At 52.0% G+C, this 122,371-nt stretch overlaps 2 protein-coding genes, 2 long non-coding RNA genes, 1 other non-coding gene and 1 pseudogene across 6 annotated transcripts; 4 read left to right on the top strand and 2 right to left on the bottom strand.

The window, feature by feature from the left end:
- Positions 1 to 9,185: 9,185 nt before the first annotated feature.
- Positions 9,186 to 12,463, bottom strand: LOC122476608. Its single transcript, XR_006295537.1, has 2 exons — positions 11,791 to 12,463; positions 9,186 to 11,303 (listed from the first exon to the last, which is right to left on the bottom strand). It is a non-coding gene; the product is annotated as an uncharacterized LOC122476608 (long non-coding RNA).
- Positions 12,464 to 37,635: 25,172 nt separating this feature from the next.
- On the top strand, positions 37,636 to 38,389 carry LOC122476189 (annotated as a pseudogene).
- Positions 38,390 to 63,692: 25,303 nt separating this feature from the next.
- TRNAR-UCU lies at positions 63,693 to 63,766 on the bottom strand. Its single transcript has one exon. It is a non-coding gene; the product is annotated as a tRNA-Arg (tRNA).
- Positions 63,767 to 63,830: 64 nt separating this feature from the next.
- On the top strand, positions 63,831 to 69,938 carry LOC122475821. Its single transcript, XR_006295313.1, has 3 exons — positions 63,831 to 64,439; positions 65,057 to 67,585; positions 68,167 to 69,938. It is a non-coding gene; the product is annotated as an uncharacterized LOC122475821 (long non-coding RNA).
- Positions 69,939 to 87,870: 17,932 nt separating this feature from the next.
- On the top strand, positions 87,871 to 117,021 carry CADM3 (cell adhesion molecule 3). Of its 2 annotated transcripts, XM_043569061.1 has the most exons (10): positions 87,871 to 88,051; positions 105,567 to 105,668; positions 107,709 to 107,849; positions 108,328 to 108,480; positions 109,144 to 109,281; positions 109,599 to 109,769; positions 111,897 to 111,987; positions 112,384 to 112,553; positions 114,959 to 115,084; positions 116,758 to 117,021. In XM_043569061.1, exons 1-10 carry the CDS (start codon positions 87,970 to 87,972, stop codon positions 116,874 to 116,876), a joined length of 1,293 nt encoding a protein of 430 aa, XP_043424996.1. In that variant the 5' UTR covers positions 87,871 to 87,969; the 3' UTR covers positions 116,877 to 117,021. The 2 variants fall into 2 exon arrangements, with proteins under 2 accessions (XP_043424996.1, XP_043424997.1); XM_043569062.1 differs by lacking the exon at positions 105,567 to 105,668 and having other exon boundaries at positions 87,876 to 88,051; positions 116,758 to 117,020.
- A 294-nt stretch (positions 117,022 to 117,315) lies between these two features.
- ACKR1 (atypical chemokine receptor 1 (Duffy blood group)) lies at positions 117,316 to 122,140 on the top strand. The gene is made up of 2 exons (XM_043569064.1): positions 117,316 to 120,708; positions 121,119 to 122,140. The coding sequence occupies exons 1-2, from the start codon at positions 120,685 to 120,687 to the stop codon at positions 122,112 to 122,114; spliced, it is 1,020 nt and encodes a 339-aa protein (XP_043424999.1). The 5' UTR covers positions 117,316 to 120,684; the 3' UTR covers positions 122,115 to 122,140.
- Positions 122,141 to 122,371: the final 231 nt, after the last annotated feature.

Raw genomic sequence — 122,371 nt, 5'->3', positions numbered from 1 at the left:
TTAATTATTAGAGCTGTTTCAGAGTGGAGCGAACTGTCTTCTGAGGTGGTGGGTTCCCTGTCACTACCTTTCAAAGAGTACACAGTGGTCAGGGCTCTGTCACAGGCCATCCAGAGAGGTCTCTGCTCTAGGAAGAAGGGAAACTAACCCTCCAAAGGTAAGTCAGTTCCACGAAACAGGTGTCTCAGAAAGGAATGCAGATCAAGTCTCCCTTCCACGGGGATAGTGTGGGAGAGACAACAGACTCAAGAGAGACCGAGAGAATCCTCCTCCTGGTCTCCCTCAGCACGGCAACCCTTTTCCTCTCACACATGTGGTACCAAGGAAGGATTTGGGGTCCCAAGGATTTCATTTTCCTTAACGTTCAGGTGTGTGTTTGTATTCGCCACTTCATCTATCATTTTCAACCTTCTCCTTTCGTCTTCCACGGCTTTCACAGACACTGATGGTATCTCCTCTGAACTTCCAGGCTTCAGTGACCTTCATCTCTCTTTCTGTACAAGCCTGTTCCATCTGCTGATTATTGACTCTCCCTCCATGCAAGGTCCGTCCAGCTCTCCTCCACCTTCCACGAGGTGAGGGCGTGAGTAGGACAGCACTCAGCAGTCCGAGTGCAGACGGGCAGTGGCTACGCAGAGAGAACGTTCCACAAAGGTTGAAAGGTGAGACCCACAGGAAACGCAACAATCACTGGTTTTCTACCAGAATAGTTCAGAACAGCATGGAGCACAGATAAGTGTTCGCACCCAAAGGAGGCCTAAGAATGACCCGGGAAGGAATTTTAGATTTATAAAACGGGAACTTAGCCGACTTCTTCTATGGCTACAGAGCTCCAGACATCCCTGTCTCCCACCCAGTCCCAGATTGGGTCGCTTTTACCGAGTTGGGATAATAAGATCCTAGGATCACTGTTACACACAGCAAAATGGAGAAAGTCTCCAACAGAGGAAATTGCGTGTTACCCCAAGCAGGGAAAATGAATTCTTGAGATAAAAACCGAAAGACGTTCCTAAATGTGGTCAGCCTGTGGTCCGCCCACACTTTTAGATTCCTCGGCTCAGAATCAGAAAAGCCAGTGGGGTCGGTTCTTACGTGTCGTTACCGCCCCCTCGAGGCCAAGTCCAAGAGCTACACCTTCTGACTTCAGACAGCCGAGGCAACTAAACTCCCGGACACGGCCGCTTTGATCAAGTGTCTGTGGTTCTGCGTGGCCCCTGTGCTCACGTCATTGCTTACATTTGCCACTCGTCCATTATAGGCTCGTGTGTGAGAAGCCATGCTGTTCACGTGGTATGCACGCAAATATTATGTATAAGGTGTTGTGACTTTTGCTACCAAAGTCGGGTGTAGAACCCTGGAATTGCTGCATTTGGAGACTCTCCTTGGGGGGGTCCTTGGGGGAGATGCTCCCTGGCTGGCTCTGTTTTTCATCCGGATATAAAGCCAGATGTAGCCATCGCGCTCAGGGAACAAGAGATCTTCAACCCACGGGGAAGAATGCACCCACACCTGCCCGGCTGCCCAGGAGTGAGGTGCCCAGGCCAGGAAGTAACACAGTTCCTCACTGTTACTCCCGGTCCCCACTGTGGGACCCACACGGAGGGACACCACCCAAGAGAATTCTCCTTTCAAAGTAAAGCACGGTAAGTGGTTAGTATCTTTTTAAAGAGAAGATGAAGCAGAATGTTTATGGTACAGCAGAGGAGATCCTGTTGAAATGTAAGCAACAGCTTCTTGAGAAAGAGGGTCGGGACTGCCATGAAAGGGACTCCCCGGAGGTTATGCAAGGCCTCTGGAGTTCTTAGACAATAGCACATCATCTACGGGTACTTTAAAAACAGATTCCCCTCAACTGAAAATCAGTTGTCCATATATGAGTGGGTCCACTTCCGGACTCCTTATGTTGTGCCATTGACTTTTCTGTCCTGGGGCCCAGACCACCTTACAGTAATTTTATTATCTGTGTGTAATATCCAAAATAATACCCAAAATATTAAAAATAACAACTCAGCCATGTTTCTAGATATTAAGACAAATATTCAAAAATGGCGTTCTTTTTATTTCAGGAAGACGCCAATAGAAAAAGATCTGGAGGGGCACCTGGGTGGCTCTGTCGGCTATGTGTCTGACTCTTGCTTTTGGCTCAGGTCATGATCTCACGGTTCGTGGGTTCAGGCCCCCCATCACGTCGGGCTCTGCCCTGAAGCCTGCTTGGGATCCTCGCACTCCCTGTCTCTCTGCCCCTCTCCCATTTGTGCTTTCTCTCTCTCTCTCTGTCTCTCTCTCTCTCTCTCTCAAAATAAATAAATAAACTCAAGAAATAAGAAAATAAAAAAATCTGGAATAGAAAAGTACAATTTCCAGTAACAACTAAACTACAGCATACTTAAGGACATCTAACAAAAGATTTGTAAAGTCCTTAAAGAGAAAAAATTTAAAATGTCATTGAAAGATTTATATGAAGATCTAAGTAAAGAAGGATATGTATGATCTTTTTAACCAATGAAGATTCAGGAAAACGAAAATGGCAGCTTGTCAAAGTAACCCGTAAACTCCATGGAGAATTTCAAAGGGCTTCCCCTTGCGCTCATCAGGGTGAGCCCAAGACCTACCTACAGGAGTAAGGACAAAACTACCCCAAAACAAGTTTAAGATATTCATTGGGAAGTACTGTCCCTACTAGATATCAACACTTACTATGAATACGTGACAGTTAAAGCAATATGATGGCGGTTTACATATCATATCTCTCATACACAGAGAAAACTCAACTAATTAGTACAGAATGGGGTAACAGAATCACAAATGCGTGAAAATGGTATATAATTCAGTGACATTACAAATCACAAGGAAAGAGTGGGAAACTATAAGAATGGGACAAGTGGCAATCTATATGGGGACAGATAATACCGACGCCTTCTCTCACATCGTACAAAAATATGTGTATCTAGGTGGATCAAATCCCTAGATCAGAACAGCACCGCTCCTGAGGGATTCACAGGAGACTCTCACACCCCGAGGTGGGGGAGGATTCTTACTCCAGGTACGAAAAGAGAAGCAGAGAGAAACACTTGATCGGATTTCCCTGCGTGCAACATGGAAATCTTTGAGGGAGGAAACAGAAACACACATAGAGATGCGCTAAACAGAGTGAACATACAAGCCCCAAACTGGGAAAATATCTGCAGTGTATAAACCTAATAGATGTTTTGAATTCAGAATGCATGGAGAACCACCTGTCAATAAGGAAAGATAGTCCGTCTGTCTGAAAAGTGGGCAAAAGGTATGAATGAGCAATTTAGTCAAAGGTCTGATGAACATTAGAAAAAAGATGCTTGGCATCACCAGTAATTAGTGACTTCCAGAACAACACCGTATGGGGCATAAGCCACAGAACATAGGCCACAGGACATAAGCCACGGAACAAGAAAGGATGGTCATGAATCGGCAATAACAGGTGGGGCCTCAAGGGAGCCTGAGTGACCCATCAGTGAGGCATCCAAATGATCCCCGTCACTGTGTCCTCGCGACGCAGCTGACGACAGGAAAACTCCCTCCACGCGTCCAGATCCTAAGTGGGAACTCAAATTCTTCTCAGAACTATTTTCAAATTAACACATCCATTTGAAATCCTTGGAGTGATAAAGCCATTGAAGCTCCCCAGTCCTGGGGACGAAAGAGGAAGAGGAGCTCACATCTGTGGAGGATCTACAATATGTAGACATCCAGTTCCTTATTTTTTTTTTAATTTTTTTTAACGTTTTATTTATTTTTTTGAGACAGAGAGAGACAGAGCATGAACGGGGGAGGGGCAGAGAGAGAGGGAGACACAGAATCGGAAGCAGGCTCCAGGCTCCGAGCCGTCAGCCCAGAGCCCGACACGGGGCTCGAACTCACGGACCGCGAGATCGTGACCTGAGCCGAAGTCGGACGCCCAACCGACTGAGCCACCCAGGCGCCCCTCCAGTTCCTTGTTTTTTGTTTGTTTCCCCCTTCTCCTTACGAATTTCATCTTCACAGAAGCCTCTTACATAATAGCAATCGCATTCTGATACATTTTATATACCGTATAAGGAGACAAAGGCCCCGCTGTCTCTCCAAAGTTTTGTTTTTATCTTGTACACAGACAATTTGCATTGTACTCCGGAAGGTCTGTTTCCTTAAAAACTGTTTTTTAAATATTTGTCAAACCGTAGCATTCACGCCCAACGAAAGCGCATTCGGATCTCTCTGGCAGCGTCGTGATTTCGGGAGCGCAGGCGCTGGTCTGGGAAGCAGGGCACCAACCTGGCCTCGCGTGCGACTGACCACTGGCAGGTGGCTCACCATTCACAAAGCACTTTCACTGGGCCTGGCCGACGCAGAGGAAAACGACCCGTCCACCGCTGACATGGGGATAGTAGTTCCATCTTTCGGGGTTGCTTGGAAAACGGGGGGTGTACGCATTCGGCGGGGTGTGCCTGACACACAGCGGTTTCACTTGTTATCATCTCCCCGTTGCTACGGGTTGAATTCGGTGTCTCAAGTGCAGTGACATACCCGAGGCCGCACAGACAGTGAGGGGAGGTAGGAAGGTATAACGTCCAAGGCTTCGAATGCAGGCCTTGTGCCCTTTCTGTTGATATCTACCTTTTTTGGGTGTGCAAAAAGTGTAAAATGATTCCCTGTATTAAAAAAGCAAAACCAGGGGCGCCCGGGTGGCGTAGTCGGTTGAGCGTCCGACTTCAGCCAGGTCACGATCTCGCGGTCTGTGAGTTCGAGCCCCGCGTCGGGCTCTGGGCCGATGGCTCGGAGCCTGGAGCCTGTTTCCGATTCTGTGTCTCCCTCTCTCTCTGCCCCTCCCCCGTTCATGCCCTGTCTCTCTCTGTCCCAAAAATAAATAAACGTTGAAAAAAAAGTTTTTTAAAATTAATAAATAAAAAATAAAAACAAAATTCTTTTTTAATGTTTATTTTTTGAGAGAGAGCAAGCAGAGAAGGGAGACAGAGAGACAGACAGACAGACAGACAGAATCGGAAGCAGGCTCCAGGCTCTGAGCCGGCAGCACAGAGCCCCCCACGTGGGGCTCGAACCCACGAACCGTGAGATCATGACCTGAGCTGAAGTCAGACGCTCAACCGACTGAGCGATCCAGTGCCCCTCTACCTGTACCTTAAATGCTGGAATTCTCCCCAAAGCGCTCTCCTTAGCCCTCTGCTGTTCGCTGGAGTTTACCCAAACCTATAGCTTCAACTGCCACTGAAATGTTCGTAATTCCGAATTTCTGACCTATATATCACTAAAGCTTAAAAAAAAAAAAGTAGTTTTCTGTAAAGACCACATATGTACATAGGAAAACAAATTCAAGGGGCGCCTGGGTGGCGCAGTCGGTTAAGCGTCCGACTTCAGCCAGGTCACGATCTCGCGGTCCGTGAGTTCGAGCCCCGCGTCAGGCTCTGGGCTGATGGCTCGGAGCCTGGAGCCTGTTTCCGATTCTGTGTCTCCCTCTCTCTCTGCCCCTCCCCCGTTCATGCTCTGTCTCTCTCTGTCCCAAAAATAAATAAACGTTGAAAAAAAAAAAATTAAAAAAAAAAAAAAAAAAAGCAAAACCAAAGCACCAAACAAAACAAACAAAAACGTTGGTGCTGCTGACTATAATGTGAAAGGATCCCGTCCGCCCCCGTATCCACCCCTCTTCAGATTCTAACATTAGCCATTCTTTTCTTTGCCTAAACCACTTACCTCTCTTTGCCTGGAACGTCTGCACAGCTTGCTCCCTCGCTCTAGTTCGATTTCTGTGCAATTGCCCCCCTGAGCAAAAGAGAGTTTGGCTTACGATGTATCAGTGACAGGGACGATCCGATGCGGCAGGAAGTAAGGCTGATTTAAACCAAGAGTGTAGGCAGGATGTAGAACTCAGAGTCAGGAGGAAATCGGGGCCAGACTTCAAGCCATCTGACCTCTCACAGAAGCATCTTACTTAGCAGCAGGTGCACAAGAAATCGGGCTGCGGGTGAGGGGGTGGGAGTCGAGGACTTGCCAGGCAAGTTAAGCTTTGGAGAATCTCACGCTCAGGAGGACTGAATGTCCAGCAGGGAAGCAGAGGCAGGCAGCCCATGGTACAAACCCAGGGAATTTATCAGGAGGAGGGATAGGAGGGGCCAGAAAACATCAGCAGTTACATGTGCATAACTGGATCCGTGGCAGTGAGACAAATTCTAGACTCCTCTGGGAGCTGGGTCCTTCATGCCACGGCCACCAAGGGCTCAGGACTTCCGTGGGCTTCAGCCCCTGAAGGAAACGACAATAGAAAGGAGTTGGAACTTGCGAGTTAACAGAGGTCTGTGGTTTAGGTGATGCAGCTGAATAATATCGTCTGCAACCCTTAAGTTTGGCTTTTGTCGCTCAGACGCACACCCGCTCACAGACAGGCAGACACCTGCGTGTTTTCGCAAGCCTGGATGAGAGGTTTGTTGCCCCATTTCATTAAATGCAACAAATATTTAACAAATGCCAGAGATATGATATGATTCTTGGCACCGTGAAGAAGTAAGCTCACACAGAGCGTCTTTGCCGGGAGGAGAAGCCGACGAGAAACACACAGACAAGTATTAAAAAACAGCTTGGATGGTACTGAGCCCACGCGGGAGGCGTAGCGGGGATGGGCAGCCGGCACAGCAACGGGTGCGGTTGGTACCGTAGAGAGATGGAGACGGGAGAGAGGAAGAGCCAAATGTACGCAGAGGACTGGGGAGAAGAAGGCAAGCCCACGGCTTCACAGGGAACGCGGCTCCAGAAGAGAGGACGGGACGTGCAGGCACCTGGTCAAGAGTGTTTCCAGAACATTCCGGGGGGTTAAAATCGGCGTGGACGGGGGGGGACAAGGGGAAGAAAGAATGGAGAGGAAGCCAGAGAGGAAGTTAGACCAGCTCCCGAAGGCCCCGTCAGCAACTTGCTCTCTGGAATTAGACGGCTCCACGCGGTGGACGTGGCCCACGTCTTCAAGCACATCTCTCCGGCTGCCTGAGAATATGCCGAGGTGCGGTCAGGACGGAAGCCACACGGCCGGTTCACGGGCTGCTGTGACGCAGGTGACAGGTGCAGGTGCCCGGGTCTGTGCCGTACTCTGTACTTGTCACGTGCCGGTGACGAGTCTAAGGAGCGATGGGGCGTCAGACAGGTTTGATTTGTACCAGATGGGACTTATGGAGAGGGTGGATGTGGAGGGTCCAAGAGGAGTTAAGGGAAGCAGCTGGGTGTTTGGACTGAGCACCGAGAAGGATGTCAGAGGAGCAGGTGTGGCGTGTGTCGGGGGTCCGGGAATTTGCATTTTGAAGTGTGAACTTGAGACGTCTGTGGGAGCTTCAAGGGCGTCCTTTCAGGGGCGCAGGCAGAGTCCCAGGAGAATGCTAGTCTGGAGCGACCAGTTTGGGAGTCATTAGCATACGAGTAGCAGGAGTTAGAGCCAAGTCTGGGGGGTGGGGGGGCACTCCCTCTGGAAGGGTTTGAAAACCAGGACGAGGTCTTTTTTTTTTAATATGAAATTTATTGCCGACTTGGTTTCCATACAACACCCAATGCTCATCCCAGCAGGTGCCCTCCTCAACGCCCACCCCCCACCCTCCTCTCCCTCCCACCCCCCATCAACCCTCAGTTTGTTATCAGTTTTTAAGAGTCTCTTAGGACGAGGTCTTAAGAGGGGACAGTTCTTGAGATAAAGGGACCAAGCCACTCACGTTTCTGAATATGCCAGGCAAGACGAGGCCTACAGAAATGCCAGACTGGCAGTGTGGCCTCCCTGGGTGCCGTTAACGAGGGCGAACTTGAGGGAGAGGCAGAGAGATGAGGGAGGAGATTAGCAAACCCAGTGCTTGGACTGCAAAGGGGCCAGCAAATGTTCTGGAAGCAGGAGGGAGATGTGGGGTTGAGAGGCTCCTTTCTGGGTCTGCTTGCTTTCCCAGCCAGGGAGACATGGCAGATGTTTTCACGCCACTGAGAAGGATCTGGCAGGGGTAGAAAATCAGAGGTGCAGAAGACCGGAGTGAAAACTGCTTCAGGAAGCGATACCTCAGAAGGGTTCCTGTTTGACACACACCCTGTGTAAAGGAGGCCCGCCCCCTGTTTTCCCTGTGTGGCACCTGCCGGGCGAGAGCAGTGGTCTCCATCCTCACTCCAGGATTTCCGAATGCCCCAAGGATTTCAGGCCATGCCAACCTGCCTCCTAAGGCCGACAGCAATATAGTCAGACAGACGTAGAGGCAATTTACATATACGCGTTTCACCCGGGAAATCATAGCCTCCCTAAAGTGTCTACATCCTCGACCGTAAAGCGGGGAAAATGCTATCAACCTGCACGGAAGGATACCTTTGGAATCGGATGATTCCGTGCAGGTCCAGACCGTGTAGTAGAGTCTGGGGGGGAGCAGCCGTTCAATCAAAGTGAGCCATCAGTACCAACGCGACGGAAGTAGGTATATAGTAGCGATATTCCTGTGACAAATAACAGTTTTACCTGGGGGGGGGGGGGTGATAACCTGGATTCCAGACTTCAAAGAGACTGTGGGTGGATATCCTTTGAAAATGCTTTCCCCTGGGCCCCTGGGTGGCTCAGTCGGTTAAGCGTCCGACTCTTGATCCAGTTCCAGGTCACGATCTCACAGTTCATGGGATCGAGCCCCGAGTCAGACTCTGCACTGACTTGGAGCCAGCTTGAGATTCTCTCTCTCCCCCTCTCTCTGCTCCTCCTCTGTTGCTGGTGTGTGTGTGTGTGTGTGCGCGCACGTGCCTGCATGTGTGCCTGCATGTGCTGTCTCCCAAAATAAATAAACTTTACAAAAAATGTTGGGGTGCTTGGGTGGCTCCGTGGGTTATGTGTCTGACTTGATTCTGGCTCAGGTCATGATCTCATGGTTCGTGGGATCAGCCCTGCGTTGGGCTCTGTGCTGACAGCGTGGAGACTGCTCGCGATTCTCTCTCTCTCTTTCAAAATAAATAAACAAACATGAACAAGATGCTTCCCTGAAGGACAGAGACAAGAGGACTTCGGGGAGGTGGGTGCACAGGCGGGGGGGACAGAGAGGCTGTGCTGGCTGCAAGGGCGTGGTGGTGGTGAGAGTGACAAAGAAACGGCCTTGAAGTCGCTCCAGTCGCCCAGTGGGCAAGACCGGAGCTTCACGCTCTGGTCAGGAAGATGGGGCGCCTCGAGCTGCGTGCGGACAGACGTTCTTTATTGAAAGACTTCCAGGCGCTATGCAGGACTTGAGTCACGTCAGCTGGATCACTGGGTCACAGCCTGGGGACCCCGCCAGGGGCACCGTGGCATAAAGGGCACTGTCACTAATCGACTGGTAGGGAAACCGCTGGGGAGGCTGAGGCTTAAAAGGGACAACACAGGCTCAGGGACACCAGGTGACACAGCCTCGAGGGACGGTAAAACAAAAGTAAACCCGCCCTTTGAAGCCGATGCCCACCACACCCCTCACCGCTAGGCAGCCTGGCACTCAGCTCGACTCTCCACCAGCGGGGAAGGAGGCAAAAGTCTCCAACCATTGGAGATTCCGCTGCGAACAAGGGTCTGCTCAGCAATGTTTTGTTTTATCTAAAACAAAAAAAATTTTTTTGGTACCATGTGATGTTTTTAAAGGTGTGCAACGGGATGATTTAGTGCATGTATACAAAGCAGCTTTAGTAGGGACTATGAACCTCTCTGATCGCTGGGAAGGCTGAAGGGCAGTCAAGTCAAAGGCAGAGGAAACCCACCCCTGTGCCTCCATCACCTCCCCTCCCCCACGCCTTCAAGGATGCGCCACACCAGGCAGCAAAGCTCCATGCGGGCTCAGCACTTCTGCAGCCACACCCAGGATGTGGAGACCTGCCTGCCGTGAGACCTGTGAGTCCTGACGTCACCTCCGGGACAGGGATCCCATCTTGTCATTGCTGCTGTCCCCCAAACCCAGACATGTCTGAAACCAGCTGCATCAGCCTGCCCAAAGCCCCGCGTGGAGCCTGACTCGCCTGGCGACCTCCAAACCAGGCCTCCCTCAGAAGGAAGGGACTGGCAAGCCTTCGCCCCCCGGGGGTGTGCTTCCCGCGTGGGACAGGGCTGGAGAGCTTGGCTTCTGAATGCGGAGGTGAACTTCCTACATGCAAAGTATGTAAAAGACGTTGGCCATGGCCACCCACAAGCACGGCAGGTGTCTGCTATAAAGCCATAATAAGGGGGGTCATTACAGAGAAGGGGGGTGCGAGAGTCCTTGGGGGTGGGCCCCTATGAGGTATGCAGAGGCAGGTGTTTAATGGAGCCCATGACCCGGACTCCTGATGATGACTCCAGCGGCAGGTGATGGTGGAGAACAGGGCGAGAGCCAGGACGGGGCCAGCGAGTGAGGAGACGGTGGGCCTACAGGCCCCCGTGGCTGGGACAGTAAGCCATCGGGACCAAGAGGAAGCGTAGGCCAGGGGGCTTCCGGAGGCCCTGAAGGCCCGAGTTTCAAGAAGGACGAGGTTGAGACCTAGCAAACCCTTCCAGGGAAGAGTCGCTCCATAATTGTCCTGTTCCTCCGCATCTCCCCGCTCCTTCCGTGATTCCGTCTGGTTTGCCCTGCTCATGCCGGCTCACCTCGCACTGACCCCGAGCAGGGAAAGGTCAGCACGGGCCACGCAAAGGTCAGCCTGAGAGGAGACCCTGACGCTTTCCCAGCCTTTGCATCCCACACGTTTGCCCGAGTTCTCAGGGCGTGTTCTTCGCGAGCTCGGGACCGTGTGTTGCGGCGTGTGGTCGCCATTCTGTTCCCCCCGGCCACCTCCTCCCAGGCCTTTCCCCGCATCCCCGGACCCCAGCGCACTAAGCTCCAGGCCGCCCTGAGCCCGCGTGGCCCCCTCCATCCATCTCACCGTCCTGCATCCCACTAGTTCCCACTCCCCTCCTTGAGTTTCGCTCAAATCCTGCCAGCCTCACTCTGGCTTGACTGTGCCTCCCGTTCATCCTCACGCACCCGGGACGTCTCCAATGGCAAGCACCCGGGCGCTGGCCGCACGCCGCACGCGTGAAACGTCCTGCCGCACCCCCGACCGTGCGACCTGGGGCCAGTCTCTTAACCTAGAGCACCGAATCCACGCAGGTGCTCTCGACCGTACAGAGTCGATGCTCTTAAAGCACTGAGCCCAGTGACTGAGGGCCCACGGCTCTCGGCAGACGCAGTCCGTTACCAATAATCAGCATCATCACGCCATCATATTGATGCACCGATTTATGCGGCCTGATGTCTTGTCCGCCTTATTCACCGAAATGTAAACCCTGGGGGGGGGCAGAAACTGAATCCATTCTGTTGAAAAACAAAAGTAAAAAAAGAAAATCGGCACAGGGGCTAGACTATCTTAAGACTTCAATGCAAATTTGTGAAATATGTGATTCCCGTGTACTCCGTGTAAAAAGTAACCCCGTTTGCAGAGGACCAAGCGTCCCCGCCACCAGAAAACACAAGGCGTGCGGTCACAAGGTCACACTGGCCTTTTCCACCCAGGGGCAGGATGATGAATCCAACCTCAGCAAATCCGGGATCAGCGACGATCTGGGCCTCTCTTACCTTCGCCTCCTGACCCCTCCTGTGTGTGAAGTCTCCACCGCCCACCCCACCCCCCCAGCAGGGGAGACGCCAGCCCCACGGTCTTGTGCAGCTCTGCCCTCCTCCTTGGGCCCCCACATCTGGCCAATACCATTCACACGAACAGCTATCAACGTGGCCGGTGAGGGTGGGGGTGACGGCAGCCGGAAATATATTAATTTTTCATAAATAAAAACCATCATCCTACCTGACGCTAGGTTCTCCTTTAAACACCCCCGGGGAAGCCCGTCTGAAGGAACCATCCCATGCTGAGACAAGAACAGAGGGAGCAGCATGGTGGTTCGGGTATTTAAATCCCAACATTCATATTAATCATGCATTAATGGATTTTTAATGGTGATAATCTGTCACGCCATTTGTGTGTTATGAAAGGCAACCCCAGGCTTCTCCGTCCTTCTGGAGACTCGAGTTTTGAACTTGACAAGGGACAAGTCGCACAGACAGACGTCTGCAGGGCCAAAAGGTCCTTGATTCCTAAGGTTTTCTGCATCATCAGAAACTTCCCAGCTTACTCTGGCTCCTCTATTTCTGTTACCGCTGAGGGAAAACAGAAACGATGTACTGAGTGAATCCCGCCTGCGGTAAGAGGGGAGAGCGGCCCTCACCAGGACATCAGGAGGGCGGGAAGAGGGGACGGGACAGAAAAAAGCATCGGGTCATTGTGAGACGACCAGCCTTCGCTGACCGTCGAGGGGGACAGAAGTGGCTCCGGCAGATGGAGTCACGTCTGTGTAGGTGCAGCACGCAAGTTGTGTCTCTGACGCCTGGACCCTCCATACCCTGGCCCTGAGGCCAGGATGTTTTTTCATGTGTGGAGGTGTGCAGGCGCTGGGAGCCTGGTGTCCGATGGGTCATGACATCAAGGGCACGACCTACACCTTCAGCCTGGTTTATCCCAATTCAGCCCCAAAGCATACACAATGCTGTTTCTCTGCCCAGCCCCCAGGTCAATGACACTGTGCTGTTCAAATACCCCCAGGTCAATGACGCTGTGCAGCTTGTTTCCTACGTATTGTTGGCTAAAAGTAGCTTTTCTAAGTCGCCTGGGTGGCTCGGTCGGTTGAGCGTCCGGCTTCAGTTCAGGCCATGATCTCCCAGTTCGTGGGTTCGAGCCCCGGGTCGGGCTCTGTGCTGACAGCTTGGAACCTGGAGCCTGCTTTGATTCTGTGTTTCCCTGTCTCTCTCAGCCCCTCCCCTGCTCTCTCTCTCTCTCTGTCAAATAAATAGACATTAAACATTTTTTAATAAAAGTAAATAAAAAAAATAAAAGTAGCCGTTCTTCAGTTTATCTCCATTCTCAAGCTGGATCTTCGTCCATCATCCAACCCACTCCGTCTCTCTTCCCACCTCTGTCTTTCAGTCACAGAAAAGACAGCATCCTTCTTAAGAAAACCTGCTAAGGATTGTCACTCACATTCAAGATGGACCCGCTTTCCATAGCACCCTCTGGCCTAAGTGACCAGCTATTGCCGAGCCATTCATCTAGGTGCTTACAAGTATATTTCAATCAATATTCCTAACGGCCATGCAAAGTAAGCGATATTACTATCCCCGCTTTCTAGATGAGGTGATCGCGGTTTAGGTGACGTGAACAGGGTGGAAAAGGGGTCTGATCTCCGGAGCACCTGCTGCTAAAGGTTACACAACACTGCCGCCCGGTGGCAGCGTGCAGAAGTACAACTCGACCCACCAGGAACCAACCTCCAGGAGGAGGTGGGAGACCCAGAGGTGGGTCTTGCTTAAAGAGGCCCCTCTTGGGGGTCGTGAGTCCAGCCCCGCTATGTGCAGGTTTCCCTGCTCAGTCTCACTATCTGGCTCTCCCTTAAGAAGACACTTCCTGATTTCATCCCTTCGCACTCAGGACAGCTAATGCAACCCAAAACACAGGGCTGCTCAGCTTGGTTATTCAAATCCTGCAGCAGCCTGGACAAAGGCATTTCCCTGAGCCTCTGAATCACCAGATCATGACGGGGACTGGCCAGAGGCTGCAGCCAGCCAGCTGCCGGAGCCCACGACCACAGCACTGGTTCTGGCTGCCCGCGGGGGGAGCCAGAGGAAGCTGCCCTGTCCCCACCCTGGAAGCAGCTGGCAGCCAGGGGTCTAGTGGAAACTCAAAGCCCCAGCCTCCCCGACTCCAGGGAACCCAGGGAGCTTGGCCGAGGCCCCTGTCCCAGCTGCACCGCCGTCCACCTTCGCCCTCCGCCCGGTCTGCCCCCCGTGCCTCCTTCCAGGGGTCGCGAGCACACCTGCTGGAGATTTCCTCCAGCAAATCTTGTCTGCTTCTTGGGGAACCAGCCTGAGACAATATTCAGCTCTGGTTCCGCGGCGTTTACAGAAACCGCCTCCTAAAATAAAGCCAGGACCGCAGCAGGAAGGCGCTTACCACAAGGGCACGCGCCAGAAGGTGGAAATAACACGAGTCGCGGACGGCGGGGCTGGGCCCTTGTCCTGCAGCGCTACAAGCGGGCGGTGGTTTCACATTCGATGACGTCGTAATGGCCTTCGTGCCACCTGACTTGGCTGACCTCCAGTTTTTTAATCTCTCAGTGAAAGGGTCTCGTTACATGTTTTCTGTGACCACCCCAGGCCGAGTCCAAAACTGTACTTAAATCTGCACAGGGAAAACTCTCACTGTCTTTCCTAGAAGGTTGTGTGAAGGTTGTGTGTTCGTTTTGTTTTGGCCTTGAGCTGCGGATCTGGCGTCCCCTGCTGTGATTAGGGACTCGGGGCTTTCTGCCAGTGCCAGCATGGGACACGGGTAAGGCAAGGCTCAACTCTAGGAAACCCCTGGGGCAGTGACTTTTGATCCTCCTTTGGGGGGAAGCTCTCTTTTCAATGGATACTAAACACGTTCGCCAGGAAACAGTCTATTCAACCACATAGGCATGAAGGGTCTCGGCCTCAAAGCCACCAGCTCTTCTGGAATAGTTTCCCACTAACCTTCCTTCCTTCTAGTTTCTTCTTCAATTCGAAACGCAGGCTGTGAAAGCAGCAAAGACGAATTGGTTAAGTGAGACATCTCGTTCTGAATCTTAAGGTTTGTAGAACTCGGCTTGCGACGTCCTGAGCAAAGGGTGAATTTAGGAGGGAAGTGTGGGGGGTGGGAAGTAAAAGATAAAGTGATGTAAGAAATACAGTAGAAAGAAATTATGAGATAAAAGTTAAATTTGCTACATTCGGCCAGTCTTGGCCTCACAGGCGCGAAGGACAGAAAAGCTGTTCTCCAAAGGGATTATTTCCGTGTGTGGCTGCGGGACCCCTGAAAAAAGCAGGGCAGAGTCAGTTCACGGTAATACCGTGTTTCCATTTTCATGTGATAGGCTGGGTTCCTTCCCACTGCGCCCTCTGGGGAAGCGGAGGAGGAGGTCTCGTGATCCCTGAAGATTCCCAAGTTACAAGAGCGCCCTGTATGCTTGAGGGCAGATGGCAGGTCACCGAGGACAATGAATAAAACTATACACTTATAAGATACAATCATTGCATGTAACCGCATTATCTCTGTACGGGGAGCAATCTGTAGGAGGGTGTGAATCAAGGCAAACGGCCCAAGGTTTCCTCTCTTGCCTTTTATTTGGAAAGCACCTTAGGAGGCCAAAATGTAAAGGAAGCGTTAACCAGTGGGGTGTGTGTGTGTGTGTGTGTGTGTGCTGTTCATCGAAATGCCTATAATTTCCAAACCAAAAGAAGTGGCTTTGTCCCTCGCCATTGAAAAGTTCGTCTTAAAGAGGTGGACCTTTAAACCCATCTCACCTGTAAAAATGTTCTGTCACAAAGGGGACTTCTATGGGACACATAGAACAGAAAGTGAACGGTGTCCCTGGAGTTTTGCGATATGACAGAGGCAGCGGGAGCAAAGAGGGTGCTTTGTCCAAAGACACACACGTCCTAAAGACACCCTTGCTTCTAACTCACAAACTAAGGAAGGAAACGACTGATGTGAAACCCCCAGATTGGTCTGGGTCTGACAATGCATTAAAATAAAGATTCTCGAAAAGGGAGAGCAAATGATTATAGTCTGGCAATCCACTTGTCAGTATTTAACTTAGGAAACCCACATGTGAGCTCATACTTGAATAAATGGCTCTTCATCCTAACGTAATTTTTTAATGTTTATTTATTTTTTGAGAAGAGAGAAATAGAGCGTGAGCAGGGGAGAAGCAGACAGAGAGGGAGACACAGAATCCGAAGCAGGCTCCAGGCTCCCAGCTGTCAGCACAGAGCCCGACGCGGGGCTCGAACCCACGAACCGTGAGATCATGACCTGAGCCAAAGTCAGATGCTTAACCGACTGAGCCACCCAGGGGCCCCCTAACACAATTCTAACAGTAAAATATGAAAACATGCCTGAACCCACAGAACTAAGAGACTAGCCACCAAAGTGGCCGTGGAAGAATGTGACACATGAGCTGATTTACCGTGTTGCGTTATCACAAGGTGACCTAAGTGCCATGAATATATGGGCAGCAAAGCCTTGTTGCAGCTCATAGCAGTTTCAGCCCTAACAAAACACTCCCCACATGACATACTTTAGAGACTGGATCCCATTCTCTGCAGCCCGTTACCATCAGACAGGAGCAGGCAGGGGTTCTCTTCCGGAGGAGCAGAAGACGTGGGGGCTGGGGACACAGCCCATGTGGGGGATCTGAGAGGGAGGGGGTGCACCCTTATGCCATTTCGGGGATTCTCCAGGCCCAACCACATCCCCCCACGGAGGGCAACAATTCTGGTGTCCATGTCTAGCTGGAGAAACTAAGATGTGAAGAGATGACGTTCCCTGCCCAAGGTCACAAAGGTCTAGTAGAGGAATAAGAACTTGATCCCAAGTAGTCCTTCTCCGGGACCTGAAATCTTAACCAAATACCAGTCTGCTTCTGCACAAATAAAATACTAGGAAGATGCTCAGACACACGCACCCACACACGCCCCCCCCCATGTCATTCACAAATGGAAAAAATATTCGTGGAAGCATGTCTGATTCCACAGAGCAAAGCAGGTGATTTCAGCTCTCCTCCTGGCTAGAGAACCGTCAAAGGCCCCTGAATTTCCTGAGGGTCAGTGGAGTGACGGAGCCAGGCACGTCAGATTCTGGGGGGAGAACTAGACTTCATCTTTGCAACAGATGACCTAGAAGAAAGTCAGTTCGTAATACTGATTAGTGAACTTGCAGGTGCTTGAAAAGGTGCACCTCTAGAGTTTTGATTAGTGGAGAGAAATCCATTTGGAAGAACAATTTGCAGAGGCTTGACACCGGATTCTGTTCCGATCAAGCTGTTTCCCTTGGAGCCGCAGAAAATACTCAACACACATGTTTGAAAACACAAAGAAGGAAGGGAAGCTTGCCTGTGTTGGTTAGCACAGTAGAAGTCTCAAATAACCTAAAAGGACTAGAAAAAAAACCAGGTACCAGAAGTTGGCAAAATTCATTTTCATCAAGTGAAGTTATGGAACCTGATCTGTGTAAGTGCTTGTCTGACCGGACGAACTGCGTTAACAGTTCGGTGCCTATTTCCATATGAAATAGACAGGAAGCGACACGCATAAATCCGTTTCAAGTGGATTGAAAACTTAAGAAAGACAGAGCCATAACACTTTTAGGAGAAGACATAAACCGGTAGCTTCATGGCAGTTGGGCAGTGACAGATCCAGAATGAAAACCACGGAAAAAGAAGTTGATAAATTATATGGCATTAAAATTGGCACCGTCTGTTAATTAAAACATGTCAGAGAAAGTGGGAAGACCCAGCCAGAAACTGGAAGAAGGCGTGTGCAGGCCCGTAACGTACACAGAGGTCCCATAAATCTCGAAGAAGGCGGCCCCGCAGCTCAACAGACAAATGAGCCAGGGGTGTGGGCGGCACAGGAGAAAACACAGCTGTGAGACTCACACATGAGCAGCCGTTCGACCTCAGTACAGGTCATCAAGGACATGAACGCGTAAACCACGGTGGGGCCGTATTTCCCCATCGGCAGAGACGCGAATACAGGTCTGACAAATCCAAATATGCTGAGGATGTGGCCACACGGAAAAGCTTATAACTGCAGGCTGTAACACGTCCACACAGCGTGTTTGGAGCATATTGTGGTGTTATCTGTGAATTTGGTTTTTTTCCCCCCAGTTTTATTAAGATATAGCTGACGGGGCGCCTGGGTGGCTCAGTTGGTGAAGCGTCCAACTCTTGATTTCAGCTCAGGTCATGATCTCACAGTTCGTGAGTTCGAGTCCCACATCGGCCTCTGCACTGACAGCAGCATGGAGCCTGCCTGGGATTCTCTCTCGTCCTGTTTCTCTGTCCCTCCCCTGCTTTCTCTCTCTCTGTCTCTGTCTCTCTCTCTCTCTCCCTCAAAAAAATACACTTAAAAAGATAAAACTGACATAGTATTTATAAGTTTAATGCATATGGCATGATGATTTGATAGTTGGATGTTTTGTGAAACGATCACCTCAATAGGTCTATAACGTCCATCACCTCACATGGTTACGATTTTTTTTCCTTGTGATGAGAACTCCTAAGCTCTCTCTTAGCAACTTTCAGATGTACAATAGAGGATTGCGACCCATTGTCACCACGCTGGACGCTACATGCTCAGGAGGTTTTTATCTTGTCACGGCAAGTTTGACCACCTCCACCCAGTCCCCCCACCCCTGACTCCCCGCCTCTGGCAACCACACATCTGACCTCTATTACTAGGAGTTTGGCTTTTTTCAGATTCCACATGTAAGTGGGGTCAGATAATATTTCTTTCTCCGACTTATTGCAGTTAGCATAACGCCCTCCGGGTCTATCCTCAAATGGTAGGATGTCCTTCCACCGTGCATCTACACCGCATGTTTACGCATTCATCTACTGACAGACACTTGGGTTGTTTTCACGTCTTTGCTTTTGTGAAGAATGCAGCAACGAACGCGGTGGGTGCACGTACCTCTTCGGGACAGTGATTTCCTCTCCTTTGGATTTATAGCCAGAAGTAGAATCACTGGCTCACGTGGTAGTTCTATTTTTAGTTTTTTGAGGAGCCTCCGTACTGTTTTCCTCAGTGGCTGCACCGACTTACAAACCCACCAACAGTGCGTGAGGGTTCTCTTTTCTCCACATCCTCGCCAACACTTGTAACCTCTTGTCTTTTTGACAAGGCTAAGTACCTGTTCAGGTTCTTTGCCCATTTTGAAATTGGAGTATGTGTTCTTTTGCTATTGAGTTGTATGAGCTCCTTATTTATTTTGGATATTAACCCTTATCAGATGTGTGGTTTACAAATATTCATTACGTATTAATTTTAAAGATACACCTATCCTCTGACACTGCACTCCAAGTCCTAGGGAAGCTTTTTAGCAGCACTGTTTGTTAAAGAAAAAAAAGTAACCAATGGTGGAATGGAGAAATAAACTGTGGTATATCCTTACATTCACGTAGTGGAATATTATACAACTGTGAAAAGATCTGCAGTCACAATGATAACATGAATGAATCTTAGTGAGTTGTTGAAGAATATATGTAATATTATTCCATTTATTTAAAGTCTAAAAATGTACAAATTCAATAATATTTATTGCTACAAAACTTCAAAGAAAAGCAGAGGGATAAAAACACAGAAAATTCAGGATAGTAGTTATTTCAGGGGAGCAGGAGGTAGGTGGGACTGGAGGGGCAACCGGGGAGCTTCAGAAATCAAGGTAATACTGTATTTTATAAATCGGGTGACAGGCACATAGATATTTATTGTGCCGATATACCTTTTGCATCTTAAGCAAGTGCTGTGTGTATCTATGCAGTATTTAACAATTCTGAAAAATCAAAGGTTTCGATACTTTTTTTTAGCATTGGTGGTATGGCACACCATAACACTCTCCTGCAGCTATTTAGAAAGGTTTTTGTTTTTGTTTTTGTTTTTTTTAACGTTTTTTATTTATTTTTGAGAGACAGAGCATGAATGGGGGAGGTGCAGAGAGAGAGGGAGACACAGAATCCAAAACAGGTTCCAGGCTCCAAGCTGTCAGCACAGAGCCGGACGTGGGACTTGAACCCATGAACCCTGAGATCATGACCTGAGCCAAAGGCGGATGCTTAACCGACTGAGCCACCCAGGCACCCCAAGGTTTCCGTTTTTAAAATTTTTCCAAAATTAAAGATTTTGCTCTGCCTTTTTGTTTTGTAAGTCCAATTTATTTTCAGCCAGTTTATTCTTATTCTAGACTCTTCATGCTAGAAAACAAAAGTAAAACCACCTGAATATCAAAAAGTTATTTTATTATTTCTTTCATTAAGTGCACGCCATTTTCTTTCTGTTGTTATTACAAAAGCAATTTGAGTCTTGACTGAAAATCAAAAAATGCAGCCCAACAAAAGTAGCAAAAAACCAACACTCATGACCCACCGTCCAGAGAGAGACAAGCCCGTAACCCTTCTGTGGCAAGCCTTTCAGACCGTTTTCCTCACTGGCTACGAGTTCCTGTAGTCGTGGGAAGAGTGGTGTTTTGTCGCACATGTTTTCTAATCTAATGTAATGTATTTAGTCAATCTAATTCAAAGTGCAGACAATTCTGGGCTGCCCTCTGTCTTTTGCCTCCGCGACCTGAGGGATCTGTAAAATAGTCCTGTTGTTCCACCAAACTAGGGCTGAGATGGAGAAGAGTTGCCCCTGTGAGGGTCCATGCCAATCGGATGGTGGTGGTTGCCTCACTCGGTGGGGACAGAGCTGAGCCACAAGCTCTGTCTGTGCCCAGGGCTCTGGAAGTGAGAGGACAGGACAAGAGGGCTCATGCCCAGTGGTGCCGTCCCAGCCTGCAGGCCTCTGTCCACGCGACAGCTCCCTCTGCTCCCTCTATTTTCCCAGGCTCCACTCACGATAGCCTCACCCCGTTTGTCCTCCTCCTTTACAGCCCCTGTTGAACCTGGTTCCTCTGATACCCAAAGTGTCTGTAACTCGAGCTCTCTAAGTACCACACTTGCGTTGAAGTAGACAGACCTACTCTTAAAATGTCATAATGGGTGCCTGGAAATCTGTAATGGCTAGAAGCATTTAAAATTTTAATAACTTAATTGGCAACGTTGTACATTGCATACTATCAAGAACTCCCTAAGAAGGAGGTAAGAACATCGAAAAGGAAAACATCACAGCCTGGATTTGTCCTTCATATTGATGACTATAGACGTTCCTGTTCAAGCCAGGGCTATTATGGTGATCGGAAGGGCCAACCTGAGAAGAAACTGCAGAGAATATAGAATTTGGACCAGGGTTTCACATATTAAATCTCAACAAAATCTGAGCCATCACATCGCACCCATGCATTTTTAGAAACTCTCCCTCCGTTAGCATACACAAGACTGGAACTCCTCTTGGTGGAGTAGGCCTTGGCACTAAGTCTCTACTACTGAAAGAGGGGGCATCGCTTCTCGGCCATTTGGCTAAGATCAAGTGAAAGAGGGGGCTGGTCCCTGATATACCCTAAGCTGTCCTGTGAACCTGGTGAGTCATCTGCTGCTGTCCACCCACAGTGTTACTGCGTGCTAGAGATATCCCCCAGAATTGATTACCCAAGGCTTCTCACCTGAGACTCAAGGCGGACAAGCAGGTGTAGAGCAAAGAGCAGGGACTCTACAACTTTTACATATCTTCGCATCCTTCCAGGGGACGCCTGGGTGGCTCAGTCGGTTAAGCATCCCACTCTTGATCTCAGCTCAGGTCTTGATCTCAGGGCGGTGAGTTCAAGCCCCACGTTGGGCTCCGCGCTAAGCGTGAAACCTGCTTCAAACAAACAAACAAACAAACAAACAAAAACACATCCTTCCAGTCACCAGCTCTGGGCTTTGGGGATATCTCTTAGCCTGAGTCTTCTCCGTCAAGGAAGATATAACGCCCACTTTGCAGCAATGTGGGGAAGAGGAGGAAGGTAACGTGCCAACATTCCGCAGCCCAAAGGCTAGCCCACCGTTTGAGCTTAACCATTGCCCGTTGTGTCACGTATAACCAGGGAATGATCCTCCAGGATCTGATAAATTGCCCTTTATTTCTCACTGCAAACACTTTTTTATGGGTTTTGATGCAGCTTATCCATAGTGTCCTTTTCCAGCTTTAAGGGACACTTTAAACTCATTGCTGGTAAGGCAGCCTCCCCACCCTCTGCGTATGTCCATGGCCTTCCAGCTCTTCCACGAGGTGTGACCACAACCACAACAGCATGGCGGCACGCTCGGGGGACACACGCAGGGCCCCTCACTCGGGTCGCAGCTGGAGCCAGGCGCGACGAAGGCGTGGCGCCTCGGAGGTGTGGCAGCCACGCACACACGCGACACCCACCCGGGACCCAGGTGCCTTCGGTCTCCGGGACGGGCTCTGAGCGGCTGTGCCGGCCTGTGGTGACATAAACAAAGGGATCCCTTTCTTCTCGAATCGCTTTGCTGCTTGCGATCGGGGTCACAAACCAGACGTTTGGTTGCCCTGATATGAAGGCAACTCGAAGACACAGGAAATCTGAAATTACAAGAAAGCCCTCAGGCCTCTCTTTCACGCTTGAGGGGGAGGAATCCTTGAGCTGCAGGATGTAAAAAATTCAGAACTGCGCCCAAATCTTAGGTAAACCACTAAGTCCTGTAACCGTGTCATCTCCGAGACGTCTGTGGCATCCCTTAATGGCCAGTGGACCAGTGTTCCGGATTCTTCAGTATCCATCCTACCGTATGCTTTGCAAAGCCCTTCTGCATGCATGTTTTATGCAATCTCAGTAGCCAAATGAAATAAGTAATATTTCCCAGCACCTCAGTAGTACGAAACCAGAGGCTCCAATTCCAAGGCCAATTCTCTCCCACTCGACGGCAGCACCGATGGCCCGTGCCTGGTTCTTCCAGCTCCTCGCCTGCCAGGCTGTGCACAAATGCACCGTCTTTGGGAGGCTCGCCCGCATGCACACACACAGTGTCACAGCCACACACAGTGTCACAGCCACACACAGTGTCACAGCCACAGCAAACCCCCGAGAGGCGGACTCAGTAGAGCGAGAGGGAACCAGTGATCGTCCAGGCGACCGCGATGCCTGGGTTCAAGCCCCATTCCTGGGCTTGGCTGCGTCAGCTGCGACCTTGAGCAAGTCACTTAACCTATGTTTGAATTGCCTTACCTGGAAAATGGAATAATAGCGGAACTTGAGGGTCGCACAGATGAAGGCATATAAATCACTCAGATCAGTGCCTGTTGTGTGGCTCAAACCCCACTGGTTCACATCGCTACCCTGGCAAATCCGTTTTCTGTCTCAGGAACCGTAGGCACAACAGCCACCCATTCATGAAAGGCCATCAGAAGACATGCCTGCTCCCTCTGAGGTAGCGTTCCACTCCGGGGAGGGACAGCCTTCGTTGTTTGTTTGTTTGTTTTTTATTTCACAGACCATCAGACGATTCATGAAAGTCCATTTTAAAGAATGTCTCCTGGGGCGTCTGGGCGGCTCCGTCGGTTGAGCGTCCGACTTCCGCTCAGGTCACGATCTCGCGGTCTGTGAGTTCGAGCCCCGCACGGGGCTCTGTGCTGCCAGCTCGGAGCCTGGAGCCTGCTTGGGATTCTGTGTCTCCCTCTCTCTCTGCCCCTCCCCCATTCGCTCGCGCGCTCTCTCTCTCTCTCAAAAAATAAACATTAAAAACATTTTAATTAAAAAAAATAAAGAACGTCTCCTAATGTTCAGAGCAGAAGCAGAATGAGCGTCTTCTGTCAGGAACTCACCTACCTGGGGCCCTTGCAACTTTGCCCTCCCACGTCTGAGGCTCTTCACACACGGTAGTGACTGCATTCTCTTGAGCTCCGGGCACAGATGCCCAAGTCCCAGGAAACAGAAGTTTCTCATATTCGGCCCCCATCTCACCACAGTAGGGCTCAACCACGTCCAGTTCGCTCGGGGTCTACAGCGGAAGAGGGGCCGCTGTCCCTCGTCTGTCTGTCCCTACAGACCTCTGTGTGCTCCCCAGCGTGGCGGCCCCGACCACATGTGGCTGTTGGAACTTACAACCGAGTGAGATCAAATCAGAGTAAAAGTACTTTCCCCAGTTGCATGAGCCACCCTCCCAGTGCCGGACAGATGTCCCTTCTCTTCTTGTTCTCTGCCCTCTCGGCTGCAGAAAGGCAAGGACTTCCTCCCTGAACACCAGATCGGAAAGGTGCCGCTTCCTCTTTTCCATTTCTTGCCAGTCGTCTCCCTCTCCGCAGAGAGGCTGTGCAGGAGTTTTGGTCATCATCAAAGGAGCTATTTTGGACCCTCGTTAAGCCGAGGCTCTGACATGCAAACTAATCTAGCTATTATTTCCACCCCGGGGGGCGGGGGCGGGTGAGAGATAGTCCTACCTCGTCCTGAATTCTCGCATATGTTAAGCAGAGCTAACAGGGAAAACCGACACAGTCATTTGTTTCTTAGTTTTATGATGTTGTTCGGCCTTCTCCACCCATGATGTGGGCATCTGTGTAATTCAAGGCGTTTGATGTTAATGCTAAAAATAAAGATGGGGATTATGGGCCGAATGACGGAAGATCTGAAAAGCTCAGGAGGAGATCCTAGGAGCTGCTGAGGGGTGGGGAAGTCGGGGCTGAGCCACAGTGGCGGGGGGCAGGGGCTCTCCCAGAAATCAGAGCAGTCTGGCGTCAGGGGTGCGGGCCTGGGAGCTGGTGGTCCCTGCACAGCAGCCACCAACCACAGGGGCAATGGGACCCTCCACGTGTGCAGTAGATGAACTGAACTTTACACTGTATTTAATTTTAATTTAAAAACTCGTACTTGACCCGGTTACTGGAATACCTGGGGTACGATTGAAGTAACTTGAATATGTAAATCTACTTTTTCAACCAGACATTTCATGGAATCTAAATACAGATTACGGATTTCTGATCAAAATTTAGAATCCAGGCTGAGACGTGCTCTAGGAGTAAAATGCACACAATACTTCGAAGACTTAGGACCAAAATGTGAATGATCATGTGAATAATCTTTATGACTGTGCGTTGAAGTATTAATTTTTTGATATATTGGGTTAAATCGCACACTTTATTAAAATTGACTTCATCTGTTTCTTTGTACATTTGTTTATTTGTTAGTGCAGTATGATTGACACACAATGTCACATTAGTCTCAGGGGTACAACACACTGAATGCACATCTCTATCCATTATGTCACGTTCCCCACGAGCATAGTTGCCATCTGTCACCCTACAGGCTATTACGGCACCATTGACTGTGTTCCCTCTGCTGTGCCTTTCATCCCCGTGACTTACTCCTTCCAGAGCTGGAAGCTGTACCTCCCGTTCCCCTCCCCCATTTTGCCCATCTCTTCCCATCCCCCCTCCTCTGGCCACCACCGGTTTGCCCTCTGTATCGATGGGCCTGCTTCTGCTTTTGTTTGCTTGCTTTTTAGATTCCGCCTAGGAGTGAAATCACACGGTATTTGTCTTTCTCTGACTTATTTCACTCAGCATAAGACTCCCTAGGTACCTACATGGATGTTTCTTTTCCCTTTTTAATGTAACTACTAGAAAATTGAAAAACACACATGCAGTGGGCTGCCTGGGTGGCTCAGTCAGTGAAGCGTCCGACTTCGCTCAGGTCATGATCTCACGGTTCATGAGTTCGAGCCCTGCGTCGGGCTCTGTGCTGCCAGCTCGGAGCCTGGAGCCTGCCTCGGATTCAGTGTCTCCCTCTCTCTCTCTCTGCCCCTCCCCTGCTTGCGCTCTGTCTCTTTGTCTCTCTCAAAAATAAACATTAAAAGGGGCGCCTGGGTGGCGCAGTCAGTTAAGCGTCTGACTTCAGCCAGGTCACGATCTCACGGTCCGTGAGTTCGAGCCCCGCATCGGGCTCTGGGCTGATGGCTCGGAGCCTGGAGCCTGTTTCCGATTCTGTGTCTCCCTCTCTCTCTGCCCCTCCCCCGTTCATGCTCTGTCTCTCTCTGTCCCAAAAATAAATAAACGTTGAAAAAAATAAATAAATAAATAAACATTAAAAAAAAATTTTTTTAAAAGCCAAACATGCAGCTTGCATTATATTTCAATTGGACAGCAGGCGCTTTTCTGGAGCATGGGCCACGTGGGTTGAAATCCCCTGTCCACAAATTTCTAGCTGTGGCATGGGCTCAAATGTGCTTTTGGGACCTTTCGTGGGAAATGCACTAATAATCATGCTACACAGAGTTGACGTAAGATGTAGGCGAATTAACAGGTGCAGTGCACTCAGAATAGTCCACAACACATAGTGCTTCTTACCTGGTAAGTCTTGTTATTATTGTGTGTGCGGTTGTCATGGTCCTGAGGGTAGAAAGACACTAGGAGGGGACTGCAAAATGTCCCAAGAGTCTTTCTCTGTCTCTCATGAAAATCTTGCATAAAATGTCCATTTGCATCTGGATAGGAAATGCCCATGGCCTTGCTCCCTTGGTGTCCATCCCGGAACTGGACGACATCCTCTCACACACTGTGGGTCGCGACATGCTCTGCGTCTTGTACACTTTCCCGAAGACCCCAAAAGGCACACGTAATGCAGAGGTGGCCTGACAGAAGTTACGAAGGGACCTCAGACAGTGTGGTACTAAACCAGGGGTGTAAAGTCCCCTTGCCACTTCACCACTCTGCCATTGAACCAGCCATATATCATACAGGAAGTCATCGTTTTCTCTGACTCTGTTTCCGCCTGAACTAAAGAGGGATAGCAGGAAGTGCTGTGATCAGGGTTCCATTGGATAGTGGGATTGAGAGAGCTCCATAAACCGCATGGCATTATACCAACGTTGATACTTTCTTTACTTCCAGAACCATTTCTGCTGGTTCAGCCTGTCTTTTAGGTAAAATAGAGTTGCTTCTGTGGGATCGTTTCTAGGGCTCTGAAAGATCTGCCTCTCTTCCGAATTTCCCCTAAATTGGTCTGTGAGAAAACGGCCAAGCCCTACGCCATGAAAAGGTGCAGCTCCCCTGGGAAATAAAAATGAAAAAGCTATATGCAGTTTAGGGAAACTAGTAAGTCGTCACCAGCTAGTAACGCCTTGGATCTTCACAGATAGACAGTCACCTGCCATGTCTTTGAGGAAACAGAACACAGACAACATAAGTTTTCGTTCCTTCCTTCACTCATTCATTCACCAAATGTGTATTGATGCTCGCTCTGTGTGAGGCATTCTGGGATCTTCTGCTATACTGGGGAACAGAACAACACGAGGTCCCTACCCTCACAGAGCCCATTTCCTAGCGGGAAGAGGAACAATAAACATGAGGTACACGTAAAGCTATAGAAACTTACTGAGGTAAGAAACACCAGAGTGGAATGAGGGGGTCAGTGATGTAGGAAGGGAGGGCTGCGATTTTACATCGGGTGGTCAGACTACGTCTCGAGGAGAAGGTAAAATTTAAGACTTGAACGAATTGATTATGCAGATATCCATGGAAGAGGGTTCACAGGAATAGAAACAGGTCCTGTGAAGGGGTGGGGGGGAAACGCATCCAGAAGCTCAAGGAACAGTAGGGAGCTGAGTGTGGCCACAGCAGAGGAGGAAGGGGGGTGATATTAGGAGATACGGACAAAGAAGTACGTCAGGAGGGGTGGGCGGATCACGCAGAGCCTGAGAGGAGGAGGAGGCATAACTTCTTGTCCAAACTGGATCCACTCAAGAGTAAAAGAGGGACTTTAATAATTGCACTGGGACATGGGGAGCCTGGGGGACTCAGTCGGTTAAGCCTCCGACTTTGGCTCAGGTCATGACCTCAAGGTTCATTTGTTCGAGCCTTGCATAGGGCTGTGTACTGATAGCTCAGAGCCTGGACCCTGCTTCAGATTCCGTCTCTCTCTCTCTCTCTCTCTCTGTCTGCCCCTCCCCTGCTCATGCTTTCTCTCTTCCTCTCTGTCTCTCTCTCTCTCCCTTTCTCTCTCAAAAATAAACATTAAAAAATTAAAAAAAAAATAATTACACTGGGACAATAGTCACAAACCAGGCAAACCAGGATGACTGAGTGGCCCTACTAATAAACCAGTCTGGCCTCTGGCTTTTCATTTAAGGCAACTGGGAAGTCACATGTAGATGAACTTCTCCCTGGGCTCAGAAACCATACCGAATGGTCAGAAAAGTCCTCAGGAAAGGGTATGTGCACAAAAGCAGTGTGCCCTCAGGCTGAGACTGGGTAGACTTTAAAAAGCCTTTAAAAATGTGGCCTATTGGGGCACCTGGGTGGCTCAGTCGGTTAAGCGTCCGACTTCGGCTCAGGTCACGATCTCACGGTTTGTGGGTTCGAGCCCCATGGCGGGCTCTGTGCTGACAGCTCAGAGCCTGGAGCCTGCTTCCGATTCTGTGTTCCCCCCCCTGCCCCTCCCCTGCTCACACTCTGTCTCTTTCTCTCTCTCTCAAAAATAAACATTAACCAAAAAAAGCTGCTAAAAATGTAATGCTCCAGCCAATGCCAACTCCAAAGCCAGAAGCCGTTCCTCTGATATTGTGAGCCAGGAGCCTTGAGGTGTGGGCCGGGCTGACTCTGCCTGACACGCTCAGCAAGATGGCTCCTCATAGCAGGAGAATGAGCCCAAGGCCAGCCAACATAGAAGAGAGCACTCTTCCATTCTTCGGGAGAGGAGCAAGGGGGCCGGCTGTGGATGGGCGTCGGGCGTCCTGACAACCAGCTCTACGCCACTGCCACTTGAGCCACCCAAAGACCTGCCTTAATGCCACGGATATTGATTTTTGTCATCATTAACTTATTTTGCCGTGTTCTCAGCAATCGTGATACAGTTCAGAAAAAAGCAAACTTCTATCTCAGTGGGAGAAACAGATAGAAAAAAATATGTGTGAGGTGGTGATCAGATCCATGAAAAAAAACTCAATGAAGCGAAGTAAAATGACTGAGCTTATAAATGAAACTCAGGTCATCGGAGCTGCCTCTCTTGTTCGGTCGCTTTGTCCCCTTATCTCAGATGGACCTGCCAATACACAGCGGGCTGTGGGTGATCCCCCCTGGAGAAGGAAGGGAACAGTATTGCAGAAGCTGCAAAGAAGTGAGAATTTCCAGAACCCACGGTGTGTGTGTCCTCCCAAGGCGGCGGTGACCTTGCCAAGTCGTGGGACATGGCTGTGCAGTGACCCGCCCACAGGACAGAGGACACGGCGGTGACTGGGGCTTCTCCCTTCAGTCTCTTCCTGATGTCCGACCAGGTGGCTGAGACTAAGACCATGACCCTTCCTCCGCATGAAACGTGTCTTCAGAGTCATCCTAGGACCCCTTATCCAATGGAGGCTTCGGGAACAAGAACCTGAGTGCCATCAAACGTTCAGGCACCATTTATTCATGAAAGGCCCCAATTCGACGATCTTCCAGACAGCCCCCCACCAACCACCATGCTGTGCCCTTGGTACCTGGGTGTATGGGCCTCAGAGTGTCATTTAACAACAACAACAACAGCAACAACAACTCTGCAGATTTCCTGATGCAGCCCTCCCAACTTTCCAGTGGATTAAAGAATTTATGACGAGAAAGCCAAATGCAAAAATTTGGGAAAATAAACAACCACAATCACAAGGCTCTCATGCCGGCAGTCAACCTGTTGCCAGAGTGGGAGCACCTGACCGGAACACCTCGGCAAGAGCAGTCAGAAGCCCTGGTGTATCCCACCCAAACCTGTCACCTACAATCAGAACGTTTGGAAGACGTTTTGTCCCTCCCCGATTCCTGCCGCTCCAGATTACAGAAGTGGGGTCTGCACCAAACAGAAAGAGGAAATCAGACCCTTCCCCACCTGTGTGTCTGTATTTTAGTGGCCAAAGTGCCATCTGTTCACATGCCCCTCCTTTCTGCCTATGGGGATGTCTGGAGGGCAATGGGGACAAAGTGGGGGGAAGGGGGGGAGGGTGCTGGATCCCCGCAGTGTCCCATCCCATGCGTGGGAATTACATACCCTCACTCTAAAGCACGCAGCTGGGGAGAGTCAGTGCTCTAGCAACAACCCTTAGTGGGCATTGTGGTTTTCTTAGAATCCAGCACTCAGCATCTATAACAAGCAAGCAGTATTATTTATTTATTTGGGGAGAGAGAGCACAAGCAGGGGAGGGGCAGAGAGCAAGGGAGAGAGAGAATCCCAAGCAGGCTCTGCACCATCAGCACAGAGCCCCAGACGGGGCTCGACCTCACGAACCGTGAGATCATGACCTGGGCCGAAATCCAAGGCAGATGCTCAACCAACTGAGTCACCCAGGCCCCCTAATCGTATGTCAATTTTGAAAAGTGAAAACAAATTAAAAAATAAAGTCAGTAGGACAGGACTCCTCTGAGTTAGAAGAAGCCACCCTAGTTAACCCTAGCTCAGGACAACGACCACAGCCAGATGAGGTAGGATTGGAGACATTCATCTGCGTTTTGATCTCAGCTGAGATGTATGGTTATTCTAACAGCAGAGTGGACAGGGACTGAGGGCAAGGGCAGCCACCCCTCCTCCAGAAGATACGGGGTGTGCATGGATCTCTTCTTTTTGAACAAAAATAGAACTCAGAATGAGGCCTAATAAAATACAGATCTTCCTCGACTTACAGTGGGGTTACATCCTGGTACACCTGTTGTAAATGGAAAACATCATAAGCTGAAAATGCATTTATAACACATCACCTACCGAGCATCACCGCTTAGCCTCACCAACCTTACGAGCACTCGAACACTTACGTGAGCCGACAGCTGGGAAACACCATCCACCACGAAGCCTAGTTTGTAATAAAGTGTTGAATATCTCATGTGACCTCATTGAATCCTGTACTGAAAAAAACACAAGGGTTGTATGGAGACAGAATGGTTGACACTGTGTTGATTGTCGACCCAGGATATCACGTGGCTACCTGTGAGCCACGGTGCCGCCCAGCATCACAAGGGAGTGTCTCCAGCCTGGGAAACAATCCAAATTCAAAACTCGAGGTGCAGTTTCTATTCAATGTATAGTGCTTTTGCACCATCATAAAGTCAAAGAAATTGCAAGTCAAACCACAGTAAGTTGGGGACCATCTGTACATCATAGAACAGAACAAGGGGAGAGCTTGTTATAACTTGGAATGAGACAGAGGTGGCTGCGACACCTGTGATTGTACGACACGCTGTAGAATTACTCCCTTCAAAATGGTTAATTTTATGGTGTGAATTTCACCTCGATCTACAAAAGAGAAAAAAAAACTTGTTGATAAACATGTAGACAGAAAGGCTGCATCTGGAAACAACTCGGTTGGACTTTAAGAAAATGGCACATCCCCACAGAATCTGTGACGTGAGATTTAGGAAGCGGGGATCAATGGAAATATATGAATATTGATCCTAGGAGAGGATTTTTTTTTTAATTTTTTTTCAACGTTTATTTATTTTTGGGACAGAGAGAGACAGAGCATGAACGGGGGAGGGGCAGAGAGAGGGAGACACAGAATCAGAAACAGGCTCCAGGCTCTGAGCCATCAGCCCAGAGCCCGACGCGGGGCTTGAACTCACAGACCGCGAGATCGTGACCTGGCTGAAGTCGGACGCTTAACCAACTGCGCCACCCAGGCGCCCCTAGGAGAGGATTTTTTAAATGAAGAGAGCAAAGGGGCACCTGCGTGGCTCAGTCGGTTATGCCTCCAGCTTTGGCTCAGGTCATGATCTCGAGGTTCGTGGGTTCGAGCCCCGCGTCGGGCTCTGTGCTGACAGCTCGGAGCCTGAAGCCTGCTTCGGATTCTGTGTTTCCCTCTCTCTCTGCCCCTCCCCCACTCGTGCTCAGTCTCTCTCTCTCTCTCTCTCTCTGTCTCTCTAAAAAATGATCATTAAAAAAAAAAAGGTTAAAGTTACCCAAGCAATGTAACAATTCTAAACACGGATGCGCGTTATTAAATAGACTCAGTAGAGATACACGCAAAAAGTGATGGTCCCTGCAGGAATAAACTGACGAATCACTGTGATAGTAGATGACAGCACAACGCTCTCGATAAATTACGCGTCAAGCAGCCAAAAGCATTCGGCAAAGACACAGAAGAGTCGAACAACGCAATTAACAACTTTCATCTGACGGCACATTTAGAAATATTTATTATATTTTCAATAGGGCTCTAAAAGATGTCTCAGCAAATTTCAGAGGGTGGTTATCACATGAATCGAATTCGTTTCCCAAACGCTGGGAACACAGGCGTGGGAAAAATGGGGTCCGGTCTTACATGGGCTGCAATAAAATGCCATCGATAGACCACAGAAAATGGAAATTAAAACGTGTAACAGAAACCATTTAAAAAGCCACACCCCTTGCCTGAGTTTGTGGCGTGAAAGTTCATCTACTCCATTTATTGCAGGAATAACGCATAGTTCAGCTTTGCACTCTGACGTTAACCTAGTAATAATTTTCTCACGCTGTTGTTCTCATCTTTTTTCCTGGGAACTACTCCCCAGCCCTTAAGCTTCTCTCTCCTTCAGCCAGAAATCAAAAGGCTCCAAATATAAACTCATGTCATTAAGACACCTGCAGACCAGCACACCCAGAAAACTCAGGATTCCTTTCAGACTCAGTCTGGGTCACCCCCTCCGCCGCCCCACAACATATTCTAATTCCCGCCTCAGCCAAATGCGTTTCCTTTGTTAAGGTCTCCATTGTGGGAACATAAAAGGTGACATCTATTCTCCCAGTCAGCTGAAGGTTTCAAAGTCAGACTACTCACGGCTTTTCCTTTTCTGGAACATAATTAATACCAGTTCTTCCTCCCACCACAGAGACCCGTAACTCATTTTCTGATTAGCAACTGCGTCCCCAGAGCTTTTTCCAGAAAGTCGCACCCAGGCGCCTTACTCAACTTGGATCTTGTTCTACAGCAGACTGGTCCTGGGGCCAAAGCTTGAGGGGTGATTATTTGTCTTGTGAGGGTGGAACGGCAGACTCAGTAAAGCTTTGCATTATTAACAACGGGACACGAGGAAAACCGTTCTGAAGGACGACAAGGCCAAGGCCCCACCTGCTCGCTTCACTCGGAAACTTGATCGGTGCCTGCAGGGCAACCAGGTGCTAAGCCCCAGAAGAAAGGGCCCCTCCCATCAGGTTCTTCTGTTTCCTGTTTCGGTCAAGCCTGAACTGCTTTTCTCCCATTAACTTGAGACCCCAGCCAAAGACATTTTAGGGGCAGGGGAACAAAAGCAGAGGGCTCTTGGTTCGTTTCCCCAGTGTCAAGGGAGTTCACCCTTTGGTGGTTCTCAAAGTGTGGTCCCTGGGCCAGCGGTGTCAGCCTCGCCTGGAACCGTATTAGAAATGCAACGCCCCAGACCTAATAAATCCCAGACTCTTGGCCCCCAGCAAGCTGAGGCCATGTGTGATGTTTGAAACCCACTGCTCAGAACATTCCAGTCTGCCACATGGGCCAATAAATTCCAATAGCTTTGAATGAGGTCCAGGTTGCAATTACGGTTACCCGCACAGCCAGGCCGAGCAGAAAGCTAACTGTCCCGCCAGAAAAACGGGGCAGTGAGGTGGCAGGAAGAGACAGTGACATGGCCAGGTCTATTGGGAAATCGAGATAATCTCCCAGGCCCAGGGCCTGTGGCACATAAAGTAATGCCTTGGCTCTTCTGGAACCGTCCCCTGTACCAAATGTGGGGCCTGCATGTGGTACCATCCAGCATCGTATCGGCTCAGATATAAGGTACAGGATGATCTGACAGACCGTGTGAGGAGATAATGTCAGTAGCTTCCCAGGCTGATATATGGCAGAAATAGCAGGCCTACAAATTGGCTCCTTTCATTCATTGGTTCATTCACTCACTCATTCATCTATGTATTTACTCAACAGGTTTTTGTTGAGCATCTATGTGCTCAGTCTCAGTTTTAGAAGGCTATAGAAAGCCTTCTGAGCTCTGCACTTCTCCGGGAATGTCTTGGAAGGACTCACGGTTCCTTTCGATAGTGCTGAGCTAGCCAGTTCTTGGCATTGCCTCTGACTGAGTTCTATCAACACCAATGAACACAATAGGGTAGAAAGCTTGCTTACACCCCGGACACGGAGGACTAGAATTTGGATTGTCATACCACCACAGATTTAGACCTTTGGGCCACCCATTATGCATACGGTCTGGAATTCAAATCCCTACGAGAAAAGAGCTCATCACATCTATCAGGAACGGAGTTGTTCTTGGCCACTACAGTGATCATACCTCGGGATTTGTCGTGCAAACCCCGTCAAGGTGGAGTCTCCATGCAAATGTAAAACTAAGCAGTTATTTCCTCCATTCTGGGCAAATGACCCCAGCAAAACCAAATGAGCAAGGAAGTTGGAGGTCAGAGGTTTCCCAGACACATTTTCTTGAGACAGGATGGTCCCCTCTATAGGGTGTGATCTCTATCTCCAGGCATTAGTGAGGGCACGCTGTGCTAGGATAGGCTAAGATGTGGGCAAGAGAAGGTTTCTTGGAAGAGAGCTGGGACTGTAGCCAAGTTTCAGGTAAAGTTGATCTTCCTTAAGGAAATTTGACAACAGGCAATGAGGCGGTTAGTTGGGGTATGATCTTCCAAGAGTGCCCTCAAACCCCCAAATGGGTTACATTCCTTTTAGCCTCAGAGGCTAAAACACAGCATCCCAAGCAGCCTCCAGGCTCTGAGCTGTCAGCACAGAGCCCGACGCGGGGCTCGAACTCACGAACCGTGAGGTCATGACCTGAGCCAAGGTCGGACGCTAAACCGACTGAGCCACCCAGGTGCCCCCAAATAAATTATTTTTAAAATGGAGGCGACAGATGTGCGTGAGAGTCTGTGTATGTGCAAGTGTGCATGCGTGAATGTGTGTGTATGTGTGTGAGTGCATGTGTGAGCATGTGTGTGAGTGTATCTGTGTGTGCACATGTGTGTCTGAGTGTGTGAGCATGTGTGTGTGTGTATCTGCGTGAGTATGTGAGCACTGTGTGTGTGTCTACGGGAGTGTGTGAGCATGTGTGCATGAGTGTGTCTGTGTATGTGTGCATGTGTGTGTCTGTGTGAGCATATGAACATGTGTGTGAGTGTATCTGCATGACTGTGTGAGCATGTGTGTGTGTGTGCATGTATGTGTGAGTGTATCTGCATGAGTTTGTGAACGTTGTGTGTGGTGAGCATATGTGTATCTGCATGAGTGTGTGAGCATGTGTGCGTGAGTGTATCTGCGGGAGTATGTGTGCATGTGTAAGTGTATCTGCATGTGTGCATGTGTGTGGGTGTGTGTGAGAGCATGTGTGTAAGTGTATCTGCATGAGTGTGTGAGCATGTGTAACTGCGTGTGTGAGCATGTGTGTGTAACTTTGTGTGTGCATGTATGTGGCTGTGTGCGTGTGTGTGAGCATGTGTGTGTGTGAGCATGTGTGTGTAACTGTGTGTGCGTGTCTGTGGGTGTGTGCACATATGTGTGTGTTGTGCTGAAGGCCGAGAGTCAAAAGAGACTACGTGAAGTCTGAGGGTAGCACAGGAGCGGATCAGAGCCGGAGGCATCAGGAAAGGATGTGGTCTGGAGCAGAGGTGAAATTAACCTTCAAGAAGCAAGAAATGCTCAGTCCCATGAGGCACAATAGGTGGGAATACAGGAAAAAGAACAACACATCAAGTTCAAGGACATGCATCATATGTATATAAATATCATGCTGCTCTTTCTAAAACTAAGAAGCAGCAGACAATCCAGTAAGATACGGTTCCTCCAGACGGGCTGTATGTCAAGTGAAGTGCGATTATTGATCTCTCTCCCTAATCGAGGGATGGCTCTTTGTAAAGAGAAAAAGATGGAGAATGAACAAGGTCAAGGGCAACCCTTCAGTCTCAGAATCCCTGAAATAAAATGGCCCAGAAGCAGGGAAGACAAAACAAGTCATGATTGTGTTTACTTTGTGGGCTTTTGGACCAGGGCAACATTCTGAGCACAGATTTGGATTTCACTGCCCTCTTCCCATCTTGCTTTGTTTTGTTTCCAGCTTTCGTATTATGGAAACTTTCAAATATAAATTTGGCAGAAGAAGATAATGAACACTTGTATACCCATCACTTAGATTCAAGAAATGTTAACATTTCCCCTCAACTGCAAATATTATATACGGGTCTGTGTTTACCTGTGTGAATTTACTGCTGAACCATTTGAAACTGAATTAGATATCATATTTAGCCACTAAATCCTTCAGCCTGCACCTCCTAGAATAGGGGGAAAAAATCTCCAAATGGCCTTGATACTTTTTTCACACCTAGGAATATTATCAAAAATACCTGTTACCTCCCAACATCCAAGCTACAGTCAGATTTCCCAAACCAAGTAACAGATGCTTTTGTAGTTTCTTCAAACTAGAACCCAACCAAGGCGTAAGCATGACATTTACTGGTACCTTTTGTAACTTACGAAATTTTTGTAAAGTTTATTTATTTATTTTTGTGAGAGAGAGAGGGACCGGGGGAGGAGCAGAGAGAGAGTCACATCCAGGCTCCGCACGGTCAGGGTGAAGCCTGATGCGGGGCTCGAACTCATGAACTGCGAGATCATGAGCCAAACTGAAACCAGGAGTCGGACTCTTAACTGACTGAGCCACCCAGGCGCCCCTATTTATACCTTGTGTCACTTTTAAAACAGAATAGCGCCCCTCCCATAAAGTGGCCACATTCCCGAGGTGCTGTTTCTCGTACCGGGGTTTACCACGCTGTGACCCCTGTACTCCCCACTTACTGGCACTGTGGACCGAAGTCCTAATGAAACACGCGTGAAACATTTCGCAAGGGTGCACTCAGCAGGGGCACACGGCTGCCAGCCGTCCACTGTCAGCGGGGCTGACTTTGATGAGATCGGCTCTCTCTGCTTCAAAGCTACTCTTAACCCTTTGCAAAGAGCAAGGAGTCCGCCGTGCGTAGCCTCACCCGAATACCTGCTTCCTATAGCCTTCCACCTACGTGTGGGCTAGCGGCAGGTGCCACGGTGTTCACGACGCCTCCTTCGTTAAGAGGCCGGCAGCACACAGGGCAATTGGGTGGCCTCTGACTCTTGGTTTCGGCTCAGGTCATGATCCCGTGGTTCATGAGTAGAAGCCCCAAGTTGGGCTCTGCACTGATGATGTGAAGCCTGCTTGGACTCCTCTCTCACTCCCTCTCTCTCCGTCCCTGTCTCTCTCTCTCTCTCTCTCTCTCTCTCTCTCTCTCTCTCTCAAATAAATAAGTAAGCTTATTTTTTACAAACAGGCGGTCAATGTGGAAGTCATTTGGGCTCTTCACCAACATTCTGTTTTCTTCTTCTTTCCGAGTCCTTGACAGGTGTATTAGTCAGTTTGGGCTTCAGTAACAAACAATCCAAGATCATGGGGGCTTATCACAACAAATTCAGTCAGCTCCCAGGACCGAGATTCAGCCACTGCTCTGCTGGGCTTGGCTCCGGGTTCTGGATCAGTGACCCATGGCGCCCAAACCAGGTGTCCAAAGGAAGGAGCCGTGGCTCCTGAGGGCCCACTCTTCTTTTGCTGGAGGGCAGGAGTGTAAAGGAGGAAGTGAAAGCCCGACACGCCTCTTCGAGCCTCTGCTTTGGGCCAGCGTGCTGTCACAGCCACCACAGTCCTCAGCCACAACAAGTCGTACAATCAGCTACTCGGTCCCTGGCGGAGAGGAGAAAAGTACTTCCTACAAAAATTACAGGATCTGCCACAATGGGACAGAACTTTTCCACCCTCCTAAATTTGGACATGGCCGCATAACTCACGTGGACCGATGAAACATGAGCAGACGTGTGGGTGTACTTTCCAGCACCTTCCTTCCCACCGCCTCAGAGACCAGCGGTGTTCTAAATGACGGAGTCTCGGCCACTGGATCCCTGTGGATCAGAACACCTGCTAACCCAGAAGCAACACACAGTGAAGATGAAAAATACTCTCTAGTTTTTTTGTTGGTTGGTTTGGTTTTAATTTTTAATGTTTATTTATTTTTGAGAGAGAGAAAGAGGGCGTGAGTGGGGCAGGGGCGGGGAGAGAGAGAGAGAGAGAGATGGAATCTGAAGCAGGCTCTAGGCTCTGAGCCATCAGCACAGAGCCCAATGCCGGGCTCGAACTTACGAGCCGTGAGATCATGACCGGAGCCGAAGTCGGATGCGTAACCGACTGAGCCACCCAGGCGCCCCTAACCAACACCCTATTTTGAGCTGAGCTCTTTATTACGGATCAACCATGAGCTCCCCGATTTGTCAGAATTACTCTACCAAGGTAGAGGCCGCCGTCCACACCTGGTCAACCTGCACCTGTGGGCCTCCTACACGTAGCTCTCTCTGGCCTTCCATTTCCACGTGATGATGTGGCTCTGGAAGGCGTGGGCCACTTCTGCAAGCTGGTGGGAAGAAGCACGTGGGCACTAAGCGTCTCTTGAAGATGCAAAACCAGTGCGGCAGCTGCACCCGCTTCCAGGACGTGCAGGAGCCGTCGGAAGAGGAGTGAGGCCATGGAAGCCGCCCTGCTTCTGGAGAACGGCCTGAACCAGGCCCTTTTGCACCTACAGACCCTGGGTTCTGCAGGCACCCCCGGCTCTGTGACTTCCCGGAGAGCCACTTCTTGGATGAGGAGGCACGAGTCATCAAGAAGACGGGCGACGCCCTGACTCACCTCTGCAGGCTGCCTGGACCCCAGGCTGGGCTGGGCGAGTATCTCTTCAAAAGGCTCCCTCTCAGGCATGACCGGCAGCCTCTGAAGCCCCCCTGACAGCCCCCTGATGCCAGGGCTGGTGCCTGGACCTCTCTCTGCAGACAATAGGCAGCTTTATAAGCATCCTGGAGCCCTCTCCCGAGCCACAGACCAAATGGAAAAAATAAAGATTTTGAAGAAAAACATATATACATATATGTATATCCAAGGTTTTATACGTGTGTGTATATATATAAATTTTATAAAATATATATATACATATACATATATATAATCTTGGATTCTAACACCACCAACAGCTTTGTGTATTTGCTTTATTCTGCAATGTACATACAATAAGCTCAAAATTACAACATCTACAATAAAATGACTGAATGATTTCCTGGAGCTCCCTTTACCCTCGGAAAACATGCCACCACAATATGTTCAAGAGTCCTGTGTGCAAAAGACACCTGAAATCATTCCTTTTGCTGGGTAGTTCCTTCTTCTCTATCACACACGCAATCCGTCTGCACTGGGAGCCGCCGGCCGCCTGCTCAGCCAGCTGGCCTCCAGCGTCATCACAGCCATTGTTCTGTCATTTGCTCCCAGACCAAACTGTCTGCTGCCACAGAGCTGGCTATGAAAAATGCTAGGTATTTAACATCCCCGCATCAATTTTAAATTAAAAATCTTTTAGTTCATTTCTTTTGAGAGAGAAAGAGAGCGTGAGAAGCAGAGGGACAGAGCGAGAACCCCAAGCAGGCTCCGCGTTGCCAGTGTAGAGCCCAACCTGGGGCTCGATCTCACGAACCGCGAGATCGTGACCTGAACGGAAATCGACATTCGGACCCTTAACCGACTGAGCCACCCCCCCAACACCACTTGTAACGAACTCCTTCATCATTATAACTCTTTTTTCGATGACTCAGTAGTCGTATATATTGTGAAATGATCATAAGAAGTCTAGTCACACAGTTACAGACTTGTCTCTTGTGATGAAAACTTTTACGGTTTACTTCCTTTTACGCTTTCAAATATATAATACCACCTTATTAACGATAGTCCGTACATGCTATCCATGGTTATAAGTCCTGAACCAGATCTCCACGACTGGACTGGCGAATGCAAAACTTCCAGGGGGGTGAGGACGTGACTCCAGGGAAGACGGAAAGAGCTTCAGGAGAAAAGTCTGGAAGCTGGCTGTGACTGCTGGAAGGGGAAAGGCTAGTAATGGACATCCAGTGCTGGGGATATGTTCTGGGTCAGAACCTTCAAATGTCTGAGGGTGTGACATTCGCAACAACACAGATGGACCCGGGGCATTATGCTAAGTGCAATGTGTCAGACAGAGAAAGACAAATACGGTTTGATTTCATTTATATGCGGGATCTCAAAAACAAATGAATAAACAGACAAAAAGCAGAATCAGATTTATAAATACTGGGGGCAAACTGGTGGTGGCCAGAGGAGGGGTGGGGAGTGGGGAGATAGCAAATTGGGTGGAGGGGAAGGGAGGCTCCAGGCTTCTAGGTAGGGAAGGAGTAAGTTAAGGGGATGAAAGGCACAGCAGAGGGAACACAGTCAATGGTGCCATAATAGCCTGTAGGGTGACAGATGGCAGCTACACTCGTGGGGAGTGTGGCATAATGGACAGACTTGTAGAATCACTATGTTGTACGCCTGAAACCAGCCTAACATTGTACGTCAGCTATACTCAACTAAAAATGTCTGAGGGCACGATCAACTGTGTTCCAGCCCAACAAAAACTCAAAAAAGGAGGAAATGCGTTTAACCTACAACAGAAAAACAAGACAGCAATGCCAGTTGTAATTTAGCAGTTATCGATCTGACGATTTACCCCTGTTAGCTCATTTAATCCCTCCAACGACTCTATGTGGTAGGTCACAGGACGACCCGTTGCTGATGGGGAAACTGAGGTAACTTGCCCAAAGTCATTGAGAGAGTAAATGGCAGAGTCAGGCCAACCACGTCTTGTCAGAATCCAGTGCATCGAGTAAGAGGCTCGTCCCCCAAGAGCCAGGCGTTTGGCAGTGGGAAAGTGAAAGGATTATTCGAGACAGGCAGGACTCTTTATTTCCTGTACAAACTAGTGATAGGGGCTGTTGGGGGAGCCCTCACACCACATTTTCAATTCCAGTGAAGCCACATAATCACTTATGTGACTGTGGAGTGATTTTCTTGCTCAGAAACCGGGCTTACCAAATTCTACTACTCAAGTTACAACCGTTCTAAGTACAAACCACTTGATATTCTGAGTGCACCTGTGAGCACATCCACTCGGGGGGGAAATGATGAGGTCTCAGGGACAAGGTTGGTGTGCTCTCGTAAGCGCCTGTTTTTGTTTGGTTTTGTTTTTTAGATTTTTATTTATTTGCCGTGTATGGGTGACTTGAGACTCTTCCACACTTGGGCTCTCAGTTTCTCTTCTATCCAAGTATTTAAACCTGGGCTCCGGGCACACAGCACGGGTTTAGGTGGGAACAACCCTCTGATCATCCGGGGCCAATTTTATAAACCAGGTAACGACCACAGGGTGTTCCACCCACAGATCCTACGTGTCCAGGGCAGTCTGCCAAATGGAACGTAAGAAATTAAAAAGAAGCAAATTCCGTGGGTATAAAGTGGTGACAAATACTCTGCTTCTTGGCTGTCAGTATCGAGTCCTACCACTGAAATTCATGGCCTTTCCTGCCATCCCAGCACAAGACATTAAACCAGGTGCCTATAAACACCTGTCCCAGGCTCCCATCTAACTCCTGGGCTACAACCATGCAGTCAGGCCATGCAGAGAAAAAAAAAAGTAAATGGATGAATAAATGAATGCATGAATGAAACAACCATTATTCTTCTGTTCTGTTTGCTCTTGGTGGCTGTCGTTATTCAACCGAGGACAGGACTGCCAAGGAGGGTGGAAAAAATCTGGGGAGAGAAGGGAAAGGCCAAGTTCAATAGACAAGTCCAGCCGATCCCACTCACAGAGAACAGAATAGTCTGAGAAGGTTTGCTAAGAGCAGCGGCCATATTAATCCAAGTGATAATAGTTGCTATCCCAGAAAGCCCCAAATCCCAGCAGAGCTTCTGCTCACATTCCTGTCCCATGTAAGTGTCCTGACCAGGCAGGTCTCCTCCAGGGACTCACATGCCCCATTTCCTTCCATTTCTGTGGCCATTTCACCTTCAAGATTTGGTTTCCAGCATCGCTGTTGACATCCATGTCTAGTAAGCAGCAGACAAGAGAAAAGAAAGTGGGCAAAATGTATTTGCTTTTTAACCGCCTTGGCCCCTAGAAGACACACGTCAATCCACTCATGTGCCATTAGCACCCAGCCCCAACCAGATACAAGGCCGTCTGGAAAGGTGGCCCTTGGATGGGGAGCATGAATTTTTGGTGGAAACTTATCTATGTCATAGTAGCTTCAAGAGGATTTGTCAGGATCCTGTCCTAAGAATATGTGTTTGGGGAAACATTGCACGAGGAAGGAATCCAAAAGAAGAAAGGTCACAGACTGCCGTGTCTCAAAAACCCTACATCTGGGCAGAACAAATCAACCTCTGTCACAACTGCGAAGTCAGGAGCAGAAGACCTTCCTTGTCTCCCTGAATGCCTTGCTCTGCTCTGGCATTCTCTTGACAGGCATTTGCTGCTTCCACAGTGACCCCAAGCTCTCCGGACGCCTCTAGTGACAACTCTGCTTCATTCCCTGAAGACATGGCTGGGTGACCAGCTAATCAGGAGTGAGGATGCCCACAGGTGAGTTGGGTCCTGTCCTTGATACATTGGGTTTTAATGTTTCTTATCTTCACAACCTGAGGACTGTAGAGACTTTGGATCCCACAAGATGATTTAATCATGCTGTCACAGTCCAAATCGGCAGCAATTTGACAAGCAGTCTTTGGGAAACCCTTCAATCACAATACACAGCCTGCGATGTATGAGCAAAGTCAACCCCAATACTGAAGCACTAGTAAATAATAATAAAACACTGAAACTAATAATATCCCTGTCACAAGCATAGTTTTTAATACTTTACAAGGCCCTTTCATACCCACGTACAAATGCAAACAATGGCATGAAATAGGAAAAAACATATTATTTCTATTTTAATGATGAGGACACAGACTCAGATAAGCTAAATGGCTAGAAGTCACATCTGGTAAGGAGTCAGCAAAAGACAAAAGCCAAGGTAATTTAACTCCTGGTTCAGTGCTCTTCCAGAATTCTGGAGAAATGAGCCTTTCTTGTGAAATCCGATTATTTCCAGGGTATGTAGAAATCTGTCTTTCAAGTTACCTTCTAGCAAAAAGTAGCCTGTTGACCTGTTTTTCCAACCTGGTCTTGCATTAGAGGTGCCCTCCCTTGTTTTCTCTTGGACACATATTACCTCTAGTTTATGTTCTGATTTTTCTCTTTCTCCACCTTGAATATTGCTGATGATCTGGGGGGAGAAAATGGTTTTCATTTTGATTAAAGTTACCTGGTCGGTATTCCTGCCTTTACTTCTCAATCCACAGACAGCTTCCCACAGTTGCTGCTGTCCTGCCCAGCCATCCCTGCCAACCTGCACCCCATGGCAATGATTCTCTCCTTCCCTTTCTCTCTCTCTCTCTCGCTCTCTCTCTCTCTCTCTCTCTCTCTCTTTTATCCTGAAAGCTGTGGGAGGCGCACTAAGCCAATGGTGTTGAACAGGGCAGGAAGGTGGAGTGAGGGCCCGTGACCTGATGTGGTTGAAAGGGGACTGTACCTACACCCACAAGAAGGGAGCAAATCCTTTGTCACCTTCCCATGCAAACCCAGTGAGCCACACAGCAGGGCCCAAATGGATTTGCTCCGGAGACACTCTGCCTCACCCGCTCTCCTTCCCCAGATTCTCAAATGTGTTCCAGAGACTCTGTTCAACCCCATCCCGTGTCCTTCCTCTTTTCCACATCCTTAATTCTTTAAACAACTTTCCATCGATCTCTGTTCTTCCTTTCCTTTCCTTTCCTCATTCTGTTTTTCCAGAAGTTATTTCCTAACTGGTCATGCTTGATCCTGAGATTTATTTCTGTTCATTGCTTCCTCCGAAACCTAGCACATTACAATTCTAGAAATTTGTCCTATGATATTTTGTGGCTCCAAAACTGAAGGTGTCCCTGTAGCACTGGGCTTGGCAAACTTCGGGCTGAATCCAGCCTGTGGTCCAACTCTGTGAGGATCCCAAGCTAAGGACAGTTTTCATATTTCTTTAAAGGATGACAAATCCACATAATGATGTACGTCCCACAGAGACAGAAGAGCCCACAAAACCTAAAACATTTATCACCTGACCCTGTGCTGGAAACGTTTGCCAGCCCTTGTTCTAGACTCTGGAAAACTTCTCGTCTATTGCCATCCTCGGGTAACTTGATTATTTTCTGAGGTCCTCTCGCCAGTTTGAAAGCAGAGGATACAGGGCAACCAATGTGCACCGGAGCTGGAGCCAGAGGCCCCTACTATTTTCCTCCATGCGGCACGACCATTATGAGAAGAGTTTAGGATTTCTTTTCATTTCAACTTACTGTCTGGGGGGTTGGTCATAGAGAACAACGCCTCAGATCACGGCCTTTCCATTGCCAGTGTATCTGGGGTCCACTGGACAACCAGCAGAGGAAGAGAGAAAGAGTTGATATGGTTGTGCGGGAGAAAGGTCCGAGTAACTTCCTCCTGGCACATCCCAGGTGGTGGGATCCCCGGAGCCTCACCAGGAGACACATCGATGTTCCTATTTTGCCATTCCAGTGATGCGTCCTCGCTCTGCCCAACCCTCTGTTAGCAGGCCGAGGTGTCCCTGGAGAAGTACAGAGCCTGGGAGTTGTGATGGCAGCGTCTCCAGGGATGGGGATGTTGGTTATGCCAGGGGGCGTGCGAATTTGTAACAGCATATCCCGGGAAAGCCTCCACTAAGAACCCTGAGCCTTAGGAGGGGAACGTGCTCTCTGCCAAATAGGATGCGAGCAAAATGGCAGAGAACCAACAATACACGGAAGCAGGTTCTATAGCCAAGACCCACCTAACTGCAGGCACGTGCTAGCTGTAGAACAGGTAAGCCCACAGATGGCGAGACGGGATTCGAGAGAGAAACATAAAAACAATGACAACAGGGGCGCCTGGGTGGCTCAGTCGGTGGAGGGTCCGACTCTTGATTTTGGCTCAGGTCATGATCTCACGGTTCGTGGGTTCAGCCCCCAGTACGTGCTCTGCATTGGCAGCATGGAGCCTGCTTGGGATTCTCCCGTTCTCCCTCTCTCTCTGCCTCTCCCCCATGTTCTCTCTCTTAAAATAAATAAACTTAAAAAAAAAAGAGAGAGAGACCATAATAATGTCAAGGGAGAATGACCCTATGTGGTCCAAATGTCACTCTTACTAGAATGTAAGAGACTCCTACAGTAATTTTCACCATTACATGAATGGTTAGGTTATTAAGTCTATGTGAACTGAAAATCTTAAGCAAGTTCCATGCTCAGCGCGGAGCCCGACATGGGGCTCGATCCCACGACCCTGGGATCATGACCTGAGCTGAAATCAAGAGTCAGACACTCAACCAACTGAGCCACCCAGACGTCCCTGTTCCTCTTTTGTCTAGAGCCCTTGTTGAGGGCCACATGGTGATAGAGGACCAGACGACAGAAGGACAGGGGCAAATACTGGGAGGAAGAGCACGGATGAAACACAGCGACCAGAACTCTGATTCCGGGCAAGTTACCCACCTCTCTGTGCCTCACGTTTGTCATCACCAAAGTCAGAGCAACCTCCATTTTCAGGGATCTTGTGAGGACTGGAGACTCTTTCTCTGTTTCTTTTTTTTTTTCTATTCATTTATTTTTGGGAGAGTGCAAGCGGGAAAGGGGCAGAGAGAGGGGGAGACACAGAATCCGAAGCAGGCTCCAGGCTCCGAGCCGTCAGCACAGAGCCCGACGCGGGGCCCAAACCCACAGACCGCGAGATCATGACCTGAGCCGAAGTCCGACGCTCAACCAACTGAGCCACCGAGCCTCAGTCTTTCCCTAACGTCCCTGGCTGGCAGCGGATGGTCTGGAGAAAAGGGGGAGGGTGTGCAGGTGCCAGGGGCTCGCGCCCCAGGAAGCACGGTGGCCTGGGCCTCGGCAGTGCAAACTTCCGTGTCCCTCGGGGATGAGAGATTCCCAAACCGGCACTTCTCGCATCAGTCCCACGGTGACTATGGCAGCTCCCGGCTGCAAAACCCTCCCAGTCTGGGCCAGGAAGCACCAGCACAACACGTGCCAGTCAAACTCCCCCGTGCACTGCTTGCCAGGGACCCCTCGGCGCCCCCTGCCTCTCCTGCCCCTCGCTTCAGACCTCCTGCTTGCGACAGTCTCAGCCTCCGCAGAGCCTCCAAACTCCTCCACCCACGTGGCGGGAGACACTCGGGTCTGAGAACGGGAGTCGGTGGAGGAAGAAACAGAACGTCGGGGAAAACGTGCGGCCCAAACCGCGCTGGCCTGAGAGTGTCCCCCGTTTCCCGCCCCGTGGCTGGCTCTGTGTGGGGTGACCACGCGGTAGGTCTGTCCCCACCTCTGCAAGGTCTCTGACCCCAAAATTGGTAGAATCACTGTGAAAGCGGTGCCACACACCTGGGTGATAGGAGCCCCCCCCAGGACGGAGCCATCTCGTTCCCAAGCACACAGTCTGAAGACCCTTGCACGAGGAGATACGAGAACCTTCCAGCAGCGCGGTTCATAATAGAGAAAGCCTGGGAACGAAGCATGTGCCCCGCGGAGGCCGGATATATTAATAAATTGTGGTGTCTTCATATCATACATCGATGAGCGTAAACAAACTGTTGTGCCTCGAAGAACGTGGGTAAATCTCAGAAAACACAGTCATGAGGGAACAAAAAGAGTCATAAGGGAACTGTGTATATTCAGTTTAAAAATAAGCAAAACTAGGTAACTGATTATTTCGGGCTAACTGCGTTTGAGATAAAACATACAGAAAGCTAAGGGGCTCGAGGGTCACCCGTGGGGGCTGGGGGCGAAAACCCCAGTTGTCAAAACAACTGCTTGGGACTTGAGTGTTTAGTTTATGATTGTAGGTACACGTTTTAAACTGTTTCTATATTCTATATACATTTGGGGGTGTGAATGGTTTATTTCACGGTAAAGAATTAATGTCACCCAGGGGGCGCCTCGGTGACTCGGTCTGTTAAGCGCCCGGCTTCGGCTCAGGTCATGATCTCGAGGTCTGTGGGTCCAAGCCCCGTGTCGGGCTCTGTGCTGATGGCTCGGAGCCCGGAGCCTGCTTCCAATTCTGTGTCTCCCTCTCTCTCTGCCCCACCCTCGCTCACTCTCTCTGTCTCTCAAAATAAAGAAGTAAACATTCATTTAGCTTTTTCTTTTAATATTTTTTTAAATTCAAATCCCAGTCAATAGGGATGCCTGGGTGGCTCAGTCGGTTAAGCCCCTGACTTCGGCTCAGGTCATGATCTCGCGGTCCGTGGGTTCCAGCCCTGCGTCAGGCTCTGTGCTGACAGCTCGGGGCCCGGAGCCTGCTTCGGATTCTGTGCCTCCCTCTCTCTCTGCCCCTCCCCACTCTGTCTCTCTCTCTCTCTCTCTCTCAAAAATAAACAAACATTAAAAAACAAAAAATAATAAAAAAAGAGCTAATGTCACCCAAATGAGCACGGGCCACTTGGGCAGCCCCCACTCTCCTCCACACTGCCCTGAGCACAGCAGGGGCACCAGGGCGGCCTCTACAGAAGAGCCAATTCGACCAAAAGTCTGCGGCAGGTGGAAACGATGTGCAAGATGCACTTTTTGTGCAACACACAGCAGAACTTGACCTCGGCCTGTACTCACTCCTCGGGCCTCCTTTTCTCTGCATGGCGCCTACATACGCTCTCTTTCGCCCATCTCCAGCTCCTCCGGAGCCTTCAGGAAGCCCCTCCGTCAACCCTGAGGATCCGCTCTCCCACCTCGGGTGGCCCACCGACCTGCCCGCTCTCGCCCCCACACAGGACAGGCCGACACAGGCAGTGACACAGAATTTTATGTCTCATCCCCAAAACAAATAAATAAAAAACCCCAAACCGGTAAAGGTCACGACTAACACCTTCCAGAAAACAAAAGCACAGATGCGTAGGAACCCACTGGGGTCAAAAAGAAGCAGAAACCCAAGAAGCACTGACACATGAAGCCGCTGAGGATCTCACTGGAGAACAGAAGCCACCGCATCCTTCCCTGGTTAATGGTCTCACCTCGTTGTTCAGGAAGAAACCAGAACGGCTGGGTGTGCAGCCCTGTGTCTTCCTTGTAAACCCACCTGTTAAGCCTGTCTTTCTCCAAATCTCCCCAAATCAGTGCACGGCCATCCGACGACTCCAGTCGGAGACGTGCCCGGTTCCCATTTTATCACCGTTCACACCCGCACACCGGATCACATCCGCCGGTCTGGTCAATCTGTATCTTTAGAACATCTCCAACCCACATCCCATTATCCCCAGACAGCAGCGTCCCCCTCCCAGCCATGATGCCTCTGGGCCAGCCCACGTCTCTCTGCACAACCTCACTGGCCTCTCCAGCCTCCCCAGCCATGGTCCTTCATGTGGCCCTTTTACCCCACCCCATGGCTGGGGGGCCCTGGTGCTCCTGCTGGAGAATTCCCAGTCCCCTCCCGCCTCACCAACTGGCAAAGACTTCCTGTTCATCCCAAACAAAGTGGGGACAGCTGTCAGTCTCTTCTTTATTCCCTTCATAACACACTAATCACCAAGGCAGCCGCCCCATTTCCTGTTTCTGCCACCTTCCCGTCTGTCCTGTCAGTCTCTGCTACCTGCACACACGCCTCACGAGGGTCAGGACCTCGTGGGTCGTGGGGATCATTATTCTCCCAGTTGCTAGCACCGTGACTGGCATAAAAGAGCTGCTAGAGGTGGTGACAAGCGAGAAAGTGACAAACCCATCATAAGCCACAATACAATCACTTCAGCCTCAATTAATCCTTCGCATCTTCTGTGTCAGTCGTTGTGTGGGGGACGGAGAGATAAGGGACACGCGATACCGCACAGGGAACACCATGTCAGGATCGCACAGGATGTGACGGAGGGAGGGCATCGGGTCCCCACGGGCCGGGTGGGGAGGGAAGGTGGGAAAGGTGACACAGAGGAGTCTGGAGCTCGGAGGATGTTTTAAGTCACCAGGTGCGGAAATGGAGGACATTCCAAGGGCCGAGAAGATAAAGTGTCCCGACCTGAGGAGACGTTGCCCCTCATGGCTCTTCTCATGGAACCCCACCCCAGCTGGACCTGCGTGCGCCACGGACAGGGATGCTGCCCTGGGGACGCTCTCCTGTCCTTAAGCCCAAAGCAGACACAGGTGCCACATCTCAGCCCTTTGCCTCCAGGGGGTCCCATCTTTATCTCAGACAAACCCGAATGTAAGACACAGGCCACCCCCTATAAGACACAGGCCACCGCCTCACCCTATAGGACACAGGCCACCCCCTATAAGACACAGGTCACCCCCTGTAAGACACGGGTCACCCCCTGTAAGACACAGGTCACCCACCTGTAAGACACAGGCCACCCCCTGTAAGACACAGGCCACTCCCTGTAAGACACAGGCCTCCCCCTCCCCTATAAGACACAGACCACCCCCTGTAAGACACAGGTCACCCCCTGTAAGACACAGGCCACTCCCTGTAAGACACAGGCCACCCCTGTAACACACAGGCCACCCCTGTAACACACAGGCCACTCCCTGTAAGACACAGACCACCCCCTGTAAGACACAGGTCACCCACCTGTAAGACACAGGCCAAACCCTGTAAGACACAGGCCACCCCTGTAACACACAGGCCACCCCCTGTAAGACACAGGTCACCCACCTGTAAGACACAGGCCACCCCTGTAACACACAGGCCACCCCCTGTAAGACACAGGTCACCCACCTGTAAGACACAGGCCACCCACCTGTAAGACACAGGCCACCCCTGTAACACACAGGCCACCCCCTGTAAGACATAGGTCACCCACATGTAAGACACAGGCCACCCCCTGTAAGACACAGGCCACCCCTATAACACACAGGCCACCCCCTGTAAGACACAGGCCACCCCCTGTAAGACACAGGCCACCCACCTGTAAGACACAGGCCCCCCCTGTAAGACACAGTACACCCTCTCCCCTATAAGACACAGACCACCCCCTGTAAGACACAGGTCACCCCCGTAAGACACAGGCCATCCCCTGTAAGACACAGGCCACCCACCTGTAAGACACAGGCCACCCCTGTAAGACACAGGCCTCCCCCTCCCCTATAAGACACAGACCACCCCCTGTAAGACACAGGTCACCCCCTGTAAGACACAGGCCACTCCCTATAAGACACAGGCCACCCCTGTAAGACACAGGTCACCCCCTGTAAGACACAGGCCACTCCCTGTAAGACACAGGCCACCCCTTATAAGACACAGGCCCCCCCTGTAAGACACAGGCCACCCCCTCCCCTATGAGACACAGACCACCCCCTGTAAGACACAGGCCACCCCTGTAAGACACAGGTCACCCCCTGTAAGACAAAGGCCACCCCCTGTAAGACACAGGCCACCCCTGTAAGACACAGGCCACCCCCTATAAGACACAGCCACCCGCCTGTATAAGGGAAAGACTTCAAGCATCAGGAGTGACCTGGAATGCATTCCCTGAGTGCAAGTTTTCTACGTGAACCTGAATGAGAAACTCACCTCAGAGTTGACCTCTCCAGCGTCCCGGCTTCACCAGCGTTCAGTGAAGCAGAGCTGTCCAGGAACCTTCTGGAACTGTGTGTCAATGAGAGGCCCCTGTGGCTGTCCTTTTAACGTTATTCTATTTAATCCTTTATGATTAGGTGGCAGGGCAGGGGGAGGCACAGAAGTAGAGAGTAATAGCCAGACCCTGAATATAACCATCAGTTTCTAAGATCTGTGGATTCACAGGTACCATTTCTGAATTATACTCAGCTAAGATGTTTTCCACACCAAGGGCTTGGAATTCAGCTTTGAAAACAAGCAAAAACAAATTATAATTAGAAGGACCTTTAGAAATATTACTGTTCACCCTTCATTGAGACTCAGACCCATATATTAAGACTAAACACGTAATCAAGACGCTTGTGATGGTTAATTTTACGGGTCAACTTGACCGAGTCGTCAGTGCCCAGATATTTAGTCAAACATTATTCTGCTGTGTCTGGATGAGATTAACGTTTGAAAGGATGAGTTCAGGACAGCGCAACACCCTCCCCAAGGTGCCCTCCCCAAGGTGGGCGGGCCTCACCGAATCCGTCAAAGACCTAAGCAGGACAAAAGGCAGATAAGGCAGAATTATTCTTCTCTGCCTGACAGTCTTGGGGTCGGGACATCAGTCCCCTGCCTTTTGAATTTCTACTTGGGCTGGAACTTCCATCACTGACTCTTGATTCTCACACTTTCGGACTCAGACTAGCATCATACTCTCGGCTCTCCTTGGTCTGAACTCGGTCTCTATCACGGTGTGAGCCAATTCCTTCTAGTAAATCTCTTCTCCTCCCCTCCCCTCCCTCCCTTCTCTCTCTCTTTCCCTCCCTCTCCCTCTCCCTTCCCTTCTCTCTCTCCCCCTCCTCCCTCCCCTCCTGTCCTCTCTCCCTCTCTTCCTCTCTCCCTCTCTCAGGCACACACACACAACACACACACCCCACTGGTTCTGTCTCCCTCGAGAGCCTACCCTGTTGAACGGCCTCCCAAGGGAACCACCACACCAGCCTCCACAGCCTGCACCATCAAGTCTAGGGCTGGTCGGACAGCACGCCCTTGGCCGCCTTCTCCAGCCGGCCCTGCCATTGTCCCGTGGGGCTCTGGGTCCACCCGGGAGGCCTGTCCAGACTCCTGCCTTCTCCCTTCTTCGCCTTTGCCATCTCTCTCAACCTTCTCTTTCCTTCGGCTGCAGCCAGCGTCTTTCTTCATGTGAAACGACGCAGCCCAATACCGTGCTCGGGGAATAACCGCCTATTATTACAGCCAGTTCTCTGACTTAGCCCAGGGTTTTGTCGACTTCTGACCCAACCGTTCGCCCCTTCTGACCTCACTTCCACGCACATCTGGCTTCACATCTACGGCCATCTATAGAAAACCACCACTCGCCAATATCCTAACCCCCCCGAGCCTCTGCCCTTCCTTTGCATTCACGCCCCTCTCCCCAGATTGTAACTCAGACATGTCAACAGTCAGCGCTCCCCACTCTTGCCCAGGCTGCTGGAGAAGATCACACAACTATCAGCTAGTGACAGCAGACTCGCTCTGCACAAACACGCGTTTCCTCCTCGGCTGACTCCAGGTGTCAATAATAATTACGTCAAGATTTCTCCACTCTCCTCAGATATTTGATCCCTCTACATCTAAGTTCGGTCTCAGAAAATTATTTATATTCCTACTTCACGGAAGATACAGAATCTAATTTTCTAACTGCAGTGGGTCAAATAGTGGCCCCAGAGTAGACACCCAGATCTTCAAACATGGGAACCGTGACTTTTATTTGGAAAAAAAAAAAATCATCTTTGCAGGTGCAATTAAGATAAGGATCTCAAGGTGAGATCATTCTGGATTTAGGGTGAGCCTTAAACCCAGTGGCGGGTGTCTCTGTAAGAGAAAGGCAGAGAGAGGTCTGGGACCCGGAGAAACCAGCCATGTGGAGACAGAGGCAGGGATTGGGGGTGTGCAGTCCCAAGCCAGGGAACCCCTTCGGGGAAAGTGACACCTTGATGATACGTTATCGAGACTTCCAGCCTCCAAAACTGTGGGAGAATAAATCTCTGCAGTTCGTAAGCTATCCCATTTGGGGTAATTTGTTACGGCATTTCTAGGAAACTAGCAACACTGACCGACTTAACACCTGCCTCCAGGCCACCCTGTCTTCTCTCTCTTCAGTTACAAGGACAGAGGTGGCAACGTCCTGTTTAAGTCTCCAGCTGGGCTGCGGATCCCACAGCAAGACCTTGGGGTTAATGGCACAAGTCTCAAGACAGATGCCAGGCCCTGACTCCCAGCCCGCCACTTACCGCAGGACCTTGGTTCCTCCCACAGCCCACCCGTGCCTCAGTTTCCTCATCTCAGAAAATGGGACGCTAGCAGCAGTCCCTCCCAGCGAGGCTTTGTAAACGAGACGATGCTCTTAGAATGGTTCCTAAATACGGAAGGGCACCATAACTTTCCTATTAATTCTGGCTGCCTCCTTAGGGACTCAACCACCTACTAACTACTCCCTCTTGATCCTTTGCGCGAGAACTTCCACGAGCAGCGAAACATTCTCAACCAACCCCTTTCCAAAACTGACACCTCACTCCCTCATCACACCCGCACCTTCAGCTCCCACCGCTCACACCCCCAGACTCCAATTCGCGAGGGAGAGCTTGGCTTTATAAACTCCCTGCGTCCACGTCCTCACCTTTCCCCACTGTGAACTCCCAGAACCCCTCTGCCTCGCCACCGGGACCGCACCTGACGAGGCCGCCTATCACTAAATCCCACAGAAAACACCAGTCCTTTTTTGAGCAACATTTGCACGGTGCCACAGGCACCCTTTCTAGAAGCTTCTCTCACCCGGCTCCACAGCAGCCCTCCTGGTTTTCTTCCTCTCTGATGGGCCTCATTTGCTGGCTTCTGCCTCCGGTAACGATTCCTTAAGTGATGGGGTCTTCGGGGCTCCTTCTTGGCCGTTCTTCCTTGTTCGCTCTACATTCCGAAAGCCCTTGACCACACGCTGCACATCCATTTACTCTCGACAGGTGGGTGACTCCTAACTTGTGCCTCTGGCCCGATTTCTCTGCAGAGTGCCAGGTCCTCGCTGGCATACCTGCCCCCCCCACGTGACAGGTCTCAAATTCAGCACATCCAAAGGGGGAACACTCGTCCCCCAGGCCCTTCTGAGAATCTGCGTCTCGTCCTGTACTCCCTGTTTCACGAAGTGAAGCGTCCGTTCCGTCCTCTGCCCAACACAGAAAGCTGGGTGCCATCCTGGGCCGTTCTCCTTCCCATCCCCCTCTCACAACCAATTTCCAGCAAGCTTTCTCCACCCACGCAACCTCTCTCAGATCCATCAATTTCTCTCCGGCTCCACTGCCCTAATATAAGCCCGGCCCACATCACACATACTTTCGAACTCATGCCTGATCAGGCCTCCCCTCCATCCTGCTCCAAATATCAGCTAGAATAACCTTCCCAAAATAGAAATCTGAGTGTGGTCACCATCCCCTTACACATACACACTTAAAATCTTTCATTGGTTGGTATTTGCTCCATTTTTAAAAAAATTTTTTTAACATTTATTTGTTTTTTGAGAGACAGGAGAGACAGAGCATGGGCAGGGGAGGGGCAGAGAGAGAGAGGGAGACACAGAATCCGAAGCAGGCTCCAGGCTCTGAGCGGTCAGCACAGAGCCCGACACGGGGCTGGAACCCGGGAACCACAAGATCATGATCTGAGCCGAAGTTGGACACCTGACAGAGGGAGCCACCCAGGCACTCCTGGTATTTGCTCTTAATATATAATCTTGGGGGGCGCCTGGGTGGCTCAGTTGGTTAAGCGGCCGACTTCGGCTCAGGTCATGATCTCGCGGTCCGTGAGTTCGAGCCCCACGTCGGGCTCTGTGCTGGCAGCTCAGAGCCTGGAGCCTGTTTCCGATTCTGTGTCTCCCTCTCTCTATGACCCTCCCCCGTTCATGCTCTGTCTCTCTCTGTCTCAAAAATAAATAAACGTTAAAAAAAATTAAAAAAAAATATATATATATATAAAATCTTGGAATAAAATCCAGAGGTGGGGGCCAGGGTGAGTGAAATGGGTGAAGGCAGTGCTGAGCATGTAATGTACAGCATGGTGAGTATAGTTAATAATTATTATATTGTATATTTGAAAGTTGCTACAAGAGTAGTAGCTCTTAAAAGTTCTCATCACAAGAAAATAAAAATCCTAAGTGTGTGTGGAAATGGAGGTCAACTAGACTCATTGTTAAGGGAAAAAAAAACCCAAACACTTTAAAAAGGTTTATCAGCCTCTCCACAATCTGACTCTCAGGCTTCTGCCCCATAGCCCACCCAGCATCTCTGTGTTCTCGCCTTCGGTCACGGGTTAATACCTCTTCTTCCAGGAAGCCCTCCATAACTCTCTGGCTTCCAAGTAGTCCGTGACACCGTCTGGACTTCCCCTAGCGGAGAACTCAGCAGAAGTCTCGTCGGGATGATAATCAAGTGTTTTCCACACTATACAGCAAGCTCCGTCTGCCAAGGCCAGTCATGACCGCCTCGTTGCCCCCGATGGCCCCCACCGGCTTCCAAAACTTCTGTCACAGAGCAGGCACTTAATGGAGACCAGCTGAGCAAATGAACGAGCACTGCTTTTCCTGTGAATGAGTCAGTACGTCGCTCTGACTGAATTCCCTATGAGTCATGACTGAATTTGTATATGTAAAATGACCATAATTAAGAGTTATTGACTGAATGAACGGAGAGGAAGCAATTAGAGCGATCTGTCCCAGAATTCTCCCATAGTGTCAGTTAATTTGAAGGAAAGAAATTATGGAATGAAAAGCTGGACACCAGGAGCAGTTTCGTCGTGGGACCTAAGCGCCCTGGAGAAAAACCGTTAACGGACACGGCATTCTGGGCCAGTTAGACTATAAAAAAGATCACTTACGGCCAACTAGAAGGGCCCTGAAGGGCCAGCTTGGACACCAGGAAGAAATGCACATCTAGTTAAGGAAACGAGGCGGGAAGTTGGGCATAGGAAGGGCTGGAGAACTAATCCCAGATCTGAGAAACTCCGAGAAGCACATCTCATAACCTGGACAAAGTTGGTCTCTGTAGCCTAGACTTCCCACACCTCTAACCAACACTCTTTTTCTTCCCCACGCTCTTTCTAGGTAAATCTGACATTTTACTTGTCGTCTTTCAAAGATGGATCACGGATGAGGTTTACAGACAACACATGCCCTGAAACAGGGGACGTGTGGTCTTTGGCCAAAACCAAGGCAGAAAAGAACGCATTTTGGTGTTCCTGCTTTAACACGAAGGAGGAAGGTAAAGAAGCATCTACGAAACGCCACTCCCGAATCAGAGGGTGCATGCCCCGGGCGAGAACGTGGACGTCCCAGAGAAGGAAGGCTGGAAAAACCCGGCTGGCGACGTTGCGAGCGCTTTCCAGCAGGTGGCACCCTGAAACAACTCATGCAAAACACAGGCGCCCACGCCCGTGAGTCACATCTACATTGGAAGCATTAAAATCACCTCCCTTTTGAGATCTATACATTCTGATCACTCGCTCGGGAGATTGTGGAGTCTATGGCCTCCGTAAAGCACACACACACACACATGCGCGTAGACACATTCCCCCGCCAGGCAAAAGAGTGGCAACGATACTATATTATGAAAGCAAACACTAACAAGCCCGACGTACAAATGTGCACATAGAGGTACGTGAATGGAGTCTGTTTCTCTGGGCCAATCCGTCTCCTCCAAATGAGCTCTTAAAACCGTCCAGTAAACACTCCACCTCCCTGCTGCGTTCTCACTCTGTTCACAATGACTAACCCAACACCGTTCCACGCTCTCTTCAAACATCCACCGTCCTCCTGGTCCCACCTTCTCTGACAACTCAATTTGGAAGGAGGAGGAGGACTTGGGGGAGGATGGCGTGGACTGGCTCTGCCATCAGGTGAGGTCTCTTACCTTCCCGACGTCTGATCTGCACACACGTCCCTTTTTCACCCTCTGTCTGTGCTGGAGCCGTAATAAAGGGGCACCTGCCAGCTTCCCAGAGGTGACCCCTTCCCGCGTGCACGACATCCATTCGCCTCCACCTTCTCACAGACCCTGGCGATCATCCGTGCCTCGCTTCTCTCTCTCTCCCGAATATTCAAACTCTCCCTCTCAACAGTTTCCTTCGTGGATTTCAAGGGGCTCAAGTCTCTGCCACAAACTAAACGGGTGGGGGTCCAGATACAGGCTGGCCGTGAGCTGATCGCTGTCGAGATCAGGGACGGCCCCCTGATGCTCCATCCGGTTTATTTATGAAAGCGTCCATAATCGGACACCTTAAAGTAGGAAAACAAAAAAGGTTTCCTTCTTTGGCTCCCCCCTGCCCTCCAGGTCACCAGCTTCTCGGCCAAAGTTCTGAGAGTGGCCTGGACCTTCTGAGCTCGTCCCTGCCGCGGTCGGCTGCAGTCTGGTTTCTTGTCTTGATGTTTCACAGACGCTGAGACGGCTCCCACCACCAACTGCCACGCCACTTGACCCAACGGTTATGTTAGTTATGACCGCTCTGGACACATCAGTAACACGTGGCACTCCCCCAGACGCCTCCGTGGGCACTGCCTCCCCGGGCTTTGGGAGCGGTGCTGTTCCCGGTTCCTCTCCTCTCCTCTGTTCCTCTTCTCGATGCTGGAGTCGTCTTAGCTCGACCCCGGCCCCTCTCACGCGGCACCTTCCCCAGCTGACCTCACTCGCGCTTTTGGCCCCAAGTCCATCAACATGCCGCCGACTCCCCAAATCAGATCAGCAGGTCAGACCCGACCTCATGCAGACCCGACATCTCTTGGTCATCTCAGAAGCACCTCAAAATGAGAAGCACAAAACAGCTTACCGTTTTCTACCCCAACCTGGCCTTCTTGCCGTGTTTCTTATCCCGGTCGACGGGACGAAAGCCAGAAATCATGGAGCCGCCCTGGACAAGGCCTTCCTCTTTCTATCATTTCCAATCTGTCACCAAATCCTGCACATTTCAGCTCACACGTAGCTCTACAACCCATCTTCTTGCCTCTCTCTCCATCATCGTCCCCGCCAGAGCTGCCCCAGCACTCGGCACTGCTCCTCGGTGCCACCCCGATGGTGACTCTCATCAGCTCCCCCTCTCTCCTGGCACCTTCCACGCTGTTCTCTGACCTGCAGCCGGAGCCAGCTTCCTAAAATGCAAATCTAATCATGCAGTTCTTTAGCTTAAAACTCCCAGTGGTTTCCCCCTGTTTTTCAGAAAAGGACAAAACCCGCTGTAGTTCCTACCGGGTCCTGGGGGGTCAGCCCCCTGCCTCTCTCTCCAGCTCTCTGACTCCATGTCGCCTTCCTTCCACCTGCCCCTCCACGGCGTGACCGCCCTCGCCTCTCTTCATCCGCTCTCCGTCACTGCAAGAACCTGGCACCCCCTGTTCCTCTGCCTGGGAAGCTCCTTCCTGCATTCTCTGCCTCATTGTTTCCTACTGATCTTTGGGACTCAACTCCAGAGTCACTGCCTGGAAGCTTTCCTGGCCTCCGGGAAGAGGTCAGCTCCTCACTGCAGACTTGCTCTGCTCCAGGGATCACCCTTTCACTCACAGCCACAATTTTTAAAAAATTTTTTTCATTGTATTTATTTTAGAGAGAGAGAGAGAGAGCAGGGGAGAGGGGCAGAGGGAGAGAGAGACAGAGAGGGAGAGAGAGAAGGAATCCCAAGCAAGCTCGGTGCTCAGTGCAGAGCCCAACGTGGGGCTCGATCCCACAACCACGGGATATTGACCTGAGCCAAAATCAAGACTCGGATGCTCAACTGACTGCGCCACCCAGATGCCCCCGTAGCCTCAACTTCATGTGTGACAATGTGTCTCTTCTGCTCGGCAGAGTATCCCAGCACCTGGCTCAATGCTTGGCACAAAGTGGTTACTAACTACACATTTTTTGAATGAGAAAATGGATTAGTGTTTATTCCCCGTCAGGTTTCTAGCTCCTTAACCTGTCTCTAGATTCTCTTGTCTCTAGATTCTCTTCCCCTTCATCTCTGAGTGGACGCTCAGTTCATAAGCTCATTTTTAATCTGAACATATTTATTTCTTTGCTTTTATAACTTGGGCACGCCAGGCATCACTTTTACTGTCAGAGTTAAGACCGGCTAGTTATCTTTCGCCCTTACCAAGTGCAGATCTAAGAAAGTAGAACCCAAAGTTTGCACTAGAACGTAGCACAAAGCAGAAGACTTGAAGGAAATGCCGAACTTGGCCAAAGCCACCGTAGGCTCCGCTCCTGACACCTGGGGGTAAGCCACCGCACTCCTCCGCTGTCAGAAGCACACTTAGGGACAAGTGTTTTGAAAACACTGTTAGAAGTTTGCGCATCAATAGAAAAGAAAAAAAGTCTTGTATCCCTACAAGATACATGTACTTGGTTCCACGCCGTCTGCTATCCTGGACGGTACTATTTCTCTCCTCAAAAGCGGCCTGCAGATGTAGCAAAAGAAAGAAAAGATAACGAGGGGCTGTGAGTGATTCCCAGGTGACGCTCCTCGGAGACCAGAGGTGGGTCTTCCGCAGGGATCGATCCCAGGAAGGGCCCCGGCCAGGACCCCAGTGGCCACGTTCCGGTCTCTTCTCCCCGCACCACGGGGATGGACACACCTGCCTCATCCCAGGCTTCAAGGCCGTGCATCGCTCACAAGAGAGGCTTCACAGGTCTGTTCCCCGTGCCGCACAATGACTGCTACAAGGCAGGGTCCCCACGGTGACCACAGGGGAAGACGTGCTCTTGGAGGGCAACTCTATGCATTTCTCCCCTCCCCCCCACCCAGCAATCCACTATGCCCGGGCATCTCCAAGGGACAGCAACAGGTGGCCCGTGGCCAAGCCCCCCACATCCTCACCACGGTCTCCAGGAAACGAGGCTGATGGCTGTCCACAAATAAAGGAAGCTGGCATGTGTTTTGGCTCCTACCGTGTGCCTAATTATCCAGACACTTTTACATTTTCCCTCGTTTCATTCTAGGTGTTACTTGGCTGCTCTCCAGATGAGGAAGTCAGGGCTCGAGACGCCTAGTGCACGCCCAGGGTCACACAGACGGTAAGCAGCCAGACCTCAGACAGAGACCCAGGTCCGTCGACCTCAGGCGGTCGCCTCTTCCGCTAAGCTCCTCTTCCAGCGCCTCCTATCGAATCCCCGTCCTCCCTCCGTTCTCTCCAGGGAGCCCTCCTCGGAGCTCTCAGTGGAACAGCATTATCATCACAGAGGCATAGAGATCCACCCGCTAAGGAGGACACTGAGAAGTTGAAAGACATCCTGTTCCATTGTAATTTACAGAAATCGCTAAGGACGTAAACACCGAAATAATGTTTGGGGGAGGAAGTTCCATTTGCTATGCCTTTTAAACACAAACAAAACGAACATTTTTGCTAGTAGGTGACAACTGTTGTAATGGCAATAAATAAAAGTAATTAGTTCTCAGGCAAAATGTAAGTGATCCAGGCCCGCTCGGCTCTCCAAAGCTGATAAATCACTTTTGTAGGTGGATATTGTTCCAAAACCCTCCTCCGCTGATGCAACGGGCACCAGCACTTGGGAACCACCGCGCCACGCCTCCCCGCTTCCAGAAGGCTTTGCCTCCAGCAGACCTGCAAACACGCCCCTGTCCCCAACCACACTAGTCTCCATCAACAGCCAAAATTAGCCTTGTAACACGGAAACCAGATCCCTGCACTCGACTGCTCAAACCCACTGATGATTCTCTTTAACACAAAGGAGAGCCTGACCTACAAGCCTGACGTCTGGAATTGCCCTGAGGAAGTGTTTTGAGAATCTGCTGTAACTTCTGGTAACAACCGGGCACCACAACTAGCTGTAGACGAAAGGGCCCCTGGGGTCCCGCGTCCTGTGATGGGCAGGTGCACCTCACACAATGGAGATTCACCTCCTGTGGCGAGGTTCTTCTGGAAGACCTACTGGAAAGCTAGCTGATGGTATCTGGGCCTAGAATTTCACTTGCTTTTACATACAAATGCAGAGAGCTTTCTGCATGGTTTAAAGCGTCCTCAATTACGCCTGAATGCAAAATGCTGCAATCTTTGCGAGGAGACTGAATTTACCTTGATCACAAATTTATCAGCAGTGCTCACCAGTTTGAAAAGCCACAACACTGCCGGTACGTGACATCCCTCGTGATGCCTAAGTCAGCCACGAGGCGTGCCTGCATTGGTCTGTGAATACGTGATAGCTGTCGTGCCACAGGTGATTCTTCGTGTAACTGTAAGACTGCCAGCGTGCTGTATGTATCACTTATTGTACATTTCTTTCCTTTCATTTTTGTCTTATATTACGAAGACATTAAACTGACTTAATATCGTGCGCAGGAAGGTTACGCTACCTATGAATTTCATCCCAGGAAAGTAAAGAAGCGAGCAAATAGCAGGCGTACTATGCAAGGCAGAGTTGGGCGTGACAGGGCTGAGAACCTCACCCTCTATGACATGCCCCATAGGCAACCCTGAGCCAACCTCCCCATCTCTCCCTCCGCTCCAGCCACTGACCTCGGTGCTTTCCTCCAAAGCCATCCAGCTGGCGCCCCCCTAAGGGTCTCTGCTGTGGCTCTTTCTCTGTTTGGACCGCCCATTCTCTGGTCTAGTTGATCTCTCTGGTTTCACTCATTCTTCATTCAATGTCACCTCCTGCGAAAGTCTTCCGTGGCCACCACGCCTCACATCACTCTACCTTCTATCATCAGTTAGGTTCTTCCAGCAGGTACACTGACCTACAATTCTATCATAGTAACATTCGCTCACCCAACCCTTATCTCTGCCATGGGAACACGCACTCCGTGCGGGAAGCAGGCAGTGCTAATGTGGATCCTGGTGGGTCATGGGAAGTGGCACGACATGGGAGCTTGATGAATATTTGTAAAGTTAATGAATTCATGCATGAAGATACTGCTTGTGCCCCTGATCCCTGAAGCTACATTTCTTTCTCTCCCATCTACATAATTTATAGCCAATCTAAGTCAGCATTAATTCTTTAAATATATCCATCAAATGCCTACCATATTTCAGGCACTGAGAATACAATAATAAATAAGACACATCTTGCCCACATACTCTGTAATTAATGACCACCCCCAGCACCTCTGAAGCATTTGAGTCCTCCAGGAAAGTGACTTTCAAAGAAACCACTGATTTCTATTGTAGAGTCTGAGGCTCTTTACAATACAGCCATTATGATATTCATAAATCAGAAGTCATCCCCCACCTATTCAGAAAAAGCTACTATCACACATAAAGAAACTTTTACCAAAGTGAAAAGTCTTGCCCCCCGGTCCTTATGATACCCTTCTTCAAGTTCCCAGGATACCCCTTCCTCAGAGACTGAGGTAGCTGAAGGCTGGGTGATGTGTGAGTAAGTGGAAGCTTCTAGTTCCCTTGAGCGGTGGAGCTAGCAGGTACCTCTACCTACCCGGCTGAGACGAAGCTCCCAGCTAAGGCACAGAGAGAACGGTTGCTCTCTGAAGGACCCCACCTGCACAAAGGTCCAATCTATCCTCTTTCTTGGGGAGTGCAAGTCAATGTCGGCCCCAGATGATGGCTCACCGCCACCCTGGATGTTCTGGACAGCGGCTGACCATTGAGACCCTGACCTTTCCCTACTCTGAAGCCAGGCACGCTTTCCGCATGCCAAGGGGAGACAGAAAGCAAGCCCAGAAGTGACATAGGCTATATATTTGTGCAGAGTCGTACCATGGACTTTCTCATTCAGTTTGCCATCTGGAGGACACATAAAGCAACCTTGTCATTATAAATAAGCAGTTCAAGTTCAGAGAGGTGTTCTTCAACCAAGATCTTCTAATTCCAAGGTAGGAAATGGAAATGGCTGGCTAAAATCATGTTTGGGGGCGGTCCACGGGCTTCAGTCCTCACCGGCATTGAGCCTCACCTGAGGGGCTGGGCTACATTGCACCCTGATCGAACATTTGAACAAATCTCAATCCAGTGCCCACTTGGGCACACGTCCCCTCCCCATTTCCACCCCTAAACCCTCACCCCCACAATTTCATGAAGCCTTTATTCCTAGAAAACCTCTAGAACGGAGCAAGCCTTGGAACTGGCCATAATGCATGGGCACCGTTGCCCCAACTTTGAACAGTGATAGAGCGACAACCTTCCTACTTCTTACGGTGGACCAGCCACGTTCCAACAGAACGATGAAGGGGACCCCCGGTGACATAATATTCTGGACATGGGTGAGAAAGGTGACACGGGCCCCTTTGCCAAACTCTCTCCCCACCTCATCCCCCACGCAATGATTTTTCCCCTCAGAGCTTAAAGCAAAAATATCTAGGATGAGCAGGGCTAACAATAAAGAAAGACTCCAGAAGGGTCTGCCCAGGAATTTCTAGTCCACACCGGTATCCTCCGAAGGGCACGTCCGTGGGGCTGTTGGAGGTAGTGAATACCTGAGCTGGTGTTCTTCCAAAAGGACTCAGAAGGGTAAAGCCTTGTGGGCTCTTCTTGCGAGAATTCTAAGTTTCTGTAAAGCACTATCCCACTTCAAATGAAGTTCAGGAGTTTCAATTTGCTGCAGACGTGCAGGTGTCCTAAAGGCTCCCGCCAGAGTCCTCCTATCTGCCCTATCAGCTCCCACCGCTTGGCATGGTTTGGCGGCACCCTGTGTGGACTGGCCCCCCTCACCCCGTGCCAGCTTCCTGGAGCCTGAGTGCAGGGCTGCGTCCGCTGGATGCCCGTGCAGAGCCCCACGTAGGAGAGATACTGACTCCCCACCCCAGCAGAGGGAGGAGAGCTGTGTGGTGTGTCTCAGGTTTCCTGGGTTCAGCTGGGGTGGAGGTCACGTCCAAGCATGGGCGGCTCGCTCTAATAGGCTGGAGCTGCAGTACGCCAGGGGGAGAGAGCCCGCCCAGCCCAGAGTAGAAACCCAAGCTCCCAGCCTTGCTGAAAGTGGCCATGAGATGAGGCAGGGCAGGAGAGCAGAAGGGAAAGGAGGAAGAGGCGGGGTGAGATGTCCTGATGGCGACGGGGAGTTCCGGAAATAACACCCACACGCCACCCTCAGAGTCTTCCCTGCAGACAGGAAAGGCTACCAACTTTTTCCCCAGGCGCAGGAGACCTCAGAGTTTCCCGGACAAGTCCGTCTGCCACGGATAATCCGTGTGCTGCTGTGCGGTTTACTCCACGAAGACAGAGCGATGACCACATCTCACCTTGCAGACGAGAAAGTGGGTGAAGAGCTTTAGCACGGAAAGCTCCAGGAATGACAATGATGGTGAATAAATTGTCCTCTGCATGACCCCACCCGCCCCCTGAGCCACCCCGGGCAAGGGGACCCTTACCGTCGAGGACAGCTGGACGTTTCCTCAGGGGCATATGGGTCAGTCTGCCTGTTTGAGTTCTCAGACGAGAAGGAGGGAACCGCAGTGGTCCCCGAACCCGTGCCCTGGCACCCTGGTCCCTGCGTGCCCGTGGATGGTCCTAGGAGGCAAAGGATTCAATGGCTGTGTCAGTCGGGCCGAGCAGAGAGAAGCAGCAGACGTCTGAGCCTCCACTAGACAATGAAAATCCGTAAGGGAGGAACAGAGAAAGCATGAAGAGGGAGGGAAGGGAAAAGGAGAGGAGGTCCACGATTCCCAAGGAAAGAGGTTTCCTTTCTCTTCCCCAGAGCCTCCAGGGAGAGATAAATGTAATTATGAACCTAGCATGACAGCACGCAAAATAAAAGAGGCACCTGCCAGGTGACCATCTCTGCCGGGACTCGAACCCGGAACCTCTGGATTAGAAGTCCAGCGCGCTCGTCCATTGCGCCACAGAGACCTCACCACACACACAGCATCAGCACCAGAACTGAAAAAGCACATACCTTCTGCATCACCAGCCATCTCGGGCATCCTGCTCTCTCGAGCGGTGGGGGGGCAGGGACAGCTGGAAAATCTGGAGTGGAGATCCACCCGCAGGCTCTGTCAAAGCTTTTCCCAGTACCGTGGGTCCTGGGTCCTCAGAGGACTGGAGGACCGGGGCGACACTCGTTTTCAGTCCCAGAAGCTCTGATGGGGCAGGATGGAGCTGGAGCCTGGGCCCCTTCCTCTCCATCCCCAGGGAGGAGGCAGGAAAGGCTCTCTATTCTCATGCTAATTAGGCAAAGCTCACCCAGCCCAGCCAGGGAACCAGGGACCAGGTCTACCGCCACCCCTCTCCCTCGCTGTGGTTTCATCCCACCCGGATGCTCTCAGACAGGGGCTGGGCAGAGCTGGGGGATCCAGGGAAGCCCTCCTTTGCCGAGACAAAGGACCTGCTTCCGTAAAGAGACAGCGTGAAGGCGGAGGCAGCGCCAGGCGGGGAAGCCGGGCTCCGGGACACGGGTCCAGCTCTCAGCCCTAAGAGCCGCACCCGTCAACCCGTCAAGCCCAGGAAGAGATAGCCAGGGTCTGATGTGCTATGCCTTCAGCATCTCCCCTGGAATTATGGATGAGGAAGAGACGGAAGTGTGGTGAGTGTGTGTGTGTGTGTGTGTGTGTGTGAGACAGAGAGAGAGAGAGAGGAGGGTGAGAGTGGCAACTCCCTAATGAAATACAGATGGTCCTCGCACAGCCCTCGGCGATCACCTACCTGCTCCCCTCCCCCACCTTCCCTAGCTCCCAGTCTGCCCTCCTCTCTTCCCAGCACCCCCGGATTTAAAGATTGGGGCTTTCTCAGCTGCTGGGCTTGCCGGAGGCATCCGAGGACAATCAAATGGGCCAGCCCTCCGTAACCACACACAAAGACCTCCACACCCAGCCCAGATCCAGGAAAAGAGTTGTTCCTAGTTTTAAAAGGCTCCTTGGGAGGCTACAGTTGCTAATCACTATTGGTCACAGTGTCCCCCCCACCCCGGGGCTGGTTCTTCTGAATGTCTAATCCAAGTCGTTCCCACCTCAGCTTCTGCTCTTTTTCTCTCGTTTGACTGCCAGACACATTCAGGGGACAGTTGCCCTCCGTGCTCCCAATGGCAATGCAATGGTTTAAAGACCGACTCGGTGTTCCCCACCCCACTCCCACTTAAAAGGTTACAATACAAGCAGAGAGCTGACTCCCCCACCTTCCCTCTGTGTGTGCGTCTATTCCCAGCACTCGACACCACCGACTGACTCCCATCACAGTCTAAGGCCATTCTTTCTAACCCGCGAGGCCGGCTGATGGTCAAGTGAAGGACGATGTGACAACACAACGTTCTTGGACTGGAAGATCTCGGAGGGCCCTGAGAACTCTAAGACTCACCCTCCCCTGGACGTTCAGTTCACACAGCCCCAAGGAGGAGATCTGGGCAAGGATGGGACCAAGGTGAGGCAGTCGGGTCAGGGGGCCAGGAGAAGACCAACACCTGGGAAGAGCCAGCCACCCAACCAAGCTTGCCTTCCCCGCCCCCAGGACCTAGAGGCAGAGAACAGGCCTTTCTTAATACACCTACCCTAGACTACTCCAAGAACATGACACGCAGAACTCAAAGCTGGCCAGCTATCACAATACTTGGGTTGACCAGTGACAAGATGCCAGTCAAAGGGCTAGTCAGGAAGCCTCGGGTGCCTGTAGAGGGAAGCTCAACCTCCCAAGCCAGCCAGGAACCACGCGAATGCAAAACAGGTCCTCAGGACATTTCCCATCAGGCTCCACCAAAGTTCTCTTAGGCGCAGATCCATGCCCCCCACTCTTCATAAAGATGGCATCCTATACCCAAATCTGCCCGTCCCGAGCTTTGCCCAAAGGTTCGTTGCCTCTGAAGAGGTCACGTGTTCTCCACACCCTGAATGAAGAGTCCCAGCTCCCCAGCACTTTCCAAGGGCCCCATTCATTGCGTGCAATGCTCTTGCTTGGTGCTGGGGATACCACGATGAGGGAAAATAATGGCACGGTCCCGCCCTCAAGGACCCTGTGGGCAAATTGCAGCATAGGAACTCTTCTGAAAGATGCACAGGAGAAAAGCCAAAATCCGTCTTATGGCCCACCGAATAAGGTGCCAAGTTTTCCAAGTTCACACGAAGATCCAGCTGCAGTAGCAAACTGCAGCTGACTTGCCCCGAATCCCTGCGGAAATGAACTTAACAGCCTTCCACTTCCCCAGGGTAAGTCGGGGGCAGTGATAAGTGCCATGGATAAAGATTAGCTGTGACCTCATAGAGCAAGGTGTCGTCCCCTTCCTGCCTCAGTCCCATGAGTCACAAGTCTTGCCTCTGGTGCCTGAGTTGCCTCCTGCCTCTTGAATAACCTTCCTTTATCTTTCCCTCACCCCCACAGCAATCTCCCCATTCTAGCAAAACCCCCCTCCCAGGACCCCTTCTCCTCACAATCTCTATCAACAAAAACCCTCTGGACTGTCCAAGGTTTTTCTCAAATAAGGGACGTCTCTGACTTATCTAGCTTCACTTTATCATCCATAAATCAGATAAAGCTTCTTGATAAGTGTGAATAATGTCTCCAAACTGGATTTTTCATTTAAAAATGAGGAGGGAAACCATCAAAGAAAGCAGTGGTTGCAACGAGGCAGGAAAGGTGAAGTTAAGTCATTCCCAATGATTGAGGACAGCACATCTTTTTCTTCTTTTAACCTAGGTACACCATTTGTGTTTATGCAGACCCTTGAGAACATGAGTTCATTCCGTTTCCAAAAAAAATGTTTTGCACTGATTTAATTCTCCAAAGATCCATGACTCAAACATTACTCACGCCTCTAACTGAACACCACTCTTTGACCCCACAGACACACCGGTGATGCTCACACATTATTTCATTCATAAAGTGTTTCTGGGATACAATACGATAAATGCCAAAAGAAAAAAGAAAAAAATCTCCCATTGGCCCAGGAACAAATAAAATTAAATCCTACACCCCACTGTGGTCTTGCTCACAGCTTCCCTAGGGTGCCTGTACCCATCAGCCCGTGTTTTAAATGCTAAGGGATTCAGATGGAATGAGACAGTTGAAATAGACGTTTGGACCATACAGCCCTTACCCATGATGGCCTCATCTTGCTGTGCCTGCTCCGTCCCAAACCTATTCCTTCACATCCACGGTGGGCACATCCTCTAAAAGTGGGATGTCCCTACTTCAGCAACCTCCCTATTTTCGCCCCCTTCACCCCTCTGCTAAGCACCTTCCAGGGAGGCCGCAAAGGAGCTCTGAGAAGTCAGAGCTTCCTCTAAGAGGGAAGAAGTGCAATGATCCAGGTAATTAGTGGGCCTGAGAATCAAGCCAAAAGAGGGCAACTAAGGGCAAATTCTACCTGAATCATCACATCCTAGATTCCAAGTCTAGCCCAGCACATCGGGTTACTCTCAAGACTCCCCAAGGGGAGACCTGGACCCAGGCTGTCCGGACAATGGACCGTACCTCCAGGGACGAGTCAAGGTCAGAGGAGTCCACACAGAGGTCCACCCTCAAGGGAGTCTGAGGAATGGTGAAGAATCCGGAGATGGAATCCGGGAAACCGTAGAGAATTCTAGAGAGTGTGTTCCAAGGATATAAATTCTCTCTTCGGTCAAGAAGCACGAGGAAGCCAGCAGCATTTAATGAACAGACAGGCAGCGGGCCATCAGGCCCCACCAGCTCTTTCTGGGAATTTGGAGGGAGACGTTCTCTCTGCTTCGCCCCAATTTCCCAAAGGTGAGTTACTTCCCGGGGCTACCCACCCCTCGTTCCTCCTCTGCTCTCCCTACGCCTACGGTTCTGACCCTAAGCCACCATTCTCATGCGTTCGGTACCAGCTCCCCGGTCCCGTCTCCTTACGGTGTCTTCTTGCCGTCGCCTCCATTTCTCGTCTTCTCCAGGGCACGTCACCCTTAGTCACGTCCTGACTTACATGCCCCTCCCACTCTGTCCGTACCTCTGCACACTCCTGTCCATGCCCTTTCTCCCCACTTGCTGTGTGCACTTGGCACTCTCCAATCTTTCCCCCACTGGGTCTACTCTGTGGCGTGCCCCGTTTCTTGGCCACACCCCCACCTGTTCTCATCTGGGGTCCATCTGTTCCAAACACTACTGTCCACACTCCCCACTTCTGGCCTCCAGCACACTCAGCCCGCTGCTGCTGTCCCTGTCACCGCGCCACCAGCCATGAGGCTCTCTGCTCCCCAGGCCTCCGAGCTCCTCCAACCTCGCACTTGCTCACTGTGCTCTCATCGCTTGCTCTGAAGTCTTGATATGTTCCCTCCTTCACCATCAGGCCTTCTCTTCCTTTCCTCTAGATTTTGGTCTCCAGGCTTCTTTCTTCCCTTCCCCCTGCTGCCCAGATCTCTGCTGCCTCCTAAATCTTCGGTCTACGGTACCTGTTCTTCTGAGTCTCCTTCCAGCCCGTCCATACGGTACCACATTCCTGTCCAGAATGACCTGCTGGTCCTTCTCTCCACCATGACCACCTCCAGAAGTCCAAGGAGCTCCATGCCGTCCCACACACCTGAGTCTGCTTTACCTGCCTGGGACTCCGTGCTCCGTGCGCTACTGGCTTTAAAACTGGGGGCCCCGATTGGGCCTGTTGATCGCCCGGCACTGAGTGGCCACGGGGACGGGCTGGCAACCAGGTTGCTTAATCTTCAGTTACCACAGTGACGTGGTCCCTAAGAGGGCAGATGTTCTAGGCCAGAGGCCAAAGAGTCGGAAGACGGCCCCTTAAAGCATCAATGACTCTGGTCACAGGCCCAGGGGCGGGAGAACATCAGTTATGCCCACTGTTAGGAGTAAAGGGGCTTTCTTGGTCTCTGGCCTCTACCACAGCTCCTCTCCCCGTCCAGCCAGGAAGCAGCCTTGAGGGGAACATCAAGTTCACCTTGTAGAGCAGAGCGACTCCACAGCAGCAAGAGAAGAAAGGTGTTCTGCCACCACGCATCAGTTTGCACCAAACGTGTGACCGTGAGCGTTTCAATCCCAGGGACCAAACCCGCCCTCGCACAGGGGCCTCTGTCTGAGAAATCAGGAGGCTCTGCAGCTCGTCCTTACCCAGCAGCCGGTCACTGCCCACCTGCCACGCAGGACTGGCCCTTCTCAGAGCTGTCCCCACACCGAAGACGGGGTGCAGAGGAAGCATTTTGACTTTGAGTAACCCAGTCGGTTGCCCTCAGGCTCCTCCCAAAGGAAATAGTTGGATTCTCACGGTCCTCCCTCCTGCTGTCTGTCAAGAGTCTAAGAAACAGTATTAGCAGGAGGCATAATGATGATAAAAGAATTTTTTTAAATTATTTATCTCATTTTATCATCAGCACTCTCTTAGATTGTGGAAAGAGTGACGACCGTGATCTTCCTTTTACAAAAGAAAAACCTTGATCAAGGACAGGCCGTGGCTGGCCCAAAGTCATCAGCCGGGAAGTAGCGGGGGCTGGGCTCTGCCACAGGCAGGCAGGTGTCCCCGGATGGTACCTGCTGAGAGACAGGGCACCCACGACACCGGTCTCGGACCTTCCCCGCAAGTCTCTTCCCTACCCTTACGATGGAGGGGAGATGCCCCAGGGACAAGGAGGATGGGTGGGGGAAGGGCAGCACCCTAGATGGAGGGCAGCATCTAGTGAGGGTGAGCAAGCCCCCCAGCCCGTGGTCTCCCCCCAGTGGCTCATTCTCTCTCGAGTCACCAAAGGTCAAAGCAGAGGAAACCAATGTCTAGATAAATGAGATGCTTTGCCCAAGGACAGCCAGCTGGTCTTCCACAGCGCTGCACCCAGCCCCAGGCTTGCTGACCTCTACTTCAGGGCTCTCCTTTTGCCACCATGGGGTCACCCCAACGGGGGTCTCTATACAGAGTGTGGGGAAGGGGACGGTATTTTAGCCTTCAGTCGTCCCCGGAAACGGGACAACCAAAAGGATCAAGGAGCCTCGTCCTGGAATCACTGAGTGCTAAAAATGGAAAAAGACTTTTAAATAATTAAGTTTCATTTTTGACCTTATGTATTAGCTGAGTTTTTACCACGCAATCTTATTACTTTTATAAATTAAAAAAAAACTGGTTTGGAGATTAAATTGATAATGCTAAGTGGGTGAATGTTTGCTCTTTATTTTGTGTATTTCTGTAGTCTATAATTTTTGTCAACCCTCTCCATCTGTAATTACATAGATTAGTAAACTCGTGCCCATAGAAATTAAATTACTTATCCAATATTACAAAAATAGACTAACTGCTGTGGTCCACTTGGAAAAATACAGACTTCAAAGGCAGGATTGAGCAAGGTTGGAGTCCCAGTGCGTCAGCTTACTGCGTGGTGAGGAGCACCTAAACGAACCTCTCTGAGACTCGGATTGCCTGTTTATTTCAAAATGTGCACAAGTAACGCCTGTCTTCAGAGGCCACTACAAGGAATAAATGAGGGGAGGTGGCGAGAACCCCAGGGAGCCTCACGCCTGCAGTCTCCGTTTTCACAGAGACCGGGCTGTAGGCTCAAGGTTTCCCTTCCTCGGCGACTTCAGCCTCACTTGTGCCGAAATGTTCTTGCTCAGGTCACTAACCGCTTCCTGGTCGTCAGGTTCAAGAGCGTCGCTTCACCTTTCTGCAGCATTTCGGGCCACACACATCTGTGTTCTCGAGAATATTCACTTCCCTGCTTCCCAAGGGCTCTCCTCCTATACCTTGGCTCCTCCTTCTCTGTCCCCCCCACCGGGCCCTCCCTCTCCTTCTTAAATACCCATGGCCCTAAGAGCAGAGGTTATCAGACCGCTGGCCCAACTGTCAGCAGCATTTTTATATTATTAAGTAGAAAAGAAGAGAAATGGCAGGACAGGATAGGGCAGAACAGAACAAGAAAGAGAACAGCAGAACGTATCAGCCTCTAAGAAGAGCGTGCATCATTTCCGGAATGTTCGTTCCAGTACTCCTACAGGTGTTTGTGTAGACTCTTGTGTTCTAAGTCACAAGAAAATAAATGAATTGATTTCTTCTGTGGGTTGTGGTCGAAAGCACTGCCCTGAAGTATGCGTGGCCTCTCTTCTCTTCTCCTGTCTCCCCGAATGATCTGAAACAGCACTGGCTGTGATGAGCCGAACATGCCCGTTTCCACACCTACGGCCAGACGCCTCACCTGACAGCCAGACTGGAATATTCTGTTGCCTAGACATAACACTCCCTTCATGACTCACGGGCATTTCGACGGTAAACTGTACAAATCTAAACTTACATTTCCTCGTAAATCCTCTGCTCTTTATGACCCCCTAATTTACTTCATGGTAGCACCATCCACCTACTCGCTTATTAATTAATTTATTCTGCAAATCCACGAATGTGTGCTATAGGCCACGACACGTGCTAGGCACTGGGAACACAAAGACGCGGAAGACGTCACATCTGTCCTCGATAAGGGCACGGTCAGAGACAGAAAACAAACAGAATCCCAAAACAAAGCTGCCCAACTGTGGAGACACGTCCAGCATGCTACGATACTAGAGAACGTGGGTCCGAAGGTCTGAGGAGGTTTGCCCGAGCCACGGACGTAAGCTGCACAAAGTCAGAACAGTTGTTCACCGGAGCAAGAGGAGAGGCGGGGCCAGGGCATGTGTGCAAGCACGTGCATACGTGTGTGCGTGTGTGCACACATGTGTGTTGGGGACCCCGAGGAAGAAAGGCGTGCCAAGAAGAGAGGACAGCGTGATAAAGCTACACCTCACGCCTCGTTCCTGTGTGAGAAACCACAAGAAATGCGGAGTCACTGAAGCCTGGAGTCCCAGGCGGGGGGTGACAGCCCGTGGCCGGAAGACCAGATCGGAGAGACCTTCGTACATCATGTTAAAGGACTTCAATTATAATCCCGCAGAAGCCAGAGGCCGTGAAGGGTTTTAAGGAAGCGAGAACTGTGTTTTGGTGTGCATTTCACATAGATCATTCTGGATGCATGGGGTAGGCAATTTCGAGAGGGCCCAGCCAGGAGGCTTCAAGGTAAGTTATCACAGAGGTCTGCACCCCAGCAAGAGAACTGGCTACACACAGTGAACTGAAGGGAGAAGACGAATTTGAGAGGAAACTATGAGGGAGATAGGCCGGTCATCCAGGGCGGGGTTCACCATGACGCCTTCGCACAAGTGCACGCTCAGGATTTCAGCAGCGGCTGTGATCAGCCTGTTCCCTCTCTGCAGCCCTGAGATGCACACACCCCCACCCCCACACCTCCACTCCCACCCGCACCCCCGTCTCCATTGCTGCTTCTGGCCCACTGCAGACAGCGCATCCTTCGAAGGCAGGGCTATTCGAGTATTTGATTATTTTTTTTTTATTTCTTTAACATTTATTTAAAGACAGAGAGAGAGAGACAGAGTGCAAGTGGGGTAGGGGGAGAGAGGGGGACACACAGAATCCGAAGCAAGCTCCAGGCTCTGAGCTGTCAGCACAGATTCCAACACAGGGCTCGAACTCATGGACTTTGAGATCATGACCTGAGCAGAAGCTGGATGCTTAACTGACTGGGCTGCCCAGGCATCCCTGATTTTTAGTTTAATGTTTATTTATTTTTGAGAGAAAGAGACAGAGACAGAGCGTGAGCAGGGGAGGGGCAGAGAGAGAGGGAGACACAGAATCCGAAGCAGGCTCCAGGCTCTGAGCCCCGACGCGGGGCTCGAACCCACGAACTGCGAGATCATGACCTGAGCCAAAGTCGGAAGCTCAACCGACTGAGCCACCCAGGCACCCTAATGTTTTATATTTTTTTTTTTTAAATTTTTTTTTTCAACGTTTATTTATTTTTGGGACAGAGAGAGACAGAGCATGAACCAGGGAGGGGCAGAGAGAGAGGGAGACACAGAATCGGAAACAGGCTCCGGGCTCTGAGCCATCAGCCCAGAGCCCGACGCGGGGCTCGAACTCGTGGACCGCGAGATCGTGACCTGGCTGAAGTCGGACGCTTAACCGACTGCGCCACCCAGGCGCCCCTTATATATTTTTGAGAGAGAGAGGGAGACACAGAACCCGAAGCAGGCTCCAGGCTCCGAGCTGTCAGCACAGAGCCCGACGCGGGGCTCGAACCCACGAACTGCGAGATCATGACCTGAGCCAAAGTCAGTTGCTTAACCCATGGAGCCACCCAGGCGCCCCTATGTGAGTATGTTAATAACCCCTCAGTTTTCTCTCTGCAAATGGCCCCTTCCCCTTCCACCTATCTGACACATGGCCAACAGAGCAGTGGTGATCTTTCTGGGAGGCAAAACCCCTTGATGATCCTCTGGAGCCCCGAGAAGACCCTGACGGCCATCTACAAGTCTGATTCCTGCCCCTCTTTCCAACCTCATTTATTACCATTCCCCACCCACCTCCAGCCTCATGTTGCACAATGCCAAAATACTTACAGTTCCGTAAAATTAAAAACACAAAAACCCCCCAACTGTTCTGGTTCCACACTGATAAGCCCAGGGATGCGCTGTTTCCTCTTTCTAGAATGCTCTTCCCTTCTCCCCACTCTCACATCTGCCTGGGAGCCGCCCCTCCTCCTTGAAGAACCAGCCCAGTCACTTCCCTTTCTGTCTTCCCCATCTTCCCCGAGGCCCACCACTGCCCTAGCAGACTGGAGTGCACCCATCATCACACCGTTCCCGCCCTTGCACACGGGGCTCTTAAAGCACAGAGCGCGAGGGGCTGTGTCCTGCCGGGGCAGGCGGGGTGGGGGGCAGGGGGCGGTGAGGAACTCCAGCCCCTTCTATCTTGTCAGTCTGAGCAGCATCTATCTTGCAGGTCCTAGCAGCTCAGTATACGTTTGCTGGGGGAAAATAAACAATTGCTAGAACAGGTCTCTGTCCTCCCGGCCCGGAGACTGTTCCAGAATACCACACTTCTTAATTTTTATAGTGGAAGAATTAGAAGGGAAGTCTTAGAAGGGGACCTGAGAGCTTGAGACTTTTTCTGCTGCTCTGCCTCCGGGTGGTGTGGAAACAGCCCACTTTCTCCAGGGCTCCAGTCTCTACATGCAGGGTCCTGAATATCCCCCACGAGATGGGTCCCAGAAGCTTAACCTCAACACAGCTTCAGCAAAACTAGTCTTCCTCCGTCCCCAAACACTGCACCCCATGAAGACTGCCCTTACTCCGCAACTGCTTTCCGTGGTTCAGCCTTTTCCAGGTCAGTCACTCACACCCCCAAACTGAGAGCAGGCCTTGCCCCTTCCCTCTCTCGTTCCCCACAACCAACACCAGCCACGGCACCTCCTTCCTGTCCCGGTGCCGCCAGCCCAGCTCAGAGCTGCTGGGTTTCATTCCTGTGGACATCGTTTCACAGATTTCCTTAGAAGAAGCTTTCCCAATAAATTGTTTTTACAGTGTTGTTTACTTTCGTCATCTCTGCATCCTGCGTGGGGCTCGAACTCGCGACCCTGGGGTCAAGAGTTGCACCCTCTTCTGAGTGAGCCAGTCGGGTGAGCCCCTAAAATCTGCTCACCACAGAAGCACACAGTCACTCTTGAAAAGTGAACTACAGGGGCGCCTGGGTGGCGCAGTCGGTTAAGCGTCCGACTTCAGCCAGGTCACGATCTCGCGGTCCATGAGTTCGAGCCCCGTGTCGGGCTCTGGGCTGATGGCTCGGAGCCTGGAGCCTGTTTCTGATTCTGTGTCTCCCTCTCTCTCAGCCCCTCCCCCGTTCATGCTCTGTCTCTCTCTCTGTCCCAAAAATAAATAAACGTTGAAAAAAAAATTAAAAAAAAAAAGTGAACTACATCATATAAATAATTATAGCCCCCCTCCCGTATGCCTTAAACCTCACGCCCACTGCAGAAATCATAGTTTTCCAAGCTGCATATGTATCTGAATAATAAAATCACTCATCAGATAGCTACCGTGTGCCAGGCTCTAGACGAAGCACTTCAAATAGATTCATTTATTTAAGCCTCACATTACACAACCCTAAGGGAAACGTACTATTATCATCTGCTCTACTCGCCACGCACAGAAAATAAAGTACTGAGAGGTTAAGCACCTTGTCCAAAGTCACACAGCCAGTAGCTAGCAATTCATATCCTTAAACACACATTTACGCGTAGACGAAATGGACCAGAGGCACGTATGTTGCTGTAGGCTTCTTTCCCGTTACACAAAAGGGGTAATAGCACGCGTCTTTTCTTGGTATTTTCACCTAACAATACATCTTGGTTATCTTTCCATGTTGGTATGTATAAATTTACCTCATTCTTTTTAACTGTTCTGTGTTATTACAGAGTATGGGCACAGTATAATTTATTTAACCAATTCACTATTGATGGGTACTTAGGATGTTTGCCATTTTTCACTACTGGAAACAATGGCATGATTCACATCCAGGCACATAAATTACGGCGCTCGTGTGTGACTAGACGTACAGCACAGATTTGTGGAAACGACACCGCCGGTATTTTAATTTTTAATTTTGATACATTCTGCCAAAACATCTCCAAGACAACTGTACCAATTTACAATTTCACTGACAATAAATGAATTTGCCTATTTCCCCAAACACTTGCCAACACTGGATATGATCCATCATTTTAATTTTTAACAATCGGACGGGCCTTTGATACTTTTTTAACAATCTCAGATCTCTTTGTTACTTTAACTTGTATTTCTCCAAATCCAAGTGCAGCTGACCGTTGTTCAGATGTTTACTGGATGACTGTAGTTCTTCGGAAAATTCCCACTCATATCCTTTGCTAATGTTCTATTGGGTTGTTTGCCTTTTTATGTGTATTTATTAGATACTTTGCATGTTACCATGTAATACTTTGCTGTATGTATTGTAAATAAAATGTTTCCAGTCTGTCATTGACTTTTAAATTTTGTTCATGGTTTCTACAATTAATCTTTTTTTTTTTTTTTAAGAAAAACTAAGCAGTGGGGCGCCTGGGTGGCGCAGTCGGTTAAGCGTCCGACTTCAGCCAGGTCACGATCTCGCAGTCCGTGAGTTCGAGCCCCGCGTCGGGCTCTGGGCTGATGGCTCAGAGCCTGGAGCCTGTTTCTGATTCTGTGTCTCCCTCTCTCTCTGCCCCTCCCCCGTTCATGCTCTATCTCTCTCTGTCCCCAAAAAATAAATAAACGTTGAAAAAAAAAATTTAAAAAAAAAAAAGAAAAAGAAAAACTAAGCAGTAAAACTTGTCAGTCCTTTCTTTCATGGAGTCTGGGTTCTTCGTCTGGCTTGGGCATGTCTTTGCCACTCCGAGAGTAAACATATTTTTCTTGTGTTTTAGCAATGTCCTTTGGTTTGGTTTGCTTATAAAATTCAGTACTTCCATCCAGCTGAAATTTATTTTTGTATACGGTGTGAGGGAGGGCTCGACCTACCCCATCCCAACTTGCAAACAGATAACTGATTATTCTAACACCACTCATTGAAACAGCCCAACCCTCACTGATTAGAAGCGTAGTATATGATGTACTGTATGATTCTTCATACACTAAATTTCCACATTAGTTTGTGACCATGCTCCCTCTCCTATTCCATCAGACTATTTGTATACTCCTGGGAAATACTTCAATGTTTTCATTGCTGTCATTTTAAAGTCACTTAGCATAGCTGGAAAACCGTCTCCCCATCCTCCCCAACCTCCCGAACCCTATGTGTTTAAAAAAAAAATTGTGGTTATTCTTGATTTTTCTTTTCTAAAGGAATGTTAGGATCGATGGGCAAGTCCCATAAAAGTAAAATACTGGGACTTAGCATGGGACTGCGCTGAATTTGCAGATGACGAGGGAGAAAAAAATCTACACCTTTGTTGTTTTGAATCTGAGGACTAATCTTTATTTTTTTTTTATTATTTTTTTCAACGTTTATTTATTTTTGGGACAGAGAGAGACAGAGTATGAACGGGGGAGGGGCAGAGAGAGAGGGAGACACAGAATCAGAAACAGGCTCCAGGCTCTGAGCCGTCAGCACAGGGCCCGACGTGGGGCTCGAACTCCCGGACCGCGAGATCGTGACCTGGCTGAAGTCGGACGCTCAACCGACTGCACCACCCAGGCGCCCCACTTCAGCCAGGTCACGATCTCGCGGTCCGGGAGTTCGAGCCCTGCGTCGGGCTCTGGGCTGATGGCTCAGAGCCTGGAGCCTGTTTCCGATTCTGTGTCTCCCTCTCTCTCTGCCCCTCCCCCGTTCATGCTCTGTCTCTCTCTGTCCCAAAAATAAAGAAACGTTGAAAAAAAGAAATTTAAAATGAATAAATAAATAAATAAATACCAACTCAATCACATAACATCCTGCCACAAAATTTTTCTCACTGACATTGGGAGAAAGATAAGACTCTTCGGTATCTGATATGCAAGTCCCACCCTCTCAAATCTAGTTTAGGGCCAGGTCACCAAATGCATTTCTCCCTTTAGTCTCACCCACAAAGTTTTTCAAACAGAACAGCGCACTTACTGTATCCTGAACCCTCCGTCCCCCTCGCCAGACAAGCTACGCGATTCGAAGGTGGTAGCCCACAGACCCTTTGTTTTCTTGTCTTCACGCCATAGTCCTGGCGCTCTGGGTCTATCCAAGGTCCCCCATTACCCCGGGCAACGCAAGAGTAGTTGCATTTTCCTCCACTGACTTAAAGAGATCCGAATTTAAGGGCACAAAAGAGGGGAGATCTATGATTCAACGCCCTCCGGCAACATACTGCTCTCAGCACCCGTGGGTCAGAGAACCTGCCGTCGGGCAAAGCAACAGACTGTGGGACCGGAAGCCTGATGAGGCCTTGCTGGCACACAAGCCCTCACCGCGGCTCCCCCAGAGCCTCTTACAGATGGGCCGCGTACTCGAAGGCACGTGGAAAGAACCGAGACAACATCACCTGACCAGAGAGGGCTGAGATTAGCCTCGGATGTGTTTGATGCGTGTGTCTGAAACACGGAGGGCAGAGGAGCCACTTTGGGCCCAGACGCCGGGAAGAGGCTGCATTACGGCAAAGCGACCACACCGAGGGAGCAGAGGATCGGGAATGGCCAGGGGTCAGGGTGGCCACACGAGGGCAGCAGAGAGCTGGCGAGACAGCCGCGCGGGGAAGCGCCATCAAGGAATGGGAAAGGGAAAATCCGGCCCCAGGTAGCACTTTGTATTGAGTCAAGGGGCACCGGCCAAGAATGTACGGCCCAGCCAGGCAGGTGGACAAAGCCCCTCACACGTCTGCTCCGGGGTGAAGGGGGCACAGGGAAAGGTAACTTACGTGTACTGAGTTCTCAGGAGCTTCACACGAATGTCCTCCCCCTTCGCCACAAGCCGGCAGGACAGTCCACGGTAGGTCTAACGCGCAGCAAATGAAAACCCTGGTCTCAGAGAAAGGAGGTGCCCAGCTGGTCCACCCTCAAGCACAGGCGAGCCCGGCTTCCAAACCCGTGCTTCTGCCCTTCCTGCACTGTCTCTTCAGTGAGCCAGGGACGGCTCCTAGAACTTGCTTAACTCTCCTAGAGCAGGACACGCAGTCACTCCTGGCCCATCGTAGTCTGTCCCAACACTAGCCGGGGCTCCCAGGAACGGAGTGAGAATATACCCTAAGTGCATCTGCCCCCGTTTCTGGCTCAGCCACAGGAGCAGCAGCAGCAGCCATGGTCAGCCTGACACATGTCCATATGTGCACCAGGGGACAGCCGCCCACAGGGCATCTGGGGGCAAGTCTGGTGTCGCCTGGGGAGGCAACACTGCTCTCACCATAGCAAGCTCTGACCAAGGGCTGACCAAGATATTAGGACCAAAATGGACCACACGTGACCAGGAATGAGCCAAAGAGACAGTCTGAAACCAAGAACAGCAGAAAAAGCTACAAAAGAGCTAGGAATAGCCTCTCACGTTGGACTCGCAGCCATCAGGCATGGCCTCATTCACCTACGAGGACCCGTTCGGAACCCAAGTTATCTAAGGAAAAAGGATCAGAGAAGAGGTTCCAATGAAAAAAGAACTGGCAGGAGGTTAGGAGTGAGGACACGTTCATACCTGACACCCAGGAGGTTGAGGGGCGGTTGACGGACAGTCTCTGGGCCTCCAGAGGCTGGTGAAGAGGGAGAGATACCTTCTTCTGCGAACCAGAAGGAAACACTTTAAGTGGCAGAGGGAGATCTACTCTGGGCCGAAGGAAAAAGTTCTTGATTGCAAAACTCAGAGCGTAAAACCAAAGACTCTCAGCGTGATGAGTGAGACCGTTCTCTTCCATGCATTTAGTCAAGCGTTTCTTAAGCACCTATTACGTGCCAGACATTGTCAAGTGCGATATCCTTTGGCTGCTGGCAAAACAACTTTGCTCCAAGCTGACAGAGCCTCCTCCCTGCTTGGAGATTCTGTCCACAGAAGAAGCGGCACGGGGGACAGAGACAAACCAAAGATGCATTATTAAGATGGAAACCGAACACGATAGGTGGTCACGAGGCAGCGGGAAGGCCCCTCTGGGGAGGTAACACGGAGGCTAATGTGTGCCAGCATGAGCAGTTTCGCACAGCGCACAGAGGCAAGGCTCCAGCTCGGGAGGGGGCGGCCAGCGCAGAGGTCGGGGGTGTTAGAGACAGATACTCTGGCCGGGGGGACCCGGTGTGGCCAGGAGGCTACAGGGGGTCAGAAAGACAGGACAGGACAGGACAGGGCCAGGACAGGGGCTTTGCAAACAAGGTTAGCAGTCGCTGCAGAGGAAGAGTCAAGAAAACCACTTATTGAAAAACTCAGGTATTTTCTGCTTTTTACACACCTGCCTTCTAATGAGCCACTGACACGTAGGGTTCCCTCACGAGTCGGCGAGGAGACACAGGCTGTGGCGTGTGGTTTCTCGGGGCCGTCGGGGTCTAGGCACCATCTGGGGACACTCGTTAATAGCAAGGCGGGCAATCTTCGTTGTGAAGTTGCAGACCCAGAATCTCCCGGGCCCCTGCGGTATTTTTCACAGGCGGATATACGGGCTTGCTGGAATGCGCGGGCACTTTGGGGCCACGCCTGCGTTAAGATCTCAGCTCTGCCTGTTCATGTGTGGCTCAAAGGAGGTCACCACATTCCCCGAGCCTCCTCGTTCTCATCTGTAAAACGGGAGTCATAACGACCGACAAGTCGTGCGTGCGAACGAAATGATCCAGCACATGCCAAGTGTTGGACACATAGCAAGCACTCCGTGAACGTCGAGTGAACAAGTGTGTGCATGAATATAGGAACTCCATGCATGAATTAAAAGCTAAATATACATGTTCGCTCTTTGCAACGCTCGCTCTTTTGAGTCTGCAATGTTCTCTACCACCAGCAGAGAGCCCAGGATCTCAGGGAGCGGAGGTGGGGTCCTGGGCAGATACCGGCCTCCACACTCTGCCTCCTACTTAGCCTTTCTTCTCTCTTCTCTGTTCCACTGGCCTAGCTATTCTGAACCACCACTACCCCCGACTCCTTCCGCCCCTCCCCTCCCCTAAAATATAAAATAACTCACTCGGCTTTTCTTCCCCTCCAGTCTGCCCTGAAGATGACCCCCCCCCAGCTGGTTGCTAGGGAGACGGTCCGAGTAACAGGTGCCACTGAGGTTGGTCCGTTGACCAACCCTTCTCAGTTGGCCCAGGACTTTCCCAATCTTGACACTGCAAGTTCCGGAAGGTGCCTCCGTCCCTGGCAGGCCAGGCCAGCTGGTCACCGTACTTACCCCTTCCTCTACACAACCGAAAGGTGCCGTGCTTCACGGCACTGTCCACACAGCGTACGGACGGCTGGGTCCTACAGTAGTGTTCTGGGTGTTATCTCTAGCCTGCCCACAGCATCAGACAAGCCCACACTCAGTGGGTCCTACTCGATGTCATGGTGCTGTATCTGTGCTGCCCACAAGGGTCAGGCTTCTGAGTCCAACGATGTGCACCCTCCAGTCCATCCATCCACCACTGCCAGAGTTATCGCTCTAAAATGCAAATATCGCTGACATTTCCCCGCTTGAAACCCTCCGATGGCTCCTCGTCTGCAGAATTGGGAGCACTCTCTGGCATAAATTCCTTGAACGATCCAGCGACAGCGGGCTGTGCTGCTTCTGCCTTTCCTGCTTTCGCATCCACCGCCCCCTCTTTTGCTAAGGCCTCCGTCCTTTTTACACCTGGTCAACTCCTCGTCCTTCCTTAAGGTCTCCCACAGATGTACTCTCTGCCTCTCCTGGGGTTCTGCTGGGCCACATATGGGACGGCACCATAGTATTTATCCCAGGGTGTAGCAATTATGTGTTTACACGCCGATCTTCCCTACTGGACTCTGAGTTCCTTAAAGGTTAGCTTCCTACTTGCTCATCGCAAGAGCCCAGCACCAAACACTGACATTTTGTTATAGCATTTTTTAACATTCACTCCTATCTTATGATTCTAAAAAGCAAACCATTACTGTCAGACTGGTCTTAATTATCAAGTATTTTGCATCCCTGGATACGCTCCGTTCCCTGACTTTTGCATTTTTCCCCACAGTAAAATGACGCTCAAAAATTGGGTGGAAATTGGACATGGGGTGAGAACATCTACCGATCATTCTATTTGGTGATTGAGAAAAATAAAACCTGGGGGTTTACAGACTGTTGTTTTTTTTTTTTTTTTATAGACTGCAGCAAAACAGCTGGGTCAAAACACCCGATTTCAACTAGCATTGTGCGTTGGACGTAAAAAAACCCAAGAAACTACAAATGAATGAAGGAAGGAAGGAAGGATCAGGGAGTTCTCTCCTTGGACATATGGTTTTTTGTGTTCTTATAGCCAAGCACCGCTGTCCACCAGGGGTGAGCAGAAATTGACAACACTCTTGTTTCATTTTGTTTGTATTAACAAATAGGCCAGAGAGCCACTACTCAGAAATTTTCTAGAACTCCTCTTTGAGGAAGCAACATATTAGTCAACCTGGAAGTCATTTACTCTGACTTCCCAGCCAAGTCCTGTTTTCGTATTACCCGATGTGAACCTCCACTTACCCATAAGACTTGGATCCTAAGACATTCGGCTATTTTCAAAATTAAAAGCCATCCTCCAAGGATGAAAATTTTCCACAACTGAATATACCCAAAAGGATGAGGCAAGCTCTCAAGTCAATTCCAAGAATTACAAAAATGTATCTTGAAGAAGTGGATGGAAATATGTTGCATGCCTATTAGAATCCTTCACCTTCTTTTGGACACATTGTGTCTTCGTGAACACATACAGAACTGCAGGGGATATGCCGGCGAAATGTGGTTATATACATGTATACACGCCTGGAGAAAAGATGGTTTATCAAGCCTATGTGTTTATAAATACATCATTAAGCCTATGTGTTTATCAATACATCACTTCAGCTAAATTCAGTAGAATCAACAGAGGTTCTACTATTTTCCTGTTTCTACACTAAGCACTGAGAATAACAAGATTCATGAACTATCTTTCCTGCCCTCAAAGAGCTCCCAGTTGGCGAAGGAAAACATACTGACAAACCATGGCAACCCACAACGTAACAGTGGGGGTTGGGACGGGACGGGGGGTGGGGGGTGGGCGGGGGTGGTGGTTTATATCGCACATACTGATAGCACCTAGCAAGGAGTGATTATCTCTGGCTAGGAAACTTCACAGAGGTGGTGGCACCTAATCAAAGTTTGGATAGATAAACCCCAGCCCTGAATGAGATGGGCAATCCAGGTATAGGAAATAGTATGTGCAAAGGCACTGAGGCCTGAAACGACATAGCGTGTTTGGGAAATTACAAGCCATTTAATATTGCTGGGGCACAGAAAAAAGGACAAGGAGGCTGAGACATTTGTTGCCGAAGCTGCAGATACCCGTGTAACCGAAAATACGTATTTTTGTTTGCAGATGATTCTGTGTGTCTACTGTGTCTCTGAAATACATCAATCAGCCCGTCGCTGAAGCAACAGTGGCACACACATTTACGGCGTGATTTTATTTTGGCCTGAATTTATCACAGAAACCGTCCCCGGTTTCGGCTCCTACCTGTCCAGCCCGATTATGCACACCTTGCACTCGTCCCCCTCTGTGCGCCAGTTGTCCTGCTCTGTCTCCCCTTGCGCTGCCTCCCCCCAGATCCTTCCGAGTCCTCCTACTGTCTCTTGGGTCGGCCTCGTCTCTTAATACCAAGCAATGCCTCCTCCTTCCTGCAGGGAGGGAGCTCGCATGACCTCTTCTGAAACAAGCCTCCGGGCTAAGTCCAGGAGCTAAACACAGAGGCTCTGGAGTAAGACAAACCAGGTTCCGAAACCCGGGTCTCTCAGCCAAGTCTCTGTGCTCTTGGGCCAGTCACTTGGCTTCTCCAGGCTTTATCTCCACCTGAGGCTCAGACACGACTGCACTTGTGCGTTCAGGGTAATGCACGCTGCCCAGAACGTTTGGGAACACCAAAAGGAATACTAAATAGAAAGAACTTCGTTTAGCACCTGGAGCATGGTTGCCCTTTTAACAGTCGCTGTTAATCATAAATTCAAATTGTCTAGTGATTCTCATGCCTAAGTCATATGCATACACAGGGCGATTTCATGGGTAGGTATTGACCTTGACTTTGTTATTCTGATATGCTGTGGGAGGCAGGGCTGCTGGACAAATTCAATGCCAACAACGTCCCCGCCGCCTGAGGTTGGGGGGTGGGGTGGAATTCAGCAAGTCTGGGAAGGAAAAGGAGGCTTTTCTTTTCAGTTTGTTTCTTTCTATAGTTTGATTATTTTAACTTTATAAATACACTAATGTTTTAAGTGTTGGTGGGGTTTCTGGGCAGGGAGATTTGGACTTTTGTTGCTTTATTTGGTTTCCATTTTGTATCACTAAATACAAAAAACAAAACAAAACAAAAAAAAACCAACCACCTCAACTAATAATCCAAGAAACGCAGTATCTTAGAAGTCATTTGAGAGGCTCCCAGGTGGCTCAGTCAGTTAAGTGTCCGACTTCGGCTCAGGTCGTGATCTCACAGTTCGTGGGTTTGAGCCCCGCACGGGGCTCTGTGCTGACAGCTCGGAGCCTGGAGCCTGCTTCGGATTCCGTGTCCCCCTCTCTCTGCCCCTCCCCCACTGGCACTCCGTGTCTCTCAAAGATAAACATTTTAAAAAAGTCTTAAAAAGGAAGTGATTCGAGTCTGATTGTTTAGTCGGGATTTTAGGAAAGGGATGATCAGAACGCATTCGTTGCCAGAAAGGGTGATGAGCACAGGTTTTAAGGGCAAGAGGACCTTAAACAGTGGATGTGGACCCATTGTTAACAAACGACATAATCTCGTTACACCTTTGTCTCCTCATGTGTGTGAGGCAGCTGATAATTCCAACCACACGAGGGTATTTCCAGAACCTCGATCAGCTACTGGGCGTGTAAAGGACCCAGTGCAAACTGTGGCAAACGACGGGTTCTCGAATGGCCCCTGTGACCATTACTATTAGGTGCGTGTTGCTGTCCTCACTGCTGGGCTCTTAACAGGTTAGAATAAAGATGCTGCTTCAAATTGACAATTAACTTGGGGTTGGTATTAGGATTAATAGTTAGAGTCTGTAATAGATTAGGGTTAGGATTGAAATTAGAACTCAATTAAGGTTAGAATGAAAACGTACACCGAGGTTATTATGGAGGATGGGGTTAATTAAAACTGGATAATGGAAGCAGAAAACAGTATGAGGAGCACTGGTTTAGCTGGGTGGAAAATTAAGAAGAAAAGCAACGCGGAAACCCACGTGGAGTTTACGGAAAAAGGAAAAGTCATAGCGACAAGAAGGATTCGCAGGGCAGAACCGAGCCCAGTCTTCCGAGGGGCTTCCCACAGGTGCAGTCGCCCCCTCTTGGTGAGTACCTAGTATCCACCCCACTCGGCTGAGGCCCCCTCCCGTCCCATAGCAGGAGCAGGAGCAGCAAGCAGCGTGGGGAAAGGAATGTCTGGGGCCCACGCAGCTGCGGCCAGCCCAGCACGGGTCCAGCCTCACATTCCACACCCCCAGCTCCCCAGGCCGTTGCTGAGTGGACGGGGGCATCGAGGAGCCAGAACCCGCCTTCGCTCCACCCTCCTTCCCTGCTTCCCCTCCAGTGTCCGCTGTAGAGACCAGCTCTTCAGTCCCACAGACAACCCACTCCACGCTTTGCGCGAGTCTCTTAGAAGTGCATGTTGTGTGTCACGGCGTCTCCGAGTGGAAAGTCACCGTACGATCGCAGTCCAGCATGGATGCTTCGACTTTACTTCTTCACGTGACGGGGATCGTCCTGGTAGGTCAGTCTTGCTCTGTGAAACTCTGCTCCCAGTGAAGGGGAGCCTGTGAGCTGCGGGGCTGTGCATTGCACAAAGGACATTAAAATGATTGCAGGCAAGGCGTGGTTCCCAACGGAGACATCCACATCTGCGGGAGAAACTACCCTTCTGCTCAGACGCACGGGACTGAACAACTCCTCAATTCGTATACCGCTCGGAAGGACTGACCATGAGTCTCCTCGTTCCTCCAGCCCCCGAGGGCCCTGTCTGCCTCCTCTGTCCAACATGGGTAGCCCCTTTTCTGCACAGCTGTGTGAATGCAGGAAGTCCCTAAACTTCTCCGGGCCTTCCCTTCCTCATCCGTTCACCAAGGGGCATGAAGTAGGTAATCTGGAAGGTCGCTTACAACTCTCACACTCTTGCATCCTACGATTCCAAAAGCCAATGACCGCTTCGTATTCCCAGGGCCTAAAGTGCTGCCACACTGATACCGATGATGCAGAAAAGGGGAAAGGAGCCAGTAGGAAAAGACGGTTGCATTCTCATTCGCTACCTCTTCCTACCGTCTCCAAAACGGCTCTCTTCCTACCCTTGGTCTTTATCCCACGCGGTTACGGTAGAGGGTGGGGCCAGACCAACAGCCGTTAGAGAATTAAGTGAGGACAGGCAGACGGGGATCGGGGATCGCGGTGGAGAACCAGATGGAAAAGACGATTAGTTGGAGGCGCTTGGGAACTAATCCCCTATCCTGCCGTCCCCATCCCGCGCCCGTCCCCTGTCACTCCTGCGACACTAACCTGTCCTCTCTTAAGCCCAGCCAGATGATCTATCTCTAAGGCTTCTCCTAGCCGCAAAGATAATACTCTTTAGCCATCAAGACCCTTTAACCAGGAGAGCCTGATCCTTCCCTCTGAAGCCCCATTCTCTCTGAAAGCACAGCCACTCCTTTCTTTCTCTCTGTACAACTCAACTCATGCCAACCTGGCCCCACCACCATCTGAACGACCAGGCTCCCTTCCTGGCCTCTCCTCGCTCTTGCATTCTGGTCTGCACAGGCTTCAACCCCACTCCTCTCCGTCGTCATCTCACAGAGGCTTTTAAGATGTCAGGGAGTCACTGAAATAGGAAAGCAAGCAAGTCAGACAGCCCGTGATAGCCCCAAACTTCTGCAAGTAAGTCTAACTAACTCAGGAAACATGCAAGAGGCAGGCACAGCTCTTCCCCCAGATCACAGAGAGATTCTAGAAACAGAAAAACAGTGGGACAGCGTTCTGACCACCTTGAAGGATCTTCCCAGAGAATATGCACTGGCCTCTCTATCATCAACTAACATTTATATGGAGCTTTACCAGTTACAAAGCACTTCCCACATCCTTGTCCTTGAATTACTAGGTGACAGACATCTAAGTCCATCACAGAGGGCTGGGAATGCCCATCTGAGAGGAGGAAAGATTACCCAAACATTAAGGATTAGCATGGTGAGGCACAGTGACCAGTGCAGAAAAGGGACTGACATCGGAGTTAGAAGACATGTACTCATGGTCTCATGGGACCAGAAGACACTTCAGAGATCCCATCGCCCCTTAACCTAACCACCACTGTGTTTTCTACTGACGACTGACAGTATGGCCTTGGGAGGTAGTTAATCCACCTTGGACCTCTGTTGCACCTGTACAAGAAGGGGTTGGACCAAATATTTTTACAGAACCCTAATGTATCTAAAACTCTTTGATTCAGAGAGTCTAAAATTTAGGAATATCCCCGAAGCTAAGGCTGAGCAACGCTGACTTCGAGGGGCCTCTGTCTGAGATGCACCAAGACCCTTCCAGAGACACTCAGGTCACAAAGAATACGGCCAACCCCAGGGACGTGGGCCTCTCTTCACCAAGCATGAACCCCCTGCCTCTCTCACCCATTCTATATATTGGCCTCAGGGACAAGAGCCACACTAGCCACTGAGGCATTGCTCCTGAAGGGGGCATCTTCCTGAGGGTCTGCAGATCAGACCATTCACCCAGGAACCTGACTGACTAAAACTTGAGAAGGAAGGGCACGGTCCTCTGAAAGATTAAGAAAAAAGAACAAATATTGGGAGGAAGGGGAGGACAGAGAGGATGAAGCGGGGCGGGGAGGGGGGACGCTCCCAGTTGCTTTGTAGATGGCTCGGTTGGGCAAGAGTCTGAAGTGAAATCAGGTGTCAGAGGGGGAGTCACTTCCCGGACAGGGGATTGAGGGACTGGTGGCCTGGAGGTTTGCAGGAAGAAGCCTTTCAAGGGAAATTGCCCCGGGGCCGCACACTGTTGCTGGACAGAGGACTAGGGGCTCTCCGGTCAGAGGAACTAGGGACCTGTGTGTTTGGGAGAACGGTCAGGGTAACCGGCTACCCAAAGGGAGATGTCGCTGGGCACGCTGTTGACAGGGGATCCCCGGTCGCCAAAAGAGGGAGGGCGGGGCGGGAGGATCTCGGGCCGGTGGGCACGCCCTTGCCCGGGCCTGCAGTGGCCGCTCTCGCCAGCTGGCCCAAGGCCCTGCCCGGCTCCCCTCCCTCCGCCCCAAGCCTAAGAGGGGCGCGCGCAGGGTCCCACTGCTGAGCCAGCTCCCTCCCCGGGCTCCCCACCCGCGCCGGGCTGGCGGAGCTCCCGGGGGAGAAGGTGGAAGGCACCACGAGGGCGCGGAGGGGGTGCGGGAGGCGGGGGGAGTGGGGAATGCGGCAGCTTGGCCCCCCCGCGACCGGCCCAGCCCCCCGCCGCCCCCCCTCCACCTCCAGCCGAATGGTTCGCTCCGAGCGCCCTATTTAATCCCCGCGACTGCAGCAGCGCCCGGCTCCCTCCCGGTCCCCGCCTCGGCCCCGGGCTCCGAAGCGGCTCGGGGGCGCCCGGTCGGCCAGCGTCGTCGCCCACCGCCTGCCCAGCCCCCCGCCCCCGGGGACCCAGGCTCGCCAGCGCGCGCAGCGGGGAGCCGGCCGGGACGCGCCATGGGGGGCCCCTCCGCCCTGCCCCTGCTACTGCTCCTCGCCAGCTGCGGGGCGCCCGGCGGGGCCAACCTCTCCCAGGACGGTGAGTTGGGGGTGGGGGCGCCGGGGCGGGGGCTCCGATCGCGGCGGGGGCGGGGGCGGGGGGGGGCAGCCTGTGGGCTTTGTCTGGAAGCGGGGGGTTCGGGTCGCCGCCGCCGCCGCCGCCGCCGCCGTTGTAGCCGGGCGGGTCCGTCCGGGCATCCGTGCCGCTGTGCACCTGCCGTCCGCCTGGCGATGTGCGCCTCGCGATGTGCGTGTGCACCGGGCCCGGGCGGCTCGCGGCCGCCCCGGGTCTGGCCGTGCCGCTGCCCGTGTGCGTGTGTCTGGGTGTGCGCGTCTGTGTTGGTGTCTGCCTGTGCGTTTGTGTGTCAGTATCTGTGTGTATGTCTGTGTCAGTGTGTGTTGGGGGCGGAGTGAGATCTGTCGCCGTTTCGGTCCGGGCGTGTGTCGGGGTTTGTGTATGTCTGGAGGGGCTGGGGAGCCGGTGCAGCCCCCCCCCCAACTGCTGTATGCAAACATCGCTGCCCCCCCCGCCCGCCCCCACCCGCGGCGCAGCTCCGAGTGGGCAGGGAAGGGTCCTGGGTGAGGCTGCCGAGGGGGGCGTGGGCAAGGAAGGGGGGGGCTTCTCCTTGGAGCAAAACAACAACACAGGGCGGGGGGGGGGGGGGGGCAGCCAGGATGGCAGTGTCCCTAGCGGTGGCAGCAGCTGGGAAAAGAAGCCCAGACAGGAGCGGAGGAGGTGGGGGAAGGCTGGGCAAAAGGAAGCATCAAGATATTTGGGAAGGAGGATGCCCAGAAAACCCAAGGCTGTCCTGGGCTAAGCACGGATCTTCCCAGATTTGGGGTGGGGTAGCTCGCCCGGCCCACTTTGCCCCAGGTGGGAACTCCAGCCTGCTCGGGTTTGTAAGGGTAAGAGACAAGGGAGAGAGTGGGGGGAGCAGGGAGGCGGGGCTAGGGTGAGGGGACTTGGGGAAGAGCCCCTCCCGCCCAGGACCCGGCTATGTAGGTCAGCGCTGTGGGGGCCCCCTCAGCTTTCTTAAAGACAGCTGACGGTTCATGGGGTGGCAGGGGACAGTTTGTGGGGAGCCCAGGAAGGGAGCCACGGCTCACAGCCTCAGGTCCCCGGAGGTGGGAGGGCAGGCAGTGGAGGGACTAACGGAATGCATCCTCAGACCAGTCAGAGGAGGGCTGGGCTGCGGTAGGGGGGAGAGGGGACGGGACCTCTGCGGAGCACAGGGATGTGGGGAGAGTGAGGGGGAGGGTGGTGGCTATGCCCGGCCAGATGCCAACGAAAAACAGAGAGAACCGCAGGGGAGGAGAAAGGGGAGGCGGCTCCTGGGCTGTGGACCCAGTGGCCAGCAGGGATGGGCACAGGGCCAGGGCGGGGCGGGGGTGGAGAGGGGAGGGGTTGAAGCTGGGGAGGATGATGTAAAGAATTTCATCTGAAGAAAACAGGCGAGCAGCCTGGGTGCTGGAGGAATCACTCCGTCTCCCCTGACCTCCGCTCTCAGGCCTGTCTGGGTCATGATAAAGGAGCTTCGGCCAGCCTGCGTGAGCACCCTGGGGGTCCATTCCCTAGGGCTGGCTGACTCCTTCCACCAGGTACCCATCAACACCCTGAAGGGGGTCACCACTGAGACAGCAGCCCCTCCCCTGGGCGGAATCCCCCTTCCCCAGAGGACCACACTGAGGACCCTACTGGCTGAGGAGGTGAGGGGGGGTGGTCCCAAGGGCCAGCCGGGTGTATGTGCCCCAAGAAGGATCCTCTTCTAGGCCTTGACTTCCAGCTGCAGCCCCCGCCTTTTCATCCCGCTAGCTGCGTTCACCATAGACAGTGTGACCCAAACTGCACCTGCTGGGCAGTGGGGACTGACGGCCCCAGGCTGGGACCTAAACAGAAAGGAGTCACCCCAGAAAGCTGGGAGCACTCCAGCTCTAGGATGTAAACACTGGAGAACAGAGTAAATCTATATCCTAGCCAAGTCTCTCTTCACCAACCACACGATTTCGTCTTGGCCCTCGATTTGGGGGCCCAGCCCTCACCCAGATGTAAGGTTGAGAGGAAGAGAAATCCTCTGTCCTCATATTTATGAACATTTCCTAGCAGTGCTTGAGGGGGAAGAGGGGAAGGCACTAACTTTAGAATGGAGAATTTCCAGAGGAGATGTTGGGAAGTCAGGGATGGGTGGGGAGGGAGGTCTGTTCCCGAGGAACAGTCAAATCGAGCCTCATTTTCCTCGCAGAGCATTATCTGCCTCGATAATGGACATCCGTTTGGTGTGCAACATCTCAGGACTTACTGGTGTGGAAGACACACAGCCACACACGATCTTTATCTAAATGAATTCCGCCTCTTAGTTTCCAGACCTAAGAAGGGCCTAAGAAGCTCTGATGTGGGAGGTGGGAGCACAGATTTGATGCCCATGGATGGTGGTCTGGATGGCCATTCTGACCAGGGTCATGCCAAAGATGTGCCCAGTGCCCCTGATGTGGCCTGGGTCCCCTGGCAGGGAGCCAGGCAGTACATAGCTTCCCGGATAATGTTTGCCCCAAACAAGGAGATGCGGTGTGAAAGTTTAAGGACAAGACACCCTAATACACTAATGTCTGAGTAGTCAAGGGTGTGTGTGGAGTGGCTCCTTCCATGCAGAAAGAAAACAGACCTGATGTGCGGCTGGGGTATATAACTCCCTAGGGTACAGCATCAGGTTTTTAGGGTTCCTAAAGCTGAACGGGGACTGAGAGGCTACAGAAGGGCAGCAGACGATCTCTGAACCTGACCGTGCGTGCTGTGGCTAGAGGCCCAGGGCCACTTTGGACATTCGGTTTCCCACCTGCTCCTTCCTTCTCACATTCCTCCACTAGCACTGGTAGAGGCTGGCAATTCCAGGTTTGCTGGATGCGACACCTGCGAACTTCATGTGTCCTGTGCTGAGCTCTGGTAAGCTCAATGTTCAACACTGTGCACAGCCTTCCTTGGGTTCTTCCTTGCCAACTTACTTCCAGCACCCTGTGAGTTGACCTAGCATAGAGCGGATGGGTGGACAGCCTGCTTTGCTTCAGCTCATAGCAATTCAACCTTGTCCCGCACTGCCCCATACATGAATATCTTTCCCTTTCCAATGACCTTCCGTCCACTGCCATCCATTCTTCGGCCCCCTGGCCAGGTGCCCAGTGGAGAGCTCGTGCCCAATGTGCCAAGAAGTCCAGCAGGCACTCACTCTAGAGCTGCCCACGGGTCTGCCTGGCAGGCCCCTACCGTCCTGCATCTTCCTTCTTGCAGCTGTAACTGTTCTGTTCCCATGCTCTTCCTGGTTGCAACTCCAGCCCTCGGGAAGGACAGATGTGCTCTTCCTGGCACAGAGAAGTTGAGGCCTTCAGAAAGACCCCGGTACAGCAGAACTTAGCTAACTCCTGTCTGACCAGGGCCCCAAGCTGTGGCTCACTCACTGGCTGCCCAGAGCCACACCCAGAACTCTACCCTGAGCCTGAGCTCTCTCTGGGGCCAAGCAGCACTGCTGTTTTCCGGGGTTCCTTCCAGGACAGTGGTTTTCTCACTTTTATTTTTAAAGATGTGAAATTCCTTCATCACGTAAGTAAAACAGACCAAAGGAGAATTACTCTTGCTGAAAGACAGAAGACAGACCTGTAGCCCTTTTACCCTTCTCCCTGCCCCCCCCCCACCAACACTGCCTAAAATCCCTATGCCCTGGGGCTCTGCCACACCCAGCCTGGGGTCCTCCGCTCGCTCTAACCTGACGGCAAGGGAGCCAGCTCGCTGGCCTCAGGCTCGCTCTCTCTCTCGCTCTCTCTCTCTCTCTCTCTCTCTCTCTCTCCTTCCTCTCCCAACTGAGGAAGACTGGAGACCCAAGTCTAATTTCAAGAATGCCTTGTTGGAGATATTCCCTGTTCACTTGGAGAGTGACTCACAGTTCTGCAGCCATAAAATTTCACAGATGGCATCTTTTTGGTGTTCTGGTCACTTTGAAACAGCAGACTGGGTAGCTGTGTGATTGCTCTGTAAATCCCTAGATTTGATTTGGGGACTCCTTGCTCATACAACTTGCTTGTAGTCCACATGATATGCAGAATGGGACCAAAGGCTGCTTGTCCTTCCTTAAGTCATATGCTAGGAATAATATCTTCATAGTCATCACCAGAGAGCCCCGGGGGGCTGTGAGTAGTCACATTCTTTGTTGTTTCCTGCTCCAGTGGACTGCACACTGGCTCTACAATCTCTGTGTTGTCATCTGCTTCTGAGTAACAGAATGTCACCCAAGGACAGTAACATGGGTTCCAGATTCTCCAGGAAAGCAACTGGTGGCCTGGACTACCTCCTTACTGACTACTGAGTGAAAAATCCCCAGGGCGTTAGAAAGTTTGGGTAATCGTATCTTCGCCTTCCATCCCTCATGTTAAAATTTAGCATTTCCTGATTCACCATTGGCTATAGGCCCGTGTACTGGAACATTTTGTTTCCTGGATGAAGTCATGTCCTAAAGGTCTATCCATAAACTCTGACAATAGCAATCCCCATGGGAATGCTTATGAGCGATCAAGAGAAACAGACCATCAGAAAAAGAGCCTGGAGAGGCAAGCCATCAGAGAAAGATTCAGGTCTCTAAAAACTCCATCAAATTAAGAATAAACACTCCATATGTAACTGTAAAGCAAAAAAAAAAAAGAATAAGTCTCAGAGCCAAAGGCCAGCCTCCTCCTCTAGGATCAGCAGTAGTGATGAGTCTTTACAAAGTCAGAACCAGCTGATGTTCAGGGTTCCTATAACCCAAGTAAAAATCCAACCCACTCCTGTTATAACTAGCCCTGAGAAACCAAGATTTCCAGAGTCTTGAACACATGAAACCGTTGAGATTTTTGCAAAATAGAGGCTTAATAAAGCTACATATTCTTCATTGAAGGAACAAGTACTGAAGAGAGAACGATTTGCCCCTTTACCAAAATTCCTCTAAGTGTAAAGAGACTGACCAAATGTCCCAACTAATGTCCCAAAGACAAATGCCTTCTTAAGAGGACTGATCCACCCCTCTTTTCCATGCACGATGAAGACTGGACTATTCACAGCAATTGTGGGTGCTTCAAGGCACGATGACTTTGATACACTTCATACCCCATCTGGTGATAAGCGCACTTTCATTTTCTCATGCCCTAGTGTCTCTGAGGAGACACAGACTTTGTGGCACTATTTCCCTAATTAGAAGAGATACTGGTTAAAGCAAATGAAAACCCCCTCCACCGCCACTAATACCTACGTAATTGTCGTAATTAACTAAGGTGCATGTTGACAAACTCAGTCTCGTGGCGGTCTTGACTGTTTATGTAATTTTGGGTGTATATGTGACAGGTTCAAACAAAGCACTTAAGGAGGCCTTTTAGAGCAAGTGATGGGTATAGCATGATCCTAACAGTAGTCCTGATGTCTGTTCTTTCAGTTTGACTCCTGGAGAGCTAGCGCCTTAACCCATGATCCCTGTTCCCCTGCTCTTTGCAGAACAAACTGGAGCTTTGAGCTCTCCGTGGTGCTAACCCCCCACAAGCCACCCCAGGCCCTTCTTGCTGCTCTCCGTGGTCCTGCTCTCCCTCCACCCGTCAAGATCTCCACTCTCTAAGGTGCAGCTCCTTCCCTCCCACACCAGGAGCACACACGTGAACCTGGCTATGATCCCTGACCTGCTCGACTAGAAAGAGGGGAACAAGCCTTGAGATATAGATATGAAAGGTCCTCACAACCATCTATACAGCTGTAGGAAGGGGACAGAACGAGCAAGTAATACTGAGGTTGAGAAGATGTGCTGTTTGAAATGCTCAGGAGACCAGGGCCTACAGTGACCTCAGATGGCCTCCAAAGAACTGGATGTTCCGCCATAAATGGAGTCACAAATTAAAAACAGAACTACACATAGTTATGCTTGAGATTGAGATAGTATTGCTCATAATCTGGTGTACCACATATACCCTATAAATGTGGGATACAAAATGAGCCCTACTCAATTTGTTAAGTACGCCCTTCTTAGCCTGATGACCAACACAAACTGTCCTTTCATGGTGCGAATTTTCTCTTTTCCTTCAACCTTAGCAGTAAATATAAAGATAATACACACTCATGGGTTATCCGAGTAGATAACAGAGGAATTTAATATATGAGACGCATCGGAAACAAATATGAGAACCCTGACTCACGCCCCCCCCCCATCTTTACAACCATCTTGTACAGAACTAAATGGCTTTAAATACAACCATCCTATCCCAGAGCCCAAGTCCTTGGCCGAATCTCAGGAAGCGCATCTTTAAACTGGACTCTGCTACTCTTTCGGGGTATCTGCCAATAAGCCGATGACGTCAAATGCGGCAAGGAGCCGAGAATGCTCAGCCCCTGCCAGTCTGAGACTAGATAGCCTGTTCCTCCCATAACATCAGAACTACACACGCTGATCTTCCCCTAAATGCTGATTTCCCCGTATCAATTTCTTAGTCATAGTTCATATAAGAGTTAACACTTGTGAATGACCTCCAGCAGAATCCAGTTGGGGGGCAGGCTTCCAAGATGAATCTCCAGGGCCCTTCTTCCATTTCCTCCTGTGAAACAAGGAGAAACTTCATTCCTCAAGGACAGGTAATGGAAGTGATTTATCTCCATGAGCGAGCCTTCAGGAAGACAGACTTTGGGTTACAGTAACAGCTGGAGTATCTCCTATCTACTCTTCTCCCTGAGCCCCCTGTTCTCATGAACAGCAGACGTGTTTCAGAAAGGATTCTAACGCAGGTCTTCCAACATTTTTTTTCAAAATGCGTATCATTCTTCTACGTGAGCTCTTACCTCTGGGGTTCCTTAACCCTCTCATCTCTCTGTCTCCTGGAGATCTCCAGGAGAATGATAAGAAGCTAAATAATACAAGGAACTAAAATGTAGTCTTCTCTAAGGGTTTATTTTCCCTTACCCCAGCTAGACCTGCACTAATTGTGTATTGATTGCTAATTATAAGCACCTTTGGCTCATCTACTTCCAGTTCAGGGTCAGAAGGGTCAGAAGCATCACCTTGCCCTAGGGAAAAAAAAGAAAAAGAAATGAAGGCTGCTATCTCAGCCATTCATCTCCAAGCTAACCACTACCTAGCTCTGTACTTCCTTCAGGTAATCCCGGATATTAGCAAGGCAGGCTGGAGAACGAGTACTTCCCATGCCAGATTTCCCTGTGAATATGCAGATCCTAGCTTCCTACATTTATTTGTCTTCTTCTGTTGCCCAGATTCTTTGCTTCCAATCCTGACTCTAGAATTCCAGCCAAGCCCTCAGACAGGGTACAAAAGCTCCAGAGGGTGAACAGGTTTCTTGAGTCTCTGACTTAAATACCTGAGGCTTCTTAGAAACCCAGCAAGACTCTAATAAATACATCGGTGACAAGTAACCCGAGACTTAGCACGGCCCAGATCAACCTCTGAAGAGCCCAGGGCCAAGTTCTCCAGTTATTATGAAACGATGGGCCAGTTTGGCCATCTGCTTCTAATCATCTGTCCTTCGGCAAATGCAAAAATGACAGGACAATTGTACTCATTCTTACTAACTCTTACTCTAATTCCTCAAGATGATGAAATCTTTCCAAAGATGTATGATATGTTTTCTCCTCTCATCCCTATCCTATCATCTCAAACAAATATAAAAACCACCACCACTAAGCCCCTGGGCCTCACGTATTCTCATTTATCCTCCACGGCTGCTTCATGCCAACTCTCTTCTGGTTTCCAAGCCCTGGAGTCCAGTGTCAGTGACAGATGGCCTGAGCCTCAGCCCTGGGGAGAAAAGGATTCTGTCCCTCTCCTGGGGAGTCTGAGCAGAAGAGGGAGCTTGAATTCTGCTTTGGGGAGAATCTCTGAGTTTAAGCCATATGGTTTTCTGGAAGTCAGGGGTTCTGACTAATAATGGGCTTGTGAAAAGGGCTCTGTATCTGGGTCATAAGAAAGGCTGTGTATTTGTGTCAGAAAAAAAAATAAAAACAGATATGAATAGTGAAAGCTGTAGCCTGTCATGTGTGTTGAGGGGCACAGGCTGAATGAGAAAGAGGGTATAACTAGGTTGGGATGTGTACGCATTTTGGAGAACAAAGTTGAGTACATACCCTCATCAGAGAGAAGATACTCAGCAAAGGCTTAAGAAAAGAACAGGAGATCGGTGGGTCCCCATTCTGGGGACTGTGAGGTCTGCAGACTCGGAAGAAAGTGTCTGTTTCACAGAAGTGTTAGAATCCCCCAGGAAGGCACAAAGTAAGGCTAATCGGACAATGTGCCACCCTCTGGAAAATACATTTTTTAGGTGAGAAACGGGAAAGGGAAGAGACTAAATCTGTTAGGATGAGGGAGGGGGCTGGAGCGGTGTAGGCGTGTGGCGCAGAGCACGGTTTTCTTTATGTCACGCTCCTCACCGCTGCCCTGAACCTGCCATCCACACCTCGACTCTGATCACCCAGTGAAGGGAAACGGTAAAAACAAGTCCATAAAACCAGAACCAGCAGAGATGAATCCTTTCTTGCCTGACTTCTAACAAATTAAACTTTTTCACAGCATTCTTTCCCCCCCACACACCAAGCCATCAGCCTGAAATATCTAAAGTAGGACATAACGAGCAAAGCAGATAAGTAAGTTGAGCCTGTTGAGAAAGGGGGTCCATCCACGCCCTTGAGCAGGCACGGAGGGTCTGCGGCCAGGACTGCGGTCTCTCCTCCCCAGGGCGCCCACTCTGTTTCTCCCCCACGCCCCTGCCCTACTTTGCCCCTTCCCAGTTTACGGGAAAGCCCCTTACCTTCCCGTAAACCTATTTTCCCATGAGCTAGACAGAATTCTGCCTTCACGTACCCCACACTGCCTCTGTTACATTTCCTTTCCCAAGCATTTTCTAAGATGGGAGAATGCTTCCCAGTTCTACGCCAGCAAGGTAAATTTAGGGAAGGAGCGTGAAGTGTCTGCGCTTGGTTCAGGGGGACGTGTAAGAGTTCAGACCAAGCCCGGCTTCCTGACTGCTGCATCAGCATGCAGACCCCGGGTCGCACCTGTCCTGATGTCTGTGTGTGTGCGCGGGAATGAGGAGGTGGGGTCAAAGGGCGCTCCGAAAAACAGTTCAGAGCTACCACCCACGGGGATGATGTCATGCCCCGCCTTCTGAGCTGCACAGACCCCAGCCACTCTCCCCCAAGCTCTTACTGAGACATCCTCTTTGCTCTGCCCCATCCCCTCCCAGCCTCTTAGTGCAGAACACTAGACGCTTGTCCAGAGAACACAGCCTAGTCCTGGAAGGACAAGAGCTAAGGCTGGGAAGGGGCTCTTTGGGGATCAGATCCCCTTCCTCTCTGTCTCCCAACTGCAGTTCTTGCTACAACACAGTATTGGCTACAGAGGGGCTTGTTTTGGTTGGGGGCCAGCCCAGGGCTCCCTCCCAGTGCTAATGCACCGAGAACACTGACTCAATAGCAAATCAAAGCAACAGCTGTCCCCACCTCCTTCTCTGCCACCCACTTCTCAGTCTCCGCTCCTTGGAATCTTAACTAAGCCTCTGAGGGGCCCCCTCAGCCTACCACAAGCCCACTTCTGCCTCCAGATTATTCTCTCTCCTCAGCTCCAGAATAGGACACGCTCCTCTGCTTTCTCCTCTCTTGGAGCCGGTTCCCTCCTCACGGTCAGCTCAGCATCCCGCAGCCGGCCCCACCAGATGCCAGCACACGCATGCGCACACAGCCTGTCCTCAGTCAGCCTTTTTAACAGCTCCGGGCATGGCAGTGCCTTCTGCCCCTTGCTGTCCTCTTTCATGAGAGCCGGAAGCGGCCAGTCAGGCCCTGAGTCTGTGAAGACGCCCTTCTTCACAGCTGCAGGAGCCCCCACCCACCTCACTCCGCCTCTAACCTGCCTGGCACTTAGGAGCATTTCCCTCCCTTGAGGTCTGAGGTCCTGGGGGGCCTCACTGCAATACACAGAGCCCTGGGGAGCAGGGGGGGGGGGTTCATGTCACGGAAAGTAAAATCATACAAGCTGACAACTTAACCTCTGAATTCATTGTCCCACAAGGCTGCTATCAAATGACAGGAACCATGGGAGATGGGCTTCTAACCACGGCTCCCAGACACTGCCTGTGTGACCTTGCACGAATTCCCTAACCTCTCTGAGCCGTGGTTTTCCTTCTTTATTTTTTTTTTAAGTTTATTTATTTATTTTGAGAGAGAGAGGGTGGGGGAAGAGCAGAGAGAGGAGGACAGAGAGAACGAATCCCAAGCAGGCTCCCGCTGTCAGGGAAGATTTCAACGTGGGGCTGGGTCTCACATACCGTGAGATCATGACCTGAGCCGAAATCAAGAGTCAGACGCTCAACCCATTGAAGTGTCCCTGATTTTTCTTCTTTAAACTGAGATTTGTGGGGCACCTGGGTGGCTCAGTCAGTTAAGTATCTGACTTCAGCTCAGATCATGATCTCACAGCTCGTGGGTTCGAGCCCCACATCGGGCTCTCTGCTGTCAGTGTAGAGCTCTCTTGGGATCTTCTGTCTCCTTCTTTTTGCCCCTCCCTTGCTTTCTCTCTCTCTCTCTCTCTCTCTCTCTCTCAAAAATAGACATTTAAAAAATGAGATTTGCCCTGGATGCTACCTCGCATTCTTATCGGCTGTAAAAGTCTATGCTTCTAAGAATGATAGAGGGGAAATATTTGGGGGAAAATTAGGCATAACGGAAGGAGGGGAGGAATAGCTGAAGTGTGGCAGTAAGGAATCAGAAAGGATATCAGTTCCGTCCTCCGTCCGATGGAATCAAAAAGATCTTAGGATTACCCACCTCTGGCCATTAGGGGTCAGTAGAAAATGACCAGACATGCAAATTGATGGCTGGGTTTTCGGAAATAGACAAAATATATTTATTCATGACATATCGAAGCTCGCTACTTTTTTTCTAACATTTGGATACAGCAAAACATTTGGAATAACTAAATTTGTCTGGGGTGGGGTTTTGTTTGTTTGTTTGTTTTTGTTTCTTTTGGGGGGCTTTTTTGGTTTTAGTGAAAAGAGGGTTAACACACAGATAAGCTTTTTGTTTTAACCCCACCCTTACGCCCACCGCAGGCCAGCTAGCCAACTAACCCAAAGATTCCCTCCTCCTCATTCAGCCTGGAAAAGCTTAGCCACACACCATTCCAAGCCCAGGAAACAAAAGCCTTTCATTTTCAACGACCTGGTTAGGAATGAACCGAAAGGCATCTATCTGCCAACATTCAGCAATAAACCTACTGGAGCCTGGATCAGCCCCTTCCAAACCCCAATCTCTTGGATTATCTAATAGTGCAGGACTCCTGGTTCTGTATGTCTGAACCTCCTGGCCACGCTTCACCAAGCCACGGGGCAAATCAGCCCGACAGGCCCCACTTCTAGTGAAGGCTCTGTTCCCCACCTCTAGTTACCATCTATTTTCACACAGATCCCGCATGCCTCCCGGGACAGTAAAGCAAAGCTGAGAGAATAGTGCCTTCCAGGCCCGGGAGGCTGCCGGGAGCCAGAGGGAACGGAGATAAACAAGGCTCCAGGAGGAAAAGCCAGACAGCAACAGAAACGGAGGGAGGCAACAAGGAGAGAGGTCCCAGGGGCCCAGCCAGAGAGAGGGTGGAGGGAAGGCCTAGGTGAGGGAGGCTGCAGGTCGCTGCAGCGGGGCCGAGCTCTGAAGCTCTGAAGCAAGCCTGAGCTCCAGCACATGTGAGCTGAGCTGGGGCACCCCTCAGGAGATCCTGCAGCCTGTGAGGGGCCAGACGCCCCTCCCCAAGGAGCAACAGGACGAGCAGGAAATACACCTGGAAAGACAGACGGTCCCAATTGACAGAGTAACTCCCACCGCTTGCGGCCCCAGCTTCTGCCCGACTGCGCCGTGGCACGCTCGGGGCACGCTCGGGGCACACTCGGGGCAGGACAGTTAGAAAGGGATGGAAGGCAGAAGCGAGAGAGCAGAATCCCCAGCAGCCGCAAGAGGAACTTGCGAGTCGAGTAAAAGTTAAGAACGAACAGAGTTCCTCATCTGATCAGGGTCTCGTGTTCTAAAGTGACGCTCCCCAGATCTTGGAGTGAGCACCTAAGTCAGGGCTCCGCCGGGATTGGCCCACCGTCCTCCCAGTGAAGAATCAGACGCTCACAGTGAAGGAAAACGTGGCTCTGGGCAAAGAGAAAAGCTCCAGGGGCCGAGTTCCATGATTTCGCCACGCCCGTTCTCTTCTGTGTGTGAACCAAATGTACACAGGGATTCACCACGTAGCTCAGGTCAGGGACGAATCAGGGCAAGATCACCCGGCCCGGGGGGAGGGGGGGGGCGGTGGGGGGCAGCGAAGGGTGTAGGAAAACGATCCTAAAAGTGGGTCCCCTCAGTATTTTGGGCCACAGCCCCCAGCGTGTTTTTCCCTTGGAGATAACACTCCTCCACCCACCTGTCATGGTAGTCGTGAGGAATAACAAGTAGGCTGGGACGCAGAGTATTTTTAACTCTGGAGTTACAGAAATGCTGAGTCACCATCACCATCATCATCACCATCACCATCATCAACTCCTACTCGGGGAGCTGGCTTTCTCTCATCAGGGAAGTGGAGCTCTGGACCCAGGCACCAGCAAGGCCAGCAGCGGTCACACGAGAGAGCTCTGTCCCTGTCCCAGCACCCCGCACGTGCACCTGTGACCGTGTCACAGGCCAAAGGGCAATGCACCGTAGGTTCCCACAGCAGACGTGCAGGGGAGACATGAACCAAGCAATCAGGGGGTAGATACGCTGGCACCTTTTCAAAGACTTCCCTCCCAGCATCGCTTGGAGTGGAGACACGCTACATTTTCATTCATTCGTGCCACCCGTCTATTTATTCGACAAATATTTCTTGAGCACTTACTATGTGCGAGGCATGTGCTATGAGACAACACGAGTCACGGGTGTTTTCAAGGGCATGTCACTAAGTCTCCAACAGCCACCTCGGCGGCTCTTAATGGGAACAATCAATCAGAAGGACATGGAGGGGGGGATGAAAGGGCTACTTTGTCCTTTAAAATACTACGAGTCCTAAAGATACTGGAACGCTTGGGTAAATAAACCAAGAATTAAGGAACCCCCAAGGCAACTGAGGGCAAACAAGACACTCTTTTTGTCTTCGGCCCAGACATCAGACTGCTAGGAAAACGTGAGGGGATTCTGTTAGCTTTAACTAAACACATCTGCTGCTGGGTTAACTGAGAAGTCCCCCGTTGTAAGGCTCTTAGGGGTGAATGAAGGATCCCCCAGAGGTATAGATGAAGACACATGGAAGAAACCCAATTAACAACGACATTCAGTGGGCACAAATCATCCTATCACCACACAAGCGTCTGTGCCCATCTTGCTACACTTACTCTGCTCGACTGCAGGCGAGCAGTGTGAATACTGTTTCGGTGACCCGCCCCCGGCCAGCGATGGCAGAAAGGAACCTTGACCCCATAACTCCTGCACCACCAGGACCACACACGCGAAATGCACGCTTCTGCAGAGGGCGGTGGTGCAGCCAAGCTGTGCAGAGAGTCTGTCTGGGCTTTGCAGTCGGAGGGGTCTAAGGTGGACAGCCATCCCATCCCCACGCTCTCCGGCTCCATCATATGGACGAGTTACTGAACTTTTCTGAGTCTTAGTCAACTCATCCTTCACATATGCATAATAACACCTGTTAAAAGGGTTGTTCTGGATAATGAATATAGAGCCCTAACTTGGATCTTGAAACACACAAGGTGATCAGTAAATATCGATTCGCACCAGAGCACAACATTAAAGTTTTCTAGGGCTTCAGCCTCTGGATGATCCACCCTCTTCCTTGTCCTGTTTCTTCCTATCCTGTTTGGTTTTGCTGTTTCCTCTCCACTGGCAGATGTTGAGCCTAGTTCTTACAATAGAAGATGCCAATCACCTCTGATTCATTTATTAACGATGTATTTATTAAGTACTTTCTATGTGCAGCATGCTGCCTTAGGGCCAGTACTGAACGCAGAGACGAACGGATGTCAACCCTACCTGCAGAATCTTTATCACTTAAGAGGGAAGCCAAACTTGGAGCACAACACAGAGTGACGCATAATTTAAGACGAGTACATAAAGTGTTGTAAGTCAGAGGAACCAGAAAGTTTTTCCATCTGGGACAATCAGGGAAGACTGCTCAAAGGAGGTGCCACACAGAGTAGGTTTTAAGCACGGGAAGAGCTTAACGCAAGGAAGGGTGGGGAGCATTATCAGCAGGGCTATGGCAGGAAAGGAATGTAGGCAGGAAAGCCAAGGGTTTCTAGAAAGACCTCAGAATGGCATCATGTCTGGGATACGGGTGGGGTAAAGGAAAGACAAAGCTGAAGGGCATGGTCACATCAGACTGTCCAGGATCTTGAAGGCCAGGCTAACACATCTGGATGTGACCTGCAGACAACGGGAAGGCTTGTAAGCAGGAAAACAATAAGGCGCATTTGGCTGGAATTCTCCTCACTGCTTTTCCCTGCGAGGAGCCTGGGCGCCCCTCACTGGTGGCTCTGTGGTCCAGTGTCTGCATTTCCTTCCAATGACCCTGCCTGAGCAGAACGTTCGCAAATTCCACCGCAAAGGCCATGCCACCCTTTCAGAGTGCTCCAGAGTTCTCCCTTCCAGTCGGGAGTCCAGTGGAGGAATTTATGCTGATGTCATAAATGGCCGGCACAATCTGAACCCAGAGGCCCAAGACTTTCGCAGCCCGGGTCATAACTTCTGCTAGTTACCCATGTTTCTGTTAATCGCATTGCAATCGCTCGTCCGCCGCCAGGAGAGTGGCCATTCAGAATTTATCATTACAGGCGTACAATGTTATAAACCCAGTGAGAAAACTTTCAGGCATACCACCCGATAGGTTTCAAGAGGAGACGTGAGATCATAAGTCCCTTTCAGAATTAGAGGGAGAAATATCATCCCAGCAGGAAAAGAAAAGAGAAGAGAAGAGAAGAGAAGAGAAGAGAAGAGAAGAGAAGAAAAGAAAAGAGAAAAAACACCTAAAACAGCTCTCTCTTCATCAAGTTCTTAAAACACGCTACAAACCAGACTGGAGTGAATTCCATGGACATCTGGACGACAGATGCCATTTATCGGAGACTATTCCTTTTAGTGATCAGTCCCCTCACCTGAACAATGGAGTCTGGTCTGAATGCCCCACCTGACCACTTCAGGTGTTCATCCTATTCAGGGGAGAAGATGCCGGCAAAATGGAGGGGGAGGGGAGAGATGAGAAGAAGATATGCAGGGAGAAAAGCAACTGAGGAGAAGGCAGCCGGAGAGGACAGACGAAAGAAGGAATGCGGAGTGGGGACTGAGTCCACACTGTGGGCAGCCCCTCCTCTGCCTGAAGGAGAACAGCAGAGCACAGCCCCAGGAGTGACAGATGAGCCGCCACCAGACCAGAGCCCATCGAAGGCGCCGAGAGGCCTAAGGTCACTAAGGGCTGAAGACACAAAGGTGAATACGGTGGGTCGGGCCCCAGCTGTTAACCAGCTGGAAGTTTAGACCAGGTTTAGCCTGATAGGTAAACAAGTGACGGCAGTACAATGGGTGGAAATGCCACACGAAGAAAAGAGAGCTGTTGAAAAGGCTTTGAGAGCCCCAAGGGAGACAGGGCATTCTTGAGGGGTGTGCTGGTCCAGTCCCTGGATCCCTCAAGACCTCCTCTCTACAAAGCGATTCTGTCGAGTTGCCTGGGCCTCAGGGTTGTTTTGACATTAAATGAACTCGGGGCTGAAGACCCATCCTGCAGACTGAAGGTCCTGTGCCAAAGTAGGAGATGGCTATGCGCCCCCCCCCCCACCCCGCCCCGTTCACGTGCGCAGAGGCCTGGCTAGCGCTTCCTTTGTGCCCAGAGAACCGGTCCTGGGGGGCTGAGCACTGAGCCCTCCCCGGCTTCTCCCAATCCACTCCACCATCCCAAGCTTTAGTGCAACCAGTCTGGCTCTCCACCGTGTGTCCAAGCGCCCACAAACACGCAACCTGGAAAATAAAGAGGAAACACTCACCAGCGTCAGGGTGCCTGCAGCCCCGATGTCCACGCAAGGCGGCGGAGTCGCTGCTGCTTCTCAGGGCCCCTGAGCGGCCACCTCTCCTTCGGACACCCTCAGCCTTCTAGCCTCTCTTCACCAGCACTTTGCGCGCCCCCTTTGCTGCCTGCTTCTCGCTAAGGGTCCCAGGTTTCCTGTCTTCTGTACTCCCCCCTCCCAATCCTGAACCCTTCTCCTGCTGGAGGAGAGTCTTTTCTCAGATCTCCTGGAGGATGTGTGTGGGGTCCAGGGAGGCCGGTGGTGACCCTCTGAAGCTCTCTCTCTCGGGGTCCTAGCCCAGTTTCTCGCCCTAGCCTCCCCTTCCCTCCCCTCCCCTCCTCCCCTCCTCCTCCTCCCGCCCCAGTCCCTTCTCCCCTTTCCTTCGGACCTCGCAGTTCCCCACCGCGTCCCGTCCCCTCTCTTCAGGCCTCTTTCTCGGGCTGGGCCCCCACCCCCGTCCCGCATCCCCGGGCTGCGGTGCCCCGTCTGGTGGCCGGGCGCCCGCGCCGCCCGAGAAGTTCCCGCGACTCCCGGCCCGGGACGCGCCGCCGCTCCCGACTCTGCTCGGCAGCCGATGACGTCACCGCGCTTTGCGTCCCTGATTGGCTGCTTGTGGCTTGTGGCGGGAGACTCGGGCCGGTTCGCGTGGCGGGTTCCTTTGTCCCTCCGCCTCTTCAGGCGGCGCCGGGGACGCAGGCCCCGCGGGCTCTGTGCAGCGCTCGTGCGGCGGGTCCAGGGGCCGCCGGCCGGGAAGAGAGGCGGTGACTCGGGCCCTGGGGTTTGTGCCGGGGCGGGCAGGGAGCAGGGTCCGGGAGACCCAGCGGGCAGGGGGCGGGGCAGGAGGAACACCGCGAGCGGCGCACCTGATACAGCAGGTGGCGGCCTGCAGCCCCGCGCGGCCCCGTCCGCACTGGGCGGGGCCTCAGCTGGAAAGTAACAGAGCTCTGGGCTTGGGATCCGGCGTTTCACTTCCAGTCTGTGTCCTCCGGCTCGTGTGACCTTGGGCAAATCACTGCATTCTGCGTCCGCGCTGCATTACAGGAATGATAAGACCAGCGGGTGTGTTTCACAGGTTTATTAAAAGGATGAAGAGTGAAAGTATTTCCTGATTATTAAACCTGCCGTTGTGGTGTAGCAGAAAGAATCCTGGCTAAGGAATGAACAGTCTTTCATTTGCTGGCATGGCCCTCACCGAGTGACTTTTCACCGCTGTAGGCTCCATTGTCCTCACCTGCAGAGTGGGAGAGCCGGACCAGAGGATCTTTCAGATCTCCTTGGGCTCTGACATTATATGGCTGACTGGTGACACTTAGCACCCTCCTTGCAAATCCCCCGCCTCCCGGAGGAAGACCTCACTCGCTTCCTCAGAAGGGATCCCGGGAGAGCCCCGCTTTCCAGAGGGGCCTGTCCTCTCCCCACCCCCAGCAACCCAAGTGTCCCGAGGGCAGCAGCCAGTGTGTAGGGCTCATCCTTGATGGAGATTCTCTCCCCAGGCTACTGGCAGGAGCAGGATTTGGAGCTGGGAACTCTGGCTCCACTCGGCGAGGCAATCAGCTCCACAGTCTGGAGCAGCCCTGACATGCTGGCCAGTCAAGGTGAGAATCCAGGCCCCTCGTCACGATGTCCCTCGGTTCCCTCCACCACATCCTCACATCATCTCCCACTCATGCTGCCTCTGCCCTCTGTCCCCACTCCCTTCATTACCGCACAGCGCCTTCTCCCCTCCATCTGACATTTTAGCTCTTAGTTCCACACCACCGACCCCTCTCGCGCCTACGCCTCTTCCCTTACTCCAGTACAGAGACCTCTGCATCTCTACACCTTTTTCCAAAAATAAAAGGACGCCAGGAGGCGTGTATTACTCAGGATAAACAGGTTCTGGAAGACACAACTGAGGTAGAATTCTTCAAAGGGACCCAGGGAGAACACGTCAAAACTTGGTATACGGCTGGCAGTAAATGAAAGGTCTCCCAGCCCTTTTCGTTCAGATATTTCAGGGATAAATCACGGCCCAGTTTACTCCGCCAGCTCCGTCTCTGGCTCACTAATCTTAAAAATCGTAGTTTTAAGATTCAAGTTAGGTGGTTACTTGAGGAGCATTCCAACGGGAAGGCCACTTGCACTGAGAGAGTCAGACCGAGTTCCAGTCCCACCTGGAATCACTGATTCTAGAACGCTCGTAGGCAATCACCCCACCTCCATTGCCTCATTGTCTGCATCCATAAAATGAGGGAATCGGGTTCCGTGATCCCATAAGATCCCCCTCAGTTCTGTTATGATTCCAAACACGAAAACCAGCGGCCAGACTTTGTGCTCCCGAGTGTAGACAGCCCCCCTGGAGCAGGATTCCTGTTGTCAACCCCAGCACAGGCCACCTTGACTCCTCAGGGGCCCCTTCTCTGCGAGGAGCACTCATTATGCATTTCTTGGAAATGGGGCTCCGGTAGCCAAAAAAGAAAGGAATACCAGCCAGGGCAGGGGTAAGGTCAGCGCCGTAGGGAACTTGGGGATTGTTTAAAATTACTCAATCAGGGACTGGAGGAAGTAAGTCTCTTGGCCTCCTAGACAGAGAAGAATGGTGCTGGTCAACTAGGTGAGTGCCCACAGAAGAGATGCTACAGAGGCTTGGGAATCAGAGCTGGAAGGCGTTGTTTATTTTAGTTCTGTGGGGGTCACTGCCACGGGGGTCACAGAAAGTCCCGGAGACGAGGGAATCCACCCTGGGAGCAGAATCCACGCCGAGGGGAACACGGAACCACGGTGGGTGGAGGAGGAAGCGAGTGTCACGCGGGGAGGGGGCCGGGCGAAGCCAACTAGAAGGCACATTTGGGAGTCAAATGGCCCATCCATCCGATACCTTATTCGTCCTTTCTGTTGTTGTTCAATTTGACTAGAGAGGGGTGAGAAAGCGTTGCCATCGCACGGAAGGGAAACTTTTAATCCTTTACTCTTTAAAATAACACGGGGGGTGGGGGGTCATTCGGGTTGGTGTGTTGAGAGGCGGGTTGTCCTGACCCTGGAAGAAATGTGAGTTACCGATGCAAGGAAGCCTCGGTGGGAGGAGGGGCAAAGTCCGTGCCAAAATGTTTCGGTTCTTCTGTTTTGTTGAATTTCTTTTTGTTACTTCTTGCACAGTTTCCTCAGCTCCCTCTTATGTCAACGAATGGGGGACCCGAGGCTGGCTTGGCCCCTCCTCACTTTTAGTTTCGGGGTTATTCGTCCCAAGCGCCTCTCCTGTCCTCGCTCTCACCTGCGGCCGGAGGCAGGAAGGGAGAGCCTGGAAGGCAGGTGCGTGTGCGTGCTTTCAAAGTGCCGTCTCTCAGGAAAGAGACGTGCACAGTGCTGTGTGTAGATTTGGGCGCCTCTATTCCTCTAAATGCCGTGGCCCTGTCCGTTCACTCAGCAAACGTCCAACAGGTGACTGTTTCTCTGTGGATTGCAAGCAAGAGGAAATAAGGTCTGTCTCCCCTTCCCCGCCACCTCTGTTCCTTCCCCCGCGCCCCACAACGACGCCTTCAGAGAACGCAGACGCCTGGGCCTTGGACGGTCTGGGTTAGAGGAGGTGGTACTTTGGCCCAGAAGTGGGTGGCGGGGCAGGGCTTCCCCACGAGGCTAACCCTCTGGTGCTCCTGCAGATAGCCAGCCCTGGACGTCTGATGAGACAGTGGTGGCTGGTGGCACCGTCGTGCTCAAGTGCCAAGTGAAGGATCATGAGGACTCATCCCTGCAGTGGTCCAACCCGGCCCAGCAGACTCTCTACTTTGGGGAGAAGAGAGGTAGTGCCCCAAGTTTCCTGTCTCCGGGGAAGGCGGGGGGGGGGGGTACTGTGGGCTGGGGCAGGTGCACCTGCGGTCCAGAGGCTGAGCACCAGGAAAGCACACTGGGCTCTTCAACTGACTCCAGAGAAATCTCGGCGTCACAGCTCTGACCTGAGCCGTGCATGGTCCTACAGGGTCCCGGCATGCCTACACCCCAGAGGAGCCCTAAGATTTAGCTGGTGTCAGAGTTGCCCCCACGGACTTGACGAGGAAGCCCACAAGATCCAAGTCTACTGTTCTGAGCGTCCCTGAGGCCACTGTCCCCGGCGGCTCAGCAAAGTGGCTGGGACATAAAGGCGGCTCAGTCCCTGGAGCCGTGTCCCCTGCCGTCGACCACACTAGACCCCTTCTCCCCAAGACGCTAGCCTGGGACTGGGAGGTGAGCATGACAGGTGCCGGTGAAAGCCCCGCCCCCCCTTTCTGCCAATTTTCCCAGCCCTCCGTGACAATCGGATCCAGCTGGTCAGATCTACTCCGCACGAGCTCAGCATCAGCATCAGCAACGTGGCGCTGGCGGACGAGGGCGAGTACACCTGTTCCATCTTCACCATGCCCGTGAGGACCGCCAAGTCCCTCGTCACCGTGCTCGGTGAGGCTCCCCACCCCAGGGGCTCCTCAGCACGCTGCCTGGCAAACCCAGCTCCTAGGTGAGCCCCTGAGGCAGCCAGGGGCCAGGCCAGGTCTCCAAGCATCGGGGAGAAGTTCAGTCCGTGCTTCCTTTGCCACGGAAGGAAATGCAAAGCGCTCTGGGTTCTATCTAGCCCTTTCTCCTCTACTTACTGTTTGCTCTGGGGGAAACCCCTTACCCTCTCTGAGCCTGAATCTCCTAACCTATGACAGACAGATGCTAACATCCATCCACATCCACGTGCCTCCCAAGACCGGAGGAGGGAAACAGGGGAAGTGCTTGCTGCGCGTGATTATAATGTCCAAGTAACCGCAGCTGCTTACGTGCTCTTCTCCGGGTCCTATGTTTCCATCTCCTTCTCTCCCCCCGGAGCTTCCCACCAACTCTTTAGCCACCCAGCCGCGCGGTGGGGTGTCAGGTCACGCATCACACCTTCCCTACTGGTCCTTAGGGAGGAGGCCGAAGACAAACATGATTTCTCTAGTCTTCTACCCACTCTAAACCAAAGCAGGACCCAGGTATCCTGACCCTCAGAGAGGCCATCTCTGCAGGGAGAGCTGAGGTCACCTGAGGGTGCCTCTCCTTCCTATCTTGGCCATCCCCCCCCCTCCCGCTCCATGGCAGGAATCCCACAGAAGCCCATAATCTCTGGCTATAAGTCATCATTACGGGAAAAAGAAACAACCACCCTAAACTGTCAGTCTTCTGGAAGCAAGCCTGCAGCCCAGCTGACCTGGAGGAAAGGTGACCAAGAGCTCCACGGTAAGACCCCCCTGCTTTGGGGTTCAGGAGGAGGTGGCCGGGCGGGGGAGGAAGAGAGGTGTGCGTGTCTCCGTGTCTGTGTGTGTGCACATCCGCAGGAGGAGAAGGACAGATATGCCGTGCACACTCGTGTGTGTGTATGTGTGTGTTAGGGCTACGTTCTCCCTGTGTGTACACAACCATTTCACAACTCTCTAAGTGTGTCTAAGTGGAGACTCACCATCTGTACGTCTCCCGTGGGGCCCGCACTGTATCTGTGCGCCAGGGCTCACTCTGCGCCCGTGTGTGCGCGTGTGCGTGTCTGTTCTGCACTCCAGGGGAACCAACCCGCGTCCAGGAAGATCCCAACGGAAAAACCTTCACCGTGAGCAGCTCAGTGACCTTCCAGGTTTCCCGGGACGATGACGGGGCAGACATCGTATGCTCTGTGAACCACGAATCTCTAAAGGGGGCTGACAGATCCACCTCTCAGCGCATCGAGGTTCTATGTATGTTGTGGGCTTGTGGGGGGAGCGGGGTCAGGTATGAGCTGGGGGTGGGGAAAGGAAAGCGGGGTGGGCACAGGTAAGTGAGGAGATGGCAGCACGAGGTGACAGCACGAGGCCAAGGGCGGGCAAGCTGTCCCGTAAAGGGCCCAAGAGCAAACATGTTAGGCTCTGGGGGCCGCGTGGTCTTAACTAATTCACTCTGCCGTTGCTGCAGGAAAACAGCCGTAAATGGTATGTAAACGAAGTAGCGTGGGTGTGTTCCAATACAACTTTATTTACAAAAACACGGAGCTGGCAGGATTTGGCCCACAGGGCAAGTTTACCAAGCCCCGATCTAGGCCAGGCTGATGCAGCCAGATTGTAAACTGTGGTGTACGTGTGACAAGTCAGGAGTCAGAAGATGCAGGTTCTAGTCTGCCCTCCACCACTTCCAGGTCATGGGGGTTGAGGAAATAGCTTTACCCCGTCGAGCTTGACTCTCTATTTGTAACATGAGAAAATGAACATGGCGGTCACCGAGGCCCCTTCTTAGACCAACATACTGTGATTTCCCAGATTTTCCTGGCGGTCCTTCCCGACTGCCCCAGCTGTGGTGTTCTTGGGATTCACAGTCACTACCCTGAACCTTTCCAAGGGTCCCCATCTCTCTGTGGAATCTGCCTTGAGTACGGACAGGGCACATCCACCCTCACCTCAGGAGATTTGGAACTTTTCCGAGTGGGAGGAACCAAGACGAAAGGAAGTACAAAAGCAGAAGACAGAATTACTCTTGTCCTAACTTATCTAGAGGCGGGCCATTTTCCCAAAATAATTCCAGTGCTTCATCTTTTTTATGGAAGATCCAGGACCAACATCGGTGCTCTTCAAACTAATTGCTAGACCCATTGCTGAAGCCCACTGCTGACCGTGAGGCAGGTTTGGGGTGACGTCACTTCCGTTGGGCAGACTCGCAAGCTGGAGGCAGCTGGCCCGGATCCCAGCTGTGGTGCCACCAGTGACTAGCTGTGTGTCTTTCACCAAAGCTCGCCACCTCTCAGTGGCTTTTCCCCTTACTTCACGGAATTAACGTGAGGATCGAGGGGAAAATATATGAAAGAACTTTGTAAACTTCTATATCGCTGTGAGGTGCCTCTCTGCTCATTAGTTACGAGCGTGGGGACCCCTGGCCTTGGGGTCGTTTCCCCCAGGCCCTGGTCCCTGTCCAGGGCTCCGAGGGCCCTCCCCTGTCTGAACCCCAAAGACTTCTCTATTAGGTAGCAGGCCATCTGGCACTGACTCCCTCTAGGCCCAACTGCGATCAGCAGTCAGTCAACAAATGCCATACCCCAGGCACTGTGCTAGGCTTTTCTGTGGTTGTGGGACCCCGGAACCCCCATTCTCTCATCTGGCCTGATTCTTTTTGTCCTGTTTGATCTGATGGAAACACGTCCATTAACTGGGTGTTAAGATTGGCTCTGTCCTCAGGGGAAGCTTGGCCTCTTTATCTGTTGTTCTAAACCGGCATCTGGTTGCATTGTTCTGTGAGGCCATCTGGACCTAGCATGCTAGCAGCCCGATGGTGCCAGTGGCAGATGCCATTATTCCGTCACAGAGCCCATCTATATCGTGTCAGTGCCTTTTTGCAGCCAAAATATGACCCCTGTCTCTTGTTGCAAAGCTCTTCCTTCACTTTTGGGCTGACCGCTAAAAATGATGCTCTGTGTGCAAGTGTCACCCCCGGCTTAAACTCCCGTGCAGAGCAGAGAGGATTGAGCGATTGTGAGCTCAATAAATGACCCAAGTTCAAGTTCACTGGTCTGTCAGAAATGTGGATTACGTCCCATTTATGTGCTGGGCACGGGTGCACCCGTGAACCCTCCTCAGCTCCCTGTTAGGATGCCCCTTCGGGTCCCACCAAGCACAGACCTTCAGAAATCCTACCTCTACGAGTTTGCAGTGCGAGTCTCACGCACGTTCGGCAGCGACAGTGGCCTTGGCTTGCAAGAGGCAAAGGGCGGAGGCCCCGTCCCTGGTCCCGTAGGCTCCTGAGGGGTAAAGGCTGTCATACACGGCTTGGTGACGGTGAGGTGGCGGCCCTCTCCTGGACGCTGGGACAGCTTTGCCCTGACATCACTTCCTTCTCCACAGACACACCAACGGCGAAGATTAGGCCAGACCCTCCGCATCCCCGCGAGGGCCAGAAGCTGTTGCTTCACTGTGAGGGTCGCGGAAATCCCGTGTAAGAAGATCCACCTTCTTCCTGCCCCTGCCACACCTCTGTGCCTCAGACTGTGATCTGCCCTTAGAGCGTCCCCGTCTCCCTCCTACCGTTGCTCCCCTGTCCAGCACCATCCATCCTCTGACTGTTTCTCTTACAAAGCAGCAGAAAAGGTCACCCCCTGGCTGTCCCCGAGGTCCCCAGGGGCACCAAGCCACAGTCAGACACAAGTTAGAAAATCTCCTTCATCCTCAAATCGAACCCTCCCTCCGAGCAGCTCGTGTCTGTGGCTCCTGTAACTCCTTGAGCCTTCGTCAAACCGTCCTCGGCTTCCTTTGCCCAGTTATTGTTTTTGTGCCCCTTCTGTCCCCCCGGCCTGCTCTCCCCCTAACACGTGTGATTTCTCTGCCTCCACAGCCCCCAGCAGTACCTGTGGGAGAAGGAAGGCAGTGTGCCCCCGCTAAAGATGACCCAGGAGAGTGCCCTGATCTTCCCCTTCCTCAACAAGAGCGACAGCGGGACCTACGGCTGCACGGCCACCAGCAACATGGGCAGCTACAAGGCCTACTACACGCTCAACGTGAACGGTGAGCCCCCTCCGTCCACCCCGCACTCCGCCTCTCCATCTCCTGAGAGCAGCCCTCGCCATGCACGGGGCCAAGTGAGTGGACGGGAGCCCGCCATGGGAGGGCCCGGGCCTCGGTCTCTGGGTCCACTCTGGAATGTGTAATACGGGACAATCAACACAATAGCGGGCTCTGGTCTGCCTCTGGTTAGCACTGGTGGCCCACACGATGCCGTCATCGCACCCCTACGCTCCCCCTCCCCGCGCCCCTACGCCCGCCCTGGCAGAGGCCCCAGAGCCTCTCCGGGGCAGCTGTGGGGGTTTCCCTGTCCAGTGGCCAGTCAGACCGTGGCCACAGCAGAGTGGGTCGAGGCAGAGCACGGAGATCGGCTTGTACTCGGCTGAGGCACAGGGCGTTTCCTCTGACGCCCTGTCTTCCAGAGACGCTAGTGACGCTTCTTCTCTGAAGTTCTCCCCGAAGGTGTGACCACAAAACCCAGCTTCAGGAGGAGGGCCAGGCCAGCACAGAGGTCCCTTTACTGGAGAGTTGGCAGAAGTCTGGAAGAACCCAATGGCAGTGGGGTCCCGCCAGAAAACCTCACAAGCCTTTCCTGAGAATAGGGGAGATCCGCTGTCGGGGGAACAGCAGGGACTCCCTTATTGGAAATGCCCGTTAAATCAGCGGGGTGATGGCAGTTGAGGCTCCCATAGATAAGAGACTTGAGACCTTGGGACGAGGATGTTTGTGTAGATGGGGTGATTCTGGCTCCACGGGCCGACCTCAGCGTGTGGGAGCTGCCTCCGCACGACAGAGCTCTTGTAGGATGCCAGCAGCAAGGCTGAGGTCCAGTGTTGGCCCCCAGAGCTCCGGCAGCCAACTCTGATGGCACTGGCAGTGAGAGAAAGTTCTGGCGCCCCTGTGGTTGGTCTCCTGCTGGTCCCACCCCCACCAGCGGTCTGTGGGACATGCCTGCTTCGGTGCTGACACCTGGTGGTAGGAGGGGGTCCTGCATTTTCCTCCAGGAGGATCCTAAGCAGTCCTGACGCCACCAGCCTGGAAGGAAGAAATGGAGTTCTACCTAGAGACAGGGATCTGTAACTGATGGCCGTGGGAAGCTGTGTTTATCTAAGAGATTTCCGCTTCCATAGCCCCTGGAACAAAGATCCAGGATTATTATTATTATTATTTTTAATGTGGACCGTATCACCTACTGCTTGGGAGAAAGACGGGGGTAACCTCCCTCCTTTTCTTCCGCCTTAACACCCTCACACCCACCCCATCATGTCATGGAGCCCCAAGGCCCATCCTCTCCCTCCCTCCCAAGCAGAGCAGAAAAAAAAAAAAACACCAAAAAACCGGAGCGTAAATGTTTTCTTTTCAAATTAGGCGTAGACAGGCAAGGAACCAAAAAGCTGCCCAGTCAAGCCTGAGCAGACATGGTAGGAAAGACAAAATACATAAGGAGTCAGTGAGGCCTCAAGACTCAAGCAGAGTCTGTGGGAAAACAGTGGCTCTCCCATGGGTGGAGGAGTTATATCTACAGCTAATGCAATTTTGGACACATCCAGCCTATGCCCTGGGCCTGGGCACCGCCTCCTCAGATATTTGGGACTTGGACTAAGCTGGTGCTGTCCTTGGCATGCCTGTGGCCCAGGCTGTGCTCTGAGGATCTGTCCCCTGTAAATGCTGCAGTGGAGGGCGGTTTCTCTAATCTGATGGCGGAGACGTGGGCCGCCGTGGGAGGAAAGCCCTGGGGGCCATCCATGAAGGAAGGTCTCTTTGCCTTTCCCATAAACCTCTGGATGCTGGGATGTGAGGCTGGAGTCCCAGACCTCCCAGATGAGACATGCTGGAGGACTGGGATGTAGCTGGAACCCCAAACTTCTCCGCAAAGAGGGAGCACTGGTGATTACACAGCATCGCCTTCTGTAAGGTGCTGCCAGAGTTCCCAATGCTTGGCTTTGTCCACCAGACAGACCTCCTCGATCTGGTCTCAGGGCAATAGGTGAACAGACTGGGAAGCCCCCCGACAGAAGCCAGGTCTGGACATCAAGCAGGCAGGAGGGGAAGAGGGCATGATGACAGGGAAGGAATACTCTGATCCCCGCTGAAAGTCGAAGCAAGAGAGAGAACGAGAAATGATGGAAATGGTAAAGCTACTTGGACCAAAGCTTCGGTGCCACGGACACAATTTAAAGGGTCGGGTGTGAGCAGATTTATCAGCTTATTCGTGAAGACACAATTTGCTTTATAATTACTGCGTCCCAGACAAGGGTACAGAATAAGGCTTATCCCCTCTGCCGTGTGACGCGCTCCATCCTCCTGATGTCGGCCCGTGTCCTGTGCTGTGTACGATACCCATGGCCGGAGGTGCTCTAAGACAAGGGCTCTTCCCAGGTCTGACTGTGTGCGTCCCCTCCCTGCAGACCCCAGCCCAGTGCCCTCGTCGTCCAGCACCTACCACGCCATCATTGGTGGGATCGTGGCTTTCATCGTCTTCCTGCTTCTCATCCTGCTTATCTTCCTGGGCCACTACTTGATCCGGCACAAAGGTCAGAGGCAGCAGGGGGCTGGGGGGCAGGTGGGGAGGCAGCAGGGGGCTGGGGGCAGGCCTTTGGAGACTCAGTGGCCCCTTGGAGTGTGAGAGGAGAAAGGAGGCAGCCAGCGCTGCGATGACTGAGCGCCACCAACCCCGCAGTAGAGCCCGATCCCTCGGTGATCTTCCCACTCAGCCAGCTGCTGCTCCCACGCCGCTCTGCCTCCAGGGTCTCCTGCTTGAAGGCAGAGACCAGCCCGAACTGCCTCTCTGTCCCATCCTGTCCTGCACTTTCTTGCCTTCTCATCTACCTGTCCTCTGATTCCCTGGCCCCTTGTCCCCACACCATCTCTTCCCGCCTCCCCTTATCCGTGCCCACAGACCCTCCTCTCAGGCGCTCCCCTCTGCAACTGCTTTAGCCAGCAGCCCAGTGCTTGGGCGGACCCGGATCTCGGCTGCCTGCTGAAGGGCTGAGCTGCAGTTTCCCTGTCCCCATCTAGGGTGTGTGTGTGCACACGCGTGTCCTCACAGGTACACACATACACATGCACACATACACATACAGGTACACGTTCCACATGCAGGTGCACACACACACATACACACAGGTACCCACACACACATGCACACAGGATGTGCACACATACATGCTTATGCACACATGTGCAGACACACACAGGCACACATACATATACAGGTACATGTTCCACATGCAGGTGCACACACACATATACACATAGATACGCACATACACATGCACACAGGATGTGCGCACATACATACTTATGCACACATGTGCACACACACATGCACACATACACTACAGGTACACGTTCCACAAGCAGGTGCACACACACACATACACACAGGTACACACACACATGCACACAGGATGTGCATACATACATGATTATGCACACATGTGCAGACACACACACATGCACACATACACATACAGGTACACGTTCCACATGCTGGTGCACACACATATACACACAGGTATACACATGCACACAGGATGTGCACACATACATGATTATGCACACATGCAGACACATACAGGTACACATTCCACATGCAGGTGTACACACATGCACACAGGATGTGCACACATACATGCTTATGCACACATGTGCATACACACATGTACACATACACATACAGGTACACATTCCACACGCAGGTGCACACACATGCACACATACACACAGGTACACAATACACATGCGGGTGCACACACATACACACACATACACACATACACAGGCACGCACGTGTACATACATGCATACTCATATACACAGGTGCATGCACGCTTGAGCACACATGTGCAGGCATGCATGCACATGCACACACGCATACACACGTGCACACATATACTCGCGTGCACACGCATGCATGCAGGCACACATACACACACGCACCTATACACACACATACTCACATGCACACACATGTGTACATACGTACACGAACATGCACTAACATGCACGCTTTTTTGCCTGTATTATAAATGAGATTCTAATTAAGGTTAGCATTCATTAATTCGTGGGGGTGTGGTCAGGTGATGGATGTTGACAGCAAGATGCAAACTGGGTCGGGCGGGGAAGAAGGCTCTAGGAGCAGGTGCGGTGGGTGGGCGAGGCCGGGGCAGGGGGCTTCAGAGGTGTGGAAACTGCCTCTCCCCAGGAACCTACCTGACACACGAGGCCAAAGGCTCGGATGACGCCCCAGATGCAGACACAGCCATCATCAACGCAGAAGGCGGGCAGTCGGGCGGGGATGACAAGAAGGAGTATTTCATCTAGAGGCGCCCAGCCACCTCCTACGCCCCCAGGGGCCCCGCGGGGACTGCCGGGGCCATCACCAACCTGGACTTGTACAGAGCGACCCCAGGGCCGCCCCTCCCGCTTGCTCCCCGGCCCCCCCACCCCCCTGTACAGAATGTCTGCTTTGGGTGCGGTTTTGTACTCGGTTTGGAATGGGGAGGGAGGAGGGCGGGGGGGAGGGAGGGTTGCCCTCAGCCCTTTCCGTGGCTTCTCTGCGTTTGGGTTATTATTATTTTTATAACAATCCCAAATCAAATCCGTCTCCAGGCTGGAGGGGCAGGGGCCCCGGGGTGAGGAAAGCTAAAGGAAGGCCCTGGAGTGTTAGGAGGAGGGCGAAGGCGGAGGGGTAAGGACAGGGCTCTGAGCCGGGCTGGTGGGGTGGGGGGGTGCCCTCTCCAGCCCCGAGTCCTCCACCTGGCTTTCTCCGGGGAGGGGATGGGGAGGTGGTGGGCGGAAGCCGCAGGGGGCCCTCCCTCTGCTGGCCAGCCGCACACCTCAAGCTGGGGACAGGGAACCAGGCGCCGCCCCGTCGTCACCCACCTCCTCCACCACCGCGGGAGAGGGGCGAGGGGGGGGGGGTCCCGAGGAGGCGTGACCTGCAGGTGGCAGGCAGCCAGGCAGGGACCCGGGCCTCGCCACGGGGAGGATGCAGGCCCCCGCGAGGAGGCGTGGGTCCTGGCAGAGGACCTCGCAGAGGCAGAGGAAGGATGGCAGAGATGGCGTGGACCCCTGGGCCCCCTCCACGGCCGGGGAAGCCGGGCCCCTCGGGGGCGGCGCAGAGGAAGGCTGTCCCCTCCCGGCTCCGGCAGCTGTGGGAGCGGCGCCGCTCCGGGCCCCTCGCGCTGACCCGAGCCCCGAGCCCCGAGCCCCGAGCCCTGACTGTCGCTCGGCAACCACTCCTCCATGGCATCGCTCGGCAACCACTCCTCCCCGGCTTGTGCCGCCTGCACCCCTTCCCGTTCCCTCAGCAGCCAGGCAGACATAACAACAAAAATACTAAAAGGAGCTTCACTGCACTGAGCTGTTTCCTGCCCAGATGAGGGGAGTAATGTGAACTCTGCGGGTGTGTGGTTGTCGTGTCTGTGCTTGTGTCTGTGTGTGTGCACGTGTGTGTGTGTGTGTGCGCGCGCGTGTGAAAGAGAGACAGAGAGAGGGCCCCGGGGCAGGCGGGCAGGTGGGAGGCGGCAGGACGCGCGAAGGAAGGGCTTCGGGGGCAGGGGAGCCCTGGTCGGGCTGTGTCCCTCGCCTGGACTGCCGCTGCATCCCCGCACGTCCCAGGCCACCCTCGGTGCCCGCCCGTCGCGGAGAGAACAGTCCCAGAATGTGTTTTGCTCGGCTGTCCATCTCGTCTCTCCCTCAGACACGGAGCATCCAAACCCCGCCTCGATTTCTCTTCTCAGAGCCATGGAGTCAGTGCCACAGCCTTTGCTATGCACGCCTCAGGCCTGTCCCCGGCACTGACCCTGGAATGGCCACGGTCACTTCTCTCCCCGCCCCGTGCGTAGTCGCTACCCTGCTCAGCGGGCGCTGGGGCTGAAGCCCGTCTCCTTCCCATCTCCACCCCTGCCTTCGATTTTCTGTCTTCCTCTGTTGCCGTGGAGATGAGGTTGCGCGCCCTCCCTGTCCTGCTGGGGGCGCCCTGCCTCAGAGCCAGAGCCCCTTGGCCCCGCTCCCCGCTCCAGCACGTCCTCCCTGAGGCCTGCCCACACCCCCCTCAGTTCAGGTAATGCCCTCGCGAATCTTCCAGCCGCTGGTCAGGGCCCTCGGGCACCACAGGCACCCCCGCCTGAGCCGGGGCGCCCCCGACCTGACAGCAGCAAGGCGGCCCAGGGCCCCAGGCCCGTGGGCTCCCTGTCTCCCAGCACCCGCTTTTGGGAAAATGACCTTTCCTCTTTGAGCTGAACCACTCTGTCCATATTACACAGAAGCCATATTTGTACGGGGGGGCGGGGGGAGGGGCCGTCGTGCTGTGTGTGTCTGTCTGTGGGGTGGGGGGACGGGAGCAGGGAGGGGATCGTGTATCTTTATAATCTTTCTAACTCTCCTGTGCTGATCTCAGAGGGGCCACCCTCAATATATCTGGATTATCCGTGTCGTCCGGCTGCCTCCTTCTTCCTGCCCTTGCCCCCGTGGGGATGTGTGCGTGTAAGGGCTTCTGCCGGTGTCCCCTGCACCTGCCGGGCCGCTCGCCCGAGGGCATCTCTGATGGAAACAACAGAACTCTCCAAGGGAGAGAAGGGTGTTCGCCCCCCTTGGGCTGGGTCCGTGCCTTCCAGAGTGTGCGGGGTGGGGCCCTGGACTGCTCCCCGCTGCCCTCTGCCCGGCGGTGCTGGAGGAGATGGAATCAGAGGCACCGTCAACCCCACTGCAGGAAAGACCCCCCCCCCCAGCCCCCGCCAGAGCCACTGTCCAGCCCGCTCACGTTGAACCTGAACTGAGCTGACACCCTGGGGGGAATGGGAACCATCTGTGTGAGGGACCCCCCACCGTGTGTCTTTGCTTCCCCCCTCTGGCCACACGCACCCCAATATAGATGAGAAAGAGCTACCTGGTGAAACTGAGTGAAAACATCCCATGCTTTCTTGGAATGAAATAGTGTCACCTAACGGGCCCCTATCTCATCCTTCTGACTCCGATGCTCCGTGACTCCCCCCTCCCAACGTCCGGGCCCTCTCCCCACCCAAGAGAGAGTAAAATGCAGGGGTGGGGAACGAAACAGCAGAGACCGTGAGAAGCGGCGGAGGGGAAGGGGCAGCGGAAGAACAGAGGCGTTGGCTCAGGGGGACGCGTCCGCAGAGCGAATGCTTTCCCTCTGCCAGCCCGAGAGCCGTCGAAGCCCCCAGCCCTGCGAGGAACTTCCCATTTGGTAGGACGGCAGCCCAGTGTAGCAGCTCCAGAGGCCTGACAGCCCCCGACAGAAGTATGAACAGCGATTACCCCATAGGCAGCACTTTAAAATCTGCTGTCCCATCCTCCCCCAGGGGCTGCTCCGACTCGTCACACTGTGTGTGGTGCATGCTTGCATGGAGAATGCATTCACCGCGCCCACAGGTGGCCAGACACCCAGTCACTTCCCGAAGCAGCTTCATTGTGCAGCCTGGGCAACTGCCCCCCAGCCCTTCCCCTACTCACACCGGACCGGCCAGACGCCTGCCTGGCACCCAGCACTCAGATCCGTGCGAGGGGCACACAGCACGCAGCCACCCACCCAGACAGGTGCACGGGCCCCTCAGGCCGCGAGCGCCCCCAGGATCCGACCCCAGGCCCCACTGACACGCCCCCCCCCCACAAACATGTCGCCCTGGATCCAGTTCAAGGGGATGGAGAAGCAGCGAGAGTCATCGACTGTCCTTTCCCTCCACTTTCCCAGCACGCCTCTTATCTATGTCTTGCGCGTAACCCCTGGCCCTCTCTTCCTTCCTTGTGCCTGAAGGATCCGTCCTGGCTGGAAAGCCCCCTGGCTTCTCAGCCTCCCTTTCCACCTGTGGGAAAATACCCACTATCTGGTCGCCACCTTTTTCCTTTCCCGAGTGCAGGTCCCACTGGCGGAATCCAACCTCAAAACAGGAAGCCCTGGGCTGGTGCCCCCCACGGGCCTGAGGCCGAGAGACAGGCAATGGGCGTGGGGCAAAGGCTTCCTGACTTTCCCGCTCCCCCCCGCCGCCTGGCCCATGGCCCTGCCCAGAACTGATGGCCTTCATTAGTCCCTGGCACTTATCTTGGAGCCACAGTCACCGACAGGACGTCCCCGGCCCTTGCCTCTGCCTGCTCTGAGCTCAGCGGCACCATGGGGAACTGTCTGCAGCACCGGGTGAGTGTGGGGCCAGGCCCGCGGCCCCCCACCTCTTGGCCCATCGTCTTTCTGTCTGCCCCTCGGTGGTCTTCATACGCCTTTCCTTCTCTCCTCGTCTCTCACCCTCCCTCTTCTTCCTTTTTCTCCCTCCCACTCTGGTCTCCTGGCCCCCCCCCCCCCCACCATCATCGTCTTCACTTCCAGCCGGGTCCCGGGCGCCCCGGCCCTGACGTCGTCCGACTCTTGCGGGGCTCTCCGGTCCCCTCCCCTGCCCCTCCCTCCCAGGCTCCGGGGCTCCCTGTGCCGGCCTCTCCCACTGTCCCCCCTGCTTCCACTCCACCTGTCCCCCTCTCCCTGCCCTCATTCCCCCGGACTCTTCAGTGGGGTAAGCCGATGATCTGATTGTCCCCTTTGGGGATGCCCTCCAGGTGGCGGATGAGGACGCTACCAAGTTCACCTTGGGAGAAGATATTTGGGATGAGTTTAATGACTCCTATGACATAAACTACAACTACAGCATTGTGGAAGACGCCGCCCCCTGCCGCTCCTGCCCCCTGCTCGACGACTCCTCTCTGCCCTTCTTCGTCCTCGCCAGCGTCCTGGGCATCCTTGCGGGGGGAGCCGTGCTCTTTGCGCTTCTCAGGCCTCTCTTCCACTGGCGGGTCTGCCCTGAGCGGCCGGTCCTCGTACAGCTGGCCGTGGGCAGCACCCTCTTCAGTATCGTGGTGCCCATCCTGGCCCCGGGGCTCAACGGGGTGCAGAGCACAGCCCTGTGCCGCCTGGCACACTTGCTCTGGTACGGCTCAGCCTTTGCCCAGGCTCTGCTGATCGGGTGCCACGCCTGCCTGGGCCCCAAACTGGATGTGGGCCACGTCGCGGGCATCACCCTGTGGCTCACTGTGGGACTCTGGGGAGCGGCTCTTCTCCTGGGGCTGCCCGTCACGCTGGCCAGTGACACCTCCCGTGGACTCTGCTCCCTGAGCTTCAACAAGAGCCCCAGGTTTCTGCCGCTTTTGCACGTGGTGGCCAGCTTTACCGCCTTCACCTTGTTGCCACTGGGCTTGTTAGGTACCAAGGCGCTGACGAAAGCGTGGGGCAGGTGGCCAGGTCCCTGCGTTAGTGTCCTGTGGGTCTGGTTTGTTTTCTGGTGGCCTCACGGGGTGGCTCTGGGCTTGGACTTTCTTGTGAGGTCCAAGTCCTTGGTACTGTCGACGTGTCTGGCCCAGCAGGCTCTGGACCTGCTCCTGCACCTGGCAGAGGCCCTGGCGATACTCCACGGTGTGGCCACGCCCCTGCTCCTGGCCCTGTTCTACCACCAGACCACCCGCACGCCCCTGCCCTCCCTGCCTCTCTCGGTAAGACGGCCTTCTCATCTGGACCCCCCGGGAGGCAAGTCCCAGCTCCCTTCGCACCTGTCAACCTGAATTAAAGTCTACGCTACTTTTACCGAGCTGCTGGTTTCTCGTTTTATCCGGGGACGCAGAGGAGAGGAAGGAGAATGGAGAGGGAGAGGGAGAGAGGGAGGGATTTCACACCAGACTTCCCGGCCAGCGTCTGTTTCTCTAGCTGGCCTGGGGAGAAAGTGTGCAAACACCCTCAGGGCGCACAGATGTTCTCTCTAGAGGCTACCGCTATCTCAAAGGCAAGGAGAAGAGGCACCAGAGAATGAAGGGAGCCGCTA

The sequence above is a fragment of the Prionailurus bengalensis genome, chromosome E4 (assembly GCF_016509475.1).
Source record: "Prionailurus bengalensis isolate Pbe53 chromosome E4, Fcat_Pben_1.1_paternal_pri, whole genome shotgun sequence".
NCBI lineage: Eukaryota > Metazoa > Chordata > Mammalia > Carnivora > Felidae > Prionailurus > Prionailurus bengalensis.
Note: the sequence above shows the minus strand (reverse complement) of the source record. Positions and strands in the feature narration are given on the sequence as shown.

Coding starts and splice junctions, on each gene's coding strand:
- ACKR1 (XM_043569064.1), top strand. CDS start 120,685: ATGGGGAACTGTCTGCAGCACCGG. Junction 120,709..121,118: donor GGAACTGTCTGCAGCACCGG/GTGAGTGTGGGG, acceptor GATGCCCTCCAG/GTGGCGGATGAGGACGCTAC.
- CADM3 (XM_043569061.1), top strand. CDS start 87,970: ATGGGGGGCCCCTCCGCCCTGCCCCTGCTACTGCTCCTCGCCAGCTGC. Junction 107,850..108,327: donor CTACTTTGGGGAGAAGAGAG/GTAGTGCCCCAA, acceptor CAATTTTCCCAG/CCCTCCGTGACAATCGGATC. Junction 109,282..109,598: donor AGGTGACCAAGAGCTCCACG/GTAAGACCCCCC, acceptor TCTGCACTCCAG/GGGAACCAACCCGCGTCCAG.